At 46.5% G+C, this 144,179-nt stretch overlaps 4 protein-coding genes and 1 long non-coding RNA gene across 8 annotated transcripts in view; 1 reads left to right on the top strand and 4 right to left on the bottom strand.

Moving 5' to 3' along the window:
• FOXP1 (forkhead box P1) overlaps nt 1-33,784 on the bottom strand; it is a 377,157-nt gene extending 343,373 nt beyond the window's left edge. For all 4 annotated transcript variants that reach the window (XM_054280796.1, XM_054280797.1, XM_054280798.1 and 1 more), the window contains exon 1: nt 33,751-33,784. The gene's annotated coding sequence lies outside the window, so the exon portion shown is untranslated. The remainder of the gene's footprint in view (nt 1-33,750) is intronic.
• A 27,376-nt stretch (nt 33,785-61,160) lies between these two features.
• EIF4E3 (eukaryotic translation initiation factor 4E family member 3) lies at nt 61,161-66,631 on the bottom strand. Its single transcript, XM_054281193.1, is given in 6 exon segments — nt 61,161-62,637; nt 63,112-63,234; nt 63,237-63,266; nt 64,287-64,353; nt 65,598-65,658; nt 66,606-66,631. Coding segments are annotated over 6 exon segments (339 nt in total). The 3' UTR covers nt 61,161-62,605.
• An 11-nt stretch (nt 66,632-66,642) lies between these two features.
• On the bottom strand, nt 66,643-79,997 carry LOC128939898 (uncharacterized). The gene is made up of 5 exons (XR_008483265.1): nt 79,891-79,997; nt 78,608-78,780; nt 68,594-68,670; nt 68,471-68,512; nt 66,643-66,700 (listed from the first exon to the last, which is right to left on the bottom strand). It is a non-coding gene; the product is annotated as an uncharacterized LOC128939898 (long non-coding RNA).
• A 6,443-nt stretch (nt 79,998-86,440) lies between these two features.
• Nucleotides 86,441-88,672, top strand: GPR27 (G protein-coupled receptor 27). The gene has a single exon (XM_054281001.1). The coding sequence runs from the start codon at nt 86,469-86,471 to the stop codon at nt 87,609-87,611; it is 1,143 nt and encodes a 380-aa protein (XP_054136976.1). The 5' UTR covers nt 86,441-86,468; the 3' UTR covers nt 87,612-88,672.
• A 10,481-nt stretch (nt 88,673-99,153) lies between these two features.
• Nucleotides 99,154-107,537, bottom strand: PROK2 (prokineticin 2). Its single transcript, XM_054281076.1, has 3 exons — nt 107,430-107,537; nt 103,411-103,536; nt 99,154-100,057 (listed from the first exon to the last, which is right to left on the bottom strand). The coding sequence occupies exons 1-3, from the start codon at nt 107,535-107,537 to the stop codon at nt 99,932-99,934; spliced, it is 360 nt and encodes a 119-aa protein (XP_054137051.1). The 3' UTR covers nt 99,154-99,931.
• Between the last annotated feature and the right edge of the window lie 36,642 nt (nt 107,538-144,179).

The raw sequence follows: 144,179 nt of genomic DNA, 5'->3' as shown, positions 1-144,179 counted from the left end.
TTCCCCAACTTAGAAATAGCAGCTGCAGCATTCAAAGGTACTCCAGTAATTACTGGAATGCTCGCTAAAAAACTAGACAGAAGCTAACATCTTACTTACATTAAATACACATTTACCACAAATTAAAAGAGCCACAGAAAAGGAAAAAAAAAGAAGAAGAAAAAATAACAAAACCAGAAAACAATCAGGCGAGCAGATGTCCAAAAAAAGAAGGGGGAAAAATGACAAGGGAGGGCCAGATGCTCATTTCTGCTGGTTGTCACAGCGCAGTGAAGGTACCCCACACCACCAGCCTGGCCAAGCCACCGGAGCTCAACAGCCAAAGGGAGCCAGATTGTCACCTCTACATCTGTAAGTGGTAATTTCATCCCAGATACTGCAATAACACACTGCCTTAAAATCTCTGAAATGCTGCCTAGTCATCTGAGACAGGAGTAAAACAAGCAGCAACGCCAAGTGGAGTTGTCTGCTACTGCCTGAGGGACTCCTGGGTTTAGCAGCCGGGCTGGCATAAGGATTGGATTATCGAGGAGTGCCCTGCGCTGCTTTATTAAGTGCCAGTGAAGTGTCTATTGCATTCAGTGCCTGGGAAATACGGTGGGAAACGTCAACCACCAACCACCAAACTACAAATTAAGCTACTTGACCCAATGTGCGCTCATTACCAGCCGCTGGCCCCTGGAAATAAAGCGCTCTGGAAGCAAGGGGCCGGTGAGGTCAGCAGGGACGGGGCAGATGGGGAGAGAACCTCTCTGCAGCAAACAGAGAGCCCAGGACACGCTGGTAGGAGCAGCCAGTCCACACCCAGGCTTTGGAAGGAGGTACCCGACGAGAAGTTATCTGCAAAATGTGCATCACACTCTCCTGGCTCTCTTCACACCTCCCCCTTCGCATCCCCACTCCCATGCACCTTCGCGTCTATTCCCACACTTCTCTCGCTACCCACATCCTGAACATATTTATGTTGTAAACATCCATTTGGAAGCGCTTGGTGAGCCTGTGGCACACTGAAGGATGCTGCTCTGAGCTTCAGGAGGCAGCCGGCTCGCCTTGACCCCTCTCTCCCTCTCCCAGATGCACAGGAGGGGAAAGAATTACTTGGCCCTCACACTTATCTTTTATCCACTCAGGATCCAGATTATTGCCTAATAAAACTTCACGGCAAAGCTATTAAAAATTAAAGGGATATCTCCCTTCCTACATAATGATTTGTCACAAGCCAGACCTAAATCAGGATTGATGAGGTTCATGGTGCCTTCCTTCTTCTTTTTTTTTTTAAATTTGGCAGAATTTCCTGACTTTTTTTTTTTTTTTTTGCAGTCCTTCTCACTCCTTACTGACACAAAATTTCTCCTTCAGTGCTCCAGACCTTACTTCTTCATCAAGATGAAGTAAGAGGCGAAAGGCAGCTGAGCCAGCAGAAATGTTCCCACTGTCCTTCAGGAAACAGAGAAGAGTCCAAGTAGTTGGTATGATTCAGAACTAGTGGTAGAAAAAGGACAAACCAGATTACAGCAACAGAGGACTCCATCCAAAACCTGCATCCAAAGAGACTCCTGCTAACATATGGTGGAAATGTGACTTTTTGCAAATATCCTCCGCAGAAGCCAATTCCTCTCCTCCACCCAAGCCACATCCAATAGCTCTAGTAGAGCGAGCTGTTACTTACACGTATTAGTCAGGATAGGCATCAGCCACGATACCAATTTTAATCCATCTAGCTAATGAGGAATCTGCCATCTAGTTAACGTGCTCAGGCCCTCCAGAGAAATTAAAATCCACCTATTCAGGCTCCTCTCTGACTGAGCAGTGCCCATCCCAGAGCACGGTGGCTGCTTTTCCCAGGGATCGTGTCCCGCGCTCCCACCGGCACCAAGGAGAAGCACCTGAAGCAGAATTGCACCGAAAAGACAGAACTTGGAAAGAATGCGTTAGCAACTTCAATCCAAATATAAAATGCATTTAAAGGTCATAATTTGCATAACTACATCTCATGTTTTTTGTTGTGCGGGGTTTGTTTTTTTTCTTTTTTTTCCTCTTTTTTAAATTGCTCTATCCTGGAACCGAGCACCGCTGCTTCTCATTTAAAGTTTTGACAACTCTTAGGGCTTGGCAGGAGCAGTTCTCCAAGGCATCCTAGGACCACACTAAGAGGTACATAGCATTAATAAAAAACCTTTTCAAAACACAGACTAAGGGAAGCAGACACACGGCACCGTTATCACGTGAGGACATGGCTGGGCTGACACAGGAGTTTCACTTTCTTGTGATGCAGTCTTGATAGTGGATTCAGAAAAGCAACAAGACGCAACCAGTTATAGCAGGAAAAGCTCAAAGTGCCACAAAATGCCCCAACAACTGTCACAGGTTTTTTAAATCTTTTTGTTCAATCTAGATCAACAGCTGCTCCAATCTGCATCCAACAAGGATGCTGCACTGATGCCCTAAACCTTCATCTCCAAATCCAGACCCAGTCCCATGAGAAGTGTCATATTTTTCTGGAAAGGATTGTAACTGGAAGAGCAGGAGGGCAGCAGGTATGAGGAATGCCCTCTTCAGCCAAAATGAAAATCGGAGGGGCTGGAACATTCAGCCTCTTGCTTCCTGCACGAAATTAATTATAACAGCCAATCTGTGCTGCTGCTTAGTCTGCAGGGGAAAAGATGAAATAGCTAAATTGATATCACAGCAAAGGAAGGGCTCATCACAGCAATGTCTGAGGCTGAAGTGGAATCCTGCCTTCGCCTGAGCTGCAGAAGGGAACTCTAGAGATGGCTGAAAACTGTGGCTACAAGCCTGCAGCTCCCCCAGCTTGTATAAATGTGCTTGCAGAGATCAGCGTTGGGTTCAGAGGCTGATTGCAGCTCTATCACCATTAGCACCTGACTGACGATTGACACAAACCACACACCACCTACAAAGGCACTGCACAGACCCAAGCGTGGGGGAAATGCAGGCTTGCCCAAAACCCTCTGTAACATCTCAGATCTTTTCCCACATTTAAAAAAACCCCAAAAAAAATTTTTAAAAAAGCAAGATCAAGGTTGCAGCATCGGTGTTGAATGGTATCTTTCATTTCCACGGCATCTGCTTGCATTCCTTTTGAAAGTTAAGAAATATTCTGTTTATTCTGGATTGGGCACAAGATCTTTCTCGCAGTGTGGGACCCAGCATCCAACCATTAACCCAGCTTTGCCACGTTCACCACTAAACCATGTCCCTTAGCACTACATCCACACATTTTCTGAACACTTCCAGGGATGGTGACTCTACCACCTCTCCAGGCAGACTGCTCAGTGCCTGACCATCCTTTCAGGGAAGAAACTTTTCATAATATCCAAACTTTGCTTCCCCAGCACAACCTGGCACTGTTTGCTCTTGTCCTGATACACTTTCCTTATAACCATCCACCCTAAACATGCGCCTTGTAAGAAGTGCTGCCTTTCCAGCACTGACCCCACAGCCTGCCCACCCTACTGGCTCGGAGGGAAGGATCCTGAAGCTCCCCACTCCTGGTCCTGCTTACCAGGGATCTTTGCAGGCCCCAGAACAAGAGATGGCTCCATCCAGTGAGGCAACATTAAGTGAGAATCGGAGCATGGACAGTCCAAACTCTCCAGAACATTCTGGCAGGAGCAGATCCACTCACAGCCTCAGGCACAGTGAGGAAAACCCACAGGTTCCCATCGCTGCAAGGCGCGCTTTGCTGTGCGCTCTTGTTTGTTTGTTTTGAAATATTCTGGCAGAGGAAACAGAGTCACTGTTTTGTTTTTCTCCCCCACATATGCTATATAATTTTGTCTCTAGCACTCGCTTCTTGCTTACTCAGTTGCCTATAGTCTGCCTCTCTCAGAGGAACGTTAGCTGTGTTTGTCCCCAAACTGTATCCTGATCCAACTGCTTTGTGTCATCCCACCAGCCCTGCTCAGGGAGTGATGATCAAAATATTTGCACTGGGATGCAATGCAGAGAGATGGGCATGTAAGCTAGTTCAGAGCAAAGCTGACCCACAAGGCTGAAGGGTGTGCAGAAGTGTTTTGGCTACTGAACTCAGGAAACACGACATGAAAAGAGGGAGTAGTGCTACAAACAATACCAAGGCTTTGTTTGTGCCAGATACACTGCTAAGAAAACACCACATTTCAGCTACACAACACGGCCAGTCCCCCTGCAAATGACTGCACAATATGACCACGCTTCCAGCAACATTTAAATATGGCAACAAATTAATACAGGACATCCCAACTGGCCACGGGTCGCAGTCATCAACAAGTAGGTCAAACTAATTCTGGAAGGCTGTGAGAGGCACATAAAATAGTCTGTGGCAGCAGTTCAAGGCAGGGATGAAGCAATCCCCACTTCAACTCATCCAAAAGCACTGACACAAGCCCAGGTGCCAAAGGGATGCAGGACGAAGCCATTCCCAGTCTACGCAACGCGCCTGCCATCTCTGCAAGTTACAATTAACTTCCCAGACAAAACGCAAATACATTAAAAAAATACCCAAGCCAATTAAGACACAAGTGTTTAAAGACATGAGTAGTAATTACAAATGTATTATTCATACCTAATTTACAAGATGAACTTCTTTCAGTAAAATATTAAACTGTTTACATGCATTCAGGAAGACAATTTCCCAACGCCGCGCGTCCCGCTCCGGAGCGGTGACTATTGCTATGCAACAACCCCACAGACTTACAGTGTACACTGTGGAGTAATCAGAAAATGTTTGACCTCAGATATCTACTTGACCCCACAGAAATGCAGACTCGCTCGCTATAAAATCCTAAACAATGGGGCAGACAAGGTCAGAGGGTCAAAGCAAGTATTAACAGGTCATTGTGCAACCCACTTGGGAGCAATTACTTCTGGTCACGGCTAAGTGGACACTTGATTGAATACCACTAAGACAGCTCACATCCCACAGATAACAATCCTCACAGCGATTAAGAATTAAAGCCCCCATGATTCAGCCTTTATTACTCAAATGAACCTAACTATTCCATAAAAAACTCTTGGTATATGCATGATGCAAGGTCTAAATTGAAATGCCACCTCATTAAACAATAATATCTAATTTTATCTAAATGAATTTTCATGAAAGTACGCCACACAGCTCAGGAATTTTTAAAATGAATTATCACAAGTGATACATAATTTCACCAAAACTGCTGCAGGAAAAAAAAAAAATTAGCTTCAGGGATGAAAGGGAAACATCTATGCTGAATGAAAATTGCACTTCTTTCTGCAAGAAGAAAGGGTAAAAGGGGGCTTCAGGGCTGCTGCCAGACAATAGAGGCAGATTTTAATCAAATCAACACCTTTCTGCTATGTCAGGTATGCTCACCCTACCCCAGACAACAGCAGCACAGAACACGTGTTGAGAATCACTGCACACACAGGCCACCTTCAGAAATGGGGATGTCACCTGCACACAGCCCCTAAAATTGGGGTTTATTATCATAAACTGCTGAAAAAGCCATCCTTGACTGACTGTTAATGGCCTCTGTTACCTCAGCTGAAAACAGTTTGTACATCCCCTCCTGAGGGTGAAAACCCTGTTCCAACACCTAGGAGCCATTTAGGAGCTCCTAATTATTCTACAAAAATGAGCAACACAGATAAGACTACTGCTTTGAAAGGGTTTCCATCAGGAATCACTGAAAGAAAAAGTCAAAAAGGTAAATGGATTTCATTTTTAGCCTGTTTATTTATGGATTACATGAGCAGAAGTGGCAGGACCCACTGCCACATTGGTAAAAAGCAAAAAAAGCAATGCCAGCACCCAAAGGTGCTCACAGCCTCATTTCTAAAACTACATATGGGACTTTTTCCAAAGCTTGGCTCTCCCTCAGACCTCCCTTGTCCAGCTAGTTCTTGGAATACACTCAGAATGTACTCATAAAGCCCCTGTCTTCTTGCTGTGTCTATGCCTTTCGTAGGAGAAGAGGACCAAAAAACCCCAAAAGACCAAAAAAAAAAAAAGAAAAAAAAAAAAAAAAAACCAAAAAAAACCCACAAAAAACCCAATACAAAAAAACAGACACATTTTCCAAGCCAACAAGACCAGCACAAACCTGTGGAGAGGAACAGGTTGCACAGATGCTGCTGGTTGACCAGAGCACCTGGAAGGCTGGGTAAGGCCATCAGGGAAGGGATGCTAACACAAATCTGGGCCCTTCTGGGGATGAGCTCCTTTGCCCCTTCCCTGCTCCGCCCCAGCAGCAAAGCCAGAGCCTCGGGAGATTTCAGAGCACTGCATATGCAGACACTGGGATGTGCAAAATTATGCATGCATGTTTGGAGGCCATTTTAGAGCCCAGCTCATGAGTCATGCAGAAAGTAGATCAGGAGAAAAAGAAAAGTTTAAAGATGCATCTTTTTGTATTCTTGCTACTGCAGCATGGCTTTGCTCTGCATGCCCCCTTTTCTTTAATACTGAAACTCTTTGGGTCTTCATCCTGCAGCTGTTGGAAAATTCTGAGTTAAACCAGGAATCCTTCACATTAGTGTTAGTACCGTGATAGTCAGCTGATAACATTTCAGATAGACAAAATCCAAGCCTGTCAGGCTGGTGTTCAGCACCGCTGATTATTGCACAGGAGCACACCAGGAATGAAAAGCTGCGTGGTTGCTTCTCCCTTGTCCTGCTGCCAGCGAGGTGTAATAATGCTATTATGAAAAGCAAACAGGGATGAACTCTGCTCAAACGGTGAAGCCTGAGCTGAGAAATCAATTCCTGCACCAGTCGTGGCCCTACAACAGAGTAATGCTGTCACAAAGTTCATCAAGCCCTCAGGATCCCTCACCCTGGTTTTCCATACTGCACATACTTCATTGGCACTGAATATTCATATTGTGGCACTTTCTGGAGACCTACTAAAGCTGTCACTGTGGGGAAAAAACAGCCCTGGGGTTCAGCCGCCAGCTGGAGACTCCCATCAGGAGGTCCATGCTTGGTTTTCCTCTTTTCCATGAACATTCTGCCAGCTGCACATCCCGTGTACCTCTGCTTGGCTGGCTCTAGGATAAGGATCTCATATTCTCCTCCTTCCCCATGGGGGACAATGTGTGACAGACCCCAGTGCCCTGTTCCACTGGCAGACAGAGCTGCTGGCTGCTATAAAAGCACATTGCAGATGAGAGTCCAAAAATAAGATGTATTCTCTAAGACAGGTCCCTTCATACCCAACAGGATTGTAACTGGGAAACAAAAGTGCTGCCAGCAGACAGGGACTATTTGATTTTTGTGGCACTGATGCAGTGAAGAGGTACTGATGACTCTGGGATACAGGAAGATGTTTAAAATGAGACAAAACTGAGGAGAGCTGAGAAAAACTGTCTCAGCAAAGTAGAACAAAGCCATGAAGGGACGCAAAAGCAGACTGAAATCAGAGTGGTGCCTTGCAGCCACAAACCCAGCGGTTCTCATGATGGAGAAGGCTTTGGAAACAAAGATACACATGTTTATTAAAAAAAAAAAAAAAAAAAAAAGATGAGGCAAGAAGATACCAGAGAATTCAGTGTGAGCAGCAGCTGAGTCAGAGAAGGGCAGGATTGTGAGGCATTGAGCAGGGAACACCAACTGGTCTCACCACCTCGGAGTCATGGGGGAATCACTCCCCAGGGCTCCCTGACCGTGCTGTGCTGTGTGCAGTCCCTTCCTATTTCCTGATGCTCTCCAAACCACTTAAGCATTCCATACATAAAACACACAGCTGAATTACTGCAGCCAGCCTGGCCAAAACCTGTGGGGTGGTTCAGTGGCTCTCTGACGTGCTTCTGATGAGGAAGGGGAATGAATTGGAGAAGCCACACCTGAGCAAGGACAGCAGGGCCTCAGAGCACCAGAGCATTGTGCAGGGGAGGATACCTGGTATGAATCTGGGCACAAAGATGATTTTCAGGGCACCATTTTTTTTTTCTATTTGCTGTTGTTTCGTCTGTCCAGGAATTTCTTCTTGAATTTTTAAGTGCTGGACTATTCTCTGATTTTTTTCTGCATGCTGCACTGTAGGCCGCCTCCTGTCCACCCCATCCTCTCCCTTGCACCATCTCTTGACCAGGAATTCAGTACCTAGTAAAAATGAAACTATCAGAACAACCCTGACTAAAGCTTGGAAACCCACTCCCTATGTGGAGTTACTTCTGGGGTGGGGGAGAACACTACCCTGCCTGCATTCAGCTGCACTGCCCAATAAATGTCCTGTACTGAAACTGGTCTGAACAGCCCTCACACCCTGAGCTAAGGACTGTACCCAAGTTGGACTCTGTAAGCACAGCCCTACCATCAGATAACTCACATGTGAGTTTTTTGAGAAAAAATCTGACAGTTTTGTAGAAGAACCCACATTTCACCCTCCCAAAGAGCAGGTCAACACCCGCAAACCAAGACATTCTGCCAGTGCAGACCTGGAATTCCAGCAACTGGGCACAACAGGGGTGACATATGGGTGATGTCCAAATTCACCAGGGGTGAGCAAAGACACATTTGTTCCCTCCCGCTGTTTAGCAACTGGAAAAATCACTGCAAAGGAGGCCGTGTCCTGAACCCATGGCTGGAGGTGAAGGATCAGCAGAGGATTGCTGCTGCAGGGGAAGGAAATCAAGAAGGAAATGGCTGGGCCAGATAAAACCCCCAGTCCTCCCTCTTGTCAAACAGGAGGTTTGTGCTTCAGGAACAGATGGGAAGAGAATCCACTGCATGGCTAAGCCAGAGGAGGTAGAGGAGCCTGAAATAAAGTCCCTTTGAGTCCAGCTCTGTGTCTCTGACAGCCTGACTCAGTCATGGACCAAGCAGATAACAGGCGACCATTCATCAGCTCAGCCAACACACAAAGACAAGAATTTCCCTTCTTAAAGAGATTTAATGATAGAGCTTTAGAAACTGGTTAAAGGAGAGAGACTGAGAGTGAGCACACTAGGGATGAGACCCAGTGGGTTGCTATTAATATTTCCCTGAAGCAGACACTCCAGTTTGCAGCACTGGAAGGACACAATTCCAACAGCTAGGCACGTTCTTCAAGCAAAACACTGCCCAGCTGCAGAATTAGAGCTGAGTTCAGAGAAAAGTTTTTTCACCAATCTAGTCAAATGGACTACTGACTTTTTCTCTTTTTTTTTTAAATCTCAAAGAGGAAAGGGTGACCATGAATGCTTGTCTTCCTTGGTGTACTGAAAAAAAAAAAAAAAAAAAAACAAACCATATACAACTAACCAGCTGGCTGGGGATGTCAGCCAATTCTCTGTCCAGGAAAAGATTTTTTTTTTCACATCTTCCTTTGAAAATTAAACCATACTCCATAAGGACAGTCAGTCAGAGAGGAAGCCTGCAAGTGCTACCACGCTCATCACCCAGAGCTGCATCCTCTTGTGCCAGTGGATGCTTCCAAAACACCCTCCCTGCTGCCATCCTGCCCGCAAAGGGCTGCAGATGCTGTGCCTTTTCTAGGGTGAAGCAGTTGGGAGCAGAGAAAAGCAGCTCTCAGCTCTGCAGCTTTTTTCCTGTTCAGCTCCCTGCAACACTTGCCTTCCTTTTTGGTACAGAATCCTTCAGTTGCCTGGAGCTATTCTAGTTTATACTGGGCATTCATAGCAGAAGCCCAACATCTCTCTTGCTATTTTTGCTCATGGCTACCTAGGCAAGCAGCTCCTGTGCTAGAGAAGCACCTTCTTAATGAAGCAACTATGAGATCAATGTTGTATGGCTTCCAAGAGCAAAACAGTTTACAATTAGCTGAAGGTCTGGTATTTGACAGTTTTTTATGGCTCTTTTACAACTGTTTGCAAATCTTTTCTTCCTTTAAATTATTCTGAAAAGTGTTAGGGGAAAGCCAAAAGTTATTTTGTGCAAGCATGTGTCTACTTGCATGAATCCAAAAGCCTTTTTAATTTAAAACCACCATTACAAACGCCTGTATTTACATGATAGTTGTTTATGTAATGCTCTAAAGAAAATCCAAATGAAGCACAGAAGCCAATGCTAATGCAGAAGATGGTGGGAGTTAATGAACATGCTCCTGGGGCAGTCCAGGAGATGGCAAGACTTACAGCCTGTGCCAAAAGGATTCAACAAAAAGACTGCATTTCCAAAAAAACCCTCTAATAAAACCTCCATGCGTGCACAACCTGTGATTTTTAGGCTCCTCATCTGGATTCCTGTGATGTTCAGGCCCTCTGTCCAGCATTAAAAAAAAAGTCAGTTTTATGAGGACACCACCCCCAAAATTCAATCTTTCTCTTGAGATTTGAAGCATTTCAATAAATGAAAGCAAACACAGAAATTAAACTGAGAACTCTTCAAGCAGGCCTTTTCTGACTCCACGCCTCTATTCCTTTCATTCATGGCATGTGAACCTTTCAGTTCTCCTGAATCCAAGTCACAAGCCTGGAACAATCTGATTTCCAAAGCAGGGCAGCAGCCCAGGTCTTGGCTCCCAACAGCACGACACAGCCCCTCACCTTCACCTCAAAGCATCACCTTCTCCAAGTGAAAGCACAAGAGAAAGCATTCACAGATAAAAAGCATGTTCCAGCCCGAGGCCTGTCAGCATGGCACATGCCTAAAGAGAAAAACGAATCTGCATGATAGAGACTTGAAATGCAGGTGCCTGGATGGCAACAGAGGATTTCCAAAGGGAGGCTTATGTATGGTAAAAGAAAAGAAAAAAGGGATGCTCATTTGCAAGAGAAGGCAGGACAAAAACCAAAGCTACACCTGTAAGAAACAAGTTTCTTTGCCAGGTGCAGCGAGAAGGTTGTACCTTCACTTGAGACTCCAGCCAAAAAGATTAAAGCCATTTCCACCCTCACCCAAATCACCAAGGAGAACAAACCTTCTTCAGCTTTTAAAAGTCAGAACTGAGGGAGGATTGAAGAGAACCCTCTCCCAAGCCCCAGATCACTATCAGTGCTCCACAATGTCCTCCCTGCTGTGGCTGCTCCCTGTGCCAAGGGAAGCAGCAGCTCCCAGCATACCACACCACACACAGCTGGGGCAGCATCTGGGTGGACAAGACACCCTGACCCATGCCAAATTCCCCTGTAATCCTGCCCATGGCTTGGCAACACCGTGCCCACAATCCAGACTGATGGTATGCAAGATCCTACGTCTTCCAGGGGAAGCTGAGCTCCAGCTCACCAAGTGCCTCCAGCAATGGGGAACTCTACCAAGTTACGCACTCTTATGCAAGTTTGGGGTTTTTTAAACACCTGAAGGAAAAAAAGAAGAGAGAGAAATCAATCCAGCAATCCTTGTTGATTATACTCACAGTAATTACACCTGTGTTATGCCAACAGTATCTTCAGTCTTGAGATTGGAGATAACTCGACTGCCTCACGGATGAAACAAAGCCATCCATGGGTTTTAAGCCACTAGAAAAGGGACAGTAGGCGTGGGAAGTGTTTTGGGGATGCAGGACAAGCAGAGCAGTTGGAGGCTGGTGCTGTCTGTAAAACCCCTCTGCTCCTACCTGAGGCAGAAAGCACAGCCCAAACTCTGCTCAAATAATGCCTTAAATGAAAGCAGAGCAGGGAAGGTGAAGGACACAGCAGACCAGGGGCCACAAAATGAAGATGACAGTGCACCAGAAGGATCAGACCAGGCTCTCATGGAGCTGAGCAAAACAAAGCATTTCATGCAGCTTCAACACCTTTGCTGTGGGGACTGCTGTGTCCCCAGGGCAGGCAGTCCCTCGGGGCCCTGTGCCACCAGTGTGGGATGGACACAGCCCAGTGCCACCCAGCCCCTCTGCCCCTGCTTCTTCCAAGATGAGCAAAAAGGTAAGAACAACAAAACCCTCATCCTCACTTACCTCCTGTGCAGCCAGGTGTTGGTAGAGTCACTAAACTTGTAAAATCTATTTTTTTCATCCTAGATGAAGGCTTTACATTCACATAAGTAAAGAAACACCCAAGGTCTACAGGGCTTGATCCAAGAGCTACCATCCTCCAGCCCTTACAGGAAGAATGTCCAACTTCCTAAATATTTGAATATATATTTTACAATACAAGTACATTGTGTGGGATGAGAGAGAACAGTCACCACATCACAGTTTGCTCAGCTGGATCCTGCCCAGCTGTGGGATCACCAGTGAGCAACAGATAAATTTCAGTCCTGTTCTGACATTGCTTCCTCCTGTTGCTTTTGGCGTGTTGCTTAACACCCAGCATGTCCAAGTTTCATCTCTTTATATATACATACATAGAGCTATGTATACATACATACTGTAGAAATCATATTTATTCAACCTCCTACAATGTTCAAGAAAGCACTGAATTATGCTGAAGCAGTTGAAAGTGAGGAGCTCTATCAGAGACCGAGATCAGGAGCCTCGAGAGAACAAGCAGTGATTTCACATCAGCCCGCAGAGCTCTGGAGTGAGCAACCATCTTCAGCCTTTGAAAATCAGGACCCTTCTGAGAGAGCTTAAAGACGGGTGAAAAAAACCTCAACATCTTCGGAGGAAAAAAAAAAAATTAAATATATATATATATGATCAGAAGACACCACAGCCAACCCAAAGCACTTATGGGCAAACCACTGATTTGCAATTCCAAACCACTTTTCCGCCCAAATCCTCCACTTACTATCTTATCTGATCTTCTCTGAGGGAATCCCCCAAACCATCTCTCGGCTTCAGAGAGGACCTCTCAAGCTGTGCTCTGAGCACTGCTCAGCGCTGAAGGTTTGTGTAAAATGCTGACAAACTAACAGCACTTTTGTGCACTGTCACCTTTTTTTTTTTTGTAGGTTTTTTTCTTGTTCTGGCAAGATTATCCTTACCAGGCAACCAGGCTCTGCCCTCTTCAAGGTTGCCATACCCCACACAGACACACACTTTTACTGGCCACATGTTAATATCAGCATAAATGAATTTAAAGGTGGACATGACCCGTAGGAATACAGTGAGGAAGAAAAAAGCTGCTTTACTGATGTTCAATAAATGTTTTTAAGTCAGCGACCGTGGGCAGTTCTGCTAGGTGGCTCAAAACCAGGCATGTTCTGCCACAATGGGAAAAACATTGCTGAGAAACACCTCAGACCCACTGCACCACACCAGCAGAGAGGTCATGCTGAAGCAGACTGAAGACATTGATCCTTTTTATTAGCAAAACGCCCTACATTAGATGACCTCAGCATTTCACAAGCATTATATTTAAATCCTCCAGCAGTCTCTTAACATGGCAACCTTTTCTCATTCCCGCTTTGCAGACAGAAGCACAAAGACATGGAGGACATGGTGTAGCAATAGGTATGAAATAACAAAGTCTCAAATTTCTGACAGCAAATTTAAATTTTCAGGCTTCACATTAATGCTCTTTGTCCAAACATCTTTTTGCTGAAATCAGTAGGAAAGTAAGAAGGCTTCCTCCCTCTCCCCTTGTTATTCTGTCTTCTTGGAGGGAAAAAAAAATTAAGAAAATACCTTAAATTTGGAATCAAAATCCTTTCAGCAAACAATTTTTGAGGAACACTGCATGGAAACCACACCTGTTTTAACTGGGGATGTCAAAAGCCCCCAAAAAAAGTGTCACAGAATAATGATGCTTTTTTTTTGAACAATCAGTATCAGTCTGTTCCTGGCATTAATTTTGGAAATGGTATAGCTAATATGACAGCTATGATTTGGAGCCTTCAAAAGGCATAAGCTATTGGCATTTTAAATACATTACACACAAACACGCACGCACCCCTACACCCACACTAACTCTGCAGATTTGTTCTGCTCCTGTCTGCTGGCTCTTCTGCGTGTACTCCACAACAGATTGTTTCCTTCCCTCATCCCAGTTTTTTCCCAAGGGGGCTTTACATCAGGCACCCAAATAAAAAGGGTTCAGAGAGACCTGCCCTACCACAGCACACAGCAGAAGGGATCCTCTGCAGCTCAGTGGACACAACCAAGCCTTTCAATTAAACCATTACCCAAAAAGGTGTGGGTGGCTTATTACCAAAGCCAGCATTAATTTTAAAAAATGGAGAGTACCATTAGAAACACCTAATATAACTCTTATTAACTTATTTGAATCTAGTTGTGAGCACACTGGGTTTGTAAGTGTCTGCTAACATAGCATTCTGTTTGCCTAATTAAGTTTTCAGTAGGGGAAGCTATAGCTCTCACATTAATATAGGGAACTGAAAAAAAAATCACATATAAACCAACGCTGAGCTTGATTTACCTTTATTGTGTAAGGATTTGCTACGGGCCCTTCAACAACTGCTAACTAATTTTCCATCAAAAAGCACAATTGCTGTACAAATTCCCATTCCAGCCCAAGCCATGGGGATGATGGACTCGCCCCAAATTATAAACCCTCCACACAATCCCTACAGCACTTCCAGACCCTCTGGTTTTCCTCATCACTTTTTCCCTCTGCTAGTCCACGTTCTGAACCCTGAGCTTATTCCCCCAGCCGTGCTGCTAAGCAGTAACGCTCTAGCTGGGGAGCATCAAGCGGAGGAAAATTACCATTAGCCAAAAAAAATTAATCTTAAGAGGCTTAAAAGAAATCTCAGGGAATCAACTCCGATCTCCATGACAAATAATTAGCAAAATAAAGATAAAATACTGAAGCATCTCAGCTTTCCACTACATTCCAAAGCGGCTTATTTTCTCCCTAAATTTTACTCTCGATGCATTTAAAATGCTCGTTTGCAACTTCCAAAAAAAGAAGGGGGGGGGGGGGGGGGAAACCCAAAAAAGCAAACAAAGACAGAGTGTTTTGCCCGAAAACACAAGATTTCTGCCTGGCCAGTCCCTGTACCCAGGGCCCCCAGCCCACGCCCCGCGAGACCCGCTCACGGGGCGAGCACTCCTGGAACAGGCCCATATTACAGCATTAATATAATTTACAAAATGGTTAAAAATCCGAATGTTTTTCCTCCGTGAAAAATAACACACTTAATGCTTTTCATCTGGCACATAAAATTTACAATACCTCCAGGAACATTTTCTTTGGTTAAATCAACACTATTGGTACTTTTTTAGCCTATAAGCATATTACAGCCCCAGCTTTTTATGGGTTTTTTTTTGGTTGTTGTTTTCACCCATTGTAATAAACTTTTCAGAACCAGAGACGATCAACAATAAAAACCATTCCCATGTCAAACAATTTTAACTACTGCTTTTAAAACAATAATAAAAAAGGCGGGGTCGGGAGCGGCGGGGGGGACAAGGATCGCCTTCAAACCTGACTCGCACAGCAACTATCTCGCCGCAATTAATACACAGTAATGGTGCGAGCGGCCAGAGCGGAGCGCAGCGCCCGGGATTGTTTCCATGCCGCTCGCACAGGCAGCCGCAGCAGATGTTGGCTGTTACAGACGGCGCAGTTCATGACTCCTCGGAGGCGGCTGCGCCACATCTGCAGCCCATGCAGGCTGCGGGAGCGCGGCAGACACAGCGAGCAGCGGAGGCCGGGCCAAGCCGAGCCGAGCCAAGCCGAGCCCAGCCAGCCCTCTTTCCGTGCTATAAATAGAGGAGGTGTTCGCTCGCTGCGGGCCGGGCAGCGCCGCTGGAGCGGAGGGAGCGTCCCGGGCTGACGGCGAGCGGCAGCCGCTGCCTCCGAGCGCCGCTCCGCACGCCCGCTCCTCATTAACTGGGCGGCGATCCAAGTTCATCTGGGCCCCGGAGAAAGGCAATGCTTGTGTTTAGACCGCACAATACTGACATAACATTAACAGATTTACATATGCAAAACTGTGAAGCAACAGGCATTCCCCCTCAATTGACCCACAGCTTGTAGTGGCTGCCGAGTTATTCCCTGCTTAGGCTCCGTAACCAAGTGGGCGTCATGCGACTACCATCTGGGTACCACTTATTTAAAGCTGGCAGTCTCTCTGTAATAGGCAAGCTGGCAATAAGCAGGAAGGGAATAAATTGCATCATTTAGTTAACATCCACTTGCTTTGCGGCTGTTAAAAACCCATGACTGAATAATAATTTGGTTATTTCTTTTGCCAGACAATGCTGTCAGCCAAAAGCGTACTACGCATGCTGCAAAACGTCAGCTTGCAAAATTTCCACTTTAAAAATAAATTAAAGAAATTTGCAGTATAATGCGAGCTAAGAAGTTTTTCTAATGCTAGCAACTCAAAAGCAATCGAGCTCTAAAAATAAATATGCATTACTGTAGTCACCAGATTCTGCTTTTCTCTAAAAATCTTCTTTGTTTTTATCAGCCAGCCACCCCAATCCATTAACTTCACCAAACATCACCAACCTGGCCCGTTACAAGCACAGGAACTGGGGTTTGCTCGCAGGAATGCTCGTTAGATCCCAACACTTCTCCATTTCATGCTACCCACTGCCCTTCTCATCCTTTGCCTTAATTCGTAGATTTTATCATTTCCTTCAGTCTGACAACTGCTTTCACACAAATCAGTTTCAAAGAAAGTGGCTGAAACCAGAGACCACTGAAATACAGCTAGAACGTAGCCTTTGTTAAAAAAACAAAAAAGGAGGAAACAAAGAGCTTTTGAAGTGGGTTTCTCTTTGGGGCTCTTTAGTTTGCAGAAAATTAAGTTACCAATAGTAATCAATTTTTTTTTGTCCTAATTTGCTCGAAATACGGCCTATGCAGACATATCTCAACATCCATCTCTGCTCAGGACTAAAGGAAAAGCCCATGCTGAGTGCATTTTTGTACTGCAGAGATAACAGGGCTCTGCATTTTACAGTGGGAGAAGTCAGAAGAAACGTTTCCATTGGGATTAATGGCGAGGACGAGCCCAGAGCACAGTCCACAGGTAAAAGCAACTCAGCATCTCCACGTCCCACAAAACCAGGCTCGCTCCTCCCTCGTTACATTTTGAAGGGGCACCAGGGACTCTGGAGTGCAGAAACAAGACAACCAACAGAAAGTGGAAAGCTGAGTTCATTAGGAACTCACTTCCAGGGTCAGCGATGGAGAAGGGGATGAGCTGGGCTGCCACACACCTCTCACATCCCTGCAGCCTCCAGCACCCACACTGGAATGGCACAGAAACCCCACACAGGGGACACCACAGGCAGATGGGACACAGCTGTCCCTGTCCTCCCCATCCCTACCTTGTCTCCACGCAGGGCAGAGCCCAACAGGCAGAGGTGCCACTGTCCACACTGTGCCAAGCTGCTGGTGTGGATTCAGTACAGGTGATCCCTTCACAATCAGCAGCCACAGCCCTGGTGCCGCAGGACCTTCAGCACTCAATCTCAAAATCCCTCCTGAGCTAGCACACGCAATTGTTCGCTTCAAGAAAATAACCATTTGGAAAAGCAGCTTTTAGCAGACTTCCAGAGCACTGTGCAGCTCTTGCTGCTCCACCTGGGATGCCCAGGCAGGGAAACACAGGACCCACGGCCACCCACAGCACTGCACAAGGTGGGACCACCACTGGAATACAGCAGAACCAAGGGCCGTTGTAACAGCTTGCAGGCTTTACAGGCAGGAACGAAAGTAAGATGGAAGAAAAGGATTTTAGTTGGCACCAACCTGACAAGACAGTGTCCAATGAAGGGTGAGAGTAAAAAAGGGAACAGAAACCGAGGGCAGAGAGAAAAATCTGTCAGAGGAAGTGTGATGCCAGAAACTGCTTCAGGACCCCATGGCTGGATGCCAACTCAAAGCCTCCAAAAAAAAAAAAAAGAAAAAAATAAGGCTACAGAGCCCCTAAAACCTTCCTGATTAAAATATCTGTGCAGGCTGAGGTTTGTCAAGTCATACTTGTGCTTGCTGTGCCTGCTCCGCCACTCTCACCCAGAGGTCTCAGCTTGGAGAACTCCTCAGGAGAGGAGACCCAAGGCATCCAGTAACTTTGGCAAGGACAGACGTGCATCCCCTGCAGCATTTGTGTAACTCAGAGAGTGTTTGAAGAGCTCTGCAGCACCAAGCGTGAGCACTGTTAATTGCATGTACCATACCCCAGATCATCAACGTTGTCACCCATGTGGTACATTACTGTATGGCCAATCTCCCTAATTATTCTTGAGTTATTTTTTCCAGTAGATCTACAAAATTATCAGCATAAATCTCAAAACATTTACTAGTCAACAAACTCAGCAAAACAGACATAAGCTTGGCCCTGACAAATAAAAAGACTAAGGAAAATGTATTTATCTGTAGCAAATGTCCTTTCCTATAACCATCAAACAGATTACAACTGCATTTCTTTCCTCGCACTGCACGCTGGGATCCAGGCATTTAACTAGCACACACTACAGTGCTGGATTAATCATAAATAGAATATATTTTTAAGTGCATTAATTATGTAAAAGATGCTTCCAGGATTCCAATGGAGGTAATTTTTAAAATCCCAGTGTACAGTTTTATGAATCTGTGCAGTTTCAAGGTTGTTTTTAATTTGCACTCAATACTACACTTATTTAAAACCAAGAGGTAATCAACCACTGCCTAATTTATTTTTTTTTTTAGTTCAGGCTGGAAGACACTGCTGCTCTTGGACACCTCAATTGGCAACAGAGTTTCCTCCCATTTCTTTGCCATGATGGTGGGTCTGAGTAAGGAGCTGTGTGAATGTAAGAATTCTTCATTTGCCTTCTATTAATTTCTCCTCCTCAGACTCCTTTCTGCCATTCACAAGTCTTGGTCTCCCCGTGCTCATTCCCACTCACACAGCAGATGTGATTCAGTGCACACAGCACACCTGGAGGCCCTGGCAGGGACAGTGGGGCACAGACAGGATGCTCAGGGTTCCCAAGCAGCCCTTTATTTATTGATGGGGTACCATGAACACTTGGACTCAACGATCTTAGAGGTCTTCTCCAGCTTTAATGATCCCAATTCTATGAAATAACTCTCATTGCTTTGAAAAAATGGAATTAAATTGAGCTCACTTAGAAGCAAGAGTTCTGCCATACTAGAGAAAAATGGGGTTTACCTTACTTACCTTGATAATAACAAAAATGGCATATCCAGCTCCTGGCTATGGAACTGCTGTGACAGGGACCTGGGTGGGACAACAGAGATCTCAGCAGCCTTTGGATGGCTGCACTGGAGCACCCTGGGGCACAAGCACCACAGCCTCCATGTGCTGGATGAGAAGTTTGCTTTCCTTTCCATCTTTGCACATCTCACAACTCTTGGATCCAAGTCACACATCTCCTCACAGAGCTTCATCTCTGCATCTGTCTGCGACGCTTAATTTGTCATGACTTGGAGGGGCATTGTTCCAGGCACTCGCTGCATGTGCAGCCTGGCAAGGGGCAGAGCCCATTCCCTGATAACACTGCCTTGGACCCTCCCTCTGGTCCAGGAGTGAGGGGGAAATACAGGAGCACACAGGGCAATTAAAGTTACAGTCAGATGTGGTGTTAACACATCAGAGTGAGCAGTGAATAACCCTAATGCAAGGTGAGGGTTATTTAGGAGCACACAGTAATTGCACGTGCAGAATGTGGTACCTCAGCACATGGTGAAGAGAGAGGATGAGGACAGGAGGGGTTCAGGACCACAGCTCTGCTCACCTGCACATCAGCTGTCCCCAGGGATATCCACACCTCAGGTAGGGCACAAACCAAGCAGGAACAAAGGGTGGGTAACAAGAATTTTATTCCTACTAAATATTTTATCCTGGCTGCTACTCCTTTCCTAAAACAAAGGCAATAATTAAAAGTGAGGGCTAACACTTTGCTGTCTCACTTCACAGACTGCACATTCCAATTCCTCAACAAGGCAATGCAAAACCAGGCAGTGAGCAGGCTGAAGGCAGCTGGAGAAAGCAAATGACTTTGTGCAACACCAGGGAGGCCCCAGGGCAGGCAGCTGGGTGCTGGGCTGGGTCTCACTTCCCTGGGCACACACACCAGTCTCCACCAGTGCCCAAGGACCCCAGCGACAGCCCCGTGGGCTCAGCCCCAGCCTCTCCTCACAACTGAGGACTCTCCTTGCTCCAGCCTCCCCCAGAATTATCCATTGGCTCTGATGGGACATGGAGAATGCCCAGCTCACCTCACCACCAGAGTCACACAGCAAGGCTTGGGGGCAGTCAGGGATGCCCTGCAGTGCTGCGCTGTGGTGCCAGGCCCTCCCAAAACACTCTGCTGATCCACCTGCATCGGAGCACAGGGACAGCAAGGGGTGAAAGCTCTCAGGGACAAGACATGAGGAGGGAGAGCAGCCCTGAGCACACAGCAGGGTAGAGGAACCAGGTCCCTGCCAAACTGCAGCATGGCCTCACCTCCATAATCCCTGTGACACGGGAATGCCAGCACCAGGTTATCACAAGGTGATAAGGCTCGTGGGCTGTACCTGCTTGGCACAGCTGGAGCAAGGCTCCCTCGGGGCTGCCCCGCTTTCACTTCCTATTAATGTGCACCTGCACCCATATCAAAAGCAGGAAAAGCATAAACTGTATTCAAAGCTTTACTCAAACCCCCATTGAAGCCTGAGCTGATGCCAGGGCACGCCAACACCTGGGCTCAGCAGCAGCCCTGCTGTGGCACTGCCTGTGGCTGTCCCTGCATCGGAGCCACCACGGCCACCCACCCTCCCCAGACCCCCGTGCCACACACAGCCAGCACACCCATCCTGCACAGCACCCACTGAGCACAGGGCAAGGGACAGACCCTTTCTGGGGTCAGCCTGTTCCTGAGCTCTGGCCACCTCTCTCCTTATCAGCTTGGCTCTCTGACTCCACAGGCGCATGGCAGGCTGGGCACAGCTTTATCTGAGTTTTATGTGCAGCTGCATTTGCTTATCGCACAGATAAGTTATTATAAAAACAACAAGAAACAGCAGCAGCCAGTAACCCGGGTATCTCAGTGCCCTCATCACAAATTTCCAGCCTCTGGACCAGCTCATCATCCACAGCACACAGGGAAGAAGGAAACCCAAGGAACACACGATGCCAGGACATGCACAGCAACAACTTCAGTACCTGGCACTAAGGGAGCAGCATCACATTAACAGTTAGGGGAAATCCACACCTGGCAGCTTTGGCAGGGTGGTCCCACCATCGGGCACTGCTGGGAGCATGCCCCAGGGCAGCTGGGCATGGAAGGATGCTCTGCCCAGACTGAGAAGAGCACATTCAGACACAAAGCCTCTGGCAGAGGTCTCACGTTACAGCAAACACTATCAGGTGGCCAACGGGGTGGCCCTGACCCCTTCAGACCCTCCTCTGATCTCCAGAGGATGTTCAACTGGCAGAAAACATCTTTTCCCTGCTTAAGCCAGTTTTCCACTGATCCAGCTTCCTGTGCAGTCTCACCTCTGGCCAGCTGAAGCACAGGGGATGCAATGGGAAGCACACCCAGGGACAAGCTGAGATATCTCAATCTACTTAACTGCAAAGTGAACCAAGCCCTCACTCTACGGCACCGAGCGCGCTGTCAAATAGTCAAATTGAAAGTAGCTTTCATGTGAGCAAAAACAAAGGAGGCAAAGGCTTTGCAAGGAAACAATTCTCACTTGACGCATGTCATGGAGTTGTGAGCGCGCCTGAGTCACGGCACACGTGTGGACCATTGTGAGATGTGTCCTCCTCCTCAATGTGCCGAGAGCACCACCAGGCAGAGGTTGAAACATGCGGAGGTGATTCAACACCGAGGAACAGAAACACTGAGACGTGCTGTTCCTAACACAGGGGCTGTACCTGACACTACTTTTATTTACTGAGGAAAGTTTTCTGCCCTGTATGACCTTCCCCTGCCAACTTACCCACGTGTTAAGTAGAATCTCCATCCCACCCTGGATGGATCACTACAATCCAACAAATACTTACAATACTTACAATACAGGCAGACTTATTTTTTTCTTTCGGGCCTATGAGAAATGTAAGTTGAAAACTTGAATATTACTTGTTACCTGACAAAGCGTTATACTTTCTTTGTGCTTATGGCATCAACCAGGAAAAAAAAAACACACAAAGAAATGGAAGGGGAAAAAAATCTTCCTATCAGAATGTAAATATTTGAGCATAGCAAGAATGAAGTATTTCCATGAAGCTTTCAATAAAGGATAACTGCAGGCCAAATTTTACCAGCAGATACAGGCACATAACTCCAGCTAAAGTTAGTCAGAGCTGCCCAAATTTCTGAGAGGCCAACTCAAGCAAACAGTGTTCATCTCCAGAAGGACTGTGAGCTCAGGAGCCGAGGCCACATTCCCAGCTCTTCTGAGAGAGGCAGACAAGATCTGTTTCATATCAGTGAAGAACTTCAGAGATGAGTCAAACCTGCAGGATTTGCTGCAATACTCGCTGCAAAAGAGGATGTGAGAACTGGCAAGTACGCTGTGTTTACTCACTGTGCCATCTAATTCTGGAAACCCGAGCTGAGATTCAGCGATCGAGCACGACTCCAAGGGGTGGTGGGAAGATCCTGGCCCTGTTACAAAGGCACTCGTTGGGCTAAACTGGTGGCATCTGCTCAAGCAGGGCCATGGGCTGACCCAGACAGAGGTTCTGCAGCTGGCAAGAGGAGCCTCCCCTGGGCAGAGCTGCACCACATCTGCCTCCAGCCCAGGGACAGGCGCACACGAGGAGCAGAGATGCTCTAAAAATCACGCACTGCTTCAGTTAATGACACAGATTTACTCTGGGTGTTAGCCTGTTTTGCTAAAAAAAGCCAAGCAGATTTTTTTTCCCTTTTTTCCTGGTGCAAACTGTCCTTTATAGAGACTATTAATATCCCCCTTCCTTCAGTTTAAGCTCTACTTCTCTTCCTTGTTCTCCCACTGACTTGAAAGATAAGTTGCAAAACGAGATCTAATTTATCTCTATCTTTTGTCCTCATCCCTTCCCTCCTGTCACTGCCTGGACAGGCAGATTGCTCTGTAGGGAATCACTGCATGGAGCACAGAGTTTATATTTGCTGCAACATTCACATTTTTAAGCAGAAAATGAAAGATTTTACCTAGTTTATACTAAACAGAACCCCTTTGGTTCTGGCCTCATGTAATTAATTCTGCACAAAGTAGTAACTTAGATAAAACACCTTGCTATAAGCAGCCACCTCAAACTGCTGTGAATATTCCTCAATACCAGACACCACTGAAGGCAACAGCAGTGGATGGTGGCTGCCAGGAGGTTATGCTGAAACAAATGCATTTCTGTTTTTCCCTTTAAATTACAAAAGATTATCATTTTACTCAGCAATGCCCCTTATTAAATTGAAACCCTCCACATCAGAATTAAACACATCCTATCTACTCAAAATGAAGTGTATTATTTATCAGTAATATTTAATGACAAAAACCGGATAACTTTTTCTGATTATACCACTGATTTCCTCCAGTCATGCATCATTGGCTCTGCTGGTCATTAGCATTATCACAGTGCATAAACTCTGGCTTAGGCAGCAAGTTTGATAACAGAGCCAGACACCTATAGCTACCATTTTTCAGTTTGTTCAGATTTACTAGTTTACCTCTCTATGAGCGTGCCTCTATCTAATGGCATCGATTAAAATCCCTAAAAATCCTAGACAGAAAATTTCCATTTCCATGCAACACGCTTCTGCACACTCAGAATCCCTCAGTAAATATGAAGCACTTGCTGAAAAATCAGATTTCCCCTTCAACTGGATGAGGACCCTTTTCCTGAAAGACTATACTCCAGCCAATCTGAAAAATAAATAGGAAATATTTAGCCTTCTCTGACTGTTTAATGCCAGGAATACACTGGATAGGCTTAAGATATTTTAGTTTAAATCACAGGCAATGTTCCATTTTAACTTCTATGAAATAGTATTTTTGAATGCTGCAGATACTGGTTTTATAGAAGTGAAGAAAAAAAATCAGAATAGATAACATGGTACAAAATCAGCTAAAATATACCAAGATGGGTTTCTTCCATTCTCAGTTAAATTCTGTAAATAAAATGACGGATTAGAAAGGTTTCCTGAGCAAGACCATCATTCCTCACACTACTGGACGTCAGAAAACTTCAATAGGTAAAGCCAGAGAAAAACTTTAAAATACTTGTAACAAACAATAATTTTGCTGCATACTCCTGACATTCCTCTTTCAAAGTCTTTTAGGTATCAAGTAATTTATCATTGAAAAAGAAATTTGCTCTTTTCCAAACCTACAATTCAGGAGCTTTACAAACTTTAACATATATTATCTCAACACACATACACAGGCATATCATTAAAAACTAACAAAAACAATTTATTACGAGCTATTTCAGAGCCACCTTCTCCCAGTACTCATTTAATTCAATGACAGCAGGATAGGGCCCCTGACAACTCTCTGATTAAAATTAATTACTAAAGCTGTTAAGACATTATTACTATTGCAAAACTTACAGTGAAAAATCTCTCGTCTAAATCTGCTAATGCAGGTACAGGCCATGATGTTCTGCACAAACATCCAGAGAGATACACACGTGAATATTCTAAGACTTTATTACTTAGCCAAATTGATTTTCTTTTAATTTTCTTTTTTTTTTTAACTCAGTCCATCCCATCAGTGAGCTCCCATGATTTCAACAGGGGTATTTAGAGCCTAGGCCACATAACTAAAGCTACATCTGCCTGTGTAATGGAAATACAACTATTTATGAAATTCACCCCAGGGGGAGGAATAATTTACAGTGCACTGATCAACAGTTTGCATGGTACTGTCTGAAGGAGCCCCGTTTGACAAGGAAAGCTGTTATAAAAGCAGAAAGTATCAATACTAACACAATTGGTGCCACTGGGTTATGCTATTTGCCGGCCAGAATCCATCTCTCGCACAGAAAATTTCAGTTTGGGTGTAGTTTCAGTGTCACTAACTGCAGTATTAGAGGTTGGGACCATTACACAAGAAACAGCAGCGGTTTGATGAGGTTAATCCCAAATTCTGTGATCTGCTGAGGCAAAAACTGGATGGAACCCTGGCAGCGAGCTTGGGAGCGCGGGATGCAGGAGCGCTCACACAGCCCCCTGCTCCTCTCATCCAAGGGCTTCAAGCTGATCCTTCAAAAATGAAACAGTGGGAAATTCTGTCATTGTTCTCCTCTGCTCTACCTGCACCTGCATTCTCCCCAAAACACACTTCCCTAACTGAGAACAAGCCAATGCCAAAACCCTGGCCAGGCGCATCCTCCCCGGGACCGCCAGCCTTTCCCAGACAAACCCAGCTTCCATGTGCTCCAAACCCAGTGTCTGGAGCCACTCCATGGTGCCCCACAGCCCCCTGCACTGCACTGCTTTTAAGGGGATTCCTACCACAGGAGGATTTACAAGAGGGATTTTAATGGAATTTTTCTTTCCAGCGCAAGTATAAAACGTGGGAACGGGGCTGGACGAGCTGCCCGAGCGGCTAACACAGATTCGTCATGAGGTTCATGGAAGACAGAGTTCATGACTCACTGTCAGTGAGCTCACTATTACAAACATAAAAACTATTATTAAAAATAAAAATGCAAGTACCAAAAGGAACACTTGAAGAAGGTTTTAACTTCTTAATCCCAAACAGAATATCCTTGAAATGAGGTTCGCAGCAGGCTCACTGGACAAAAATCCATAAAAGACAATGTTGCTATCAAAAATCTATTGGAACAGCACATTTTAGTTTTGAAAACCTTCCTCCTTATTTCCACTCCCTTGGTACTCCCAGAAGTTCCTTAGGAAGAGGTGTCTCACTCACACTCAGCTCCCAGCTTTCCAGCAGCAGGAAAACATACGCTTCACATTCACTGTGCAACACCAGGAAGATGCTTTTTAAAACTGACATGGGTTCCTAGAGAAATATCAGTTAATTACTTAATCCTCCTTAATGGAATGATCAACATCCTTTCAGCAAACAAGGCTGTGATGATTTAACGTTTTACTGCACTGGGAGAATTAACCCCGCTCCTCTCCCGTCTGCTGCGACCGCTGGTTCTTTAGAATCAGTTCCACTTATTCACTTCTGCAGAGCAGCCCCTGCACCCAGGCAAGGAAAAAACCAATAGACAAAAATCTGCCTCGGTGTTATTCTGCCAAGGCCTGACCTCCAGACTGCCAGAAAGGCAGGTGGCCTGGACACCCAGGAAATCAAGGTACGAGGCAGCACAGAGCAACAAGCCCCAGCGTGAGCCTGGAACAACTTCATCAGCATCCCAGGAGCACCACTTCAAAAGGAGCCGGGAGGGATGGTGGAATCCCAGCTCAGACAGCTCCTGAATCCCTGAGAACCCCGTGGCTGTCGTTCTGGCAAGAACAAAAGTCCTTTCAGGGCTCCACTGCTCGCTGCAACCAGACCCAGGCTCAGACAGAATTCTGCAGGCAAGTGTTGTGCAAGAAAGGGAATTCAGCATCGATTTTTGTGATCAGATGTTTAGTGGCTGCTCTGAACACTCCAGCAATCCCCCCTCACCATTTTATCTTCCTTTATCACAAGCTTTTTAATAGAGACATGACATTCTGCTTACTGCTGGGCTCTCTCTATTTATCTCTCTCTTAACAATGCTTTGGCATCATCGGCTCCGCTATCTAAATCAGCAATAGTGCATGTCCGGTCACATAAAACCAGAGAGGGCTTCCCGAGATGCCTTGGGAACTCTGACTACTCCGGTTTACTGATGTGTTAATACGCCCCATCCACTAATTAATGAACAAACAGCTTAGCCAGGCAGCTGGGGGAGGGACACCAACACGAAGACTGTGGAGAGCCCAAGGAAAGACACTTGACCCTAATTGTTAGCAACAAGATGACAAGACTGATCGGGAAGTACAGCTAAAACTCAGATCCAACATGAAAGGAAATGTCTGGCGAAGAGGGGAAAACTAACGATGCCATTGGAGGCTGCAGCCAACCTGCCGCGCTGTGCCACCTTCTGTCGGGCTGTCAGCACTCAGTGCCCAGCACCTGGCCCGGGCTCCTCAGCACCACGCTCCCACCACATCCCTTCTCCATGCCCAAATCCTCATCCTCCTCCTGCGACCCTGCAGCTCCAGGGTGTACGCTCCAGCCAGGAAAAACTGGAGTTTGCTCCAACCCATGACAGGGTGGTGAGAAAGCGCGGCTCATGCTGCACCTTCCCAGCAAAACCACCTGCAGAATTCCAGCCAGTGTGTTTTAAGAAGGGCCAAAGTCTGGCTGAAGTTTCAGACAGACCCAGTTTTACCTGGGGCAAAACATTCTTCATCTTAAAAACAGCCTGGACTACATACCACAGCAGATATGCCTGTAGATGCACCAGCAAGAGGGTGCTGTGCCCCATGTGCACTTTGGGAAACACTTCCACATAGAGCTCAAACCCTTGGGAAAAAATGTTGTAAGCTCTTTCTACCTGAAAAATCAATTCAACTGAGAGTCAGAGCAGTGAGGAGATGCTGCAGCACCGTGCTCTGGACAAACACCCAGGAGAAAGTTGATTCACAGATGGCACGTCCAGCGCAGACACACCGCACACTGCAGAGCCCCAATTTTCATTGCCAGTTTTTTAATTTCAGCGCCCATTTTTTAAATTCAGTGCCCCTGAATTAAACTAACTTCGTGAGGAAACAGGTTCTCCTAATAAAAACACACCAGCGAAAAGCACTGTACAGACAGCACCATTAGCAGTAAACAATACACAGGAGAATCATCCCAATAAAACATTCTGGGTATTTATTTGCGTTGCTTTCCGAGACCATTGCAACCGAATGGGAAACTGGAAGGGAAAAAAGCCCACAATTATTTTCAGAATAGCACTCCCAGAAACACTGTAGCCTATCAGATCTATGTAAATATTTTACGATATGGGTTCCATTTCAGTAGATCTGTCAAGATATTTACAGGGCTTGACAGTATTTCTGCCTTTAATTAAATTTTCACACGCATACTTTAATGTAATTTAAATAGATTATTAGTTGTCAGAATATAGTATAAATTTTGTTTACGATTTAGTTACTTTAAGTACTCACATTGAGGAAACTCATTTAACCCCCTGACTGAGGAGCATTAAGTGTTGAGATGAGACTTCTAAAGAGCTTCTACTGCCCTTTGCACTCTTGCAATAATCTTAAATTACTACAACTTAATTGCAATTTCAAGGCACTAAAATGGAGATGCTTTAAAAACAGCACCAGGAGGGTCAATGAGAGGAGAAAAATTATTTAGTCCTCCTCAGGTGCCTCTCAGGGAGAAACTGATTTTGCCCATGCTCTTCCCTTTTCCCATTTTCCATAGAATCCCGTCCTCATTTGCAGAATGACGCGGAACAAAAAGTCATCAGGATTATTCTGGATACTTGCCACATCCAAACAGCCATTAGACATAAGCCTGCTCACTTGCATGCATGGAAGAGACCCGTGCCAGGAGAACAGAAAGACAAAACCCTAGAGCACATTTGCAGAGAAGGCTGCACACGAACAGAGCCAGCAGCTCCTCTGACTTGGGAGCTCCAACGCTGGAGTAAGGAAAAAGAGCACGTGTTAAACCACTCCAGAAATCCCAACCAACAAATAAATGATCTCAGCAAAACAGCACAACCGATTCCTCTACAGCACAAAATAAATCTTTCTAAAGTAAAACACTACAGCGATCCCACAATTAAGTTTCTCCTGTAAGGACTGCATGGTTTACTCCATGCTGGATTTTTCCCCCCTCTCTCTACACTGGCATCACCTTGTTACCTGCAGGAGCTGCAGTTCCCAGCGCAGCGAGCTGCGGGATCGAGCCGCGCAGCGAGCAGGCTGCGAGCAGCGCCTCTGTCAGCGCAAAACCAACCACTTCTAGCAGCCACGAGATCTTCTCCGGCTCTTCTCGCAACGAGACACTCCACAAGGCTCTGGCCAACAGAAAAACAATCAGACTCACGATTGGAACGCCGCTGTGCCTCAGCACGGCCGGCGCTGACGCGCGTCCTCGGTGGCACGACGTTAAGCGCTCCCAGCCTGGCCATACCTTTCGAAGCTCTGGAATAAAGTTTGCTTGCCAGGACCTCTAAGAACGGTCTCAAAGACGCTGCTGATCTCTAGCACACAGCGTCTCTGAATTCCACCTAGCAAATGCTTCCTGGCTGCTCCTGCATATCACATCTCTGCCGAAGCGCTCGCCGGGTGTGAAAACACGCTACTCTGCGTGGAGGGAGGGGGAGAAAAAGTTTCAGTGGTACCAGTTAGTGGCACAGACCAAAAGCCAAAGGCAGCGGCATCAGCAGAAGCCCCAGTTGATGCCAGCACACTCTGGATCAGGCCCAGGGTGGCCGACTGCACCCTGAGCTCATCCCTGGGGACACAGGGACCACACCGTGCCCACGGGCCACGCTCAGGGCAGGGTGCCGCCGTGTCCCCACACCGCTGACCACCCCCTGGGCTTCCCCTCCAGCCACCAGCCCCTTCCCACCTGCTCCCCTAGCAGAGGCTCGCAGGGAGAAGCTCTGACAGCAAGGCTCATCTGAGGAATAATTAAAACGCGCTATTTAATTCAGCTTAAATACGGACAGCAAACAAAACCCTCGTGCACCCGAGCCCTGCAGGGCCTGATCCCACTCCCCCTGCAGTGGGAACCTCGGGAAAGCTCCCTGCCTGGCACCCTGTCCCTGCACACACAATGCTGGATGTGCTGGGAAGGGCAGGAGAGGCCTGAACAAACGCTGCACCTCCAAAAGACACCCAGCTACCTGCAAAAACCCCACCGAGCCTTCTCCAGCCCTGGCTCAGCTGCATAAAAATATTTCAGCTCAGTGCCTTGAAGTTGCAATTAAATTGTAGTAATTTAAGATTATCACAAGAGCAAAGGGCAGCAGCAGCTCTTCAGCAGACTCCTCTCACCACTTAATGCTCCTCAGTCTTGGGGTTAAATGAGCTTCTTTAGTATAAGTACCTTAAAGCAAGTGAATCGTAAACAAAATTTATACTATTTTCTGACAGCATATAATCTATTTAAATTTATTAAAGCTTCTCGGAGAAAATTTAAGATGACAGAAGTATCATTATGCCCCATAAATAACCGGACAGCCTTGCTGAAATAACCGTATTTTACATACAAATCCTACATATGTGTGCGCATATGTTATTTCATTTGACACACAAATACATGCTCAACGGATATTTCACAAAAGGAATTGTGTTATCCAGTTCAATCTCTCAATATAAATGACCACAAGAGGTACGAATACTAAACACTAGATACATTCCATATATTTGCCTTTTTACCACCAGTCTTTTTCGTAATTTTTTACAGTGCTATGAAACAGGAGTAATTCAGGAGCTACAGACGTTTACAGTATATCACATCAAGGATGACAATGTGAATTTTAGCTCTGGAAAAAGGTGATCCCCTCCATGAGAAACGCACACTGCGGCGTATGCTGCACGCTAATGTCCGATGCACAATTCCCTGCTCAACTTCCCTGCTCCTTCTCCTACCAGGGCAAAACCCAGCTGTGTTACGGTTACTGGTGGAACTGATTTAAGCAGAAAATGTTTATAGATGTTAGAAAACATTACACATTACGCAAAATGGCTTAATAGCATACATGTGCATGCTTAATGCACGTACTTTTTATTGTCTAATTAAAATATATACCATAAAAAAATCTTTACAGGCTTGAGAGTAAGTTATGCAGGACAGTTATGAAACCTTACCTTACAGAAAGTATAAAGTACTTATTGTGAGATCTGCACTGCTAATTAAAAAAATGCTTATGCAAAAAGATTTAGGATTTCTTAATTCTTCAGCAGATGTGCACTTGGTCTGCCTCCTGATTAACACACATTAGGTTAACAGCCTCTTACTTGGATTTTTTTTTAAAAACAGATATTTCCATTATTTTAGAATACTTTAAAGGAATGAAAGTGACACATATTTAAAGTTTGAGTTCAAGTGTTTGAATACAAACATGAAACTGTCACACAACAAAACTAACCTCACTCCCCTGGTTCATTTCCATTAGTACCTAAATCCTATCTGTTTATTGAAGTAAAATCAAATGCCTATTAATACTCTTTACGGGTATTTCCACTAAAAACTATACAGTAACAGCGTCTGTGATACAGCCATGAAGACACATTACACACACTCTTGTAAAAATCCCGGAGTATCAAACCAAGGTCCATCCTGACTGCTTGGCAACATGTTTGAAGCAAAGATATTACAAGTTTTCCAAACTCTAGGAATGCAGTCATCCAATATACAGTGCTTAATCAGAACCAAACTCCTCTATTATACACCAACACAGAACTTACACACACAGAGAAAAAAAGCCAAATCCACGTTTCCTTACAATTCAGCGATCCAGAAATAAAAGCTGAATTCCACAGAACTGTTAGGTTTTTCTGCATTGCACTAATTTAATGCCTTCTTCTCTGCAGCTCTAGGCAGCGTAAACATAATCAAATCCTAAGTCTCTCTGAAAGTGTAAAAATGCACTTCAAACCATCATCACTTTAAAAAAAAACAAACAAACCCCAAAACCCCAGCCCATGCACAAAAAACTAACTTTGCAATCAAAACCGTAAGCAACAGAAAGCCTTGTTTGAAATAGTAGTTATTTTTCTCAGAGTTATCCTTTGGTTTCACAACAAAGATCAGCATTTGTAATGGTCCATTTCTGCATAAGTGAACATATAGCCTTGCTGCCTGATCGAATAGTCCAGAGCTTTCAGTGAGGCAGCTCCTGACAACAGCCCAGCAGCAGCTTTGTTTGATCTCTCCTGCCTTCCTTAATCTGGGTTGTCAAGGTTCACTTGTTGGAGGCTGTTTACTTTACTTTTTCCAGAGAAAAAAAAAAAAAAAAAAAAAAAAAAGTGATTTTTTTTTTCCTGTCTCTCATACAATGACTAATCCAAAGACTAAGGGGGAAGAATGCTGCCAATGCAAGATGTTAAAGCTACAATACCTTTTTGCAATGAGATTTTAGCCGACACCTTTTGAATGGTAACTAGTGGAGAGCTTCCTCCCCCAGTGCCCCGGTCCATTCAATATGGTTGGGAGATAGTTCAAACAAAATGTGCAGGGGAAAAACTTCGCAGGAGAGAAGTTGAAACGAGTAGCCCCAAATTTCCTTGTCTTCCCCCAAATCTAGCTGCCAAGATGCACGGTACCTCCTTGCCCACACTCGCTTCTCTGGGAACTTGAGTTATTTCAGGCTCTCTCAAACTTACAGAACACAAGAGCTTCTCAGCAGTAACAAAAATTGTAAAAATAATATTAAACCGAGCAAAATGCATGTTTTCCAAAATATTAAAGTAAACTGTGGATTACCAGCACAGGCAAAAAAGTTTCTTCGATGACATGCTTGCAACTTTGTCTAATTAAGCAGCTGTCACTAGTGACATCAAGATTTGGTCAAATCAGGTAAAACCCAAGTTTAGAAAAACTGTATGGAAAGCAAACACAGTTTAGAGAACTGTTTTAATATTTAGAACCATCCAGCATCCCAGAAATCAGCAGGCTATACAGTGCAGACGACACGCTACGAGCAGTACACATCCATTACTCACTCCGAGAACAGTTACTAAAAATGAAACCTTAAACTTCTGAGCACAGAAGTTGGGCTGCAGCCTCTCTACAGAAGCGGCTCGCAGAGCGCTCGCAGGCGGCAGATGCCTCGGGTAGGGACGGGAGGGCTGCGCGCTGCCGCCGCTGCCGGGCTCAGAGGGAACCGGGGGGGAAAAGGACGGGGGAAAAGGGAAAAAAACCCAAAAAAAGTAATCTCGCTCGGCTTGGCTCACTCAAAGCAAAAACACGCAATTAAAATCATTACAGCGAAGTGGCAGCAGAAGAGTCGCTGAGAGCGCGGCGCTCCGCAGCCCGCCCGGCGATGCTCTCCGCGCCGGGGCCGCGCGGTCGCTGATCGTTACCGGCGGTGCGGAGCGGGCTGCGCTGCGCTGCGCCCCGCGGAGCCGTGCCCGCGCAGCTGCCCGCGCCCCGCTCCCTCCGCTGCTTTGGGTTTTTGCTGGTTTTGGTTTTTTTTTTCCAGGAAAGAAAGGCACGCACAAACCGGCGGGGCGGGGGTGGGGAGGAGGGAGGCGCGGACACGCCGCTCGGCCGCGGGCAGCGCGCACCCCTCCGCTGCCCGGGGACGCGGCCGCGCAGCGCGGGCCGGCAGGTGCGCGGGGCGGCCCTACTTACCGGGCACCGGCGGCGGCTCCGCGGCGCGCAGCGAGCCGCGGCTCCGTCCCGACGCTCCGCACCGCGGGGCTGCGCGGGAGGGGGACGTGCGCACACACACGCGCGTGAAGGATGCGCGGTCCGCACCCGCGCAGTGAGAAGTTGCGCCGGGCTGAGCTGGGGAGGCGCGGGTGTTTATTCAAACACTTCGTTTCAAAAAAAAAAAAAAAAAAAAAAAAAGAAAAGAAAAGATATGGGGGGGATGGGCGCAACGCGTCCCAGGGACCCGCGATGGGGGCGGATGCGCTGCGCGGAGCTCCGCGCCTGCGGAAGGGGCTGCGCGGGCGTGAAGCCGCAACAGGTGCGCGGGGAAGGGGCAACGGAGAGCCGGGTACAGCGCGGGGGGGGGTGCGGCCCCACCGCAACTTCTTGCCCCGAGTGCAGAAGTTGGGGCGTACGCGCCCCTTGCGCGGCGGCGCGGAGGCACCCGGCGGAAAACACGCGGAAAGCGCGAGCGGGGATGGGAGGGGGGCGGGACGCGCCGCATCCCACCACGGCGGGGAGTGCGCGCAGCCCGGGGCGGGGGGGAAGTTTCCAAAGTGGGCGGGGAGGGGGTGCGGGCGGTCCCGCAGCCCGGGGAGGGGGCTCCGCATCCGCGCACCGCCGCCCCACATCCCCCCACCCCCCCGGTACCGCGGCGGCGGTCGGGGAGGGGCGGCCGGGCACGTGGGGCCGGCGGGGGGAAAAGTGCAACAGCCCCGGAGCAGCGGGGAAAGTGTCGGGGGGCGCCGGACTCACCCGCAGGACTCGGCCCTGCCGCTGCCCAGCACGGCGCGGCCGCGGCGCGGGCGGGCGGCGGCGCGGAGCGGCGCGGGGCTGCCTCCGTCCCGTCCCTCCCTCCCGTCCCTCCGGCACGCCGAGCCCGGGCGGCGCGGCGGCGTGCTCCGCCGCTCGGTAAATAACAATAGAGCCCTCCGCCCGGCGCCGCGCCCGCGGGCCCCGCACGCCGCCCCGCCGCGCCCCCGCCCCGCGCCGCCCCGCGCCCCCTCCCCGCCCCGCGCAGCCCCGCGCGGGCGGGCCGGGGGCGGCCCGCGACACCCCCGCGGAGGGAGATGTTGTTATTTTTTGCTGTTGTCAGTCTCTGACGTCACATCCACCTGCTGGGTAAACAAGGCTCGGCGCAAGGGAAAAATAATAATAAAAAAAAATAAAATAATAGAAGCGGGGGGTGAAGCGCGCAGGGGGTGAAGGGCGAGAGCCCCGCAGGCGCGGAGCTCCGCGGAGGACGGCAGGGGGGGCGGGGGGGGCCGGGCCGGGGGAGGCGGGGCGGCCCCACGGGGAAGCGAAAGTGGCGGTGGAGCGCGGTGCGCAGCGCTGCGCATCCCTGCGCACCCCTCCGCGCCCCGAGGGACAGCTCAGCGCCCGGGCCGGGGCCGCTCCGTCGGCGGTGGCGCAGCGCTGCGCACCCCTACCAACTTTTCTGCAGCCGCGCGGGGGGCAGCGGGGCATCAGGCCAGCGGAGCTGAGGGATGCGGTGGATCCCGGAGTGCCCTCCGCGGGTACCCGCGGAGCCGCCTTACCTGCGCGGAGCGGCGAGGCGGGCGCTGCCCGCGTTCTCCCCGCAGCGCCCGCCGCTGTGGGCGCAAACACCGCTTAGACACAGTGCGCGGGTGCGCAGCGGCGCGCACCGGCCGCTGAGCGGGACTGACCGTCCCGAGGACGGGGCTGCGTGCCCGCCCGGAGCCGCTCCGCGGGGCTGGCTCCGCATCTCGGTGGGTGCGCGGAGCGGCGGCGCTCCGGCCGTGCCGTCGGGGCTCCCGAGGAGAGGGGCGGCAGCGCCCGCGGGGAGAACGCGAGCGGGGGCAGAGCCGGGACCACCCGGCTGCCCCAGCCCCGCGGCTCCGGCACTCGCGCACCGCGAATTTTAACGGCACCGATGGCCTTAGCGCGGATTTGGAACCTCAGCGGCGCGGGGGCCCCCATTGACGGCGGCCGGAGCAGGCGAGGGGAGCGGCCCCGCCGGGCAGCCCCTCGCCCTGCCCTGCCCGGGACCCCGGCCCGCTGCCCGCAGCACCGCGGCGCCCACGGGACGAGGACGGGGCTCGGTGGTCGGGCGCCCCGCGGGGATGGAGCGCGTCCTGCCCGGCGCTGCGGGCCGGAGTCAGCGGGCCGCCGCGAAGTTACCGAGCGACCGACTCGTTCGGGGAAAAAACTCTTTTTCCTTGACCCGCCCGACTTTCTTCCCTCCCTGCTTTTTGGGCGATCGCGCGTGGCTGCCCGCAGGACTGACCCGGGGCCGGGGCGATAGTTTCACACACTGTCAGGAGCGGTACCGCGGGGCGAACCGCGCTGAGCGCAGCCTCTCCCCCAGTCCCGGTGCCCGGTCCCCGGCCCGGCCCGGCCCCGGCGGCTCCGGCAGCAGCGCCGGGCCCGCGGCGCCACCTCCCGGCAGAACGGCGGGAGCCGCGCTGGCAGCAATTAAGACCTGGAATTACCCTAATAGCGAGGTACTTATGCGTAATTCATTATATTTTAAATAATTGAGAGCGGAAAATCGCTGCAAATAAATATTTGCGGAGGTGCTGCTCGCGCCGCTGCCGGAGCGGTGCGCTGAGACCGGCGGGGAGCGCTCGGGGCCGGGAACGGGCGAGAGCCGGGAGCGGAGCGTTCAGCATCCCGCTTCTGCAGCCCCGGTACCGCAGGGGTTTGTGTCACCTGGCGGGACCACCAGCTTTAAAAGCGAACATCATCTTGTTATATTTTTTAGTTCATCTGTTTCTTCAGTAGGAAGAAAAATGAGCTAAGCCTGTTAAAAGAGCATTTTTTAAGCACTCTCCCCTAGACCGCTGAAAAACAACACTTGTTTTACATTTCATCCTCGAATAAACGCTTATTGGCTACTTCTTCATCTCCTGTTTTTAACTTCACACATCCAAACCAGTATATCAACTCCGTAAAACATGATTAATTCCACAGACAGTACCAGCGGTGGGACTTCTCCCTCCCCCTCTGCCTATGTAGCTGCTAATTGTGCTTGAATTGTTTACTGCTGTATTGTTTTACAAGTGCCTGGAGAAAGATGCTTGATATTCCCACCACCGGCAGAACCATCCCAAGAGCAAATGCTTCACAGATTTTGGCAGGGATGTACACAGGCTACAACTACAGCTTGTTAGCTAAGAAAAAAAAAAATTATGAAGGTGATGACGCCTCTGTAATTATAGGTGTTACTTGTTATAAAGTCAGAATGTTTTCCAAGCTACTGTAATGCCACACCTCCAATGTCCCAGGAGCCAGGCCTTGGAGTCCTTTCTGCCTTAGTCACTGGTTTATGAGGCTTTGCAGAGCACATCACCAGGCTGCACGGCGGGTTCCTGGCCCACTTGGCACTCCTGCGTAGGTGCAAAGCCCATGTGGGTACTCGGCTGTTATTTTACCTTTTACATCAGACGTGAAAAGATGAGATACACACCATGTACTGCCCCGAAAAGTTGGCGGACATAAAGTGAAACGTACATTGGATTTACAGCCTGGTTTTATGATTATCTGACTTTTGTTTCAAATAAGCACAAGCAGAAGCAGCCCTGTGAGTATACTTGTACTGCAACTTGAAGCAAAACCCCTTCTTGACAAAATGGTGGTTGCTGCTTTCCACATTTCAGGGCAAATCAGATCAGTCTGGCAACAAATAACCTTCAAAAAAGTAGAAAATGCCGCTCTGCCCATCACATGATACACGTGCAAGGTAAAATAACTGGACCTTTCTTTTACTCAGAGAACTTCAAGGGCAGGAAAGGTCAACCTGCCTATGAGGGGGAGTTTTAAAAGGTGTAAACATCAGCTTAGAGACTAAGCCCTATGCTCTTGCACCAGCTTTAGTAGAAGCTGGATCTGTTCTCCAACTGGGGAAGTCCCACAAAGAGATAACGTGACACAGCTAAGGTCTCAAGTCGGCTTGTCTGGCAAAGTGAAAATAATAACTTCTCCCAAATGAGAGCTATAACCAAACCCAGATATTTTTTAAAATGAAATATTGTTGATGGGGAGGGGGGTTTCCAGCATACCAAATTCTGATCCCTCAGTTGCAAACACATTTGCATCCTTCATCTGCTTTTGCTATCATACTTTCCCAGTTTCCCTGGCCACAGTAGAAGCCATGTCCTGGCCTGTGCTGGGAGGACAAGCTGGAACAGAGCTGAGCTTCCCTGTGCCAGGAGGTGCCTGGCAGGACAGGGCTGCCCCACAGCCACCCCGAGGGCTGCTGCTGGGCTGGCTGTGGCAGAGCAGGCAGCCAGCAGCACAGCCAGCTTGGTGCTGCTTGTGAGGGAAAGAAATGGCTGTGCTGCCCCGCAGCATCACAATCCAGGCAGAGCAGGCTGCAGCCTGGCTCCACGCACAGGGCAGCGGCAGTCAGGCACGGAATGAATGACATTTTGCTCTGTTGTGAGTCCAGAGAAGCTCCACTGCAGTCAGAGTTGGTTTGGATTTGCATGGGCAGTGCAGAGACACGAGTCTTGGATTCACCCCAGACTCCTCTGGGTTCCTGGTGGATGGGAAAGGCTCCCCACGTCCGTACCCACACTAATCCTCTCTGCTCCTGGAGGTGTCCCTCCAGCCGCCACTGTACCAGAAGCTACCCAGAGATAACTTTTCTATAGCACATTTCCATTTGGCCTGAGCTGCCAGCCAATACATATTTCCTTTTCCTGTGGGGGCAATGAATAGCCATTGTATTTTCGTTGGACTATTAATCTGCCTGAATTTGGTCGAGATTCTTAAATGAATATTCATGGGAATTAATGTAATTTAATTCCTATTACTTCCTGAATATAATTGCATGCTGTACGTGAATTGGCAAACGCCACAACCCATCCAATCTTGCTGAAAGTCCATGGCTGATGAAACACCACGAGCTGGACACTCGTGCAGCACTGGAGATGCACAAAGCACTGCCAAGATGCAGCTTGACTTCAGCAGAAGAAACCAATAAAAGAGGGAAGATGTACACTGTAGGAAGCAAACACCACCTTGAGGGATAGAAAGTATGATTAAAAAGGTATTTTAATACAAGCTCTTCCCCAGGTATTTGTCTACATGTAGGGACTACATTAAACATTTATATTATTTTGAAAAAAGCTTTATTTCTTCCACTTTCTTCACCCACAGAACAACATCTTTCAGGGCTCCTATCCTGACCTCTCCTGAGAGACAGCATCTCTTGGAAGACCTTCAGCACATCCTACAAATCAGAAGTGCCCAAGTGCAATCCTCCTTCTCCCAGCAGCCTGCCTGCCCAAGTTCATGCTGTTCCCTGAATAATAAAGCATAATCAGCTCTGTATTAAAGCAAAACCTGTCCCCAGCATCAGTGCTACCAACCCCTGTCGTAACATAACAAGGACTCTTCCCAAAATATTTGGGCTTGCCCTGTCACAGTGAGAGGCGTTCAAGTTCAGCGCTCTGTCAACAATGCCAGGTGTCTCCTGAACCTCCGGCGCCCGAGCCAAGAGAGAGAGCTCAGAAGCACAGGAATAATCATTATTCACATTACTAAAATGTAACGGAATGTTTAAACAGATAACGTAACACAATCCCTCACAGCAGAAAAAAAAAAAAATATTGTTTATTATTTATCCCTGTCAGATAGAAAATGAACTCAATCTCCTGGAAAGCAAAAGCAAGGCTCCTTTCTTTTTTTTTTCCCCTTCTTTCTGCAACTGACAGCCATGAAAAAAATATTCTATTGTGGCAGCTGCGCCCCTTCAAAGGGGCTGATGTTCTCTGTGGCTCTTGATAAACCAACTGGCAAATTTTGGGGGTGAAAAAGAAGTGACTTGAAGCCAAACACATCTAAGAAAAAAAAGCCTTGTGAAATCAAAAATCCAAGAACAATTTCATGTTGAGTCAATCCGAAGATTTCATTTCAATTTTGATTTTTTGGGGGAATAAGAAAAAAGACACACACCCCCTTGCTTGAAAATAAAATTAAAGGACATTTTGAACACAAAGTAGTTTCAAAATGAAAAATCAAAGTGTTTCATGTCAGAAGTGTCAAAACTAACAGCTTCAGCATTTGTCAGAGCTTTTTTGAGTTTTTATAAATGACAAGTTTGGCATGTGTGCACAGACCGTTTTGGTGCTGCTGAATCTGCATTTTTGCATGCAAAAAAAATTGGTCGGGTGAAATTTTCTGTGGAGGAACCGTTTGCCATTCCCTTTGTGTGGAGACCAGCAGCACTCTCCCCCATGGCTGCAGTGTGCAGGAGCCTCACTGACACCTCCAGCTCCTCTTTGGCTTATTAATATTTTACCCTTCAGCTTGCAGGACTCCACAGGCCGGGTCTGTTCCAGAACCAGCTCCCTGGTTAGCAGGAGGAGGTACAAAGGTTAGGAGAGACCGACTGTGCATCTCCAGCTTGATGTGCTGCTGTGTGACAGGCGGCCACAGACCCATCCTAAGGTGACATTAGGTAATTTATTAGCTTGGTTCATTACTGCTAAGCTCCCTTTCATCGGCTCGCTGCCTTCCCAAAGTGAGGATTTTCCATAAATGTTTTATTCCAAAAAGTTGGGAGAGGTTACAGTCAGGTTTACACCTTATGTAGCAGGAGAGCAGGGGTGGAAAGTGAGGTATGTAGCACCTGAATTAAGACATTTAATTTAAAATCCTAAATTACATAAAAATCCTAAGTTACATAAATGCTATTGCTATAAAAACGTACCAGCAAGCATTTACAATATTAGCAACTGAATATATTCCTGCTAGGAAAGCAGCAGCCACCCGGATTTTGCAGGTCTGCTTCCAGCCTAGCTGACTTTGCTGCAGGTTTGGGACAGTGCCTAGTCCCCTGGGAAGGCAGCAAATAAGATCTTCTGCAGATAGCAGACACCTACCTGCCTTTTGCTACCCAATTTCTGTAACACTTTCTACATCTCTCTGATGACAGCAACACTTCTTGCTGTATCTTGACAACTTCTAATTAACCCAATCTCAGCATCTCTGAAGCTTTCAGAGGAAAACCGGCGTGCTTCTCTAGAGCAAGAGACCAAATCCAAAACACCATCTCCTCCTCTGACCTCCAGCACAGCCTTTCCTCCATGGGGGATTCAAACCCCAGGTCATGTGCAGTGTGACTCTGCTAAAAGCCAGATCAGCTCCTTCCCTGCCTTCCTGGGAGGCAGCATTGGAAGGAGCCAGCAGAGATGGAAACAGATTTCTAACATCTTGTTGGCATTTCTGGGTCTGCTTAAACTGCTGTTGCAGGAGCACATGCAGAAATCTCCATGAGGACATGCCACACTCTCAGCTTCCAGTGGAACAAGCAGTCTCATCTCAGGGAATTGGTCTCCTCACTCCCTGCCCTGCTCTCCCCACAAGTTCAGCATTGCCTGTGAAGGAGATGCAGTAATTGCAGCTGTCCCTGTCAAGGGTTTTCTGTTGATGCTGTCTCCAAAGTGTTCTATGCTGAAGTATTATTTCATCTTAACTTTTTCCACTATTATGACTATTTTTTAATCCAGAAGTCCAACATCAACAAAGATTAAAGCTTTTAGGCTAGTTACATATCTATGAAAACAACAGTCTCCTGTGTCTTGGGAGATAAACACTACCAGATGCTCTAGTAAACACCAGAAAGGGGAGAGAAGGGGGAAAAAAGAGAGTGGCCAGGAGAAGGAAAGGGCTGAAAATAAGTTAGAAATAGCAGAACAGGAAACCAGAAAAGTAAATTCCTGCTGTTTCTGGCTCTGTGGCAGTGAAGAGGTTAAACCCCAGTACACTGCCATCTCTAGACAGAACTAGTTGTTATTGCATTGATAAAACCCCGGGTTGTGTTTTCCTTGTCCATTTTGACCCGTATCTGACGTTAGCATTGCAAATGATGTCTGTTGCCATTCAGCTACTCAGAGTGAGTGGACAGAAACAAGACAGAGAGCTTAGCAAAGACGGTACTAATGGAAGGGGTGGGGAAAAGTCTGATTTACATGTAATTAATTATTATTTATGTAAAAACCATATCGTTGTGGTGGTTCTTGACATCATTTAAAGCCTCTTTTCAAAAGAGGAGTCTCCCTTGCTAGTGCACTAATCTTTTCTGTGCTGCCAATATGAAAACTGATGGCCCATCACCACCACTTGCAGGGTTCTCATGAAGTGCCCAAAGGAGAGAAGGACAAGAATCCTGCCTCCTTCTAAACAGGTGACTTTGCATTACCAGGGCCATGGAATGCCAGCAAATCATTCAGTGGGAAATCATCTGACCCGAGGCCAACACCATGCAGAAAAAGACAGAGTTATGCATTGCTATTGTGAAGAAGTTTCAGATTAAATAAATGTATTTTCTTCTGAACTTGTAAAATGATTAACTTATTTATTTGATTTCAGTATCTAATCACAAAATAATTACCTAACCCAGCCCCAAGGTATCTTGGCAATGTTGTTTGAGACACACTCCAGCACAGACAAAAGCTCCCGCGGGAAGACATCAATCATCTTCCCATACAAATGAAACTGGTCCACCAAAATGAACGGCACAGCTCCACCCCAGCTCTTTCAAAATTCAGCTGTCTCAGCCAGAGCTCCAGTCCAGCTCCCAGACACATCCCTGCCCACTGGTTTGCACAGGAGCCAGGTCAAACCTCAAGTGCACGGATTACATATGGCAGCATGACCCAATTTATTCAGGCTCTGCTGGACAAAATCTATACAGTGGGAAGTTTATTGACAGTGCCTCACTGGCTCTCTCTAATTTGTCAAAGAGGCTGCTGGGCAGGAAACTCTGTTAACCTCAATCATGGTTGGGGCAGATTAAAGGGAGCTGGACTCAAATACAGGCAGGTCTCGAGCCACCTTCTAAATAAAGAAGAAATCCCCACAGCACTAATTGGAGCAATTGGATGGAGTGGGAGCTTTGGCCGGAGCCTGAGGGCGGAGGCTGGAGGGGATGGGATGGACAGTGCTCATGGGAGGGAGGGAAGGAGGGAGGGATGTCACCTGCACTCGTGGTCCCACTCACACCCTGCGCTCTCTGCACAGCCCACGTGTCCCAGCACATCTCCCAGCCTCACCTCCAGACACAGCGCTGCCTCTGCCCGTGCTGCCAGCTCACAGGGGACACCGAGTGACACTGCTGGATGCTGAGGCAGCCCTGTGCTGCCTAGCTTCATGAGGACACACAGGGCAATCCAGGTTTGCCTGCCACAGGCCAGGTGTACCAAACCAGAAGCACTGCAGGCAGAAACCTGCCTGAAGGTTCCCACCTACCCTTCTGCTTTTAGACAACAGCACAACACATCCTGTTCTCCCATTGTCACCTCCTTGTCAACTGCTGTGAGCACCAAAGCATGGCTAATCCCACTGAGAAAGGGTGGAAATCTCCCCTTAAACATATATTTTTATCACAAGTGAATAATTTCCAAACAGCACAAAGCAGTATTTCCTTCAACCCTCGCACATCCCAGCCGTGGTAGGATTTTCATCCTGGGTGAAATGGCTTATCCAGCCTTGCCCAGCTTGTGAATGGGCTCAGGTACCAGGCAGGCAGCTGATATCCCAGTTGGAAGAAAAAAGAATTGCCCTGACAGAGACCCATCTTGCCCCATTGCATTATTTGTTTCATCGAAAGCAGGAAAAGCCACTGTCATCAGCTTGAAACCAAGCAAGCTCAGCTCATGCAGAGCATGCTTGGCATGAGGAAGTGTTTTTGTTTCTTGAAGCAGGCTCTGAGAAGGTCAGGTTGTCTTGCCTACAACTCCATTTCAGGCTTTAAATGGTTTTTATTTGTTTTTGCTATATTTTTTGCCTATGTCATCTTTAAAACATTTAATTTTTCTGCTTGCTTTTTATTTGTTTAGTTGGGTTTTTTTTAAACTCACCTTTACCTTAGGGACAAGTAGGCCAATATCTGTGTATTCCAACTTTCAAACTTGTAAAACTGAATGAGGTCAGAGCAGGGACTGTTTCTCCTACTGAAATTAGCACAATCATAGGGCAGAAATGTTTTCAGAGCTACTGAAAACTCTTTATCTGGTCAGTCTAGATACCAGATGTTTTCCTACAAATTCTTAGCTCTTTTTGATTCACAACTGCTCTCTGCTGTCCTTGCACATCAAACATCTGCAAAGTAAAGACAGTGTTTTGAATCTCAGAAAAAATTCAGGCTTTCAGGAGGGTTATTTTTTTCTGCTGTGGGTTTTTTTCCAGAGAGAAGATATTGTTTTAATGGGAAGCCTCACACCCAAGAACCTTGTGGCTGTTTGTTCCTACCCACAATAATTGTCTGGCCAACACATTGCAGCTTCCACCCCGATACTGTCAGAGTCAGAGGCACATTTCCTTCAACACTCTGACTTGGTTAATCACATCAGGTAATTTGTTTATGAAGTTCAATTTGACAAAGCCCAACCTGGAAGCAGGTATTCATCCTCCCAGATACAAGCACTTCTGCTGTAATTTCTTTTAAAGTCAGAGCTGATCTTTATCTACAAAAGGCCAGAGCAATAAGTATTTGGTGTGTTTAGAAAACACCTCTCTTTCACCACACCTGCAGCCTGGCTGCCAACTTTCAGCCATGTGGACTCTCCACAGCTCTGGGAGACTCTGGTGCAGTAAACAAAGTACTTTTCTCTGGATTCCCATGTTCCAGGTACCTCTCCCAAATTTTTTATGCACTTATGCCCTATAGGTCTGCATGCAGGCCCTGTTTCCACAGCATTTCCAAGGGTTTGGTGGGGGTGGGAGGTGATGGTAGTTGGGTTTCCTTCCACTTCTCCTCCAGATTGTCCTATTAATGATTTTACAAGAGATATAGAAGAATCTTCACTGAACAAGAACAGAAAACATTTCAGGAGTTACTCCTAAGATTTTTTTGCCCCCCCTCCACCCTTGAAGTAAAAGGCAAATGAAATTCCATTTTTTCAGTCTTCTGTTGAAAAATTGTTACAGGACTCAAATCTGCAGCTGTCTCCCACAAGCTGCTTCTACCTGATGCAAGGTCCCATAAGCCTCTCCCTTGGCATCCCTGGTGTTCATGTGGGTCATAGCAATGCCAGTGCCACTGAACAAACAAACTTCAAAGTAAAAAAGGAATGCCAGAGCCAGGCAGACATGCCTGCGGGTGAGAGAACTGGGATAATAAACTCACAGCATCACCCTGGTGCCAACATCCCAGTACTTTTCGTGCCTCCCATTTATGCAGTTTCTTGGAATGGTTTCCTAAGCCACCGTTTCGTTTTGGAGATGAAAGGAACAGGCAAGGGTTAAATTGGAGCCACCATCCCCCACCCCAGCCTATTCACTGCAGAAGGAAATCTGTCTCTCTCCCACCCCTCAGCATCCTGTCTCTGCTGCTTGGAAAACACACAAGTCCCTCACGGCTTCCTGAGGGGCAGAGACCTCAGCCTGCTCCCAGCCCTCCTCCGCCCTGTGCACCCTGCAGCATCCTGGCTTTCCCAGGGCACAGGACCCGTCCTGGAGGGCTCCAGCCACAGCAGCTCTTCCCTCCCACCTGGCCTGGCCACAGGAGCTGCTCTACAGCAACATCTCTGTCTCCTGGGTTTTATCCCAGCAGCTGCTCAAACTTGGCCTTGGGTACAGCAGGTATCCCACAGCTATCACAGCTTCTCTGTCACCAGAGACTGAGTAATTCCCAAGTGGCTGCTTCTCCCCTTTGTCCCCCTTTACCAGGTATACCCCACTGGCTCATTTTCTTTTTTTTTCTGTACAGTTGATGGGGACAGCCAAAAGGAGTTTCAAACTGCTCCCTCAAGGTCATCCCATCCTCATCCAGTGCGTTCCCCACTGGGTGCCAAGGAGTTTCCCCATCCCTGTGACTCCAAGGCACCAAGCCATACTCAGAGTAATCTGAAGGAACCCACAGGCAAGTTCCAGTGTTAAACCAAGTCACACCAGCCTCACAAAGCCCCCAGAGGTCACACAGGGGTCACTGCTTTCCCTGCAGGGCCCTTGGCTGCAGCTGAGCACATTTGCTTTCACTGCATGGAAAGGTCGGCTCCAGAGCCTCAAGTCCTCACCAACAGGCTCAGAAAATGCACCAGTTCAGTTTCTCCTCCAGATACAGGGGATGGGTGCCAGGAGGAGGAGGAGAAGCCAGGCCTGGGCACCTGAGGAGGCTCAGCATCACCTGGAGCACCCAAAGGTACCCCAGGCACTACAACCACACAGCCCAGCACACTGAGAGGTGCTCAGTACCCCCACAGCAGCATCACCTCGGGCTCTGTCCACGCCAGAAGTGCAGTTTGAAACACAGAATGGCCCTGCTGCCTTCAGTGCAGAGCTGGAGCAGGCTGGTGTGAGCTCCAGGGCTGCATGTTACAGAGACATGCCCTGAGAATGCTTCCAAAGGGCAGGAACTGCAGACTGTGCATCCTCATGGGGAATCTGTGCAGCCTAACTAGGGCACTGTGAATTCACACCCTGGCTCTCTGTGCTGGAACTTGTCCGTGGAGACGAGCCCCACATGGCTTCTTCCAACATTCCTGGTCCTGGGGAAGCAGCATGGAGAGCTACAGCATTGCCAAATCTAAACATTGAAAATCATGAGTCATAGTTTCCGAAAATTATCCCAGTGGTATTTAAAAAAAAAAACCAAACAAAACAAACAAAAAACCGACAAAAACCAAACAAACAAAAATTTAATGAATTCCATTTTTCATCTCTCAGATGACACCCAGAAGTTTCTCCACAGTTCTCAGGGCTAAAAACTCAAGGGAAAACAAACACATGACAGAAAGCAGGAGTAGAGATTTTCATGCATTCTTATGATTCCAGAAGCTGGAGTTTTAAAGAAAAAGAAATAAACAACAAAAAGCTTATGATACAAAGATTATAATTTGGCTAGCAACAGAAGTAAAACTTCATGGTTTATGTGACAAACCTCAACTGAACAACTCAGCTCAAAAACGTGGAAAAAGAAGGTGAAACATTCCAGTATCGTTTTGGCTGCCAAAATAACAGAAACAATTGTGCAAAATTTCAACATAAGGAAAAAACAAAAATCATTGAGATTTTTTCCACTTTCATGAATTCAGAGACAAACAGATGTTGACAAAAAGATGTTGCAAATAGTTCTTGCTATTGCTCAGCTGAGCTTGAGTTGCAGTGCAAGTGCATCTCTCGTTCATTAAATCATCTCTCTCACTCACACACAGCAGCCAGTGCAGTGTCTCTGCACCCTTGGTGCTCCTTTACAACTTTTACCAGCACAACAGAGTTAATTTCAGCCTCTTGTACCATGTTAACAATCAGAATGAATTATTCTCATTTATTCTGCAAGAACATACCCATACTGCCCTAAAAGGGGCACAGACCCTGTTTCAGACATATGGAAAATCCCTGCTCCTTGGTAACATCTGCACTTTTTAATGTAATTCCACAATTTGGACTGCAACTATCAAAGGGCCCAGCTGGCTCCTGTGTGCTACTTTCTGTCCTCCTTCAGCAGAGAAGCAAGCCTTAATTGTATTTATTCTGGATTAGACCTGTAGGACCCAACCTAAATCATACCAAGATCCAAGAGGTGCTCTCCTGGAAAAAGCCTTCCAAAATGGATCCCATGTCCAAATTGCAGATGACGCCATCATTGGTTTCATTTCAAGGCCATCCAGATGTTCAGTAAAGTGATTAGGAAGTGGTGTGTATCAAATATAAGATACTCCACATTGAATTAATGCATTTATTTGCTCTGAATGGTTTTCCAGGTCAGGGCAGCACTTTGCCTGTCACAAGTAAAGTGCTTTGACAGAACACATGGACATTTCTGCTGCTTAAACTGAGCCAGCAAACAGAATGGCCAACAACTCCCAAGTCTCAGAAGAGTCCAAAGAACTACTGTCTCTCTGATATATTTATTTCCTGGCCCACTAAATGCATGAGTTCAGATCCCATTTGTCAGCACCCTTCATAGGAACAGCCATTTGAAAGGAAGCAAATAAACATAACAACGTTACGGTGGGGTCATCGAGTTTTCAGCCTATTACTGGCTAGCAGGTGTGCAGAGTGTCACTCAAACCAGCTGATATAACCCTTTGCTCTGAAGAATGAAAGCCAAGAACTTGTCTTGTCTCTCTGTGGTGCAGCACCTCTGCCCAGACAGACTTGGTTGTTCCAGTGCTGTCCCCAAGCCAGGTGTCCATGCTTGGGGCACAGGGCTCTGGTACATAACCTGACCTCAGCTCTGTAACTGGGGCAAGGTCAGGAAAACCTGCCCAGGACTAGCAGGAGCTGCTGAAGCCTTGTCTCAAACCACTGCAGAGTCTAAGTGCCTCCTACCTCTCCCATAGGGACCTACTGGGGGTTTTTCATTCCGTTCAAAGAGGAAGAATGAGAACCAAGAACAGCTGAGAACACAACATGGGGGGATCCTCTGTTTTATTTCCACATTTAGCCATCCAAGAGAATTAGTAGTCCCCTTCTTCCTCCTTGTCAGAGAAGCATTCAGTGGATATGTTGACTATTACTCCATCTGCCACAGTTTTCTAGGGAGAATTTCAGAAACAAAATTGTCAGGCAATCACAAAACCAATAAATCCAGAGGCATCACATCTTCTGCTAATGGAAAGTATCCACAGACATGGGCAGGATCTCCATTGTTAGGGTCCCTTCAGGCCTATGTCTCTTTTTCTCACTTGGGTTTCTCCTTACACCTTCTGCTTGTGAACAGGGGAGGACTCACAGGCACATGGGGGGAAGAAAATCCAGATAAGAGAATGCAGCTGGGTTGTAATTTGTAGTTTCACAGTCCTCTGTGGATAAGCCCCAACACAATACATCCATTTGCCTGCAAATTCTGAATTGTGTTAAACCCACAGTAGTTCTAATGTAACAATATCTTCATGCTGAGCAACTTGAAGACTACTGAGAAATACAGCACTTAAGCTGAACAAAAAGCAAATTCCCAGCAGCACCTTCCACCCCCATGTTTTTATTGAGTTTTAGTAGAAAAGAATTCAAAAATACAGAGGGCCTGCAGACCAGACTAGGCATTGTCTGCATTAATTTGGGGTTTACATTACTTTCAGCTGATGCTCTGATGAAAAATTAACCCAGCATTCCTCCATGGTTTAGGATTTTGTGAATGAGTTTTTTAGACACATCTTTGCTCCCTGGACCTGGTGATCCCAATGATTTCACTAACATGGGCACTCAGGAAAAGGAGGAACAGCAGTGTGTGTGTATGTTTGTTTGCAAGCCAGTGTCCTGGATGAAAAGGGAACTTGCAGAAGATCAGCTCTGATCCAAGAGCTCTGGGTAATGTGACTTTTCACCAGCTTTAGTGGTATAAAAATCTGGCCACCAAGATCCCCTATCTTTTGCCATGCTGAGACAAATACCAGAAACTGATTTAAGTGGCATCAAGATTTTTCATTAGTGCCTGAAGCAGTGGAACTCACATCTTTCTGCTTGTGAGTGGTGTTGGGCTCCTCACTGTTAGGTGTTTCTTTAAGGTTTTATCTCAAGGTTATCCCTTAAGGCAAAAATAAAAGTTTTTCAGATTATGAAAGTGCTGGGCTTCCAGCTGCACTTATCCCATTAGGAAAATTGAATTCTTAAAATATATAACTTCATAGTTGTTGTTTCATTAGGTTAGGTAGGATGCAAACCAGAGAATCGCATTTATAAAGATTCCTCAATGTAACATCTACAGTTCCTAGTTTATTTCTGATGGAAGCTAAGTTTTTAGCAGCCACACATAAATTCCAAACACGAGGCCTTCCCTCATACCAGAGGTTACAAACTTGAGCCACTTCTAAGAAACTCCAGGACCAGCCAACTCTTTCCATACAGGGAATAGTAAGCAAAAGCTCCATCTGGGAATGAACAGGAGGAAATCCACGATTGTGGGAGGATAACAGGGCACCAGCACACCCCAGCTGAACAGAGCACGTGTTGAGAGCTCCATCCAGACACCTTCAGCAGCAATCCCACCTGCTCCCCCGTCCTGGAAGGATCCTGCAGCACCACTGCAGTACTGCCACCGCCCAGGGAAAGGCTGGTGGCCTTCTCCAGTAGCAACATCGCCAGCTCTTGGGAAACACCACCACAGAACTCGTTGAGTCCCACTGTAATGACTGTGGCCTACCACAGCACACAGATCACTCCTGACTCCACCAAAAGTGCTTCCCCCTCAGTTTTTCATGAGAGCCCCCTCCCAGCAGCCACTAAACCCCCAAAGCAGAGCCCAAGGAGAACACCTACCTCCCCACAGCAACACATGAGCTTCCTTCTCTCCTGTGGCTTCATTCCAACCAGCCTTGGTCCGTGACTGGCAGAGAGCTGAACTGCATGGGAGCCCCTTCTCAAGGGCCATATTTCCCTTTTTCCTTTCCAAACCACCTCCTTGGAGGGGAGCTTACCTTCCTTGTGGGCTCCTATAGCCTGAGGCAGCTCTGGGAAAACAGCTTGTGCAGATGGAGCAGGTCAGGCCCATTCCCCTCACTGTCTGCTCACAGGTGTAGGCGTTTTCCTCTCCTGAGCAGGAGCTGGAGGTTGCACAAACACAGTGTGAAGCATCTCCCTGCTCTGCTTCCTTAGGTGGGATGGCTGGCAGGGAAAAAAAGGGACCTCAGCTCCAGGATTTCTTGTCTGGATACATTCCACTTAAAGGAGCTGGACCCTCTAACTTAAAGGACTAAAAGGCATTTGTATGAGACAGGGTTGCAAAATTAGAATTAAAGCAGATCAAACATTAGGTTTTCAAAAGTTACAGTAAGAATAACATTAGTTGTAAGTGATTGGCAGGAATTAACATGGGCATCCTCACTGTAACAAGGTCTACACGCTGTAGCACAGAAATATGGGCATTTCTATCAGGCATTGCTTTATATACACCCTGCAAAAGCAAATCATTGGGTGGGAAATGAAAATCAAGGAGAAATATATATGTTTCTGATTATTCTATCCCTAAAGTTGTGTTCTGTCATTATGGCAGATTGCTTAATTGTGCTGCTGATTACTTTTCCTGAATTCTTCCTACAGCTGTAGTTTTCGCAGTGCCGAGAAAACACTAATTAGCAGGAGAAATGTTGCCTTAATTTTTTTTACACTATATATATATGTTAAAAAAGAGAATTCCTCAGCATTTACCTATTTAGTCCTGGCTCTGTTTTTTATTTAACCCTTCTCACTCCTTGTTGATCCATCCCTGCTGTACACATGGCTGGTCTGAAGTGGGGAGGTTGCAGGAGCACAAGTCCATTTCCAGCTGAAGGCAGCTGTAATCCCAGGGAGCAGCAGCTCAACTCAGTCCCCCTCACCCCTTAAAATCCACCTTGTCCAACAATCCAAATGTGCAGTCACTGTAGGATGGGTTGGTCTTTTTGCTCATTTGCTACTAGGAGTTACCTCTATACTTCTCAATATGTAAAATAAGTCGCTGGTGTAGGAGCATCTACACGATGCTGTAATTTTACCACACATTTAGACTCCACATCCTTAATGATCCATCACAGGGATGATTTGATGTTGTTTAACTCTTGTTTCTCTGTGGTGTGCATTTGCCCTGATTGTCCTGTCGTATATTCCTGCAATATATCCACTCAATAAAGAGAAATGCTCCTTATTTTGTGTAAATTAATGCTGTGGCACTACACTTTTACATTTTTTTGTCCTTCAGTATTAACTGCTGGTTCACATAACCCTCCTCCTCCTCCTTCCCATCATCCCCTTTTCAGCAGATGCAATGCAAAGAGTGCAGTTGCTCACTAAAAGAATGTGTGGAGCTCTCACACAAGTTATTTTAAGAGGGGTCGGAGGGGATCCCAGTCTTACACTTCCATAAACCCACCAGTATAGGAATGTTGGGATTAACAGAAAAAATCGAGGGGGAGTAAGCAACACATGGCTGCTGTTTGTAGGTTTTACCTCTCTCTGAAGTGACTGGTGCATTGACCCCATCTAGCACAGCATTTTTTCTGTTTCTCTTGCACATTTAACCATGGTCTGAGCCAGCACCTCGACTGTGACCCAGGGCCAGCCAGCTCTGTGTAATCAGCAGTTTAAGCCTCCAGCACAGGAGGTTTTCGCTGGGGTGCTTGAGGCTACAGCTATTCCGTCAGCTCAGTTTGGGTTTGACTCTCTGGGAGCTCGCACAGCCCACGCACCCAAGCACAGCCACCCTGCTTCCCAGGAAAGGAAACTTGGGTGGGATGAGAAACCTCTTCAGGCGCCCTCGCTGCCCCGCGGCGTGGCTGACTCATGAGCGATGCCCGCAGGGCTGCCACCTGTCACTGTGAAATTTCGGTGGCTTCAGTGACTTCCCCAGTCAGCCCTGCCCTCCACACGAGAGATGGGTGTTTCGGTTCAGCAGCAGCACCAAAAAGTCAAGACAAAGCAAACCAAAAGCAGGTTGGGCTGAGCTGTTTAACAGACTGAAACCCAAGGTGAGGAACAGCTCGACTCAGCAACTGTGGTGGATGAGAAGCGCCCAAAACTCACTGAAATGGGGTCTGACCACCTGAAAGCTGGGAAGGAAATTAATGAGAAATCTAGGTAAAGTCAAGGGTAGCTCATTAAATCCCATTTGTAAGGAAAAAGCCAACTTTGGGGCTTACAGCATGTGCTCAAGGAACAGAAGCTACACACTGCCACAGACCTGTCAGAGTTACCTTCATGCTTTATGTACATTCACAAAGTCCACTGGCTTCTTTCTCCCTGCATGTTTTCCCACCACTGTATTGTTTCTGAATCTCAAATGACTTGAACAAATAGTGCTGCCCGCTAGGACAAGGGCTTCAGGATGCATCACAGTGACTGAAGCTGGCTGTGCTGCTGGGATGGGCTGCAGACAGAATCCCTGGCATCTCCTGGGCTCCCTCCACTCTCTTCAAAGGGCCAGACACCAGGTGCATGGCCAACCCGTGGTGCTGGAGGCACTGGGCTTGCTTTGAGCCTGCAGTGAAAGAGCTTCTGCATGCTTAGCAGGCGAGGTCAGCGTCTCTGGACATCTGGCAGCTCCCAACAGGCTGCCAGACATTGGGAAATCTGAGACAAACACAAAAAAAGCCTCCAAATCTGCCTGTAAACAATGTTCAGGTGGGAAACCAGCATGTACAGTAACTCTGGAGCCTGCTTTGCTTTAGCTGTAACTGGAATGTAACCAGTTCTGAGTTTTGTGGAGTCAAAACTGGGACCTTCATCCCTGAACCCACTCCAAAGCCACGTTCACTAAGGTATTTAGGTAAAAGAATTCATTAAACAACTCAATCCCATTCATTTCACTGGACCTCTGTTCACAGAGAGCAGCTCCTTCCCAAAAGAGCTTGCAGATGAGGGGCAGCAGATTCAGGTAGTGCAGATTGTTAAAAGCTAGCAGCAGACATTGTTTGAAGACAACTAACCCAGTCTCTCCTCCAGGAGAAAAGCAATTTTATTTGCCTATTCCTGGTAAGTACAGAAAGAGGTTTCATGGTCATCATAAGTATTACGATTGAATAATGCTTGCCTATATTAATCTGAAGTGCATAGCAGGGAATAAGGTAATTTTTCCATCATTCTGATTATATGTAAAAATTTTATGCAAGCTTTTTGTGGATTTGATTGCAGCAACTTTGAATGTTTCCCAATTTGTTCTTCTCCCAGGACAGTTTTTCTGGATGAGTTGCTAACGAGTGCTGGTAGAATACATGGCATAAAATATTTGTTGCTTTAACATTTCAAACAACCTAGAGAGGAGGTCACACTCTCCTGGCTCATGTGCAGTGCCTTTGCTGTCTCAGAGGCCCTCTGTTAATGTCTGCTGCAGCCAAGCAGCAAGGAGTGGGATGGTCCCACAGCAGGGTGTTGTCTCACAGTGACACATGTACAAACCAAAATCCATGCTTTCCTGCTCCAGCACTCTCCTGGTGACACCTTTCAGTTTGTTTAAGGCAAGGACATGTTGGCTAAGAATGTCCTCACCCACCCTCTAAATGGCAGCGCACATAAATCACTGTTGCCTAAATCTGTATTGCTTTATCAAAGGAGATGCTGCAAGATACTTGAAAATAATGTTGGCTGCTGTGAACTGTGGTGCCCAATCAATGAGAGACATGACAGTCAATTACCTCTCCACTTGCTGATTGTCCCCCGCAATCAGCCTGGATCAATACCTTCAATCTCAATTGATAGCAGATATCAAATCTCAAATAGGACATTTCAGTGCTCTGGAAGTACTGTCAGAGGGTGTGCAGTGGTCACCACGTTTATTTAATCATTCATTTCACTTCCACCTGTTCCAGTTGGCATGAGGATGGGCTCTCCAAATGGCTCATGCCTATCCTTTCATCAGGAGTGCCTGGCCAGTGTCAACAAGGGGGAGAGCTGACACAGCTCAAGGCCCCAGGGCATCTTCAGTGCAGAGAGAGCCTGTGGCAGAGAGTAGGAAAGCAAAGTTCAGGCCAGTACAGTAGGGGTAAAGCAGGAAAATAAGGAGGGAAACTTGGAAGGCAAGTTTCCTGAAGCAAGGAAGGTGTTCCCCAAGATGCTGCTCTGCAGCAGCAACACCTAAGCAGGGCACCTGGAGTTGGGGTGCAGTGCAGCCACCACAGCCTTGCTGTTGTCCCAGGTGGCATCTCCATCCATTGCTGCCCCTCGTGTCACACAGTCACCATTCAAGCAGTGACATTCTCTCGATACACACTGGCAGAGCACTCAGCTTCACAGGAGAGGAGCAGGAGGTTGTGCCTGTCTTTGTTACAGGAGACTTAGCAAAGCTTCCAAATATTTGAAGAAGAGCTGTGCCAGGAGCTCTTTCAGAGTTTCCTTCAAAGTTGCCAGTTCGAACAGGCTTTTGTAATTGAGAAGGATCATTTGCATTTATAATGATTTAAATACAAACCCATACACACTGCTATGGGTGAGGCAACAGGGACAGGGCTGGCTGGGATGGAAATTGTCTGGGGCAGGGAAGAGTTTCCCTGCACTCCTGCTCTCCCATTCAAAAGCCGACTGGGCTTTCATTTTGGTGTCCCTGAGGCATCCCTGTGACCATGGACTGCATGACACCTCACTGCCACTGGCACCTAAAGGAGCCTGGCCCTCTCACCATGTCAGACCTGTCCTTTTGGTGGCCCTTCAACCCCTATCCTTTGCACAGCAGTATAAGCTCCTCCATGGAATAACCACAGCAGCCAAAAACCCCCTTGCCAACTTCTGGATCAGTGCTTCCCAACAGCTCAACTGAGAAGTCAGAAGTCTCTTGCCTGCACCAATTTCTTCCCACAGGTGACTCCCAACCCCATGATTTGTCACCATGGTGCTGCCAGTTCCTGCAGGCTGCACTGCAGGGAACTGGCTCCTTAAAACATCATGTCCTAAGGTTGGATGGCCAAGGTGCTTGGATTTCCCTTAAAATACATAGGAAAAATAGGAGGTGTACCTGCTGCATCCTTTGAGTCATGGAGAAAAAGCTGGGAAACTTGAATGCAAGAGCTCAGGATGTAACCAGCAAAAAACATGCTCTCTTAAAAATGGTTTACTATTGAGGTTGGCTGTTAATGTCGTTTCAATGTCCACATGTGGCAGAGGCAGGAAAGCAGCTGAAAGATAATGGAGATAAAGCATTATCCCTAGGATCACAGTATGGCCAGAAGCCAAGGCATTCCCCTTTTTTTAATACACAATCCTTGTCATAAGATTGAATATCCATTTGGGGGCAGAATTCCCCTACTTTACTCTGCACACTCCCCTCTGAAACCGTGTAATGCTTTACTTACTGGCATCTTATTTTGATGAATAGGCTGCAATTGGTGCAAAAATCTCCTGAATGGGTTTAGGAGGCTCAAGCATGTGATCGTTGGCCCGTTTGTACTAAGTACCATCACTCAAAGTCTGCATTACTCACAGGATGCTTAAGCCAGAGTATTTTCCTAACAGGCACAGTCCTCTGAGGGGACAGCTAATCATGCTGGGGACTTCTTTGAAGTAGCATAAAGGCTAATTATTTCCCAAAGTCCCATTTAAAAACACCCTTAAAAATTAAGTTTTTTGCCTTTGGAGGAAAAAATCCCAGCCCCCAGTACGGCAGTGCCGGGAGGAGTGGCTGCCTGCTGGGCTCCGGGGAAGGAGACATGGCCTGTCTCTGCTCCTTGTCTGGACTGAAATACAGATATTGAGGATAAAAATAGGGAAGAAAAAAGGGACCTCGGAGAAATGTGGGTCAAGTACGAGAGGCTGCTCTTTTTTCTTTTTATATTAATGAAATGGGCAGGAATAACACAGATCATGGTGCCTGGGAAAAGCAAACCTCAATCAGCAGTGGCAGCAGTGAAATCTGTGAGCTCAGGTGGATTTCTGCAACCTGTTACAGCCCTGAAGGAGCTTCTCTGCTGACAAGCTGGCCTCAATACCAGACTACTCCTTACCAAAGCTCTTTTCCTCTCAGAATCACAGGAAAATGCAGGTCCCTGGGATGGTTTAACACATGAGCAAGGAACAAATCCCACTGCTGGTCCCAGTTACCAATCCCTCCATGTGCTGTGGGGCAGGAAATAGGAAACACCACCCCCAGCCCACTCTCCTGGATGGGCTTTGCCCTTTTCTTCAGAATTGCTTCAGACCTGGGCAGCACCATAGGGAAGCCATGGAGATGCAGCCCACTCCTTCTGAGTGCAGAAATACATTTGATGGGCTGTGTTCACTTTCCAAGAGCCAGACCTGGACAAGGGCCTGTCTGAACACCAAGAGAGCTCATTCCTAGGTGAGGAGAAGAGAGGGAAAGGCAAATATCCCATTTAGCTCACGAGAGGGGAGAAACCACTCACAGCATATAAAGGCTCCCTCCACTGTGTAGTATTTCTAATTACAATTAATCAGAAATTGTAGCATGCTCCATCCCATGCTGTCAGCCTGGCTTTGAGCAAAAGGGTTGGCAAACATTTTTTCAAGAGTGTTTCATTTATGGTGTCAGAGATATCACCTGACACCACCAGTGTTGCCTGGCCTTTCAGAAGGAGCATGCTGCTTTGCCCCACTATGGACATAAAGTGTTTTTCCTGTGTCCTGCCAGAAGTTCAGAGCCCTGGGAAGAGATCCCATCCCTAAGGAGAAGCACCAGGGCAGCACAGCCAGCCCTGCTCCAGCTGCAAACCTGCCCAGCCATGACAGCTTCTCCCTGTTCCTACAGCTTGTTTTAAACTTTTTGTACGCTCAAAGAAAGGGAGAAACACACAAGTCCAGAAAAAATCATACCATTACTATTTTTAGCATCCCATTGTATTCAGAAAGTCCCCAGAAATCAAAGACTTTCTGAATTTGCCAGCAACAGTTAAAGAAAATCTATTTCCTTACTGCTATTCATAATTTAACCACCCTCCCCTCTTATTTGCACTGTTTATACATGAATTCCTACAGCATTATGTGCTTTGTATAAGCAGGAAAAGTCCAGTCCAGACACGGTTCCATGACAGCTCCTCCTGACTAATAGCAGAATTATCCTTACATAAGTCCTTTCTCTTCCTTGGCATTTTTTTCTCCCTCCAGGAAGGTACTTCCCCGCGGGATGGAGCCGCTCAGCTCCATGCCTGATGTCGCAGTGCCATCTCATGGCAGCTCCAGTGCCAGCCTTTCAAAGGCGATCCACTTGCTTGCAGCTCTTTGCAGGTGCCTTTGCAGGTTGAGCTATTGAGGCCTTATATTTATAAACTCACAAAAAGAAAAACAAACAAACAAACAAAAATCCCGCCCCAAAACAAAACAACCAAAAAAACCCCCACAAAAAACCTGAAAAAATTACATTAAAGTTTTTGGTAATGACTTAAAAACTTTAGCAACTTAAGAGCCTTCCAAGGAAGAAAAACAATCAGCAGAGATAACTTCTTTTTTAAGAAGCGGGAAGGATGGAGATGAGGGCCATGAAGATGCTCACATCACTTTTGTAGTTAGCTTGACTCCAGAGGGAGAAACTTTACCCTGATTGCTTCTGAAAACATGGGGAAAGGCTGCCCTGTGCTCCCATGGTCAGGCATCTTGCTGGGAGAAACTTCAGGAAAGTCTCCAGCTGACCCCCACCCCAGAGTCACAGCAAGAGCGTGAGGGATCTGAGACACAAAGCCAGAAGAGCAGCACTGCTGCTGCTGCAGGGTGTAGACGTAGAGAGTGACTAACAAGCTGGCTGGGAAATACTGAACACAAAAAACCCAAAAAAAGTCTCCCCAAAATTATTGCAAAGTGAAAAAAAAAAAAGCCATGAAGCTTTCTATGCAGACCATGCTTGTGCCACAATGCAGGATCATCTCCCAGTTAACCTGGCAGGCCACCCTGTCCTTTCACAGGCAAATATTATTTTGAAAGGTTGCTAAAAGCCAACAATGCTAATGCATTTGGGTCAGGATTTTCCTACTCCATACCCTCTATTTTGTGACCAAAGACATGCAGGAAAAATCCCTTCTACCTTTGATGGAATTTACAACATGAACCACCCCATGGCTGTGACAGCTCCAGCAGGGAGGCAGGGGTGCCAGGATGGGTGCTTCCCTGGTGGGAGGCCATGGAATATGATTACCCAGGGAGGCACATCATGGCACAGGATTACATGTCCCATCCATCACTTGCTGACTGGGTTGTTTTCTCTTTGCACACTTGTATGGAAATGTAACTAGAAAACATTACTCTGAGCTGTTCACTTATGTGCAAATATAGCTTTAAATGACTTCTCTAGGAAAGAATCCTCACTATTTTATACAAATTGTCTTGCATGTTTATTACACAGAATCATGATCCAAAAAGAAGGGGATCCATCCCATGCCTGTTCATAACTCTGTTACACATTATGAGCTGAACATATTCCAGGCCCCCTCACATGATGAATGATACCTCCTTCACTTCCAGCCTGCTCCCATGTGCTTATTTATTTATGGAACCTCAGTGCTGATGGATACACTCCCAGTTCCTCCATGAGACAGAGCACATCACAGCACTGCCCTTGCAATGGGCAGTTTGGAGAGGGAGCAGTAAAAGCTGAAACTGCTCCTGGCCTCACCACTGTGCAGGAACACCCCAGGACTGCTCCAGAACTGCTGCACTTCCCACTGACACTGTTCCCAGCAGCTGGGAGTTCTCCCCCACATTTGCAGCCCTTTTTCCTGCCCCTTGACAAGGAGCAGAGCACCAGGCTGGACTCAAGAGCCATGCAGGTGCATGGATGCCCACCCTCCCACGGCAGGAATGCTGTGCCTGGGAGGTACCCATGGGATGTCTCCTGCTGGATTTAGCTTGGCCAGCCCATTCCATTGTCTGCACAGCCTCGGGGAGAGTGGAAGGAAACAATGTACTGCCCAGCCAAGCCAAACACAGGGAGGTCAAAAGCTGCCACACGGCTTCTTGGAGATGACACACGCTCCCGGGGCAGGTCCACTTCTCTCCTGGCACGGGAGCATCCTGCAGAGCCCTGCACCAACACCCCCGCTCCCAGCCCCGGCTCCTGCACACACCACCTCCCTCCCAGGGACGAGGCTCTGTAACCTGGGTGGGAGGAAGCTGCTGGGGTGGGTGGTCCCCGTGCAGAGCACAGCCCCCATTCCCCTGCGCCGTGGTACATACAGATTCAGAAATAATCCAGTGTTCATTACCTTGACAAATTAAGAAATTGAGAGCTGTCAAAGTGTAGCAAAGATTGGAGGTGGCTTCTATAGCAAACCGTGGAATCTCCCACTGTTTGTCTAATCTAATTTCCTCATCCTTGTCCTAAGAGAATCATTACAAGACAGGGAGAAGTAGAGAGATGAAGACAGGAACAATTTCCAACTGAAGGCACCTCCCCCTTCCATGTGTGTGTGTAGATGAGAGAGTTTATGTAAGCTGTGTGGGATCAATAATTTCCCTCTGTCAGGTTTATGTTTTAAGACAACTCTTTGATTTCATCCCCTCTGGTTAATCTGCCATAGAAAGAATATAAAAATAAAAATATTCTTTTGTCTGGCAGGTGGTAGTAGTATTTGCAGGTGGCAAATACTCCTGTCTTCCAGCACTGGCATTAAGAAGGCAGTGCTAGAGAAAGCAACATGTGATACATCTCAAGCCCCTTCAGCTGAGATAAAGCCTTAGAGGAACCAGCTGCTGTGACAGCAGAGGGTGAACAAGCTGTCCAACAACAGCAAACCCAAATAAATTAATGGCCAACACTGTCTCTGCTGGGGAAGGAAAGGTTAAAACCATGCCAGCAACTGGTTGGGGACAGGCTTTTGAGGCAAAGCTGCAGTTCCTTGCTGCTAATTGTTATGTTTTCCAAAGATGTTATCAACTAAGTTGTGTTCAACAAACTGCTATTTAATTACTAGAGTAAAATCCTGTTAATTAGCCAGCCCCAGAAGACATCCCTTCATCCCTGTTAAGTGAAATTCCCAACTAATCCCTCCAGCACTTATTGTGTTGCAGCCCAGAGAGGAATTAGTGATGGCCACAAGGGTGAGGGGAGCATCAGAGCTGGGTCCCCACCTGCTGCCAGTGGCTGTCTTCAGCCCTGGGAAGGTGCAGACCAGCACAAGTGGAACATTCAGAATTAAAAACTGTTCATTCCTTTTACCAATCCATGGCTCTCCTTCCCAGCTCCAGTTGCCCAGGTGGCTTCAATCCCAGCCTGGCCAGCACCTCCTCTTCCCCTGTGCTCCCCTGGGCTGCATCCCCTTCCTTCTGTGCAGTCCATGCCTGTGCCCATGGGGAGGCTGGCAGTGCCCCTTCAGCCCCACACCACCCTCCACCCTGCAGCACCCGAGCTCTCCCCAGCAGGATGCAGTGAGCACTTTTACAAGCTCCTACAAACACTTCTAAACACAGCCAGAACTCTCCTCTTAGCTCTCATCTCACCTGGCTTCCCAGGTGTATCAAGGATAGTTCCACAAAATTCACAAAACAGCCTGGATAAATGTGACAAGTGCTCCAGTGACAGAAAACACTTCAGCCTTTCTGGATAGTGCCCCAGGGCACCACTCCAGTGTGGAAAGGATCAGCCAGGGCTTGTTCCCACCCCAAGAGGAAAGCAGGTTTCTCTCATTTCATTCTTTCAATTCATTCACTCTGGAGTTTCTTTGGAAGTTAAATGTTTTCATTTTACATTGAAATGCCAGCAGAAATTAACTTGGATAAGAAGTTGTAGGCACTTCTCTGATATCCATTTAAACAATTTAAAAGATTTTGAAGTACTAGGGGGCTCATTTAATCAGGTTCAATAAAGCAAATCTCCAGGTGAAAATAATTAATATTTAAAAGAGTATAAAAAGTAACTGTTCAACATGATTTGGTATAAATACATTCCTACAGATGCAGGGATGAAAGGACAGCTCAGAAATTCTACTAAGTCTTAAAATCAATGGTTGCAAAATTCCAATATGCAATTTGTCATGTTCCTGTGAACTTGCACTGCCCAGTTTGATCCAAGCCCAATCCTGGATTGTGGCATAAGAGACACTGAATTTCAGTTGAGAAGATATCCATCAACCCTTATTCTAAGCAATACTAACAACTACTACCAGAATTAAGGCATATGGAAAAAATAGAATCCCTGATTTTATAGACTAGGAACTTAGAAGAATGAAAAATTTACAACTTAAAATATGGACCTTGATAATCAGGACCTATCAAATTTAGTCAGGACATTATAAATTTTCAATAGCTGTAGCTATCCTACAGCTAGAATGATGTCTCTAAGTCTTTACCCAATGTTGAAGCAGAGAAGTTTTAAGTATTAAAGAGGCACACAAGGCAGCAAAATAAAAATATTTGCCTACAGTTGGATGAATAAAGGAATACCTCAAACTGGAAAGTTCCAGTGACATCACCAGATCAGCCCCTCCTGCCACAGCTCCAGCTCTACTGGAATCAACATCCGTCCTGAAAACAAACCTGGGGAAGAAATAAGAGGCTGTGGCTTGTTTCCAAAAGTAAAAGGAAGAAGAGTGAGAGGTGCATGATTAATTCTCCATTAGTATTCCACTTACATTTCCTCCAAAGATAGGGAAATATTTCAAGTGAGAAATCTTGCTCATCAAGCAGTTGAAAGCATTTCTCCTCACAGTGTTCTAACCCTCACTTCTCTGAAGTCACCTTTTCCCTCCATCACACAGGCCTGGGGGCTGTCCAGGTACATCCCTGCAGGTATCCCTGGTACTTCACATTTCTTCACTGAAAAAAAATTAAGAACAAAACAGCTTTTAAGAGAGTAAGGTTTAATGTAAAATACACAGGTTTGAAAAAGCAGGACCAGTAACATTTCATCCCAGAAAGCAATTACAGAAGCAAGACGCTTGGATTTTAGAAAATGTGTTTAATTAATAATGCTCATTAACTACACAGTTTTAATCCATAAATACAAGTTAAAGTCATAAGTACAAGATAAAGTTGTAAAAAAAAAAAATCCCAAATGTGTGATACTTATTTTTAAATTTATTTCATTTTTATGGCTGCCTCTTAATATACTAAAGATGTGGAAATCAGTGCAACTTAAAGAGCTACCAGACAAAAACCTCTAAAGGATGAAGAAGGGCTCAGCAGAGGGTATGTTCATCTCTGCCTTGCACCTTCTTGTTAAAGGAACCACATCAATCTTTCGTAGTGTATTAAAACACCTCAAATAGTTAATAGAGACAAACATTTAAAGGCTAACACTGTCTATATTCCTATTCAAGCTGCAACACAAATTTCTTTTCTGTATTTTTTGTTTATTTTAAAAAAAGACGCTTAGGAACTTTTGAGGGCTTGAGACTACAGACAATGGGATCTCTTCCTTTGCACTGAAGTCAGCAGCAATTTTGACACTGTCCTAGTAGGTGCAGACATGGGCCTGACACACTTAAGGAAGTGGGAGGAATGGATCCAGTTTGTACAATTCATTAGAAATTATTCATGACACTTTTCCATGGCTGGACAGAAAGATACCATAAGAGAGCATACAATATAAAACCATAAACACCCTATCACCCTTTAATAAGAGGTGTTGAGTTTGCAGGGTTTCCTACAGAGAAATTTCTGATTCTAACCTGGACAAGGGCTTTCTGAAATCAATACAATCAAAAGACATTAACATCATCCTACACAGGGTTAGTCCCAATATAAATGTGTTCTCTTTAATTGCTCATTTAAGGTACCTTTTTCTATTTACATTTACAGTATGTGCTGTTGTCAGTGTAGGACCAGATTAGACTGAACATTAGAATAAATGCAATACAATTTCTTTCTCTCTTGGGACAAACCAGTGAGTAAACTTTAACATGATAGGAATGTTTCAAAGTGAAAATTGAAAACACATTTCCCCAAGCCAGGGTTTCTCTATGTACAGCACATCTTGGAAAAGCAGCATAGCATCTCTGCATGTTTGCTTTTCACTAAGTACAGCACAGAAGAAGAAGCCAACTATCTTTAAGAAATGGGAACAAATATCATCAGGGTGAACAAACAAGTGGCCAAAATATTTTTTTAGAGAAACAACTAAGAACTAAAAACACCAAGTCAACAGAAGCAATGAATCATGTATTTATGGTCAAAGCAACTGTTCAGGGTTTTTTCATGTTCATTAGCAATAGGTCAGTGTGAAATGTCAGAAACTCAAAAGGCTCAACCCTGCGTAGCACTTCTGTAGGGCTTCCACCATCCTCCTCCTTGTCCAGACCAGCTCAAAACACCAAATAACAACACATGATCTTGGCACACAATGAACTCAATGCTTTCCACATCAGCCTTCAAAAGCATGGTGCTCTCTGTGGGCTAGAAAAAAAAAGGAAGAACATGTAAACTCTGTCAAGGAGTTGAAAAGATTAAAAAAAGAGAAGATAAAAATGTATAAATCAGTCAAGGGAGAACACAATGTGCTAACAACTGTTTGATAATACATTTATAGGGAGCCTAAAATATGAGGTCCCTTAAAATCCTGATTGCAAATGGTTCCTCTAAATTAATGCTTAAATTGGATAGTATGTAGCCTTGAGAGTCATTAAGAGCTTTGTTTAACTTTTTGGGGAATCTGGTACATTAAACACAAAACAGATTGTACAATGAAATTTAAAATATCTTTTGAATGATAGCTAACTTCTACATTGAAGGGACATAATTTTAATGCAATGTCAGCTGCTACATTCCTAAGTGATTAGTGATGAATCAGGCAGGATATCTCCATAGAAATACCCTACCAGCATCTTATTTTTCTAATGAAGGTAGAAATGAACAGTAAAAAATACTTACATTTATAAAAGACTGCTTTAAAAGATGTGTGTGGAAGAAGTTTATAAATCTTTTGTAAAACTTTTGCTTCACTTGCTGAAGAGGAATTCATGTTCCAGACTTGCACAACATCTTCAAGGTCACAACATCTTCACTAACCCCTATTACTTCATCATCTGCAGAAGGGGAAGAACCATCAAGAAATACTTTAAAAGTGAGACACGTCTAATTTGCTACTTATGTATTATGAAACAGTGCCCAAAAGCTGGAAAAAAAATAAAGATGTGAAAAAAAGAGCAATCTCCAGTGAGGAAAATACCAATGCTCAAACCAGACAAAGCAGTTACCAGAAAGAAGTTATTGGAAATATTACCTCATGGTGGTTTTTATGAATTGCCATAGGATTATTCATCTTTGCTATTAGCACTTTTAGACTTGATTAGAATGGAATCACAAGACTCCCTCCAGTAAGGTCAGCAATATGAACTACTAGAGACAATTTACCCACAGTGATGTCTATAAGCAGAAATGGGAGGATGAGGGTGAAACAACTAAAACCCCAGGAAAAGTTTTGGAGATCAGACACCAGCTTTTCCAGACTTTGCTCTCTTTTTCCTTTCCATTTTGTCAAGGCAGCAACAGGAAAAAAAGAAAACAAAATTAATGAAATTAATAAAGCCCCAGTCAGACTGCTGCTGCTGCCAGTGCTGGTAACTCAGTGCTACACTGAAGAAGCCCTTTCTGGTGGGAAGTTCTCAGGATGCAGCTTTGTGGAGAGCTCAATGGCCGTGCCACAGCTGGGAGCAGTGGCTGCTCCAGCTGTGAGCTCCATGGCACAGCTGCTGTGTGCATCCCAAGGAAAGGGTCACCAACAATGCACAAAGGTGGTGTCAGAAGCACAAGGCCAAGGGCAAGAACTAACTCTGGGGACAGCAGAATATAATATATTTGCTTAAACCGACCCCAAGACAACGTTATCAATGTATAAAGGCTGTGAGAGACCATTTCAAAGGTTATTTCTGAAGTGCTCTGTAAACTTGAGAAAGGCCATTCTTTTTTGTGGAATAGTAGCCAGTGAAAACAATTCCTCCCAGGATATTCACTGTCACAGTAACAGCCACTTTTATCAGATATTCACGCTTAGAAGAGAAGCAAATATGGTGAAAAGAATGATGGAGAAATGTCTCAATCATTACCTGCTGCACAGCAATCTGCAAACTGCTCTCCAATAGTTGCTAGCAGTAGCTCTTTCCAAGCTGCAGCCTAAGGAGGCAGAAAAATATTACATTCACATTATTATTTCTTAAATTGAAAGTTAGGTTTTCTAGCTCAGTTTTGAGTGTCTTCTCTTTCTGAGGTTGTCTAGACAAAAAGGAGTATTTATTGTAAGTGCATGCTGTGTTATATAATTAAATGTTGGGTCTGTACAAGATGTTTCATCTTAGCCAAGGAGATGCTGTGCCCACGTCTGATGAAGAATGAAGAAAAAAAGAAAAAAGAGAAACAGGCATAAAGGTGTTATTTATGTTATTTACAAGGCACTGAAAGCTGGCTGAAGTTCACCTTCAAGCCAACCTTTCAGAAGTGACTGAGGCCACGTGGTGCATAGTTTGAGAGATCAAAAGTATCTTCATGTCAAAAAGGGGCTGTCATTCAGCCTCTGAAAAACAAGGCCTCTGGGGTCCCTAAATTCACTGCCCAGTAATTCAGGCTCTCCAAACCACTTGTCACTTCTGACAATCTTCACACCTTGGATTATAGGAGGAAAAAGACAATTTCAATTTCAGTCTTTTGTGACCACTTGGGACTGCGGGGGAGGAAAGCTGCAACTCACAAGGAAAAAGCCCACAGGCAAAAATCAATTAACTTTTGGCTGAAATTTTGACTACCATCTTTCAGCATTTAATGCCTTCTGCAAGGCTGTCACATTTTTCTGACACTTCACTTTTTCTGTTTAAAGGTCTGATCCAGAGCACACTTACACACATAAACACCATGTGTGAAGAGGTCAAATCTCCTTTCTGTGGCAGTTCACAGAAGTTACTCACATGCATTTGATTAGAGAGGCAAAGAGAAACACAGTTATTTCATTAGAGCTCAAGGATATGCCTGAATAGACTTCATCTTCTTCATCTTTCACACTTTTAAATGAAAAAATATATAATTTAGCATAGATTATCAGAAAAAAGTCTTTCTATTTTTCTTTGTATGTCTATAAGCAAACAGTCTTGAGAACAAAGGTGATTATAAATTACCAAATTGAAACACTGTAGCTTTCATTATTATTTATAATACATTGCCAAATGTTATCTAAAGCAAGAGATACGTAATTATTGGAAAGTAAACTTCTGCTCTTTGACTTTAAAAGGTTATGAAAGTTAAAGTAGTGTTTGGTTGTTGTGTTGGGTGATGCAAGAAGTAAAAACCTTTACAACAGCTTTATCAAACAAAGTTTAAAGAAACTCCCTTACTAAACAAGGTCTGAGCAAAGAGTCAATGTAACATACCGTACTTTCTTTAGGGACCTTCATTTTCCATTTTCCTCCTTTGGCATTGCTTTCTTCTTCCCTGTTATGGGAAACAGATCAGTGAAAATACACATTCAAATCCACATCTAGATAACCCTATGTTTGTGGTTTAATTTTCCCAGAAAAATCCCATCTGAAATGCAATTACTAACTCCAGGCAGCATGACTCTGACTTCTGACATCAGAGATAATTCTTTCATTGTTCATATGAAGTCTATCTCTCAACACCTAATCCTTTTCCTAAGTTTTGTGAGTTGGAAAACACTTGTATTTTCCCTGACTACAGACCATCTTTGAAGTGGCTGCACACTGCATGGGAACATGCCACAAAACAATTTTACATTTTACTATGGTAACCTTTAATTTTGGAAAACCTCTGGCATATTTTCACAGAAGCAGCTTTTTACTCTTCCGTTTATTCAGTTTAATAAAAGAACATGAGCACACTTCATTTCAGTTTTGTGACAGCTAGAAATTAATTGCCCTTATTAAAAAAAGAATGGAGCTGCTGCAGGTCAGGGCAGATGTAACCATTAAACTGCCTTGTAATGACAAAGGCACACTGCACTAATCTGTGAGCTTCTCAAGTTTATTCTGTCACAATGCTTTTTCTAAGACTTTAAATTAGGGCTTTGGTTTTCCTGTAAAGACCAAATTAAAGGAATAACCTAAAAATTCATCTTTGGATTATCTATACCCAGTGTGATTCCTATAGATTCCTCAGGACCAATGGTCTCTCATCAATCCTGACAGATTGTACATTTACATCCAGAGGTGGACAGTGAAATTACAGTCTGTGTTTCTAATAAAGACTCTTTGGTACAAGTCACTTTTAAACTGAACAAGAACCTCGGGGTTTCTTTCATTGCTCTCTTGAGTTCAGGTGTTTGCAGCCAACAGAAACAAGACCCTGCTGTCCCAAACCTTTCACTCCTTCAAGTGATTCCAGTGCCCATTCCCAGCAATGTCTGATGACAGCACACGTACCAAAGCAGGCACCTTTCTCCCCTCATTAAATGGTAGCTACATCTCAGAGGCAAGTTTGTCACAGGAGGAATGCTGTTGTAGACACTCCAGAAATCCTTGAAAAGGAAAAATATTAGTTGCATTAACACAAGAGAGTGTTTCATGCAGATTTATTTCCTCGCTAATTTCCTCTGAACCAATTACACATCCTCCTCCTGGAGAACCAGCACCTTCCATGTTATAATAAAATGCTCTGAAAGGAACTTCTTACAGAATCATTTCTACTTTTATTTTTTTTAGATGCCAATCCTGCATATGTGAAGGTGGGGAAAAGGGAAACAGTCCAAATGTGGATTATCCTTTTGAATCCAGAGGGAAAAAAATCATCAAAACCAGAGTTACACTGACTATATCAGAGCAAACCAGTACATAAAATTTCCTTTGCATATTAAAAAGACATATTTATATCAAATATCCACCTTGCTTCACTTAAGCATCATTATGATTATCCTGAGTTACAAAAACAACACAAACAATAATGCTGGTGAACTAAATGTCTAACCAGCAACCAACTAGTTTCTCTGAGTGAAAAGTTTCAACCAGATGCAAAAAACCTGAAATGCACATGTTGATACAGGAGTGGGGGAGAAATGCAAAGATTCAAGTTACCAGGAACCATTGGATTACTTCCCAATGTTCCTGCTGGTAAAAGCAGAAGCTGTCAGGGAGGTTTGGGATGGATAAAAAGGCACCTAAAAGTAGTGAGCAACAGGGAGGGATCATTGAAAAGATTCCAATCTTTTCACTCTTTATCTAACAGTTGGGAATAGAAAGGATTTTTCAAGACTTAAGTTGCATCAACACGTGGTGATGCTATATTAATCATTAGTGCAACTCATTAAGTATTATCTAGACATAATATGTAAGTATTATCTAATACATTAAGTAATGTCTAATACTTAATCACTAGTACAACTTTAGAAACAAGGATTGCAACATTATGTGATAAAATTTTGTGGCCCTTGGCAACTCTGCCTAACAGCCATTACCTCTACCCAGCCACAAGAAGAAATTGAAGACTACTAAAAATATGAAAATTTGGCATGAAATACCCATTTCAACTATGATCTTACTCTTAAATGGTTGTGTACCCAAACCCTAAAGCTACTTGCAGAAGAAGGAGCAGAGAGTACACTGGTACATGGCTGTGGAAATATTTGAGAGCTCTTTTTGTCCTGAACTAGGGATGTGGTTTGGAAGGTTTTGTGTTTGGAAATCTCATGCAATGTATGAAGTTGTGCAGACCTTCATGAGAAAGCCTTATTTAAAACTTCAGTAGATTGCTACAGGTGTGCTTCTCAAAGAGAAAGGTCTGGCATTACCCTAAAATTTCAGAGATATAGTGAAATAGCTTAGCACTAAGGTGAGACAAATGCCACTTTGCTACACACATCATGCTAACTGTGGTATTAAAACAGAAATACAATTTTATTTGCAATAGACACCCACTGCTAGGCAATGGTAGATGACACAGACATGCAGAATTTCTTACTGCTGCAAGTATTACACAGTTTAAGGGTCCATTAATTCAGTTTGCTAGAATATTTTTTTAGATACATACTCAAGGAAAGAAACCGCACCAAAAAAAAAAGCCACATGCCGCAATTTTTAGTCTTTGTGCAATTAATTTCTGTATTAGAAAAAGGAGAAAAGGCTGGAAAGATATTTAAAGTACATCAAATATTCAATGTACTAGCAGAAACACAGGAAGGTTTAAGAATCCACATGCCAAATCCAATATTCCTCCTCCTTTCCCCATCCAGAAAGCCAAATGAAATGCAAACACTGACTCAGTAATACAAACACACAACACCAGGACCACTCACGTTTCAGAGCTCAGGTAAGCAAAGCCACAGGTGTGACTCATCCTAGGAGGAAAAACGAAACTTGAGGTGTGAAGTTACATTAATAACATGTGGCAGCTCCTGCAGCAGAGCCAGGCGCCTTACCTGCACTGTTTGTACTGTATACATATATCTTCTTCAAATTTAATGCACATTCAGCCGCTGTTGTACCAGGAAGTGACCTTGAAGACAAAGCACTGATTAATTAAAGTATTTATTTTTTCAAGGAGGTGGAGAAGGGAGATGGAGAAGGAATGTGAATTGCATGAGTGTGAAGTTGAAATGTTCACATGTCAAAGGGGAAGTCCAACTCCAAATTATCACGAGTCGCTTAAAGATAGGAGTTAGAGTTCTTTAATACTTGTGAATAAATTAATATTTGCCAGGCAATTCATAAAACTAAACACAAGTATCAGGAATTTTAGCCAACAGCCCAGCGCTGCCCTCAGAGCTACCAAACACCCATCAAAGCTCTGCTATTCACAGGCGACCAGAAGGGGACCGCATGATCCTACCCCGAAATTATTTTCAATTGCATTTAATACACCCCAGCCCCCGTTTTTAGCATTTTAAGGCGCTGCCGGTGCTTCACACTTTGAAAGGGAAGCTCATCCGCACGCCTTGCGCTGCCGGGCCCTCAGAGCGGGCCGCTAGGTGGCGCAGGCGCACAGCCGGCGGGGCAGCGGGCACGGCGGGACAGGCGGGCAAGATGGAGCGCGGGCACGGCGGGGCAGCGGGCACGGCGGGACAGGCGGGCACGGCGGGGCACGCAGGCACGGGCACGGCGGGGCTGCGGGCACCTTCCCTTAACCCCGCACCTTCCCTCACCAGCGGTCACACCCGCCACGAGCTCCTCGCCACCCCTGAGGGGTGGGACACGCGCACGGGCTGAGGGAAAGCGCAAGTCCCACATGTCGGGCTATGGCACTCAACGCACCCACGGAACCTCCATGTCTCCAGGCAGTTCTTCCTGCCTGGAGACATGGAGACTGGCACTGATGCCTTCAAGCCACATTTACCATCAGCACGCCCTGTAAAGCCAAGACATCCTTGAGCATCCAGTGAGACATCCTTGGGCTGGTCTCACTGCCAGACAGCCTGGTACACCAGGCGTGGTTCAGCTTCTGTAGCTCACCCTCACACTGACCATCACCAGCTCCCATCTGGGGCTGCTTCTCACCCTCAAGGGAAGCCATCAGAGGAGTGGTTGAGGTCACTTGGTCTGTTCAGCCTGGAGGAGACTGAGGTCTACATTGAGGTCTACAAGTTCCTCATGAGGGGAAGCAGAGGAGCAGGCACTGATCTCTGTCGTGACCACTGACAGGACCCAAGGGAACGGCTGGAGCTGGGCCAGGGGAGGTTTAGGCTGGATATCAGAAAAAGGTTCTTCCCCCAAAGGGTGGTCAGGCACTGACCAGGCTCCCCAGGGAATGGTCACGGTCCCATGGCTGCCAGAGCTCCAGGAGCACTTGGACAATGTTTCCAAGCACAGGGTGTCCCCCTTGGGCCAGAAGTTGAACTCAATGATCCTCATGGGTCCCTTCCAACTCAGGATATTCTGTGATCCTTTAGGCACACAGCACCAGCTGCATCCCATCATCTGAAAGGTCTTTTCCAACCGAAATGGTTCTATTTATAATCTTTTCCATGATTCTTCAGTGCGTGAGACATGGGATGGTGCATCCCACACCCCCAGAAATCCCTGTGTTCCTGTCACTGCACTAACATCCTAACACCCACCTTACAATTCCCAGCACACAATCCCACAGGCACAATTTTGGGGGAATGAGGTCAAAATTGCTAAGGCACATTCAATTTCTTAGAACTAGAAACATTTTTCTTTCCCTTCAGAAGCTGAAGTAGGATTTCTAAAGAAAAACGAAGATCAAAGACAAAAGCAACCTCCCATTGTGTCTCAGAAGAGGAAACAAAAATGTGTAAAATTACTAAATCTGGAAACAGAAGCAAGAGAGCAGGTTTAAGGAAACAGAAGAAAACGCAGCTGTTGCTCGGGTACCGGCTGAATAAAGGATAAAAGCAAACCAGATCTCAGCGTCCCTCCCTGATACATGTGATCAGCATGAAATACGTCCAGGGAAACACTGAAGTTACTCTCAGTTGTTACAGATATAATTGAAGCTCTGGGCAAACCCTAGATATTCATGTAGAGGAAGAAATTTAATATGCAAAACTCCTGAAACAGCATCACATCTTCAAAAGTCTAATAATAGCTCTAAGGTTTTTTCAAGGCTCCTATTAAAATAAGCTGCTTTAAAAATACATACAAAACCAGCAGAAAAATACCTCCCAAGTTTTTCAGTATAAAACAGGCAAACTCACATCTGCTTTACTATTTGCTTGTTAATTACCTGAACTAAGAACATTACCATGGTGAAACTGGCAGGAAACAAACAAACAAAATCAACAAGAAATTCCCATGGCACAGCTGGTAGTCCAGTGGCTCATGAACTATGAGAGCTCACATGAAAAAACTGATAAAACCAGCAATAAAAAAAAAAAAAAAATCTGTCATTGACATGATAAAAGGAATTATCATAGTAAGGTTTGGAGGCCTGGGATTTTTTCATGCGTGTGTTTTGGCATTTTTTATGTACACTTTACACTCAGCATTAAAGAGCAAAAAGATAAATTCACAGTATTTTACAGAAACAGAGCCAGTCAGATTACTTTTGTAAGCACACAAAAAAGGTAGTAAGTTCAAACAGACTTTGAAACTTATCAAGTGATCTATTTGTCAGTAGAGAGAAGTGGATTCACAACCAACTACCCCATGTTCTTTTCTTGCTAACCATACTAACACCTCTCTACTAAGGCTTTGTTCCATGTAGAATGGAACACAAACAGGCAAAACCTGAGAAATTTTGCCTCTTTTTGTCTAACCCCACTGCCCAAGAATTTACTCCTCTTCTGGACTATTTCTGCCACTGGTGGCTTAGCAGTCACCAAGGCATCTGGCATTACATATGCTGTACAACAGACACTATCATCACTTGATATCATTGTGCTGACACTGCCACTGAGCTGCTTCAACAGTAAGGTCTACTCAAACAGAAGATTAAAATGTATTCTCCAGCCATAGCCTTCAAAGGTTACCTAGATCATCATAGTAGCCATTTAACAAATTTAAAGCCATTTAAAAGAGCAGCTAAGACAGGTAGACAGAATATACCACTCCAAGGTTATAAAATGGTTCATTTTGATAGTTGCAAATAATGTTTTCCAGAGAAACTGTGACCAGCTGGCAGAAAGCACCAACCAACCAGGAAATTACCTATTTTAAAAGTTATGGTGAGTGACCATTTATTCCTAGTATCCTGCCTGGTAAGTGCTCCAGGCCCACCAGATTACAGTGTTATTTCAGCCTTTCATTCAGCTCTGGAAAGTGTAACACACTTATGGATATGACCATGAGCACCCAAATGTTTTTATCTGAGAAACAAACAATCAAGCAAAACCAAAATCCTACTGAAAATAACATAATTGAGAAAATTATGATGCATCAATTTAAAAGTTCAGGATCATTTGCTCCAGAATTTACACCTGCACAAATTTGGTTTAATGCATGAGTATAAGGCAAGGACAGTATTTTAATCAGACAGACAGAAGAAAAAAGCATTGGCTTTCCCACAAAATTCCAGACTGCTGACAAATCTGAACTGCAGTGTTTCTGTTTCACCTAGAAACTCAGCAGATCCACACAGATGACCACTCAGAAGTTTTGTGCCTTGAAACCCATGAAATTGGGATTTATTTTATTTTTAGTTGAATACACATTTTAAGTTAAGTTTAAATTAAGTTAGCAGAAATGACAGATTATTTTCAAGTGAAAGAACCCGTAGTAATTCCTATTTCTGTAATTCTCCAGCAAAAACTTGCACTTTAAGGTAGGAGTAGTGAGACAATTGTGAACTTTACTAAAAACCTCAGTACACATGGTACTACAAAACAAGACCCTGCAAATATTGACCCTCGAAATTAAGCCATTATTGGATTCTTCCCATTCAGATAATACTGCCATCAACAATACAAATAATCCAATATACCCTACTGACCTGTCAGTTACTGCCATGGTGAACAACTCATTTCCAAGAACTCAGCAGGCCCTGCTAATCCCCATGAGCACTGGAAGAGGAAGGAGCTGGATCCCGGCACCAGCCTGGCACTGACAGATCCTCTGGGGGTGGAAATACTTGTTCTGTCACCACTTCACCTACAATTATGCATCTGGGTTTCCCATGGAGAGTCTGCACATAAAATATTTCTGTGCTTCTCCTGGTCTGCCTGTTTCATGCCCTGTGATGTTACTGCATCATCAGAACATTTATAGGAGAAAATTTAGTGCAGTATCAGGACTAATTGAGCTGCTTAATCAGGTCAGACCTACTGTACAGCATCTCGTGGTGAATCACACAGGAACATGGAAAGAGAAATAATCTCCACAAAATGAATCCTAATGCCAGCTTTCTTTGCTACTCCTTCATTATTCCAGCACGAATAAAGAACAAAGGATACAAAGATAAATTCCATTGTTTTATCCATGAATAAACCTCCAGGTGGTTGCACTTATGTTAATTTCTGATGCTGAACTGTAGCTTTTCTGTTTTTCTGAAAAGAATTAAGTATAGAAGTTGTTTCATATGTGCTCACACTGGCCTTTGTTTCCCAGTGGGAATCTCATCACAGCTTTAGCAGAAGCTTTAAAAGCTGCCAAGCAGTTTTGAAAATACCCCTGTAAGTGCTTAGCCACAACTGCTTTTGGTATAAATAAGCAAAATATTTATTTACAAAGCATAAAGTCAAAAACATGCTGTGGCAACTAAATAAATCTGGTAATCCATTCTGAATACAAAGACTGATTTCAAGCCATCAAAGCCTGTCAAAATGCACTTACCGGATTGAACATTCTTATAATATTAACCATCATTTTTCATTGTAAGCCACCTACTCATAAGCTGTAATAGATGAAATAGATGATCCTAGATAAATAAATTTTGCTATAGGGAAGAAGGGAAATTATTAAGTTTAGTTTCAAATATCTGATGTGCTCAGTTAGGAAGATTAACACATTATTAAAATGGTTCAGTTATCAAAATGTATCTACTCAGCTTTATATAGATTTCATCTACAACATACAGAGAGAAAAATCAGCACCTAAGGACAATACCTTATGGAAGAATATTTTGTCTTTCCTGGAGTAGACAAATAACACTGCTTATTTGACAATGTTTATATGCACATACTTCCCCTCACAAAGATACTGAAGAGTTAAACTATTCCTGCAAGAGAATTAAGATTATCTAAAGGGCATTGTTTGAAGTCAGGCAAGAAAACAGGGCAAGCAGGCCATGATCCTGCAAAATTATGGGAAACTGGGAGGAGACATAGGCAGGACAGCTGACCCCATCTGACCCGAGGGATATTCCACACCATCTGACATTGTGCTCAGTAGATAAAGTGGGGGAGGAGGAGGAAGGAGGGATGCTTGGAGTGATGGTGTTTGTCTTCCCCAGTCACGTGGGATGGAGCCCTGCTCTCCTGGAGGTGGCTGAACACCTGCCTGCCCATGGGAAGCACTGAATTAATTCCTTGTTTTGCTTTGCCTGTGCGTGCAGCTTTTGCTTAAGCATGAGTCTAAAGAGCTACCAGCATGAATCAGCCTCCCAAGGTGGCACCAAAAGCCCCTGCAAGCTTGCTGAAATTCCCCCTGCTCCCTAACATCACTGCAGGCAGGAATCCTACCAATGAGACATGTGGGTATGAACTTGGAAATCTGTAGAACGGACAAAATAAATAGCAGATCTAAACTCGTGTTTTCCAAACTTCTATCACTTGACCTTGGAATATTTTAAAAAGGAAATCTCATTTATCTGAAGAGTAAAACACCTGCCAGCTTCTCTGCATCTTCTTTGGAACTGCTGACCTGCAAGCATTTGATGATCACAGATAGGATCTTTTTTTGTCAAACTGGTGAATAATATTCCCCCAAAGCTTTCATCATGCTCATTTTCCCAAGGCATTTAGGGGGTAAGATAGCAGAGAGCACTATCAGATGGTTGCTATTTCAGACACGGATACCAAGAACGGCTTAGCACTAACGGGAAATGCAGATGCCCTGTGACACGTGTGGGATGATGGCAACGAACCAGGACCTGGCCACAGGATGCCAGCCTCCAGATGTTCATCCTGTGCCAAGGCATTCACAGAAACAAGTGCTGATGTAGATAAAATAAAGGCATTCACTTCTAAAGCAGGAGATGGATCCAGTGCTGCTATGATAAAAGCAAGGCCGTGAACCCCAAGGGTAGCACATCACTAGTTGCTACAGAAAGTACCACTTAGCTGATGGATATTTATTTTAACAGCATGACTTAATGAAAAGATATGTTTTAGAGATCTTAAAATTGTATGTCATGTATCTCTCTCACGGTAATTTAATAGAAAGAGATAACTATGTATCCATCTCAACAGCTATTTATCTTTAAGCGTCACTTCTTCCTGCTTTTCTCTGCAAGTACAGGGTAAAATGTAGCAGCAGTCAAAAATCAATATCATCTCCTGAGGAAATAGCACTGCTCCACACAAGGTACTACTGAAGTCGGTTTAAAAAGTGCCCACAGTTATATTCTACAGAAGGTCCAACTGATACAAGCCTAAGCCTCCATCAAATCTCTGTGGATGTACCAGTAAATGTCCCAGCCACTTCTGTGGGGCTCTGCAGAGAGATGGCAACTTCCACAGACAGCAGGAAATTAAGATCATATTAAGGTTCCATTTCTTGTCTGCTTTTTAATACCTTAAATGATTTTTGAGTGTATAAAACATGTCAAATTTGCAGTCATTCTTGTTTCCTGTCATTATTCTATCCCTGTTACTGGTAAACAAAATACTGTTTTGCGTATTTATGGTCCCCCAATTTTTTTTCTTATGTATACACTCTTGGATTTATAAGTTTAGAAACAACAGTACTAATTAAATGTATTTACATGTGATCTGAAAAATAAAAAAAAATCTGTAGAATAACTGAATTTTAAGCATCTAAAGCATGGTGGAATTCTTAGGAAAAAGAAATGAGAGGACTCAGGAACTCAAAATGGATTTTAACTGCTGACACTGATTATAAGAAATAGACATGCTTATCTCCACGTGGCTTATGTAAACAAACAGACCTGGTTGGTAACTTGATTAAACACCAGTTCAAATGATGCTTTTTAAAAACAAAGAAGCGAAAATTCAACTTAGATCCTGAACCTGCGTCCCGACTGCAAAAGGAATAATCAGAAATAATTGGTGGGTTTATTTATTAGATTTGATTTGCTGGACTTGAATTTTCAACAGTACCTTGTTATTTCTCTGTCATGAGTTGGAAAGTTACCAGAAAAATAACTAAAGGGGAGAATTTTACCAATAGCATGGGGCAGTATATTCAGTGGCAGAAAAGCTGATAAACTTGCCTTCTGGAGTGGGGAGAAAGGAGGGTTAGGGTTAGGGTTATGCCTAGGGTTAGGGTTTTAAACCAGAAAGCCCAGAGCTCCAGGCACACTGCAGCTGTGAAAGGAGTAAATGCTTTTTTTTTAATATATATCCAAAAAATAGATGGAATAGTTCTTGCTCAACTCTGTACTAAAATTAAGTCAGCTTTGGCCAGGACACTGTGTAGAAACTTTATCCTGAAGAGTGAAAACAAAAATGAAATAGAAAATTGGCTCCAAAATCACTCTCATGGAAACCACTGTGCAGACTTTCTGGAGCAGCATCCAAAGGAAGGTGGTTTAACATCTCCCAAGGGACCAAGATTCCTGATTGCCCAATGGAAGCTGAGCATTAACAAAAAGGCAAACAAAAGTAAAACCTTACCCTTAAAGTTGTTACATAACCAAACATTCTGTAAACTGCTTCATGGGAAGGAGATGGCATCTCACGACCTCCTGTGAAAATGGAAGAGGAGCTTGCCAACTTCTGGGCCAGGTGATCCTAGATTTCTCCAGGCTTTCTAATTACAATTAATAAAGGAAAATATTGGTCCAATAGCTCTTTTGGTATATTAAAGCAACTGGCAGATATGAGCATGAAGAAGGCAGTACCTACCCCAAGGTAGTGTATAAGTTGGAAAGACATCAGTCTTTCCAGGATCCTTGATGCATTCCAGAATCACAGCTCTCTCTGGTTACCACCACTTGTGAAGGAAGGCTGAGCCTCATCCAAAACCCTTTACAGTTAAATAAGAGCATAGATTGACTTCATCATGCTTTAGATTAGATCTTTATTTCTTTACCTAGCCATCTTTGGGGAGCTGAACTGGCTTAACCCAGCATCCAGTCCATGCAGCAGGTATTAGGAGACTGGGATTTCTTACTTAGCTTTGGACGCTGGGCTTCTGCTTTTATCCTTCCCTGTTCCCCACACTTGGAAGGCACTGGGGCTCTCTGAGGTGCTAAAGAGATACCCAGCAAAGGTGAGGTCAGGAGCATAAATGAAAGAAACCTGACAGGTCTCAAAGTTACATGTTGGAAACAAACTCCAAACATTTTGCTTTTCCTGATTTTCTAGTAAAATAGCTGCAGTGTTTCACTTAGATATTGCTTCCCCAAACATGAGGATCCCAAAATAGCACCATCCTCAATGCTATTCTGTGTCATAATGTTATTGGCACCACATCTAGCACTGGCTTTGATGTGGAACATGAGCTTAAATACTGATCTCTTTTCTACAGGCTTCCCAGTGTACAGCTGAAGGAAACAATGTGCAAGGGTCACATGCTACACACTGCCCAAACCAAGTTAGCCTGGACTGCAGAGTGAGTCTGGGATGGAAACCCCCCACTACTCTGGATATTGTAAAAAATAAGTACATTCTAACAGATAAAAATTACAGGATATAGTGTTTTTATACAAGCTCCCTGCTCTATGGTTCAGCTCACGGGGATCATTTTCTGCATCACACCAGCACATTTGGTACCTGTCCAAGCCAGCAAGCAAAGGCCCCCTCTGGAAATAAACCACTAGAGGGAGACTGACTTCAGCAATGGAACACCCACAGGGATAAAATCGTGCACATCCATTAAGAAAACCAACGAGATTCACGTCAAAATTGCTCTTTGTGTTTCTTCTTCACACGTAAAGGTGGCTGAAATTAAAGGGTCAAGTTTGGTTTCATCAAGGTAAACTGAAGGAGCATCATGTAGATGAGATCAGGCAGTCACGTGTTCTACTGTTTGTAAGAGAGGTTAGGCCAACTCTATTAAAAAAAAAAAAAAAAACACACCAAAAAATAACCCAGCCACTGAAAATACTAATAGCTGTATCCTAGCAACATCACGGATTCCATGTGGACTTTGTTCTGGAGTCTACAGTCCTATTTCATCAAAATTATTGACTTTCTCAAAGTCTCTAAACGACCATCAAAAAAACTGTTAGTGCTTAAAAAATACAAACATTTAATTAGTCACATTAATAAGAAAAAACTAAGAGCAGCATTGCGTGCTAGTGCTCCCTTTTCATGGAGCTCAATTTAGCTTCCTTTGAAACCAGTGTCAAAATTCCCACTTTATTCATTGGTAGCAGAGCCTCTCCTTCGAGGAGAGAAGCTGGAAATGGCCCTGCAGAACTTGGCAGATGAGGTTTGTTTCCAGGCTGAGCTCACACATTGCACGGATAGCATTCATACAGCTCTCCGTGATCCTCCCAGTCATCATGTCCTTATTGCAAAGGTAAATCAATTGGCATGCCAGTGGCACCCAGAGGCTTTCTACAAGACTTCTGTGCTATGCATATAACCAGTGTCCTTTTCTCCCCCTAAGCTTTGTTTTTGTTTAACCCCAAAAACCTTTTTTAAGATCTCAAAAAATGTGGAATCCTGCTGGATCTTGCCAAAGGCCCAGGCCCTGCTTCTCTCAGGTATGAAGATGTCAGGTTTAAAACAGCTCTGGGAGGATTTTTTCTCATCAGTCCTGCATCACTGAAGTGAACTTTGTTAGATAAAAAACAAAGGCAAAAGGCCAAATAAATAAAAAATGAAAGAACCCAGCCCTTCCATAGAAAAGCCCTTTGCACAAAAGGAATGCCTAAGAATAAACCCAATCCCAAAGAAATAAGCTCTTACCCCTATCAGTTTGCACGATGATCCAAGGAATCCTGGGCATTTTGGCACGTAACTCAGGGTTTGGGCAGGCTCAGATTTTGGTCACAATTTTCACTCACATCCAAAGTACATCACAGCTTTTCTGACAGTTTTCATCTGTTATTCCAAGCTCTGCTTCAACAAGTTAGCAACACCTTTTACCAGAGAGAAAGCACTATTAAAAGAATATTTTTCTTTTCATCATTCTGCCTTAAAAGTTCAGTTGATAGGATAGTGTGGTGAAAAATACTTCTAACGCTTTACTTAGCCCACAAAGTTGGTTGAGACCCACCAACACTTTAAAACTGCAAAGCCTTTTAATGTGCTATTCCTACAGTTCAAAGTGAAATGGCAAGAGAACGCCTTTGTTGAAGAAGTGATTTAAATACAGAAGGGTCAGTTAGTGGCATTCAGCTCATGAGCAGGAATCTGGTGATGGCTGGATTTGAATTCCAGGCATGGCACTGAACTGTCTGTGCTGCTCCAGTGGCGGTGGTGGAGAGCTTTGAGCTGACCCCACGGTGTCACAGGAACACTGCCAGATCATCACTCCACTCCAACACCCCGGCAGGGGTGTTATCTCCGCAGACAACACCCATTTAACTATGAATTTAGCATTCAAGCAGTGTTCATGGACTCTCTGGTACAGTTAAATCTCACCGTTTTAGTCACACCAAAGGTTTTGCTTTGCTCATCCTTTAGTTTCCACCAGCTGTGGGGGGAAGGGGCCATAGGCAAGGAGAGGATATCCATTTGCACAGAGTGCCAAAATAAGGGAGTAGTTCTGGCTTCATCTAAGCTGTGCAGTATAAACCAGCAGGAAAGGTAACAAATAAGGACAGTGGTGCAGCAAAGAAATAATATTTCAGATTTTATCTACTCAAAAGATGGTATCCGAAGGTACTTCCAGCACCTCAAATAACTCTCTGTGATGACCAGATTAATTCCAAAACTGCTCCAACAAGAGCAACTGAATAAAAATTTGAGAGTTGGATGCCAAATTCTGCTCCTAGTTATGCCTTGAAAGAGAGCTGTTTGGCTACTTTATACCTGGGTAAAAAGGGAGGGAAAAAGTAAAATACACAACATGGATAGAGATGCTTTGACTAGCCCAGCAGATTTGAAGTCTCTCCCTAGCATTTTGTAGGAGTAGCAACCTCAGCCTATTGGCCATGGTCAATGGGATTGCTTTTGATGGTAGACACTGCAGACAATGAGTGGAGAACAGCAAGGACTGAATTCATATGTAGAAAATAAAAACTTACCTTCACACTGGCTTTCAGTTGTGCATTACCTCAATTTTTTTTTAACCCAGTGAATTTTCTGGACAGATACTCACAGTAGGTCTCTTCAAAAGCAAAGAGAGGGTAGCAATGGAGCAAGACCAACATAGCCACCTTTTGTTCTGAAGCTGCCCACACTACCCATGGTGAATTTCCTGTTGGGTGCCAAAGGCCATTTCACTGTGATGAGGGTGGTGGATTCATCCTGTACAGATGAGACAGCACAGCCCCAGTGCAGGGAATGGAATGTGCTCTGTGAGGGTTCCAGTCACACACAGGGAGATGTGACAGCAGTGTGCAAAGCCTGGTGTTGCCTGCTTGTCCCACTGCCTGGTTTTACCTCACTCTGTGGAGAGGCTGCAGCGTGCACATGTACACATGGAACCAGAACACATTTATTTCAGGACTTCACAGCCCTTGCTGCTAACAAAGAACTTGGGCCCGAGAAGCACCGCAGCAGCAGAGCCAAGGGCTGGCAGTGCTCCTAAAGGCAATAAGCTGCTTATCTCTGGCCTAAGGAGTTTATAGCACCCATGTATCCCCAAAAGCTCATTAGCTCTTCAGCAAGCAGCTGAGACATTAGATGCACAAGCACAACAGCAGTGGCTTGAGTTTGCTACAGCACAGATAAAACTTCTGGCTTGGCTGGTCTGCAGCAGGCTGGTTCAATAGCCTGAAGCAATCCCACTTACGTATAAACTGGAGAAAGCCTGATCTTGTGAAATGCTCCTTAGTGCCTGGCTTTGCTGGTAGGAGTGTGTGTAGCTAAAACTCAGCCCTGCCATGAGGCTGCATCCACCTCCCTGGTACCCACCAAGAGCCAGAACTGGCATCTGGCAGCATCCCCTGCCACGTGCCCTGCCACAGCCTCACAGCATCTGCTTCTCACTCACCCTGCACCCCTCCATCACTCCCTGCCTCTGGGACAGAGGGGTGGCAATGCAACCCAAGCAGCTGGCCTGCATCTCATGAAAGGCAACTACAGATACAGGAAGAGAAGGACAGGAAAATCTGTGCCTGGGGACATTTTAAAGGAATGGTTTCTCATAAATATCTTGGCATGTCCATGGGACTGGATAGCAGCTATGAGCTCCTGTAGAAAGCCATCATGTCAGGGATATTTCCTGTCTCACAGCAGCTATTCCTTGTGTCACAGGGGGAGGTCTTCCACAAAGGAGCTGCTTCTGAAGAACAGTGTGTCACCAACAATTCAGCAGGTTAAGTTTAGCAGAGACAGTGATAGAAGTGAACAGGAAGGAGCTATTCTTCCCTTCTGCTTTTCTTCCCTCTCCATTGAGCAAAGCCTTTAAAGACCAGGTCACTCTGCAGAAGGCTACAGAACTTTCAGCAAGTGGCATGCATGGAGGCTTTCACAGCCATGATACCTGTGTCTGGTTATTTCCAGTCAAAATAATCTCCTACTCAATTATGGAGAAGAATAGAGAAGCTCAGCCTGACTCACAATCACATGGGGGAAAAATGAGAGGAGTTGTTCAAGTTCAAAACGTTCATCTTGCTGTGGAGGAGGATTAGTACTGCTGTGGAAGGAGGCTTTCTCTCCCCCTGCAACAGCACAGCACTAAGGGATGGAAAAGACCCGAGTCCACTTCCCTGCTGTGCCAAATATACTCCTCCGTTCTTCCCTCCTCCCTCCCCAGGAGAGCAGATGAAGCATTAAACAGCCAGGAATAAGCCCTTGAAAAATGTGATTGCTAGCTGTCAGATATCCCTCTGCCACAGATGCAGCTCTGGGACTGCTCGCCTGCACATCCTCCACTGCCATCCAGGAAATCAGCATTCAACAGTGACATTAATAGTCCCATCCACTCTGGTGTCATCTGTACATTTTGCACTACTGTGCTAATAATTATAGGAACAAAACCACATCCAAAATTCTTCATTAGTGTTTTGCTGAGCTCTGCTGGCCCATGCCCTTCCCAGCCTGATGGCAGTGCCCCATCCCCAACCTGGCATCTGGATCCTCTGTAAGCAAGAGGCAGGGTGGGAGTTTTCCAGCATTGGTTTAAATCTGTCTTCGTTTCACTGGCAAGTGCCATACCTGTGCCCTGGTTACAGAGGGCAAGCATGGCTCCTGTGCAGAGCAGTTATTTTGGGTAGTACTGTAAATGTTGCAGATTTTAATCTCCTCACGCTGTTTTCACATTACCCAGTGCCCAAACATTACCTTAATGTGTCATCTTCTGTTCTGTCATTGCCACAGAGTATTACCATGATCCTTGTAAACACCCACAAACCTGCCTCATTAGCTCCTGACACTCCCTCCTCCCCTTCCAGGGATGACTGATAGCCACCCTTATGCCAATGCCATTCCCTAGGCTGCAACCTCGTGCTTCGCTCATTCTCCCCCTTCTCTAGGGCTCGTATCAGCTCTCTCTCCCATCGCACTGTCGGATTTTAAGTTTCCTTGGCAAAAGGACAGCTTGTGTAGCACCCTGGTCCCTGACTCATTCTACTAGGTGCAAAGATAACACAAATAATGAGTGTCATCCAGAGAATTTCTGGGAATTACAGGAAGCTGGGAAGGAGGACCTTTAATCTTTTTCTGCCAGATCCAACTGAAGCCTCTGTTATCCCTTTTTGCTCCAGCCTGACCTTTCCATCTCCTTGATTGCAAAGTCTGAAAACTTTTCCTTGCCTGAATTATCTGTGACAGCAAAATTGCTTTGGCTGACTGCTCTCACCTGTCCTGCTTCCCTGTGGCGTGTCAGCCATGGTGGAGCTCAGGGATTGTCCTTCAGGCATGTCCAGACATTTCCTACTTCTTCCTTTACATCACACCAGGGACAAGACTGATTTCAACTACACTGTTACAGGGCTACAGGACACTTCTCTTTCCAGAAACGTTATGCAGAGCTCCCAGCCACAGGAACACAAATAAAACCACTAATAATAAATAGACAAGGATTCAGGATGCACACCAGTGACTGATGGAAAGAAGGCAGTATGCCACAGTATTTGCTGCAAGAGTCCCTATTTCAGCTGTCTTTCCTGCTCAAGGCAGTGAGAGGAGAACATGAAGAGGCAGCCAATTCAAGTAAAGCACACTGAAAGGTCAGAGGCATCCATCTAGCTTGTGCAGCACCATTTTGTAAGCAGAGAATAGGTCTTCATTAAACTCGTTCTGTGAAAGTGATTGAAGGGAGAAAGGAAAATAGCTTAACACTCTCATTACAATCTCTGGGAATTACCTGTTCCCCACGAGTGCTTTGATGGGTCTGGCTTTGCCCAAATCAATAGACACACAGCGTTTCCAGCCCCCAGCAGGGCACTGAAGGAAGGAGCTCTGTGTTTGAGTGTCCAGGGTACACCCATGCACAGAGGGGTCCCTGCTTGGCTGGGGGCTGGACACCTGGCAGCACCAAAGATGAAGGCTTTGCCATGTGGATACAGGGACAGTCCCTGCTGCTCCTTTTGACTCTCAGTGGTTGACATTTCCACAGGCACTGCAGTCCCTGCAGATGGGAAGAGCTCCTTGAGCACCCCAGCAAAGGAGTTGCAAAATACCCTATTTCTACTTTTTAGTCAAATGCTGTGAGTCTGGCACTAATGTCCAAGCTGAGACTGAGTCTGGATGAGGAACTTGTTTGAAGCTGATGGGTCTGATGCAACAAGACATGAAGCAGCCTGAATTGGTGTTGGCTTGCCTGTATGGGGTCACCCAGGTGGGGCAGGAGGGCTCTTCTCCTGGCAGGGTGTAACCAAGAGGCAGAGTTATCCTGGTGGGTCTAATGCCAGGTCAGCCCTTTGGGAGGCGAGGAGCCTGCTCATATAAAGACTGTTAACCCCCTGCCTGCCCTTTTATTTTCTTCATTCCTTCTGGCCGTCCCTTTAGTGTCACATCTCTCAGGCAGCCAAATTCTAGGCTCACACCTCCTATAGCACTGTATAACAGCCTCATCAGGGAAGCAGCCCTGGGAAAATGGATGAAACACCATTCCCTGCCGGCTCTCTTCTCACTACAGGTGGAAGAAAGATGAGCTAGCAATTTGCTGCTGGCCTGGCAAGATAGCAGTGAATTACGGCAGCTCCTGAGCCAGCTCAGCTGCGCTGGCGAGCGTTCAGGGAGAGGAGAAACCCTTCCCGCAGGAGCGGAGGAGGGAAGCAGGTGTGTTATTCCCTTTTGTTCACTTGATGGCAGAGATCACAGAGCTAACACGGGCCATGGGGGATCCTCGGCTCCTCTGAAAAGCCACATGTCCCCCGAGGACAATCGATGCTCGTACTCGTGTTTGGCAGAGCACATTGTCCTGGCAGCCTGCCGTAGCAGAGCCCGTTCCTGGGCTGCACCGGGGCCAGCCACACACGCGGTGTCCCCAATCCTCCACAAAGACAAAGGTGCCAGAGGCGCCAGGGCTGCCGAGGGGACACCGCGAACCCGGCGCTCGAGTCACTGCACGAATGTGAGAAACGCCTGGAAAATCGCACAAAGCACTGAACAACCCGTGGGCAATTCTCTGTCACAGTAAAACTTCGGTGCAAATGAGAAACCTAACAACTGAAAACAGCTCAGATGCACTGGTAGGAAGCAAAAAGCAGCATCAATTATCTACCACCTATGGTTTTTTTTCCCCTCTCAGGATTTCCTTGGTCTCCTAACACTGCAATAAATAATGGACATAAACCAGATCCTGGGGCAAATTAAGTCCTGTGTGATACAGATTGCCCTCGACACATCTTTGGGCCAAAGTCTGGCTTTAACTCACCACTGTTAAAATGCCAGGAGTTCAGCAGAGCTGCTCTGGACGTCTGGTGGCACGATCAGGGTCAGAGCCTGGTCCCTGCTACACGCAGAAAGACTTTCTGAAACCAGCCAGAAAGATCTGCTCGAAAGATGCTCCACCAACCTTCGCTTTTGGGGCCGATGCAGATGATTTAATTGCTACAGTTTCTGGAATAACGCTGAATTTACTGATGGCTTTTAATAGAATGCTCAAAAAGGATTTCAGATGTGTCCTTCACAAGAGGCCATGAAGGAAACTCAGTAATAGTACGATAATTGCATTAGCATCTCCAGTGAGCCCAGGGCCGTGCGTTGGTGCGTGCCTTACAAGGCACGCAGAGAGGCCTTGCCCTACATACACAGGGATGGCAAAGTGGGAGAGAGAGGACAGGGATCTGCGTCTCACTGGCCTACATTAAACTGCCCATTATAAACATGCCCCAACAGCACAGGTGCATCAGCAGATGCTCTGTGCCAGTCAGGTCAAATGTGGTTTATCCAGCTCACAAAACCTGACCAGCCCTCTGTGGGTCCTGTGTAACTAAGCCTGGGAGTTGGTAAGCCCCTGAACAACACAGAAACATGGAGAGCATCCTTTTTGGTCTTCTTAAGAGCCCTAGTCAGACCCCAAATGACAGGTTCCACTAGGAACCCAAATGTCAGTCTCCTGACTTGCAGAGGCACCTTTTCCTTGATGTTCATACTGAAACATTTGCCTTGTAAGCTTCCTGCAAGCCTCCTTCCCCTCCATATCCCCCTGCTAAGCTAGGGACAGCACATCCAGCTGCTGCACTGCAACAGGTGCAGCTGGACTCGCCTTGCATGCGAGCAGGAAGTTCAGTGGCCATTTAGCATGGCCAGATCTAGCAGAAGCACACTGGTGACTGTGACACGGGTGTATCACTAATGTGTGGCTATACTGAACCAATACACATGCCATAGGTACCGGTATGCGTGTATATGGGATTATACACACACACACCCCCCTGTTTTATGCCCAGATACACTGTCTCCATCAGCTATGAACGGCATCACGCTCCCCGGAAGGGGATGCAGGGGATCCCCCGCCACGGCCGCTGGCGTCGGACACATCACCGCACCGCACCGCGCGGCTCCCCCGAGCCCCATCCCGGCACTCGCCCCCGGCGGGAGAAGGGCGGGGGCCGGGGGTCCGGCTGCGGGCGGCTCCGCCCAGCCCAGCCCAGCCCCGCTCCCATCCCCGCTGCGGCAGCGGGACCTCCGCGCCGCTCCGCGCCGCTGCGCGCCTGGCTCAGCCCCGCGCTCCGCAGGGGCCGGGCTGCGCGGGGGGCGGAGGCGTGGGCGGAGGGACGGAGGAGCAGCAGCAGGAGGAGGAAAGGGAAAAAGGAGGGAGAGAGGGAGGGGGATTTACCCCATTGTCCTCGGCGGGAGCTGGGCAGAGCCGCCGCCGCCGCTGTGCGCAGGCTCGCCCGGCCCCTCGCCCGGCGCGGAGGAGCAGCAGCCGGCGGTAAGGGGAGGCTCCGCAGCGCTCCGCGCCCCCCCTCCCCCCCAGCGCATCCCCGATGCCCCCGGGGCGGCGGCGGCGGCGGGCGCGGAGCTAGCGCGGGCGCGGGAGCCGCATGGCCCGCGGGGAGCGCGGCGGCAGCGCCCCGCCTCGCCGGGGCGGCCGGGGCGGCGGCGGCAGCGCGGCGGCGGCTGCGGGCATGGGGGCGCCGGGCGGCGCGGCCCTCGGCCCCGGCGCGCTGCCGCGGCGCTGAGCCCCCGGCCCCGAGTCCCCGGCCCTGCCCGCGCGGAGGAGGAGGAGGAGGAGGAGAGGAGGAGGAGGAGGAGGAAGGACCCGATGGCGAACAGCAGCGAGCTGGGGAGCAGCAGCAGCCCGCACCTGCCCAGCGCCGGCGGCCTGCTGAGCGCCTCCGGGCTGAAGCTCGCCACGCTGGGGCTGATCCTGTGCGTCAGCCTGGCCGGGAACGTGCTCTTCGCCTGGCTCATCCTCAAGGACCGGCACCTGCACCGCGCGCCCTACTACCTGCTGCTGGACCTCTGCCTGGCCGACGGGCTCCGCTCGCTCGCCTGCTTCCCCTTCGTCATGCTGTCGGTGCGCAGCGGGGCCGCCTGGCCCCACGGGCCCCTCAGCTGCAAGGTGCTGGCCTTCCTGGCCGTGCTCTTCTGCTTCCACGCCGCCTTCCTGCTCTTCTGCGTGGGGGTTACGCGCTACATGGCCATCGCCCACCACCGCTTCTACGCCAAGCGCATGACGGGCTGGACCTGCCTGGCTGTGGTGTGCATGGTGTGGACCCTCTCCATGGCCATGGCCTTTCCCCCCGTCTTTGACGTGGGCACCTACAAGTTCATCCGGGAGGAGGAACAGTGCATCTTCGAGCACCGCTACGTCAAGGCCAATGACACGCTGGGCTTCATGCTCATGCTGGCGGCCGTCATCGCCGCCACCCACCTGGTCTACATCAAGCTGCTCTTCTTCATCCACGGGCACCGCAAGATGAAGCCGGCCCAGCTGGTACCGGCCATCAGCCAGAACTGGACCTTCCACGGGCCGGGAGCCACCGGCCAAGCGGCTGCGAACTGGACGGCTGGCTTTGGCAGGGGGCCCACGCCGCCCACCCTCGTGGGCATCAGGCAGGCCACCCACAGCCAGATCAAGAGGCTGCTGGTGCTGGAGGAGTTTAAGATGGAGAAAAGGCTCTGCAAGATGTTCTACATGATCACCTTGCTCTTCCTGCTGCTCTGGTCCCCCTACATTGTGGCCTGCTACCTGCGGGTCTTCATTAAGGCCAGCTCCATCCCGCAGGTGTACCTGACCACCTCCGTCTGGATGACGTTTGCCCAGGCAGGGGTCAACCCGATCCTCTGCTTCATCTTCAACAAGGAGCTCAGGGTCTGCCTCCGAGCCCACTTCCCATGCTGCCAAAGCATCCAGAGCACCCAGGGCACCATCCTTTGCGATCTCAAGAGCTTTGGGATGTAGGGGGGCTTTTCTCTTTCTAAAAAAAAAAAAGAAAGATGGATATAAATTTCCATGTTTCTGCATATGAGCTCAAGAGAGTGTGACCTGTGGGGGACATACTAAACCACCACCCAGCACCCAAACCTTAGGCTGTAAGAAGCTATTTTATTTATTTTTCTATATTTTGCGTATGCTCTCTTCAGAACATAACAGGTTGCTGTCTATGGGAACAGGTACTTGAGCAGAACACCCCCAAACCTTAGGCAGTAAGAAGCTGTTCTTTTCTTTGTGGTTGTGTGGTTTTTAAAAACAAAACAGGGCTCCAAGTTTCTGGTCTTGCTTCTAACGTTTCTAAACATGATTCCAACAGATATGGATTAAGGCCATGACATTTTTTTGTTTCCCTGTTCCTGTCTGTTTTGATAAAGGCTTAACAATTTTACTCATGTAATATTTGATAAGGGCCAAGACAATTTTATACTAAAGTTATTTTTGATGACCTCAAGAGGTGTTGTTTTATTATTATTTGATTTTAAGTGAAGAACATGAAGAGGACGTTCCTAATGTGGTCAGAAGTCAGTTTTGGTGGGAGCTGTTGGGTTCATTCATTCTCAAATGGTTTGAGTATTTGAAGCTGTTAGTTATAACTTTTGCTTGACATGCAAACAGTGTAGAACTAATTTCAAATTTTCTTGTTGCACTATTAATTTGGTAATATTTCAGAACTATTTGTGAAACGTGATTTTAAAATACCAACTTTAAAAATAAGCAACTATAGCAGTTTTTAAAACCTAGATTGAAATTCATATTTTACTGCCTTTATAGGAAGTTATCTACAAACCTGGGTAATACTTGTACATTTTGACTGTTTTCTTTAATAAAATATTGAAAACCTTTACTGTATGTAATTGTTTCAGAATGGCAGCATTCTGCTTTGCTGACAAATAACTTGTGTATGTGGAAGGTTGTATGTCTTGTGTCTGAGTAGATTTCACAGCTAAGGTTATTATGGACAAGCACAATCCTTATTTGCTGTTAGATCTCAATTTAGGTGTTTATACCAATAAAAGTGACTAAAGCTATTTTTAAGAAGACTTAAATTCATGATGGGCAACAGGTTTAAATAGCACAATTCTTTGTGTCTGCTGAAACCAAATTTCTGTTGTAGCTAATTGCTCCTCTGTTAATGATAGAAAAGAGTGTGTAATTGTGGATGGCTAATTTTAGTTGGCAAAGCAGTTTTTCAACACTGTGGCTTGGTCAATACCATACTCATTTATAAGCAATATTCTTAGTGGGAAGCTTCCATTTAGTAAGCATGGCATTTTAACCTGCTCTCTTCTACAGAAATGTCTCTGAAAGTGTTTCTGCCAGTAACCTGATGGCAGGATCCTGGCCCCACTTCTTAGCTACCTCAGAGGAAGCTGTCCCTGAGGTGCTTCCCCTCTCTGATGGATCATGGAACACTTAACAAACATTTGAGACTTTGAGCAAGTCTTGCACAAAATAGCAGGGATACAATCTGCATCTGCTGAGCACTTCTGTAGAGAGAAGTCCAAAACTGGTAGATATCAACTGAGAAATAGCTGTGACTATGAAGGGAGCACAAAAGAGACATGGCAGATCAGAGGATGGCAAAGGTGGCAGCTTCAGATTGAGGCAGGGAATGAAATGAGGTGGGACTCCTGGTTTGCTTTAAATCTTGTTTTTGGCCCCCAACTGGGATTTGGACACCAGAAATGCAGCATTTCCTGCAGTGCACAAGGAGAAGGTTGCAATTTGAGTTTTTTGGTACGTTGCAGTACCAATGCTGCCAGAACCGGCCTCAGAAATACGACCATGGATGGGGCATCTTTAAAACAAAGTGAGACTTAATGATCATTTCTAAAGCTTCTAAAGCATCTTGAAAATGCACCTGAGTACAGAAGGAAAGCTGTCACATACTTCAGATCACAGCAGCTGCTGGTTACCTGTGCTAATTACATTTTCAGGCTGAAAATAAGATGATTGCTTAGTGAGTCTTGGAGAGTAAGGGAGTAGAGTTGTTTAACAAAGACTGGGACAAGGCATGGATGCTGTTGCTGGGAATTGTGTTCCAAGTATACTTTATACCCCTGATTTAGGTTTTTCTGCAGGGTTCCAACTTTTGGAACTTTTCTCATATTTCTCCCCGAAGCTGCCTTCATAGTAGGGGCCTAGAACTGTGATCTGTAACTCAGATCTCACCATCTTTCTCCTAATCCTGCTGGTAACCAAGCCAATATTTTCTTTCTCTTTACTCTATTAAAAATGTCTGATATTTTAGCATCCTCTCTCACTTCCAGGCTATAAGTAGTATGGTTATGAGTCTATTTAAGCCACAGAGATGGGAAAATAGCTATTTTAAAACCTCCTTAAAAGCTGCAAGGACCAGATTTTTCACTTCTAGGAAAAAATGAACACAAGTTGTAGAGTCAGTAGTATATGTGGGGGATGAACACTCACCTTTGGGTGACCTGATGGTTTTATTTAGGCTTGGCTTATCAAGCAGGGCTGCTGTATTGAATCCCAGCCTCTGTGCAGAGGCATCCCCTGGCTCATTGATGTCCTCACAAGATGGGTGATTGGTTCTTATCTGGTGAAGATAACGTGTGCTCTGCTATCACCCATCAGTGGCAGCCAGACCCAGCCTTGCTACAGCACAAGCATACCAAAAAAAAAAATTATCTGTATACCATGCCTTTTGCTTGCACACAGCTTCCAGGGCTGTCTCAGGACTCCTGATATACTCTGAGGGCAAAATTACTGCTGTTTGAAGTTAATGTTTGAAGTTAATTTTATATTTTAGGTACTTGTGATGTCAGTCAGATTATGATCCAGGCTGTGGTAGTACAAAAGAGAAGGAACTCCAGTTGCTTTAATTCAGGGTTTAGATAGGTGTTTTACAATAGGGCTTAATTCCAGAAGATGTGAAACTAAATATCAAGGACATGGCAGAAAATTAGGGAGTATTCAGTGCCAGCACACCAAAAACCACTATTTTGCTGGCTGAGAGTGCACCAAGAAAGTAGGGAAAACCAGCAAGGGCTGGAGAAGCACCAGAGGATAAATATTCCTTCTGAAATCTGAGAAAATATAAGAAAGTTGCAAAAGAAAAAAAAAAAAAAAAAGAAAGAAAAAAAAAAGCACAGCATTCACATAGCAGCCTTTAGTCTGCATATGGGGAAAGTGGGTCACAGAGATTACATGCTTTGACCAAGATCAGAGAAGGGGTGTCGGGGAGGATAAAAACCTGCTCTGGATTAAAAAAACAAAAAGAGAGAAATAATGTTGGGGAGAATGGAATGAGCACAGGGAGAGGTGCTTGCTGCTGTATGGACTGTGAGGTGTGGCTGTAAATCCTCCATCCTGCAAAAACCAGAGCACTTTCATTGTCACTCACAAGTGCCAAGGGCTGAGACTCAGCGAGAGCTGGGCATTAATAATTACTCCCACATGAGAAGCTATTGCTGCTTGTCCTGGGCTCTCTTACAAAAACTCAGATGGTTTGAACCCCTCTCCCCATCCCCACTGACCAAAGCACAAAGTTGGGGGGCTTGGTGAGCTCTTCCATCGACCTGTGCTTCACCAGAATGTGCATTCAGTCTTCTCTCCACCCCTCCAGGCAGCTGCATGGCAGTTTCCCATATTCTGGGCACCACAAGTGCTGAGTACCACAGGAAATACCAATATCATCTCCCCCAGAGATTCTTCACAGTCTGGCTCAGAGGTCACAGCATGCTGCTTCTGCATATCTGTGGTGAGGGATTGCAGTTGTGCTGAGAGCTGCTCCAGAAAAATCTTGATTGCTGCTGGCATCTTCACTCACTCCCCAGGTATTTAACACATTCCTTACAAGCGTTTCCAGCAAAAATCTTCAAGTCAGCAGAGGTTTTTAGTATAGACTTAAATGTCAGGCCAGCTTGAAAAATGGCACTGGTCTGAAACCCCAGTTAGCAGCTAAGATGATCTCTGATTTACAGCACTCAGTGCCTGCAGGACTCTGGGGTGCTTGTAGCTCTGCTGATAGATTTGGAAAGGAGCTGAAACATTTGGCCTCAGCCAGATTATGTTGTTGGGTAAAGGTCTCATTCAGTGGTTGTGCTAAAGGTGAAAGATGAGCAGGGGATGTGTAGCCCACAAGCTGTCATCATTTGCTTTTCCAATACCAGCTCTGCACCGAGGAGGCAAAGCTGCCTCCCAGACTGGTGTGAAGCCAGTAGCCTCGAGCAAAAGGGCAGGAATTTGGCTCAGTCTGATAGCAACAGTTCTTTCCTGAGGCTCTACCTGGATGTGGTGCAGCTACACCTTCAGAAGGCCGCTCTGCCATATGCTGTGGGACTGCCCTGGGACACACTGTGCAGAGCTCAGAGGAGAGCAAAGCTGGCATTTCCCCTCTTTTCCCAGAAAAGGATGTGGCTGGAGCTCTGCCACTCGCCCCACATGGTTAAGCACAGTCACCTTGCTCCTTGAGGCACCTGCACTTGCTCAGAATCGCCAACAAACCGCCCTGAGGGAGGCGGCTCCAGAGTCACAGACACACATTGGCAGAAGGCAATGCTCAGTGTCACTTCATTAGCTCAGGCTGCAGATTGGATCATTCCACACAGTATCAGAATACCCCAGAAACCTTATTAGACAGTTATGCTGCTAATAAAAACATTATTAGAAACATGGCAGGGGGGCTGTTTTCTAATAGAGGTTTCCTAAAGTCGTCATTTTTTGCACAGCTTCCTTTGTAGTTGCTCAAAACGCCGCACAGGCTATAATTAACTCTATTGTGATAGGAACCAGGAAGCATTTCCCATGCTATGATGTTCTTTGGCTTCAGAATATTAAAAAATATGACATTAAAGAAATGCTGTCATCCAAGAAAGACCATCCGTGAAGATGGTCTCCTGAAAGCTGGTGCTGAATCGTGCTGGGTTTGGGCTGTGCCTGTGGATATCTTACCCCAAACTTCCTTTCATGCTGGTGATCTCTGATGCCATGCCATTCCTGAAGGATTTGTGTGGGTAAATCCTTATCCATCAGTTGTAGAACTGGTGACCAGGAGCTGATTTTCCAGCTTGACATCTGTGGCACTCTGACTTTCCTTAGAGCTGCTGATGCTGAGCATCTCTGAGCCTATTTTCACTTGGTACAAATCATTACCTGCCCCACACCTCGATGCTTTATCCCAAGAATGATTAGTTATTCACCTTTCTAATGCAGATAAGCACTGATGGCAAGAGCATTATCACGGGTGAACAATCGCTGACTACACAAGCTTTCATCACTTTAAAGTCAAGCTCAGCCTTTCATGCAAGCTGTTGCATTTCTGTATTTCTATTCACATTTAATGACCTCAGCACTTGCACTCTGTCTTTGATCTCGAGTCATGCATGGCCGTACTGTGGATCTATTTATTGGAAGGCCACTGCATTCAGTGCCACATTTTTCTCATCTGCTGTGACCAGGTTGATAGCACAAAGCACTTTGTGTAGGAGGCTTTCAAGTTCAAAGCTAGTCTTGCAAGGGCACAGGGAAGCTGTGAAGTCACAGCTAATTTTAGTCAGTCATCATGGCACTCATAGAGTAGGCAGAAATCAAGAGATTGCCCCGTGGAGACAAAGCCCATCCTAAAACTTTCTGAACGTTATCTCCTGGTATGTCATTAAAAAAAAATAATCCTGTGTTTGTGTGAGGATGATTAACCATTGGAACAAATCATCCAGAGAAAAAAAAAGGATATTCCATCTGTGAGGCGTGCGGTGTGAGCCTGCGCGCCTGCCCACGGCGCACCTGCCCAGAGCCTGCTGCCTGCCCAGCCAGGGCCCTGCACCCCGGCCTGGGGCTCAGCCCCAGCACACAGGCAGGGAAAGGAAACCAGAAACACCAGGGAACAGCACCAGAACCCTCTCTGTCTCAGGGTGATTCACTCCTCCCTTTTGCTAACTGTTTTACAACACCCATTTTATCACAGCGTATAAACAGCAGCGCTTGCTTCTCTCAGGAATTTTAGCAGAGGTAGAGCTAAAATGGCTTTGTCATTAAGGAGGGAAATACAGGAAGATTCAGAGGAAGGGCTGAAGTCTGGGTGCCCTTTGACAGTGAGAGAAAGAGGAATGATTTAGTGGAATATTACCTCACTGCATCGAACAACTCAATCTGTCCCCATCTGTCACTGAGCACTTGCAGGAGGGTGCTGGAAAGGAAACGTTGAGTGCCTTGATAGTCGAGTAAATCAAGTGGGTTTTTTCCTTTCCTTTTCCTTTCCCTCCCTCATTAGGCTTTGCATGCTGACACTACACAGCAGGTCCCTCCATGTGCTGTGCCCAAGGTGAGGGGACAGCCCCTGGGTGCCTCAGGGCTGCAGTGGCTCTGGGGCACAGAGGGCAGCTGGGGGTGCCCACAGGGCTGAGCTGCCCCTGGGAGCTGCCCCTGTCTCCAGCAGAGCCCCAGGAGACACCTGGGTGTGGAGGAAGGGGGATGGAGAGGGAAATGTTCAGCCAAGCTGAACAGGGGGACAACGTGGGCACCTGAGCCGAGGAGCAGCAGCATCACAGGCAGAGGCAAAGCTGGAGCTGGGCTGTGAAAGCAAGAGGGACAGGTTTGGGCTGAGCATCACCAAAGGGTGGCCCAGCAGGGCAGGGAGGGAGGCTGCAGGAACCAGGCTCTGCAGGACCTGCCACAGAGCTGCCAGTGGGGACGGAGAGCTTGGCAATGATCTTCCTCCCCAACAAATCCTAAATACTCAGCAGGACAGACATCTTCTTACTGTTTGTGCAATATCTGTCTGAGCCTGAGTACTGATGGAAACCAAATCCAAATAGTTGAAGCTCTGTTGCAATGTGTGAAAGGTTTGTTAGCGACTTTGGAGAGTTCAATGAAAGGGTGGGGAAGGGAGCTGGAATTAGGACACCACCGCAATCAGGAAATTTTGCTGTTGGATTTGAAGGGGCGGGGGACCTTTCTGTCAAGGTTTCAGCCATGTGAGAAAGGAAATTGGAGAGGGAAAAATTAAGAACCTACTAATTCTACAGGATGTGGGGAAATTTTTGGAAAGAGTGAGAATGTTGGCAGCTGCCTCACTGATGCCTTTTCCTGAGCTGACCCTTCTGGTCCCATGAAAGAGGTCAGAGGTGTGCTCTGCTGCCTGGGCTCCCATGTAGCCTGGAGGAATAAATAAAGGGTGAATCCTGCACCCCCTGAAATTAATATCAGCTTTGCTGGTTTGCAAACTCCACATCAGCCTGTTTGTGGTGAAAGAGCCCACAAATCTCTGCGTGAAATGCCATGAGTGCACTCACATGTGCAAGAGAAAAAGTAAATAAAGACAACCCAGCCCTGCTTGCTGGGCTGGAACCAGGCCATATTTTTAGTCTGCTTCTGCACTGTGTTACTGCCTTGGGATTTACAAAGCCACATTATGCTTTAAAAGCAGATTTAATCCTTTCCGTGTGTTACGATGCTGTGGCAGAGGCACGGCACCAGAGTTTGGGAGACCTGGTGGGGATCCCAGCCTAGGAAGGGAGACACTGCCCAAGCAGTGCAGAGCTCTCCAGGGCCCATGGCCCATCCTTCCTGTAACTTTCTGTCCTTTTGGCATTGTGCTTGCCTTCATTTTCTGCCCCACTAAGCTGCTCACACTCAGATTTTTGGGAAACCCCTGCCACAGGGGTATTTACACCTCTCCTCCGTGGTTATATTGCTCTTTCCTCCTCTCCTGCACACTTTGCTGTCACCCTGCCTTGTACATCTTGTCACAGAACAAGCTGCCATCCATCCTTCTCCCTTCAGTGCATCAGGATTGCTCAGCTTCAGCCTTTCCCAGCCCTGGTGACCAGGCAGAGTGACCCAAAGGCTGCCTCCATCCTCCAAGGCACACATGGGGGAACCTGCCCTGCCAGGTCCTTGGAGTGTGTCCTGCTGCACTGGGCTGGGTCTGCCTGCACTCAGCACTCTCCTTGAGAAACCACAGGTGATTTGCTGATGTGCATTAAACTCATCTCCGTTCCTGTGCTCAGAATTATTGATCAGTCTAATGACTGCACCCCTGCTGGTTTGCCATTTCATATCTATGTAACAGAGAAAGGCACATTGATTTTGCTGTTATCAAAATCCTCTTGCATTTGCACAGTCTATTCTCTTCCTGCAATTTTCTAATTCCTTCTGGAAAACACATTACACGTTGTCAGGATCAAACTCCTGAGACATCTTGTTTAAATCAAAGGGATTCTTAGCACCTTCTGTTTCTTTTGAATATCCATCTGTGCAGAAAGAGCAAACCCCAGAGCTGCTGGGGTAGGGGGAGGCACTGGCAAGGACCTTGGTCTGGGGTCACACTTGCTGGTGTCATCCTTTGGTTTGGTGCATTGTGCTGATGAGGAAAATTATCTCAGTCCCCTCTTGACAAGGAATGTTAATCATCTCCAAACACACAAGAGCTTTAGAATCACAATAAGACTGCTGTTTCCCACACCACTACAAATTAACAGTACCAACAATAATCACTTTTCTTACCTTAAAGTGCTCTCCATAGAGGTATGCATTATTGCCTTTTATCTTCCCAAACACCATGATGACCTTCAGCCAGTTCAGCTCCTTTCAGTTACTAGTTCTGTAAAACCAGTATTTGGCCTGTCTCTTCTGTAGGGACCCACTCAGATTTGAGACCCCCTTGCCACACAACCAGACTAATTTACTTTGTGTCACCTCTGTAACACTTTTTTTAAAGTAGCAAAATTTTCCAGGGGTGAATTGTGGGCAGGAAGATGCAGATGAAGCTCAATTTCAGCTGGGCTTGCTGGTGCTCAGCAGCAGAGCCTTCCCTGCAGTCCCCCAGGCTTAAAAGTGTGTGCTGGCCCAGCCAGCTGTGCACCCTCAAACCCCAAACACCTTGCTTTCCCTTTCCTAATAAGCACCTAATCAAATTAAGGCAGTAACTCATTATTTGTGATGGTGCCCTTTCCTGCAAGGCCTCTCTGCTAACCTAAAATCTGGCAATAAACATGGAAGTGCCTCCAGTGTGGTGGGATATCAACGTTATTCTATAGCATATCTGTAATATCAATATTCATATAATATTAAAAATTAATGCACACGTTTCTATTAATAATGAAATTACTGCAATATTAATAAAGTTAAAACACACGTTGGCACAGATCTAAGTGCAGGGAATAAAGGGGAGTGTTTAAACCAGCCTCTCTCTTCTCAGGCTGTGGGTATGGGGAATGAAATGGGGAATGAGGCTTTTCCCCTGCTCCAAGGAGGTTCCAGGGCTGCACAAGTTCTGTTCTATTTTCTCATCTGATTTCTCCTGCAGGGGCCTGTCCCCTTCCTTCCTTCCTGGCAGGCGAGGAAGCTGTCCCTGGCCTGAGACACTTTCCAGGGTGATTTTGGGGGCACTGCAGAAAACATTTTGTGGCAGGGTTGGCTTGAGGCTGGCCACCTTTTTTGTGGGGCATCCTGAACCATTTGCTGTGCTTCTCAAGACAAAAGCTGGCTCCAGGGAAGAGCAGAGGGGACTGCATGGCCATTCACATTTGGAAATACTTGTGGTCACTGGTTTGTCCATTGTCATTGTAAAGCAAAGGTAAGGGGTGCCCTCCCAGCCCCTTCCACTGCAGACAGAAATTAAAGGGACTCTGCAGGTGTGCTGGGGAGGGGAAATCTCCCCTAGGATGGGAGAAAAGATAATTGATTAGGGCAGAGTTTAGGAAAAAATGGGGATGCAAAAGCTTAATCTTCCTTCCAGAACGATTCTCTCAAATCAACTAACCTCCATTGTGAGTGTCAATTAATGGAAATTAAATTACTAAAAGGGGAATCGTAATAATTATTGCCAAGTGAATATAGTGGGGATGTAGGACAGTGAGGTTTTGCCTTTGTCTCTCCTACAACACAGGGAAGGTGTGGAGAAGCCCCTCAAGGATGAGTATGGGATAATGCATAGCTCAAAGCTGCACCATCCAGATTCCCTGTCCAGGAGTGTCTGCAGGACACAGGAACTTCCACTGCTGCAGAGGGTGTGAGCTCTGAACTCGTGTAATTGGGGCTGTTCTCATTACCCAGATAAATGCTTAAAGCCACAAGTTAATTGGGACAAATTACAACTACAAAGTTGCTCTGCTCTTGCCTGGTAAACTCTCCTAGGATCTGGCAGGTCTGAGGCAGTCCTTAGGTATAACTCTTTTACAATGTCCACTCTTTTACAATGATACACACCCAGGCTGCTGCCTTCAGTAGGTGAATTAGGGCAGCAGGAGATGAGGAGCAGGGCTGCTGTTTCCTCCCATGGTTCATTTTTTGTGCTCTGATTTTAAAAAATGGAGCAAGAGATGGGACACAGGCACATTTGGACTGCTCCTATTTTTCTTCTTGATTTTGTGTAAATTGAAGTCTGTGGTATTGAGCTTATTTTATGGGGACAGACATGGACAGAAAAGCAGCCCCCACACTTCCAGTGTGTTCTGCAAACCCAGGCTTTGGGGGTGCGCAGGGTGATTGGGGAGCCCCCCTATTTAGAGACAATGGTGTAATCAGGCTTGGGGGTTGGTTTTAAATCCAGGTTATGGGAATTTCTGCTGTGCTGGCATGTCACTTTGAACTCAATAAATGACTTAGCCTTTCACCAGCCCTTTGGGTTAGTGTTGAGACCCTCTGAGACTTCAGATCTAATACAGGCACTTTGTACCTGATCACATTAATGAAAACCAGATGTGAAATTACCCTTCAGTGGCACTTCAGTCCTTTCTTTTTTTTTTTTTTTTTTTTTTTTTTTTTTTTTTTCTATCACCACTGCAAAGGGGGAGGCAAAATTCAGAGGCACTGGAGTAGGGTACCCTGTTTTCAGCCAGGAGGATTCAATCTCTCCCAAGACTTTTATTTCCCTACCATATGCAGAATCCACGAGGATCTGGCAATCCCTAATCCAGTTATTCTTTTCTGTCCCCCAGGGAAGGTTGTGGAGCCCAGTAGAAGGTTCCTGGTAACTGCCAGGGATGTTTCTCCTCTCAGTTTTACGGGTCTGGCCTGGACACAGTGTGCTCACTTCTCCAACCCCCCCCCCATCTCCACCAGCAGCAAAGCACGGATTGTTGAACGATGAATGACTTCACTTTTCCAGTTCCAGCATATGTTTGCATGTCTGAGAGCAGGAAACATGTGAATCTCACACAAACTGTTGGAATTCCAGCTCTGGGGACTGACAAGTAAATATGAAGTCACACAGCATTTCATAGAAAACCCACAAATCTTATGTTTGCTGGGCTAAAGTTGATCCTTTGAGGCACCAGCCAAGAAAAACCTCTCATATTATTTACACCAAGATTCTTCCAAATTCTGAAACTGCAGCTTGATTGAGGAATTCATGCCTTGTAAACTACAAGTTTTCCAAAAAACAGCCAGAGCACATAATCTTTTGCTAAGCTATCCATAAGGAGCTCTGCTAGCTTAGGTGGTGAATCAAGTGTGGGATAACAGATTACACTGAATAAAAATGAAAAACCACAATGACAAAATAATGTTATAATATTAAAATAAATGAAATCACACACTGCCATTATTCTGATACAGAATTTTTGCACAGCAAATTTGATACATATACAAGAAGTCAGGCAGCCTATTAAAATAAACTTCAGGGTTCCTTTTTTCTTTAATATAAACTACATCTTAATACATAGTTTGAGATGATCAGGTAGTTTTACACCAATTCAAGTAACAACAGCTTCTCATCTTAGAACACTAAAATAAGTAAATCTTTTAATGCTCGTAATACTGAAATGTTTTGTTTCCACGTGCCACTTTTTAAAAGTGTAAAAACTACATCTATTGGTTAAACCTTTACCCTAGAGGTGCGCCTAACTTAGAAATAAAATTATATTAATAAAGATATGAAATGCAATGTAAATACAGTTCTTTTGGCAATTGTCACGTGCTTCACACTCTGCTGTTGTCCAACTCTCAGTTCAGTTCAGGTCTTCCAAAGTGTAAAGATGTGGCCAAATTTTTCCAAAACTGGCAATAAACTTGGATTTTTTCATTCTGGGGTTAAACTAGAACCATGAAGCCCACAAAATTATTCAGGAATGGTCAAGCCCCTGCCCTCAGAAAGAGCTTTGCTCCAGTAGATGTTGTTTGGCTACCCCAAAATGAAATCATCCTCCACTGCGAGTCCCTCCTGAAAACCTTGGCCACAGCAGCAGTGTCTCATCTCCAGCTGGTGTTGGTGAGGCAGGGAAGGGGTGCAGGGTTCCCCCTGGCAAATACCCCTTTTTTTGGTCACGACAACGAGAGAACAAAAATACTGAGCGGCTCTTTGGAGTGCAGAGCAGTTCCTGCTAAAAGAAGACATCTTCTTTCCTGAAGTCTGGCAGACACCTGAACCTGCTGGGAGCAGTCCTGAGGCAGGCCAGGCCGGGCAGGCAGGGGCAGGTGTGGTGCATCCTCCGCCCCGGGAAGGGCACCTGGGGACAGAGCAAGCACATCAGCTGGTTGGGGAGGTTATTTCATCCTTTTCACAATCAGGATGGGACTGCTGGGGTACATTCCTTGAGCTTTATCTGCAGCATCAGCCTCATGATGTGGGTGAGACAATAGGAAGATGGCAATACATACAGCCAGCAGCAGCCAAAGATTTCTTTGTTACAGAGCAGCTTAAAAACTTTTTAGCTAATAGCATATTTACTATTTCCCACAATCAGTGGCAGGGAGAGCCACGGCAATGGTGGCTGGGGGGATGAAATGGGAGGAATATTGGGGATATGGGGAATGCTGCCCAGTTCCCTCCCTTCAGAGCCAGAGCTCCCCACGAGCTGCAGCACGGAGCAGATGGCAAAGGCAGCCCCAGCGTACACCCGGCCCAGCCACATTAAGAGCAGGATGTTAACAGTCATGTTGCTGTGTAAATCTACATCTGTGACACATGTTCTCCATTTACTGCCGTTTCATAAAGGGGTTTGTTGTGAAACTACACTGGCCTTTAACATCACGTTTTGTGGTGCCACTGTGCAGGGTTTTCTGCGTGTCCCAAACCCTGCCTTGTCACATGGCACAGAGCAGGAACCTTGGGATCCTGTGGAAATCAGGCTGGAAGGGACCTCTGGAGTCACCTTGCCTGACCTCCCTGTGGGCAGGATCCTTTTCACCACAGGCCAGAGGTTTCTCATTTCATCCCAGCCTCCTCCAGCCACATTGTGCTGCAGGGAGCACATATGGAGTAGATTAGACAAATTTAATTGTGCCATGACATGCACACGCACTGACAATCTTCAACAACTTGGTCACAAGCTCTGTCTCTTACAGGAGCCAAAAGGGACAGCTCAGTGGGAAGTGTCTGGGAGCTGTGGTGCTGCCAGCTGGCAGCACACACTGAGCATTCCCTGGATGCAGCAAAGGAGGCACAGAGGTGCAAAGCCTCTGCTACCAGCCAGGCAGGCAGCCCTAATTCCCTCACTTCCAGATGTCTGTGTGGTTGAAGCCTAAAATTTTAATATTCCAAGATTTTCTTGTGTCTGTGCGCAAACTTTGTCTTTAAGAGAGTCCCACACAGTCCTCCCTGCACGGTGGCAAGCACCAGCCTGACTCCAGTGACACTGTGCTGGGGCAGGAGGTGGGCAGGGGGCTCACATCCCCTGAAATACCCCGGGCCAGCACCATCTGAAGAGCAGCCCCAGGACAAGGGATGATGTGGGTTTCCATGTGTCACCCACCACAGCCCCTCCGCTCCAGTGTGAGCAGAGGCAACTGTCGCAGACATCTTTTCATGAAAAATCCTTTCCTTAGGATTTTTTCCTTCTGAGAAGCTGAGAGGCCTCAGAAACAAAATGTAAACAATGGTTATCTGCTGCTGTGGAATGCAACAGGTGCATCTGTGATTGGTCTCGTGTGGATGTTTGGAATTAATGGCCAATCATGGCACAGCTGGCTCTCTCTCTGTCCGAGCCACAGACCTTTGTTGATTCATTCTTTTCTGTTCTTAGCCAGCCTTCTGATGAGAACTTTTCTTCTATTCTTTAGTATAGTTTTAATGTAATATATATCATAAAATAATAAATCAAGCCTTCTGTAACATGGAGTCAGATCCTCATCTCTTCCCTCATCCTAAGACCCCTGTGAACACGGTCACAGGCAACAACCTTATCCTGCTGGGGATCCCCATGGGAATCACCCCTGTGGGTGCTCACACCCAGCACTGCACCAAACCCAAATCCTGAGCTCTCAGCCTCCTGACAGCTCAGTGATTTATTCTAAATATTCCACTTGCTGCAAGGAAATGTTCCTTTCATTCCCCATGCTGCCCAACCTCACCTGCCTGCAAACCCTGTCTGGCCCTGCCTCAGACCTGGCCTAGAAATTCCAGCTGGGACTGCTAATGGCATCGGTCCATCACCATCTAGTTGTTGAGAAGCAAACCAGAAGGTGGAACCCCAGGTGCCGGCCATCTCCTCCAGTTATCTCCTGGCTCCTCTGGATGTCCCCAAGGTGCCATGGCCATGGTGGTGCCTGATTTTGACCTATCCTGCAGTAAATGAAAAGTTTTGGTGATCAGGGCACCCAGCTGCTCCCTACACAAGTATTTACCAGACAGGAACCACTGAGCAAACCCTCCATCCTTAAAATAAACTCATTTCACATTCTCCAGCAAATCAATTTGGTTTATGTTTCTCAGGAAGATCAGTGGAGAAATTAAAATTAACCTCATAAAGCTTATAAACATCAGTGACTTAGTGTCTGGGGTGGACAGGCATCTGCTCTGATTGTAATTATGCAGGCAGTCATCTTGAAATATATCAGTTTAAATTATTGCCCAATAACAATAAGCTCATAAAACCCTCTAGAAGTCAATTTCTCTTATCCTATTTCCTGGTAATGGAAAGAGCCCTTACAAGAAGAACCTGCTACATTACATAGTAAAAATGACCATTTGGTCCCCAATATCACAGCAGAAGTTTTAAAAATTTAACTGCAATAAAATAGAGCCTTAAACTTCCTAAAACTGAGAAAATAAACTGAGAAGCCAGGCCTTGGAGGAAAGGGAGAGAGGCAGCTAACTAGCTGCACATTTATGATCTGAATTTATTGCCTCATATCTTCCACTTGTGATGACTCTTGGCCTGTGCTCTTCCCTGAGGATGACTCTGAAGACCATCAGCTTCTCAAATTCCCTGGTAACATCTCACTCAGTCTTTTGTGTTTTAAATAAGCAGCTTTTTTCATACTGCATAGGAAATACATAATTACATAGCCTTAAATAAAGATACTTGTTAAAATCATTGTATTAATAATACAGTGTGTGTATATATGTATATATACATAGATATTTAAAATTAATAGGTAGAACAGAAACAAAGAGAGTCTGTGGAGACTTTTCTCAAGTCCAAATGTGTGTCAACACTTTCTCAATGCTGTCCCAACTCCAGCTGGTGACATTTTTATGCTTGTCACAGGATCTTGTCCACTGCCACTGGGGTTGGTGGCACTTTCTGTGCTCCTGCTCACACCAGGAGGGATTGGCAGGGCTGGGCTTGGGAACTGCCAGCGCTGTTTTGGATCAGGCAACAAAACAAAGCAGCAACAACAAACTAATAAGAAAACAATCTGGGAAGCATGTAGTGCTTTCATCCTCTGATTCCCTTCAGCATAATTCTGACACTAATGCACTTCCTTACGTAGGTGCCTTCATCTCTGCTCCCATACAGATACAATGGCCGGATATCGTACGGAATGGGAAGCTTCCCTGCCTTGCCACCACATCTAGGCTTTGTGCCATGTGCTGTAGAGCTCAGGACACCCCTCCAGCCCCCAGTGAGGTACTCACCCTGTGGCTCAGGGGGTGGCAGTCGTCTCCCAGGTTGCCCATGGGGGTGCACATCCTGAGGCTGCGGATCCAGAGGCTGACGGCGCAGCACATCCCGGCCCCGCACTGCTGGTCTCGGTCACAGGCCTGCACGCAACGCAGCATCGAGCAAATTGCATGAATAATGAATGCAGTCCAGAAATAGGATGGATCATGTGCTGAGGAGCTGCCTCTGGCCCCCCTAAGTTATCATGGCTCATTAAGGCTGGATAATAAGATTTAAGGCCGGTTTGCAGTACTCGTGTCTCCCATGGATTGGAACGTGCAGGCTCCTGGCACTTTTTGGAGTTGGGACCAGGTTGTTTAAAGCCAGGACCACACACAGAGGTGCTCTGGGCCAAACCCAGCACTGTCAGTGATTTACAGTCCAAACTTGTGAGCACTGATAGACCATGGCATGTGCCACTTGCTTTCCCTGCTCCCAGATTGGTGCCTGAGTGAGCTCAGGCAGGAGCAAGGACCAACCACACCAAACTTGTCACCAAAAGAGTCACCAAACCACTCTTATGGAGAAGCTAAGATAGGAAAACATCCATTAATTTAATGACTTTTAGGTAACTATTCCTTCTAGCTTCACATGACAATACCATGGTTGTGAGTGCCCTTGCAGCACTGCATGAGAGTTTTGTTAGAGAAGTCCAAATGGAAGTAGCTAAAACAAAAGTTTAAATGTGGATTCTGTGGTTGTTATCTAGAATTACACATAGCTAAAAGAGGTCTTAAGAAAACTTTTCCATAAGTGTCCACATGCAAAAAAAAATGCTGCTGTGGTAACATTCCCCTTCACGGGAGGCAAAAACATATTTTAACCACTTACCCAACACAGCTTAGATAAGCAGAAACCAAAAATGCAAACTAGTGGGCATGTCTTGAAACCCACAAACCATGAAGAGCAATTGACACATTAGGGTTTGAAAACAAGCTACTGTACATCTTTCAGCTACTTTTTAATCAAAAGCTTATATAGATTTAATGTAAAAACCAGTCTCCTTTCTCCAGTGAGAATTGCCATCAGTTAAAGGTTCTGCTTACATCCTGAATGTAAACTTGATTACCTCACTGCTCTGGGTGTCTGGCAGCAGCAGTGAGAGATGGAAGGCCCTGGTCAGCACTACGTAAATGGGAAACTCATAAAAACATACGTAAATGTTGATAACAGCTCTGGGGAAGGCACATTCCCAGAGTAAACACGCTCTTGAGGGGAAAGCTCACTGATCTTACCTTGGGATTTACATGATAAATGGCTTTAGACTGTACTCACTGGGTAAATATTGCACTGACCAGCAGGAGCCAGATCAAAATACAAGTTTAAAGCTCAGTCAGTAGTTTGGGAAGAAGCTGTTGCATTAGGATCATTATTAAATAGTGTGTGTGACCCAAACAGCTCCTAAACACAGAGCTCTGTGCTGCAGGTAAGCCCAAACACAGAGCATTTGCTGTTATATGGCCATAAAACCACCACTCCTGCCTGCCAGGTAGATTATACTCACTTTCTGACCTCTCTCTTAAAAAAATAAAATAATAATAATTTGAAAAGTACTCTAATGATATTATTTTGCCATAGTCACAAATTAAAATGCAGGTCCAGTGATTTTGGCTGCCGCCAGCACACCAGTGTCCACTGCTCAGCTGGAGTCACAGGCTCTGCTATTTTTCACTTGCCAGCTCCTGACTCCCTTTTTTTCTTATTTATATATCTCAAAGTCCATTAATCTCTGTGGGACTGGTCTTGGGGTGAAATACCACTCAGCTGAAAAACCCCCCTGGGTGTGTTCTACCAAACAAGAGTCTTGAGTGTCCGGGCTGAACAATTTCTTTCCTGACCTCACACACACATATTTACATCTGGCAGAAGTTTTACGGCTCCCTTTCCAAAAATGTATGACAAGTTTTGAAAATATTCGACCCAAGTGTTCCTGCCCACATCTTATCTGCAATGTGTAATTCCTGCTGCTCCTCCTAAACTTCCCCAAACACCACATGAGCACCTCATTTAAACACAGTTTTCCGGAAAACCAGCCCAAGAATATGTCCCAGGTGAAATGCCAGCTGCAAAGGCAACACGTTTCAGCACAAGAACCACCACTGAATTGAGGAAAGCTTGAAAACATCTTTAAATTGGAAAGGAAAAGCACCTTTCAGGCTCAGGGGTTGGGGAACACCTACGTCAGCTCTCATCTGAGATTTGCCTGTTCATCAAAAGCCAAAAATGCATCAAAGTGGTTTAAGCAGAAATGCTCTGCAATAGTTAATAAAGTAACATTTTCTAGTTCTAATCTATTTTTACTTTTTGAATCTGCCTTGTTCTTGATCACAATTACTTTATTTAATGGGTTAATTATGCTTTAAAGGTGTAGCCACAATTCTAACAACAGATAAACTGCTCCTCTGTTGCTGGGAATGTTTCTACTTAAAAGAAACTTGAAATCCTCAATTATTAAAAAATTCCTTCACATTCTCTGCTCTAAAATAAAAATAATCAGTCCTTGGAACTGATCTGACTTCCAGAGAAATGCCCACAAGCTGTTTCATGGACTTCAGGGGTCTGGACAGGGAGCCTGGAGAGCCACAGAGAAATCCACTGCTGTGAGTGCAACTCCTGATGGTTACAAAAGACATGTGAGCTCTCAAAGGAATGCAAATGCTGAGTTATTAATCCAAAGCAAACACTTAAAAAATCATTTAACTAAAAAGTGATGCAACACTTTGGGTTAAATAACGTCTTTAGGAAAAAAAGTATTTTCACAGCCAGGGTAAATCTTGAGCCTAAAAACAACAACAACAACAGAGACTTGTTTGGAAGGGGTGGCTATTGTGGGGGGAAAGCCACAGTCATAGGCAAAGAAAAAAAAGAAGGAAAACAGAGTTTTCTGAGGATTGTAATCCTGCCCTGCACACGGAGGGGCTGGAGGAACTTGGGGTGCACAGTGGGCAGCGCAGTGCCCTGAGCCAGACCCTCTCGGAGCAGGTTTGGGGCCAGCTGGGGCTGCACGCAGCGAGATCGGAGACAGCTCCAGCCCTGGAAAAGCAGCAGGAATCTCTGCATGCTCCCGGACCAGCCTGGAGAGAGCCCTCCTGAAGACATCCCTCACCCCAAAGGAACAGACCCCACATTGTGGCATCCCCTCACCACAGAGACCCACGGGTCCTGGCATTGCCCACCGCAGAGACTGACACATCCTGGCATCACTCACCTCAGAGAGACCCCCAGGCTCTGACACCACTGAATCCAGACCATCCCTCATCCCTAGAGATGCCACGGCCGGTACCACTTACCCCAGACGGACCCCAAGCCCTGTCACCTCTCATCACCTGGCACTGCTTTCCCTCCCACGTCCTCGTTATCACTTATCCCAGCTCTGACCATCCGTCACCTCACTCGGCACCGCACCGTCCTGGCATGGCTGAGTGCGGGCAGACCACGAGTGTCGGCAGCGCAGAGAGCAGAGATGCCCAGCGAGCAGCCCCGGGCGACAGAGCGCTCCCCTCTCCCTGGGCGCCCCTTACAGCAGAGCGCTCCCCTCTCCCCGGGCATCCCGCACGGCATCCCGCTCCCCTCTCCGAGCATCCCGCTCCCGTCTCCGAGCATCCCGCTCCCCTCTCCGAGCATCCCGCTCCCCTCTCCGAGCATCCCGCTCCCCTCTCCCCGGGCATCCTGTACAGCCGAGCTCTCCCTTCTCCGGGCATCCCGCACGGCATCCCGCTCCCCTCTCTCCGGGCATCCCGTAGAGCCGAGCGCTCCCCTCTCCGAGCATCCCGCAGGGCAGAGCGCTCCCCTCTCTCCGGGCATCCCGCTCCCCTCTCTCCAAGCACCCCTTATCCCGGGCGGTTCTCCCAGTCCCGCTATCACTCCCCGCGAACAAACCCCAACACCCGTCCCGCCGCCGCGGCGGAGCCGTCTGTCCCTCCGTCCCTCTGTCCCTCCGTCCCTCCGTGCGGTGCGGTCGGTGCCGAGCGGCGGCGCTCCCCCCGGCGCTCACCCCGGTGATGACGGCTCCGTGTCCCGCGGCCAGCAGCAGCACCAGCAGCACCAGCAGCAGCGGCAGCAGCGGCGGCAGCGCCGGCGGGGCACGGCGCAGGCTCCGCATGGTGCGGCGCAGCGAGCCGGGCTCGGAGCCGCCCCGCCGTTATAAAGCCGGGGCTGAGTCACCCCCGCCCGGCAGCGCCGCGGCCGCGGGGCCACCGCGCACACACCGCACAGATACTGCACACACACCGCACACACACCGCACACACACCGCGCACACACCGCACAGATACTGCACACACACCGCACACACACCGCACACACACCGCGCACACACCGCACAGATACTGCACACACACCGCACACACACCGCACACACACCGCACAAATACTGCACAAATACTGCACACACACCGCACACACACCGCACAAATACTGCACACACACCGCACACACACCGCGCGCACACCGCACAAATACTACATACACACCGCACACACACCGCGCGCACACCGCACACACACCGCACACACACCGCACAAATACTGCACACACACCGCACACACACCGCACACACACCGCGCACACACCGCACACACACCGCACACACACCGCACAAATACTGCACACACACCGTACACACACCGCGCGCACACCGCACACACACCGCACACACACCGCACAAATACTGCACACACACCGTACACACACCGCGCGCACACCGCACACACACCGCACAAATACTACATACACACCGCACACACACCGCGCGCACACCGCACAGATACTGCACACACACCGCACACACACCGCACACACCGCACACACACCGCACACACACACCGCACACACACCGCACACACCGCACACACCGCACACACCGCACACACACCGCACACACACACCGCACACACACCGCACACACACCGCGCACACACACCGCACACACACACCCCACACACACCGCACACACACCGCGCACACACCGCGCACACACCGCACACACACACCCCACACACACCGCACACACACCGCGCACACGCACCGCACACACACACCCCACACACACCGCGCACACACCGCGCACACACCGTGCACCGCACACACCGTGCCCAGGTGCACAGCTGAGGGAAAAGGGGCAGGGGGGACATCCCAGGGGAACATCCCACAGCACACTGGGGACATCCCGCATCAGCTCTGCAGGACCTGGGCTTAGCGGGGAACATCACAAAGAACGTCCCAGGGCTCGGGGGGAAATCCCACGGTGTGGCTGAAGGATTGACCGCAGCGGGCGTGGTGGGGTCCTCCCAGGGCTGGTACACCCTATAGCAGGTATGAGGCTGTCCCATAGGAGGTCTAGGGGGTTCATCTCAAGGATGGCTGTGGACATCCCACTGCAGATTAGGGAGCAGGGAGGCATCCAGCAGCAGTTTAGGGGAGAACATATTGGGGACATCATGTAGCAAGCTGGGAGCAGGACACAGCAGGTGTTGAGGAAATCCCCACATTTTTCAATTTATATTTTTGTTCCAACAGGGAAGGCCTTTTGGCCTTCCTCACTCCTTTTCTTCTCTCTTTTCCTTACTTTTCCAGCTCTTTATGCTTCTTTTTGCCTTTCTTCTTCCTCCCAACTCCCTTTTTATCCCTTTTCCTGCCTCTCTGTTCCTACTTCCATCCCTCTCTCTTTATTCTACTCCCCTCCTCCCGTTCTCATGGGTAGGTCCCATTTCCCCAGATTTTTCAGTGTATATTTTTGTTCCAGCAGGGAAGGCTGGGCCTTTGCAGAGCCCACATTTCCCTGAGCCCCCAGCCAGCCCTGTTCCCTGGCTGAGGTGAGTCTGAGCGTGGCTGAAGGGGAGCAGCAGCCCCGAGCCCCTCGCTCGGTTCAGTCCCGCTCAGGAGCTGTCAAACCCATTCCTTGGTGGCCTCCCCTCGGGGCCTTACTCTGTCTGGAGGTGTTTTCATTACAAACGTGCCCTTTTTGGGTGCTCGGGGTTATTTTGTACAAGTGCACTCAAGACAAATATGGGCTGGGTAAATAGGGTTTACTCCGTTAAAAGCAAATTGGGATGAGCCAATTTTGACGTGAAAGGATTAAAAATAACTGGGATGTATCCTTAGCTGTTGTAAACTCATGTTGCTGCATGAACCACTGGCAGTTTAAACCAGGTGAAGGGATTAGCTTGTTTTAAATTCTGTTTGTATCCTAGAAACTAAAAATGAATGTAAGCCAGGGATGATTATTTTCACAATCTCCAGGTGTCCAGAACTTTCGAAAACAAATAATCACTTTCAGCTCTAAACCTCCTGATCCTCTAAAAACACTATAGAATTGAGGGGAAATAATAAGGGGGAAGGGAAGAATTTTGTGCAGGTTTGTGTAGACTCAGTCATTTCTTGCAAAAGACATTTGGCATAAAAAGTATCATTTATGAAAGGTTGTCAATCCTGAGCCTGGAAGGGCAGCATTATACATTACAATGGGGATGCTACAGACTTACTAGAAGCCACCTTAATGTGAGTATTCTTACTACCAACTTGTGCTAAAACTGGTTTGCTATCAGAAGAGACTATTCGCATCTATATGGCCTTTAGGTGACCACAAAATTGTAATGAGATATTAACTAATGCCTATTAAATCCTTCCTGTTCTTAAAGCAAAGGTGACAGTTGAGGAGATCACTTTCTGAATTTCAGTCTCATTACAACTGCAAATTGTTTTACTGCAAAAGTAGTAAAAGTCCACAATGTGTCTTAAATGTAAATCCTCACAGTGCCCATCTCATGAATGCAGTTTTTGGGTCTCTCTGGCTCTTCTCAAAGCCTCAGTTTTACTAAAGACTATCTATGAGTAGGCATTCAAATAATTATTTGGCATATTCAAGTGATAATGCACTACAGAATTTACAGAATTTTGAAGACTAAGAATGTGAATACATCAGCTATCTAAAAAGATAATTTTCTCATAAAAGAATTGAGAAGAAGCATGTAATGCGAGACAGGAGAATTATCTTTTTGCCCTAAAAATTCTCTTAATAATGACAGTATCTAATTTGTCTAATCTTTGTCACTGTATATCCAAAAATGGTCTTGATTCAGCAAAATGGTGAAAGCTTGCTGACACTTGTAGAGGAAGAATGCCTTTATTTATATCAGATATATAAAAATGTATAGTCTAGGTGTAAAGTTCACTCAATACTGCACAATATACAGTTGCCTGTAGAGCCTGAAATGACCTGAACACACAAGTCAATCAAGAATAAATTTCTAAGCTGTACCCTGAGTTGGTATGTAATCCAACATTTCTGCTTTAGGTCCATAATTAATGTTAATTAATTAAAGTAGAGGTTGACAGACAAACAGCCCAAGACTCTTCTCAATAATTTGTCTTCTCTCTTGAGGTCTGTACACAAGGCAGAATGGACCATTTCTGCTGACATTAATCTGGGTCCCCAGCCTTTACGCAAGCATCATTTATGTTTTTTTGAGTTGCAAGTATTTCTGTAAATGACTTCTAAGTTTGCTGCCTCTCTCTCTGATGTGGCTGGAGCTGGCCAGTGCCTTCTCAAGTTCCCAGCAGCAGCCTGGCAGGGAAACGGAGGCTTCACACCTGCAGCTCTCCCCGAGCCTGTAAAAGCCAGCTGGGACCCGAGGTGTGAGCAAGCCCGGGCACCCCCTGTGTGGGGCTGGATCACACAGTCTGCATCGTGTGGAGAAAATGAGAGGCAGTTCAGGCTGTGAGACGCGATTCTCGCACGTGGGATTGCCTTTGGGGACATCCATGGGGCGCTGCTTGCTGGAACTTGCAGCGCTGGCTGAGAGCTCAGCAGTTTCTGCCCCGGGATGGGAGGCAGCTGAGGAGAGCATCCACACACCCCATGCTCTATGCCTGGCCTCTTCTGACGTCAAATAAACTAATTTCTAAAAAGTCTGAACACAAATGCTGATGTTGGGATCAGAAGAGGCACTGTTGTCTGAATTCCTAGCAAATCAATCCATAAATTTCGTTAGTGAATCCAAAATGGAGAGAAAAAATGTGTTTTAAACAAGCACTTAAGAGAAATCAAGCACTGGTTTACAACAATGAAGACAACTTCCCTCTGCAAACTTCTCCAACTCTTAAAACCTCATTTCCTGTTTGAATTTCACTGATCTGGACCAGCCTATGATATTAAGCCCTCTAATATCAGGAATTTTCACCTTCCATGTGTAATAAGCTGGGAACAAATCCCACAATACATGTTTCACTACACAGCTACATTTTTGTCACCAACAAGTGATTCTGGTAGCTCATCTCCATAACCTTTCCAACAGATCAACAAACTGCAAAGTCTCTGGCATGATTTCAGGAATATTTTCATCCCCTGGGAATAGCCACACTGTTCTACTCTTAGTTATATAATCCTGCAGACCAAGTCAACAATCAGTGTATAAACAGAAATATAGTGAACATACTAATAAAAATGAAACAGATTGACAAAGAGCTTCAGCAATATAAAAAGCATCCACAAGTGATTTTATTTTTGGGGTCAGACAAGCAGTAGTTGTAATGAGCTGCTGTTGTATGATCTGCTCCCAGTGCTCCTGGTGCCTCATTACGCTGCTTTTCAGCACTGCTGTTGTCATAGTAGTCCCTGAAGATCCTTATGTAAGGACTAAGATGATGGTTCTGCAGTATGTTAAAAAAGAGCATTTAACAGATAAGTGCTAATGTTCTAGATTAGGGATTCTCACTGCCTTACTCTGCACAGGCTCATGTAATTGCATGAATCACTTTGATTGCAAAGTACACGCTCCCCTGTCAGCTTAGAGGGATTGAAGTGGAATATTACAGAGTCTGCTCAGGAAACAGTGCTAGAATAAGAAAAACCCTGCAAACATACCACAAAAACTAACAATTCCTAGTTACTCATGAAATTTGCTTCTTTGATTTGCCCACAGATTTTATTTAGACTTTTGTGCAGACATGACTGCGTTGGCAAAGTCCCGGGCAGCACAATTCCAAGTGATTCAGCAGGAACTGTGGATTCATGTGATGGGCAGGGACTCCATGCCTTTCTGTAATTTTCAGATCTGCCTTTTAAAAAATGTGGAGTTCCTGCCAAGAAGATACAGAATTGGTTTGGGGAGTTCACTGGACTTTGGGGAAACATTCTCTCAGCACTTTTTCTCCTTGCTGATTGCTTTTGGTGGGAAGCAACTTTCCCCTACACACCAAAATGGGCCATGAGCTGTGGGCAGAGGAACCTCTGGTACAGCCAGGGTCTCTTCCTGCACACCTAATCTAGAGAATGAGGACATTTTTCATAGAAATGGGACTTACTGGGCCATGGGGACAGGAGGTGGGGAGATTTTCATGGCCACAGAGATCTACCAAACACAAGAACTGGAGAGGAATTATTCAGGAGGGCATTGTTGAAGATCTGCTCCCACCATGAACAGGCAGTTTATCCTATGCCTCAATGGGATCTGGTGAGACCAAAGCCAAGCAGGTTTTGTAGGCTCATATTCAATAAACAGACCGGCCCAACTTTCCTCCCTGCCAGGCCCCTCATGGGTCCCTCTGGTCCTTTCCAGTTCTGCCTTTTCCACCTCTGCAGGCACCTCACAAGTCTCCTCTGTGTCCCTCATCATGGGAACCTGTGGGAGCACTATGAATGCTGCTAATCTCTGGCTTGCCACTGTCTCCAGAGGGACCAAGAAGAGGTCACTTGTTCAGTTTTTATTTACTGAACTGGTGCCATATGGCTTCCTTAGATTGCCTGCAGGGAGCAGGGTTTTTTTTTTTCTCCTTAACACACAGTTTAGTTTCTGTTTTGGGTTTGTTGCTTTGCTTTTCCACTACTTGGCTGGAATCGGATGGTGGTGGCCAGTGGGAGGATACAGGGCAGGTTGTGCTCCTGCCCCTATTAGCATATTGGGGCTGGAAAGAATTAACCAAAGAGGCACTGCCCACAGAAAAGGGTCAGTTGTTCTGCAAATTACCAGAATTTCACCCCTGAAATCCCTTCTTCTGCACCCCTGTTCTGTCCCACTGTCTTCCCAAGGCCAGTGGCAGCTGTAGCTGTTCTCCTGCTCATTTGGGGTGTGTGTGGCAGCTGGGAGCACATCTCTGTCCATCCCACCCCCCAGGATGGGGCATTCCCCACTGCTGATGTGGGACTGGCAGCTCTGTGGCTCTGCAGCCTCCCCTGGTGCTCTGAGCATTGGTCATCCAAGGCAGAAACAGGGAGGGCACAAACACAGAGGATCCAGCCCACTTACGCATCTGCCTTGGCTTTCAGGCCCCCCAGGAGAATTTTAAATTTTAATTTCTCTCCCATTTTTCTCATTTCTGACTTTTTCATTTCATCCTTGTAGTTTGTGCTGCTTCATCTGTCACTGCCATGGGAAGGCAGGTATTCCCAGCAGAGCCCATCTGAGGGGCCTCCAGGGCCTGGAGTACCACTGAGTTCCTTTTTCTCCTTTTCATCCATATGCAAGATTGCTCAGAAGGGTGAAAATTCCAGTGAAATGGCATGTTAGCAAAAAGCATGCATTAGCAACCCTGTGGGGATGGCTGCAAAATGCTTTCCCTCACCAGAGCCACCTCCAACACAGAAACTTCACTCACTTCTCCCTTAAGGATGAACTTAGAAAATTGCAATGTCTCTCTAGTGAGTTATATTCCTTAGAATCCCAAAGCACTTAGTAAATTACATTCTCCTGACTTCCTTCTGCTGTGACTGGGGTAAAACCAGCACTGGGGTGACAACTGGCCAGAGTTTAGCTTCACATGCCCTTGTTAAAAATGAACTTTAGCTGCACCAGAGAAAGAACCCCGTCCCTGGCTCAGTAGCGGTTTGTGGATTTCTCTTTGGATGCACAAAAGAAAGTGCTGATGTGGAGCTTAGATCTGTTTGGGCTGTTCTCAGGGAACATCATGGAGTTTTCAGCACAGAAGAAATCAGCACCTTGGGTTTATCTTTTGGCTGGGTACAGCTGACAAACCGTGACGGGGGTGAGTCCTGCACACGCAAGTGAGGGCAGTGCAGGGGCTGCAGCCCTGACATCCTTTAACCTTGGCTTGGCTGGCTCTGTGTCACCATAGGACACGAAAGAACACAAGCTCACACCACTGTTCTCAAGCTGAATACAAAAGAGAAGTTTATTTTCTGACTCCAACATTTATAGTTTTCCAAAAGTGACAGCCAGCGGATTGGAGGGTGACAGCGCCACCTCTTCAATGACACTGGTCAAACCAACAGTCCATCAACTTTCTCCTCCTCCATAAAGGCATGAAAAAACAATGAGTTATTTACTGAAAGTGTGTGAGAAAGTTCACCACAAGAACGTCAATATCAGAAGGCTTAGAAAATCTTAAAAACCCAAAGTAACAGGTCTGAGCATAGGTGCACAAGGGAGAGCACTGCCTGGGGCTGCAGCCCTGAGATCCCTTGGCCCTGGCTTGGCTGGCTCTGTCCTGAGGTGCTCCAGCCCCAGCTTTGCTTTCGAGGGAAGAGCGCGACCCACAGCGTCATCTCCTGATGTACAAAGGACAAATTATCCACCTCATCCTCCCACCTCCCTTCTGTTCTCCTGCCAGCTCTCTTTTCAAGAGCCACTAGTGCAAAGGGCAGCTAATTATTCCAGGAATTCAAATTGGTTCCTTTTATGGCAGACATCAAACAAAAGCAAGCCCCCAGCAATGCGGGCTGGCGTTGGCTGCCTGCCTCAGCTGCCAGCCCAGTGCTGCGAAGATGAGTCTCATCCTCCCAGCAGCTCATTGTCTGGGCAGAAGTTGCCAGAAAACAGATGGGGAAGAATGGAGGCTCAGGAGGATGAGGATGGCACAAGGCTGAGGGAAAGGAAGGAGCAAAAGGAGTGTGGTTTGATGGGTGAAAGGTGTGACAGAGGTTGTCCATGATGGACCACACAGCCCAGCAGCAGCTCTGCTGTCTCAAAACCACTTTACTGGGTGCTGGTATTGTCTCAACTCTAATTCCAGGGTGACTTTGTGGAATGGCAGGGATTTTTGGGCCATGCACACCCAGGTGGGCTCATCTCTCCTCACTACAGCCCTGCCCCATCAGCCAATGTCCCCATGCTGAGGATGTGGACCTGCACCACTTCTTCTGCTGCCCAAGTTCCCAAAGGGAATATTCCCATTCTACCAACTCCACCCAAACAGCATGGCCAGCTCAGGCACATGTGACAGTGACATTTTCTACTCCTCAGTGACAGTGACATTTTCTATTCCTCAGTGACAGTGACATTTTCCATTTCCCCCAGAGCTGGTATCTCCTGTTGCTCCCTCCTGTGACCAGAGTGCCACCAAAACAGCTTTGCCTGAGAACAACAGTGTTGTGGAAAATGGCTGAATAACACCATTACACTGTTTCTTGTTGCCTTGACAATACACTGAAGCTCAAGAGATCCATTTTAACCCTGTGCTGGGGTAAGACCAGATGATGAAACCCTGCTGGAAACAAGGCAAGTGACTAGACTTGCAAAATCGAGTTTCTACACATGTGTAGGATCATCAGGATAAGTGGGGTTTTGCCTCCAGAGAGGGTCTGGCTCTTTGCCTGGGAAGAGTCTCCAGTCTCTCCCTCTAAAGGCTGAATTTTCAAGTACTATCAAGCAAATCCCTTCCCAGCGCTCCACTGTTTTTTTAAAATACAAAAGTAATCCCAAATGTTCAAAACACTCATGTTCTTTAGCTAGAGCCTCCCTGCAAAATCTGCTGAGTCTGAAGATGACCTGCAGCCAACATCCATGGGCTTAGGGGGTTTTGACCAACAGGCTGTTGCTCACAGAGGAATAGAATTCCTATTTTCCAGAGCACTGTTTCTTTTACATTACTATTAATTCCAATCATGGCACATCTAATTTAGGAATTCCTCGGTGACCAATACACTTCAGTGCCATGAGAGGAGCATGCAGCAGTGAGAAAACAGTTAAATGTGGCTGCCTAAGCTCAGTCCATTACTTGGTCTCTGGGGAGCAGCACCATTTCCTAAAGCAACTCCTCCCTTCGTCACTCCATGTAGGAGCTCCATGAATAAATGAGAAATTGGATTTCTTATGAGGGTGACTGCCCAGCCAGGATTATCCTGCAGGGCTGGAGGGTCAGGAGTCCCTGTTCTGAGAAGCACTGAGCCATGTGCTCAAGGTCCCACAAAGTGTGGCTGCATGAGCTGCTGACTCTATTCAGACCTGCTGGAAGCATCAAGAGCGGAACAGGCAGGTACTGCTCCGGCTCTTTCTAAATCCAGCTCTTTCTAAACCCAGTTTCTCAACTTCCTGCAGCAAGACACAGCAATTACACCCCAGATGATGAAATATTTCCTTCAGTTTACCCTAAATTCCAGCGAGTGATGTAACCAGCCATCCTTTAGTTTTGCACCACCTAACACAGTAAAGAGTGTGAACAAATCAATTCTCAGTGGATCGCTTTGGTATTTAAATCCCCCAATAAAACCTTTTCTGTTTTACTTATTCAGATCCCTTTCACATCTGCCATCAGGGTGTCCTTACACGCCTAACCCTGCCAAGGTTAATAGTCAGAGCTGGGATGGTTCCAGCTCATTTCGTCTTGTCTGAGATGACATTTTAAGCAGCAAGTGCTTTGTGTCTGACTGGCGTAAAGTCAAGTGCCTTACCTCTCATAGCCAGTGCTGACAGTGCTCAGTTAGAAGTCTGCTAAATGGCTGGTTTCTGTAATTACACTAATTGCCTAGGAGAAAAGAGAGAGGAGTGTATCCTTCATTGAAAAAAAAACACGTAAGTGTTAGTCTGCACTGACCTTTTCCTGCTGTTTCCTTCTCCTCTGTGAATGAACACTGTCAGCTGAAACTTCCCCGTGTTTGCTCCTTGTTCTGCACTTCCTGGTTACAGCTTGGGGGGACATGGACAGAAATATGCATGCATTTTTTAAAAGAGCAGGTATAACTTTCATGGACATGGATTTTACTTTTTCTGAGCAGTATAAACAGGATACTCCTTTGAAAATAAGGTGAAATGGAGCAATATTCAACTATACATATAATTTTCTTCAACTGAGTAGTACTACTTGCTTAATATTAAGCAATAACTGAGGGGAAAATAAGGGAAAGTGTGTGGTTTCAGTAAATCAGGAACTTAAAGAAATCCCTCTGTACATTATCACCTTTAGCTGCATCTTAAACAACTTCCTCTACCAGGAAAGCTGCCCAGAATGTGGACAGAAGAGCAAACTTTGCCACAGACAAATCCTAACTCAAGTTCAACCAGCAGCACTCAGGCATTAAGTCCTCATGTCCTGGGATCTGTGACTTTCCTTTGCCCTGGGAATAGCAATGGTTGTTTATGCTTCTGCCTCTAATCCAACATAATCTGGAGAAGCTCTGGAGGTTTTTATTTGCAAGGACAAATTGATCCTGGCTGTCTCAGTGGCAGGACACAGCGATCCCCCTGCATGGAAACACAGCTCCCTTGGCCTTGGCATCCCCACTGCAGCTCCTGGGAGTCCCTGACCCTGGCTTGTATCCACCACCCCACTCTCACTGCACCCTGACAGCTCTCCTTGAAGCAGCTGGAGCCCCACAGATTTCCCTCAGATCCACAGCCCATCAAGAGACCCCTAAATAGGCAGCAGCAGGAGACAGCCCTGGGTGCAGCGTGGGCCAGCCTTTGAAGCTGACATCACTTGGGTTGGAGGTGTTTTGAACTGCAGAGAGGGAGCTTTGTGAAAAGAAAAGGCTTTTATTCTGACAGTCAAGCTTAAGCCTGCCATGACTGTATGTAAAGTGCAAACTCGGAACTTAAAGAGGGAAAAAATAAAAGGGCTGGATTCAGCGGACAGTCAGGTTTGACTCCAGCTCGGCTGTCAGAGGAATAAAGCCTTTGAAAAAGAACAAACCAAATCCTCAGTTCTTTTCCCCAGCACCAGCCTTGACTGTTGCAGCTTCAAAGGGCTGGGCTATGCCATGGAGGTCCCACAGGGAGAGCAGGGCCGCCCCCACAGCCGCTCCAGCCCTTTGCATGCCAGGCCAGGACACACCACAGCTCCTTGATCCACACCACATCTCCTTGCTCCACTCCACAGCTCCATGTTCCACACCACAGCTCCTTGCTCCACACCACAGCTCCATGTTCCACACCACAGCTCCTTGCTCCACACCACAGCTCCTTGCTCCACACCACAGCTCCTTGCTCCACACCACAGCTCCATGTTCCACTCCACAGCTCCTTGCTCCACACCACAGCTCCATGCTCCACACCACAGTTCCTTGTTCCACACCACAGCTCCATGCTCCACTCCACAGCTCTGTGCTCCACACCACAGCTCTTTGATCCACACCACAGCTCTTTGATCCACACCACAGCTCCTTGCTCCACACCACAGCTCCTTGCTCCACACCACAGCTCCAAGCTCCACACCACAGCTCCATGTTCCACACCACAGCTCCTTGCTCCACACCACAGCTCCATGCTCCACTCCACAGCTCCATGTTCCACACCACAGCTCCTTGCTCCACACCACAGCTCCTTGCTCCACTCCACAGCTCCATGCTCCACACCACAGCTCTTTGATCCACACCACAGCTCTTTGATCCACACCACAGCTCTTTGATCCACACCACAGCTCCTTGCTCCACACCACAGCTCCTTGATCCACACCACAGCTCCTTGCTCCACACCACAGCTCCAAGCTCCACACCACAGCTCCTTGATCCACATTCTGGGTCCCCCAAGCTGCCCTGGTCAGGCTGCTGCCCACCCACAGCTCCAAAGGAAGAGAGGTTCATTCCCTGGCTCTGGAGTTTCTCCAAACTTTGGGATGCTCTCATGGCAGCACTGAGTTTGGGTCAGTGCCACCTCTCAGATGCTCATTTAGGAAATGAGTGAGTAATTATCATATCTGCTTTGTACCTCCAGCATCTGCTCCTACACCTCCAGATACACACTGGTGCTCCAGGCATGGGGGTGCCCCCAGTGGCAGAGCTCCCTGGTGATCCAGAGGCAAAGGTCTGCTCACAAAATATGCATGTAGAGCCAGCAAACCCAAAAGGCAGAGCTGGACGTCAAGGGAGAAACTAAAGCAGCTCATAATCACTGGGGTTGTATTTGCCTTTCCAAAGGGCATAACATTTTATGTGATTCATTAAGATTAGAGCCCTGAGTGCATTCATCAGGGCCTTGTTGGTGTGGAAATTAATCATTTTATGGTGCTGAGCTTTGGTGGTGGCTCCCGTGAGGCTGGGCAGGCTGGTCCTTGGGTGACAGGAAGGTGCTTGTGCTCAGCACAGCCTGGAGCAGGGCTTGCTCCAGGGCTGATGAGGTAGCCCAGGGCTCTGGAATCCTGACCACAAGCACAACTTGGAAGGGACAGCAGCCGTGTCAGGCCCACACAGCACTCCATGGCACAGCACCAGGAATGAGCAATCCCCAGGCGTTTGTGTGCTCCCACCTCAGCCCTTGTGGTGTTTTAATAGTGGCCAAAGCAGTTAAATTAAAGGGAGACCATTGAACCGCTGCTGCTGCCGCCATGATCTTCCACTCTGGTATTTGTGGCCTCCATCCCCATGGCCAGTGCCCCTCCACTGAGGGTGGTCTGGCTGGATGAGAGGCAGAGATCAGGTGTTGAGGGTGCTGGTCCTTCTGCAGGGGGGCCAGCAGCAGGAACAGCTGCTCCTTTGGGACTGGGTGCTCTGGGATGATGCGCACTGGGTGTGGTACATGCACATCTCTGCACCTCAGACCCCATACTGCCCATTCCTGATGTGGTATTTGGTCATAGCTGAGAGAAATTAATCCACATTTTCAGTCCTCTAGATATTAAAAAAATTGAAAATAAAAATCTGAAATGGGCAATTTTAAGATTGCTGTATGATAAATTCATAGATTTATAACTCTTATAATCCTGCATAGCTGCAAAATCTCTGAGTTATTACAACTTTACAGCATCCTGACCCTTCAAGTGTTTGTATTTCCCATTGCATTCTTGCCAGGGATAAGAGATAACTGCACTTGTCTGCAAAACGCCCTGGGTAAGACAAGATCATCAGGAAAATGGCAAAAAGCAAGATGCATGTTCTGTGCTGCACTGACTTCCCTGTCACTTCTGCTCAGTTTATTAGCAGCAAACATACTTTTACTGCACTCCTGCCTTCAGATTCGATCTACTGCAGGAGGTGCACAGACACAGAGGGGTTTTTTTCCCTTTTCTCTCGGTGATGTGGTACTGATCACTCTGAGAAACCTCTCCTCTTCGTCGGCTCGTTGGCAGCGCTGACGCAGGGACAGAGAATTGCTGCCAGCGTCTCCAGCCTGACCTAATCCATGAGCTGACCGAGCATCCATGGGACTACGACGTTTCTTTTGGCATGAGGAAAATCTCTGGCAAGTTCCCTGAGTGAGACCTCGCAGACTTTCCACAAACATTCCTGACGTAGCAGGAGTCGGGGGACAACGCCAAAGATCATCACAAAGGTGGCGTTAGCTTTGTTCTTCCACACTGAAATTGAGCTTTCCTGCAAATTTCAATGCTTTCTTTTTCGATCAAAACCATCCCACCTTGATTTTTCTGGCACAACTATCTCCCTCCAACATTAAATCTCATTATGAGTTGAAAAGAATGACGGAAACCACAAGGCTGTAAAAGGAGGAAGTGCTAAGGTTGTTGCTTCTGTTTCCAAAGCATGAAATAAGGTATTGAATAATGAGTTTTTCCTTTCAGTGCTTGAGCTCTGTGGGGATATTGCTACAGCTAATTCCTAGCCATGTATTTAACAAACTTACAATCAAGGTCACTTGGTCACATGTCAGGTATGGGAACCCCATGAGCCCTGTGGGTAAAGAGAATGAAAAGCAAAAAAAGCACAAGATCTCTGAATTCACCAGAAACCCAGACAGAAAAAGCCTGTGGAATAAATGCTGTAATCCCTCATCCCTCAGGGATGGAGTGGCTGTCTGACCCAGGGCACGGCTGGTCTAACAGCGTTACCGTGGGGACATTTTGGGCTACTTTGCCCAGAGATTGCCTGTGGTCTGCCAAAGAAACTGTTTCTCTCAAAGCTCAAATGGTCATCCACCAGATCCCCATAGGAGGAAATAACAACCACAAACTTTCTCAGCTTGTCACCACAGAGCTCGCCACATTACGAATGAACTTTTCCCATTCATACTTGGATTTCACCACATGAAGAAGAAAGAGAAGAAACACTGCAAAGAGAGGGAGGCTGGAAAGAAAGAGCAGAGCAAAGTAACAGTCATCATAACCAATGATTCAGGAGATCCTTCCCAAAAGTAACACAAGCAGCTCACTTAACATCCTATGTCAGAAATGATGATTCCATGTCTGGTATTCAGGAATAAGGATCATTAAGTATTGACAGCATTTGTAAATATTAAACAAAGCATTTCTCTGCTGTTGCATGGGTAAGTGAACTAACAGGCTGACATTACATTTCTTAGAATCACAGGAAGGCTGGGGTTGGAAGGGACCTTAAAGATCATCTAGTTCCACCTTAACTCTAATTATTATGAAGCATTTTGAAATTACTTTATCAGACTCATTCCATGACACAAACCCTCCTTCAGGAAACTGGGATAGTACTAAAGAAAAACCTGGCAAAATCAGGAAAACTGTTAAAGCTCCTTGGCCCTGGAAGGGTCTCATAAGAGGTCCCCATTCCAGCTCCAGCTGGGTGGCTGGCACTGGCTCCTGTATCCCTGCATAAGATTTGATTAATAACAGCAAAATTAATGCTGCCATTCCCCAGTTCCCTCATTTCAGCCCTGAGCAGGATGGATGCTGTCAGGGATGTGCAGCAGGGTGCATATGATTCTCCCTTGGTTTGCACCTCACCTGCCAGGAGCAGGATGGGGAGCAGAGCTTGGAAAGAGACAGGAATTCTGCATGTTTTTATTTTGCTGTTTAAATGTCTTTTCCTTCCTTTAACTTTACAGCCTTGAGTCCATTACTCACTCCGTGTCTGAAATTGAAATTATGAGGGGGAAAAAAAATCCTCCATGCATTTACTTGGATTCATTATCTGTCAAGTGATATAGAAGGAATAAATCGGGAAGGAAATTTTAAAACCATTCTTTTGACATGAGTCACAGGAGTAAGCTATCAGAAGCCATGTCAAAGGCACTGCAGTTGGCAAGAAACATATAGCATCTTTATGATTCTTCCTTTCATAAAATCCAAACCATAAACAACAGAAACAAGGGAAGGCAGGGAATGTAATTTCATTAGAGCAAACGTGACATAAATTTAATAATAAATATTAGCTGTTATCTAGGAAAATATGAAAAGCCATTTTCAAAATCATTAGCTCTAATCACAAATGAATTTTGCAGCTTCTTTTCCATTTTGTACCTCTGTAATGAACTCTGATAAATTCAAGGGACTACATGTTAAATAAAGAGATAGAAGGGTCTAATTTGCTGCTTCATTAAACCGGCTTATTTCTGGAACGTCTTGCATGTTGCTCTGAATTTCCCATCTCTGAAAGGTGGAGACAATGAGCTATCTGTTTCTAATGTAGTGTGGCACACAATTAGGGATTCAAAAGGATGTGAATCTCTTTTCATCAGAGATACACGGAGAGATTATTATTTTATTACCAAATACTGTCAGCGTTACAGATTTCCAACAGCTACCCTGACACCTGACGTGCATGTTAAATCTGCACAAAGCATTGCAAGAAAAAGTCAGATGGAGCATATTTATGCCACATTATTCTTTCTTACTTAAGTATTCCTGGAGTGAAGATTTGCAGCTGGACAGGATATTTAGAGGATGACCTGCCTGTTTGGGTGTATTTTAACACAGTGATACAGCACAAGCTCAAGTTTACAAACTCTGCTCACAAATCTACAGAGCATTTAGGAACTTATCTGAATGTATCTCTGCTCAGTGAACTTACACATGTGGATCTGAGACCCTGGCCAGCATGGGGATGAATTCCATTAAAGTTCTCTCAGCTTCAGCTGAAATTTCTTTTCAAAGCACATATTTACACAAAAGTTCTGTAGCCTCCACTTGACTCTAGCCAAGTGGATTTGCAGGAGGAAGATATTTGAAACAGACCTGGAAACACAAAAATACTCAAAAAGGCTTTGACCTCATAGAGAAACACAGATGTCTCTTTAGACGCAGTATCAGCTCAGGATTTATCTCCAAACCCAGAATATATGTAGCTATCCACAGGAGAAACTCTCCTGGTAATCTGAACAACACTGGAAGGAAATTATTTAGGCATTTAGGTTCATGTTTGTCTTCACATGTATATGGTCAGGATTACCACTTTTGTACCATGGGTTTGCAAAGTTTCCAACCACTGAACAGCCCTGGATTTCATCCTCCTCTCCTTGCCTTTCTCAGCACAAGATGATTGGAGCAACCTGATCTAGTGGAAGATGTTCCTGCCCATTGTAAGGGGGTTGGAACTAGAGGAGCTTTAAAGTCCTTTCCAACCCAAACCATTCTATGTTTCTGTGATTCTCATGAAAAAACAAAGTTCTCAACAACTTGCTGAGGATCCAAATTGCCATGCCAGAGCAAAGCAAAGCAAGAGCTGTAATACACTTCATAACTATAGGGAAGAAAAAGGAAAGAAAGATAGAAACTGCCCAAAACACTGGACTTGAAAATTCAAAACTCTCAAGTCAGAACATTCAAAATCATGGTCCCCACAGCACCCATAACTCACCTCCTTGCACATATGTCACACATGCTACTGGGTATGAGGTTATATTTATGTCTTGTTCTTTCTCTGCCAGGAACAGAGTTATGGCTACTGGGGGAACTGTAAGTTTGATTTCCCTGACTTATGTGTATTGAATCTTTAAGAAAGAAAAGAACAGCCCAATCTGCTTGTTTGGATGGTAGCAAAGAGGTCTCTCTCTGACTTTATTTCCACCTCCTTTTCTGTTCCTCTGCCTCTTCACAGCCAGCTAAAACTGTGGACTTTACTCACATGAAGATGAATAGTTGTTAAAAACAAGAAACTTGTGTGTTCTTCAGGAAAAATTGTTGACTGAAAGTCAACAACAATTGGAATGGGTTGCCCAGGGCAGTGGGGGAGTCACCACCCCTGGAGGGATGTAGGTGTGTAGGTGTGACTCTGAGGGACATGGTTTACTGATGAACAAAGCACTGCTGGGGTAACAGCTGGACTCAATTGTCCTTGAGGTCTTTTCCAACCTGATGGATTCTCTGGTTCTTTGGAAGAGGCAACATCTTCCCATGCAGTTCCACTCCTCACAGGGCTGGGTTGGAGAGGCTGCATTAAAACCACTGAAGCCTTCTAAGTTCTCATTACTAAACTATTGCAGTAATATTTTAAAATAAACTCTGCCACTTTCTTGTGGGTGACTTGCAACAATGCCTAAGCTATGCCTGTCTGGAACTGCTTACAACATCAGTTCAAAGTTTATCAAAATGCAACTGGAGCAACTCAGAACCCCTATTTCAGAGGCATTTACCAGCACTCATTGCACAGTGGCAATTGAGAGGTGAGGAGCAATTCTTTTTCTTCTGTCTGCATTGACAATAGCTGTTCAGAGTGGCCTTTTTGCTGGAAATAGTATTTGAGAGATTGGCACATACTTTCAAAGAAAATTTCAAACAAGATTTCTCCTGTTTCTCTGCAGAAAGTTGTGAAGTAACGCCTGTTGCAGTGGCTCAGAGGTGCTTACAGGGAAAGGGTCTTTGCAAAGGCTGTGGGATGGTTCCCAATGCCTTTGATAACCCCTGGATTCAGTTCTAAATCCCTTTGCCTGTTTGACTTCCCCACTCCCTCTTTGGCATTCCAATTTCCTGCTGACACCCATCATGGGCAGTGGCACAGGTACAGCAGTCTGTGTGTGTCCAGGCACTGGGCACAGCTAACAGGGACAGAGAGAGAAATAAGCAGCACTAACAAAATGAACACTCAGCATTTTGATGTTCAGCAGAGCACTGCTGCCATGGCTCGCTCTGCGAAGCAAAAGATGCTCCTCATCCCCTTTGGTCATTTATTTATAGGAGGAAAAAGAAATAAAAGAGAATTAACCTGGATGCTGCTGCTGCGTCTCTATGCTGTGATACTTTCTTGTGGAAGCCCCACTGATTCAAAAAATGCTTTTGATTTGATTTCCTGGAACATTCTGTTGTTTTCAACTCCAGTATGGGTTTATTTCAGACATGTTTCCACGGCTTTCAATGAACGAAGATGCAAAGAAATATATTGCATTTGGGAAAACCATACAAATGGTAAATGTCTTTTCAAATAAGTTATAATGATATTTCAAGGGCAGTTTAGACCTATTCAAATTGCATATTCTCATTACCATTCTTAGCAACAGACGTAAGTCCTTCAATCTCCATGTAGTTTTGTTACTCTCTCTCCACAATTTTCAATTTCCTTACAACTATTCAACTGATTTATTATTTCCCTCCTGTATTTTAAATGCATTTTAACCCCATACATTTGTTTCACTCTCTCAGCTTCAATACTCAAGGTCGTTAAAAGTCCCCAAATATCCTTTGCTTATACCACAAGTTTAAATGTGCTCTTTCTCGTCCAGTGGCTTGTTACGTAATTACGAGTGGCGATATCACCCTGTTTTTATATTTTTATGATTAAATATATAAAAATGAACTCAGCTGAATAAAATGTAGGAAGCTACTTGCAATATCTATGGCAATTCTGCTGCTGCCCTAGTTGCAGAGGTGACAGAAAGATGCAGAATTAATCTTTCTCGGAGTGTTGCTTGAAAGTTAACTGAGAAGAAATAAATTATGTAGTATTAACATCTGACCCTTCTGATTAAGTGCTGCTTAAACATGCAACAAATTTTAAATCGATTGCATTGTAGAGAGAGGCAAAGTCCAGGCCAGCCCAGGCAGTCCAAATCTGCCTTAAAAATGAAGATGTCCTGCCAACCATGTCCCAGGATCACCATCCCTTTGGTCCTGTGCCTGGCTGGGAGCTGCTCACCCTCCACACACCAAGGCAGCCCCACAGGCTCCCCACATGCAGGGACACAACCCTGGCCAGTTCTGTTTGAAAATGCAAATCTACAGTTCAGCCAAACTCCAAACCTGACAGTGGAAGCAAGACGCCGGCGCGAGCACATCGCGGCTCCCTGGGAGCACACCACGCGTGGGAATTCGGTTTCCCAGCCGTGCTGAGAGAGGTCAGGAAGGCTGAGGAAGGTCGAGGGAAGGTCTGTGAGAGCAGAGCTGAGGGCAGGGGGTGTCAGGATGCTGCTGCAGGGAGCTCGGGCTCAGGGACCCGCCAGGTGCTGCGAGGGCTGCGCTGACGGAGCGCGAGGTGACGGCCGTGCCCGCTGCCATATGGGACTGTCAGCGCTGCTCACCGAGCAGCAGCACGGAGCTGCAGGGCACCTGCAGAGCCCAGGCAGCCAGTGCCCTGCCCCAGAGCAGGATCAGGCCTGGCAGACCCTCCCTGACAGCTGATTTCTAACAGATTGCTCCTGCCTCCTCTCCAGATCTGGATCGCCGGTTCAACACGCCCTGCCTCCACCACCACAGGGCTCTCTGACTGCTCATCCACATCCTCCTGCCACCCGCTCCTGCCAGCTCCTCGCCAAGCCTGAGGAGCACCAGCTCCTCTGCAGAGAAATTCGGAAGGAGGCACACAGGGAAACAGCGATGCAGAACACTGCAGTTGTGGTTTTTATCTTTGTGTTCCTTAGTAACCCATTCTGTGTGCTGGAAAAAACAGCACAATATCTGAGCCCCTAAATTGCTGAAGAGAGCAGTGCAAAGACTGTGGACAAGGGGCATTACAGACAACCAAGTTCATGGCCAGGTTGCCTCAAGGGCTCTTGGAGCTTCTCACTTCAGACACGTCTTTTCTTCTCCCAGCCAGGTGTAAACCCAGTGATGGAAAAAGAGGGGACAGTGCCCTTCCGGAGTTGTCCTCGGCGAGGCTGGGATCACTGCCATTTGTTCCACTGCTGGCTCCAAGAGGTGTCAGTGTGTGTGGGACGTGCCAGCCTCCTGCAGGGTGTTTACTGCGTGGATGAGCCCCGGAGCTCAGACAGGACAGGAAAGGATCCGCTTTCATTCCCGCTAGCCCGGGCCCTCCCCTTGAATCACAGCCTTGGCTTTAAAACAGAAGGTTCATGTAAACATATAGCTTGCTTTCAATCTGAAGCTGCAATTCTTTTCTGCTAAAATGTTATGGGTTTTTTTTCCATGCCACTGCCAGACTTGGAACCTGCCTAGTGCAGGCACGGGCAGTGCTTGGAGCTGGGATGGGGACAATGAAGTAAAACTCATTGCTGGTAGAAACCCCCCATCCTGAGCTCCCCTGGGTCTGGGATCCCGTGGCTCTGGTGTTTCTCTGGGCAGGCACAGCCCTGCACAGATTCCCCAGGAATTTCACCAGAGGAGATTCCTGAGGCTGCCCTAAGAGACATCCCCAGGAGCCGTGGCTGGAGGGGAGCCGGGGGATGAGGCAGAGCTTCTTCAAATGAGGCAGAGTTTCTTCAAAGCTTGTGCTCAACTTATGAAAACAAGTGAAAGGAAACCTCTACCATTACTCACTGCCGGGGCAGCCGTGCTGTGAGCGCTGTGAGCGCAGGGAGGGCAGACAGAGCATCCCGACAGGCGGCTCTGAGTCACCCCTGACACACACACAGGCTGCTGTGACACCGGGGCTCCCTGCCACCCCCAGACACCATCCCCTGGCTGCCCCGGCCATCTGCATGGCTGGCAGGAACCTAAACCCTGATGGCTCCCAGCCCATCCGGGCACTGGGCACGCAGCGAGCCCTTGGCCAGCCTGGCACTTTCCCCAGCATTGCCAGCAGGCTCTCCCAGCTCGCTCTCAGCTTTCCCCCCACCTGCTTTACCTCCAGCAGCACGGTGCCTCCTCCCACTGCTCCTCACTGGTCCAGGCTATTCTTACGCGTTTTATCCATACAAAATAGACTTCGCAGTAAAATACACAGACTTCATTCACTCCTTCAGCTGGGGCTGGTGGGAAAAGGTGCCCACAGCTGTCCCTGGACCAAGTACCTCAAATCCTTCACTCTTCCATGGCTGGTTTTCCTGGGAGAGACTACAGCAACCTCCTTGGCAGCTTCACTGCTGAGAGAGCAATGATGGCAGCAGAGCCCCAGATTCCCTGCCTGACACTCCTCACTGTCCCCACATGGAGTGGTTTTAAAAGCAGAGTTTAAGTGAAGTAGACAGTAAGAAAACAAAAGAAAACAACCCCAAACCTGGCACACAAACACACGACCTCCCTCACATCACCCTTCTACAAAAGCAAGCTAATTTTGCACCAAGTCACTCATTCCCATCAGAGACAAAGAAGCCACTGGTGCATCTGCTCTCCCTTCAAGCTGGCTCTGCCATCCTCAGGGATCTGCTAATTCACATTCCCTAACAAGGGCTGCAGACCCACACTGCTGACTTGCTCTGTGTTATCACAGCCATTAAAACACTCATTAGAGAAGTGCTCTGCTTGCTCTTTGGCCTTTGGAGCTCAGCTGAGTAGCTGGTCAGGCTCTTGGAAGTGTATTCTTAAGAAAATAACATCTGATGATAAATTTACAGCTCCAGCAACTGCATATTAAATGCATTTTAGTCCAGCTAGTCCTGTGTCACAAGTTGTCAGTACAGACTGGTGGGGAATGAATATGAAATATTCATGGGGTTATCAATGGGGCCAAGATATCTGGTTAATGATGCTGCTGAGCAGCTCCTCTGCTCTGGATGCTTGGTGCTGCCTGGCTCGTTAGGGGGGCTGTGATTTGCTGGTGCCTTTGTGGCAGTGTTTGCTCCACACCACAGACACGCCACCATCTCCTGGACCAACTCCATCTTAATTAGCTCTGCTGCCAGTGGAATTAGGCAACATGTTGAAGGAGTCACTTAAATTAACTTCTGACTCTTCCTCAGACAGATGGGCCCTCGCTAGCCGTGCCTGCCTATTACATTTGTTTAATCATTCCTTAAAGGACTGTCACAACTCTCTGCACTGGCTGGGTGCGTCACAGACGCGACCTTGGCTCCAGCCCTGGCCTCTGAAAATGAATGCTTTTCTTAGAAGGTATCTGAGCCTTGCCAGGCAAGCTGATTGGCAATTTGGAGCACAGTGCGGAGGTTTCCAGGTAGCGAGGTGCTGCTGGCTTGTGCGGCTGGTGTCCCAAAATGGGACCTGCTGTGGAATTCACATCACACCCCATCCCCAGTGCCACTGCTGACCCTGGTGATGGGGCTGGGGTCCTTGGTGGTCTGTGCTGTTTGGGTCTCCCCATGGCACAGGCTGGACACTCCATACACAGAGCCCTGCTGATGGGTTTTGCATGAATGGGCACCACGGGAACCCCTCGTGCACCCCTGGCTGTGCTGAGCTTCCCTGGAACACCACCAGCCTGTGGCTGAGCTCTGACATTGAAAACACAGAGGGTCAGTGCTCTCTGTGTCCATTCCAGCCTGGGTCTGTCCCAGAGGGAGAGCCTGGAGAGCTGCAGTGTGCTTGTACCACAGCTGTGTGTGAGAGGGGCTACAGCATTGCCCTCCTAAAGCTGGCTGCAGTGCCTGCAGACTGCAGGGTAGCTGGAAGAAGCCCAAATGCTACAGGATGGGACATTCTGGAGTATTTCAGCCCAAATTCTGGAAGGGAACACCTTAAGATATTTTTACAAACATTAGCAATGACAAAAGGGGCTGGGATGAGGATGTTTGGTACCTGGTGGTCACTGTGCTGCTGACCTGGCCCTGTCACACCTTCAGTACCACCAGCCAGGGCTCTTGCCTGCTGCAGGAATCTTCCTCTACCCACCACAGGAGCAGCACCTGCTGAGGATCCTCTCACCCAGCTCTTGCTTCAGTTTGAGTCCAGAACCACAAAGAGATGGCACAGCTCCAGTCCTAGCCCTGTCTTTGGGTGCTGGAGCAGATCTGAAATCCTGAACTGATGCTTAGCCAAGGGACTTTTCAGAGCCCATCTAGTCGACTTTATGTGAAGGAGTGAGCAAAAAGCACTCTTAGTTTCCAGGGTTTAAAAAAAAAGGTTCACATTGCTTCCTCCCTGGAGGTTTGCTTTCAAGTCTCAGCTTCAAACAAGCCCAGATTTCAAAGTTCCAGCACACACATCGCTCTGCATGCAGACCACGCAGGTTAAGGATTTCCCTGCAGCTTCCCACGGTGCACAGCCCCTGCTGCTCCCTGCCTCATGTACTGCACAGCTTAATTGTGGCAGAAATAAACCCACATCACTTGCAGGACCTGAGATGTACATTGGTTTGGGGATGCTTTCCTTATTTCCCTCAAGATTTTCCACAAGATACCAGCAATGCTGCTGAAGTGATAGCATCTTTCTGATGCGACCATACTGCAGCTTTTCTGAAACTCACAGCAAGGAGCAACAAAAAATGCTTCCACCATGCCTCGTCCTCCTGCAGGTTTACTTTGGTGCCAGCACTGGTGCTGATTTGATTCCACAACTCTAACTTTTAAAGGCAGGCTTAATCTACCGTACTGCGGCCTCTCTGTTGCAAGCCATCTTCCCTTATTCCAAGCAATTTATTCCCTGATGCAGTGAGGCACTTAAGTCCGTGCTTAAGTGTCACCTAATTCAATGCACAGGCCTTATCTCTGGCAGAGTCAGAGCTCCAGCGCTGTGGAATCCTCTCTGCAGTGGGATGGGGCTCTGTGTGAGGGGTGTGGGGTACAGGAGTCTCTGGGTCACGGCCCTGCTGACCTGGAGCTGCCCTGCTCAGCAATCTGGTTTTGTGGGAATTAGGGGCAGGGATGTCTGCTGCGGCTGCTCTGCAGTGAGTTTATCAACCCAGAGCGGGTTTGGAGGCCACGCTCCCAGCCCTTGCTGGGTGTTTTTTACAATGAACATTATTCACATGGAAATAGCCCTGGCTTGGCATTCATTCCCTAACCCATGCTAACATCTCCTGTTGTTTCTGTGCTGATCCCTGAGTGCTGCCCCTCTCTGTGAAGCAAGATCAGCCTTCCATGGCTCCAGGAACACTTCCCTGTGCAAACTGCCTGCCCTGCAAAGGGAAGGAGCAGCATCCCCTGCACAATAGTGCACAAATAAGGACATGATTAAACCATACTGGATGCTGAGAGGCAAACTACTGCACTATGATGTTCAAAAAGCCAGAATAATGTGATGGTTATAAAGACAGACAGCTCAGGCAAAGCTTGCCTAGAGCACAGAATGATTGTCAGGATGGGCAAAAATGTAGAAAATCATGTGAGTGTGTAAGCTGCCAAAGCCAATTAATCCAAAGAACATTTTGCAACCATTAGGCTTCTATTACTGTGCATGCATTGTAATTACCATGGGTCTGCACAGATACGATTGCAGATCTTTAATGATACTGAGGTTCTATTGGAACTTTAATTATTTTCATTAAATTTGTGTTTAATTATTGTAGCACCTAAAGTTAGAAAAAGTGACTTGTTTTTTAATTTGTTGTTTTGAGTGCTGCTGCACCCAGATTGTCCCAGCAACCGAGGAGAGGAGTCACAGGCAACTCATGCTGTTAATATCAGAGCCTGGAAAATAGCAGGAACAGGGTGATCAAGGAAACTTCTGCTGATAAAAAAGTACAGAGAGCACTTTTCTAGGCAGCTTTGACTAAATCATTGTCCTCTATGTCAGGGTTGAAGCAGCCAGAGGAATAAAGGTGAACCCAAACCGTACAGTCAGGACTGGATCCACGTTTTTCTCTTGTCTTAAATCAGTGTTGCAACATCCTGGACTCTAACTGTGAGAAATATATAGGATAAACTGAGATTTCAGCTTGGTTGTTTGGGCCTATCCTCTGCCAAAGACAAATAATGTGAGTTTATGTCACTTTCCTCTCTTGATTGGTGGCCCCTCCTGCCTGTTAAAGAGCACAAAATCTGTTTTATCAAAGTAAGAACATGAGAACATGATATTTCTCATCTTGGTGTACGGCTGACCTGAGGAAGGTGCAACAACAGTTTGTCATTTTTAGGGAAATGAAATGATTAATGAGTTATTAAATAAATCAGTTCAATCCAGTGAATAGTCTTTCATATTTTCTGTCCATGTAGTTAAGATTACTGTGAAATGCTGCTAGCAGGAAAAACATGAGACAGGGGAAAGTAGTTAAATGTCTAGCAGAAGAGTTTAAGACACAAAGCCCACTGGTTTGCCACCAGTTGAAGCATCTTAAACTTCTGAAATAGAGTCTCAAGTCTGTAAGTTGCCCATCAGATCTCACGAGTTGGGGCAGCACTTGGGGTTTTTTTTTTTAATATGTCTGCTTTACTTAGGAATGACAGAGAGATTTGTGACTGACAAAACTTACAGCACCATCTCCCACCTCCTTTGCAGACCAGCCCTGACCTAAAATCCTGTAAAAGAAATAAAGCCTGAGCTTCTCCCTCCCTCCAGCCCTGACAGCGTGGGTTTTGTGTTTGTTTCCTTTTCTTTTGCTGTATAAAACATGCACAAACATTACAGGCAGTCCTGTAAGCACAAACCCCCACCCTGCATAGCCCATGCCCACCATGTAATGGGAATTTACAGCCCAACCCATTCCCCAGCCATACAACTCAGACTGAAGCACAGTCCCTGAGCAATACATCCTCATGACTAATAGAAACAATCACTTTAGAGGAAGGCTCACAGGTATTTAAACAAGTTAAAAGTGTTTCAGCAGCCTGATTAAAACAAGCAGGCCAAAATCCAAACACAATTTTCTCCCTGGCCAGCCTTAGCAGTGGCTGTAAATCAAGAGTGGTTGCAATGTTATTAATTACTATTTCAGCTCCTGTTAGCAGCATTATGGAGACAGAGCACAAAGATCTCCTTACAAGTCGGATGGACAGCTCTGAAGTGAGCAGAAAGCCAATGAGTGCTCATGGGAGCACCCTTTTAAGCTATTAGTTATTTAAGCAATTCATAAGAAGAGGGAATTGAGTTGTGCTGGGAAGGAGAGAGTATCTCCCAGCCCCTCACCACGGAGAGAGCTTTCCTGGTTTGTCTACATCAAAGGCTCCTAGCTGCACCTCCTACTCATTTGATCTTAATTCGGCTCAAAAAATCTCTGCTTCATGCGTTTCTAGGTATGACACAGACATGAAACATGATGTGATGGGCCTGTGATGAATAAGGGAACGTGCACTGGGAGTCATCTGTGCCAGGAAGATCTGATCTGATTTTGGGAAAGAGGTGAACACGTAGCCACGCACGCACATACGTGCAGCTATAAATAAAGCAGGAGCTGTTTGCAGGGGAAACAGGAGCCCAGAGCCACTCCCTTGATTCAATTCATTGTCCCAGCTTATCTCTGTAATTTTATCAGGCTAAAAATATCCACACAGGCAGCGTTCTCTATGCAAATCATCATTATTTGAAGTGAAGCAAGGGCAGCAGCAGGAGCCACGGCAAGAGCACGGGGTGAGGCCGAGCTCTCCTCTGGCTCCTGAGGTGCTGATGGCACCACAGGGAGCAGCCCAGTCTTCCAAACCTCCTGCTCTGTCCCCCACAGTCCCTCAGCAGCCACAGGTTCCCAAGGAGAGCCTGCAGAAACCTGCCAATGCCTCCCGTGAGACGCATTAAACATTTTAGCTGTCTTGGGAGAGACTTCTCAGACACTAACATGTGCTGGAATGAAATAAAGGCTTTTTCTGGTGCTGTCTGAAAGGCAGATGGGCTGGCAGCAGGCAGGCAGTGTGGTGGGGGACAGGTCACTGAGGACAGCCCCAATTTTGGGGTGCAGTGCTACCCCAGGCCTCCTTCAGGGACATGTAACTGCCCTGTCCCCACCCTGCTTGCACCCTGATTTCCCTCTCATAATTTTCTTCTGAGATGGGTAATTAGCATTTCAGTACAAACAGTTAACTACTTGAGGACATTTTTCAGCTCCTTCACTGACCATGTGTCCAGGGTCAATGTTTGCTCATGTGTAGCTCTCAAAACAGGGATAACAAATGACTATGAAGCCTTGGTGACTCCCATTCCAGGGAGGACACCACCAAAGGAGGAACACCACCAGTGCTTTCCATCTAAAAAGCAGCAAAATTTTGTTCTGTGCGTCTTTTGAAGCAGGATGGCCAAGGCAGGGAGTGCCCAAAGCACAGAACACAGAAATCAAGGTGAGAGAAGAGATTTGGAAAGCATCAAACCTTAAAGGTTGCAGACACAAGAGATTTCCAGGGGCTCAGGGAGCTGAGCAGAGAAAAAAGCAATGCTTTTATAGCAGACACATGATGCTTGACAGATGGGGCAGCTCAAGAGGTCTGTGTACACCAGGGGAGGGAGATCATAATTCAGAGGGGAAAATGCACCAGGGACAGAGGATCCAACCACTGAGGAGGCCCAGTGGCCTCTGGTTGGCACCATTTGGTGTTTGTTCAAAAGACATCCCAGCAATGCTTACAAAGCTTCATAAACCACCATGGAGCAAAGCTCAGCCCAACTGGACTCAAACACACCCTTCTCAAAGGGCTGCTCGGTGGTAATTGAAGGTTTTTTGTAAATGACAAGAGTTGAAGCAAACCAAGGCAGATATTTTTCCATTCAGTGCCGTGTGTTGAGGCAGGGCACTGTGGATGTGCTGCTCTCAGCACACATCCCCATCTGTTACACCCCAGCACAGGGTGGGCACCTCCCCAAACATTGCTGCTAACAGAATGGCAAGAGCCGGTTACATACCCCAGAAATCTGTTTGGGTTTTTGTAATAAACAGGTTCTGAATGACATCACTGCATTAAAAGGGCACCATTATCACACTGCCTGCCTGACCCAAACCCTGCTGACATCCACACAAGTCTTTTAGTGACTTCAGCAGGCAGTGGGGTCAGGCCTGAAGAGAGCACCACACACTGAGCCATCTAAAATCAAGACAAACTCAATCAACTTTGTGAAATAACAAGATTTACCTCACTGCAGCCTCCATAACCCCTGCTAATTCCAGGGTTCAGGCTTTGAGGAACTAAATATTAAAGGCTTCTCCGACATGAAAGTCAGCAAGTACTAATTTTGGGTAAACCTCCACAGGGACACAGGGATTAGCTGGGGTGGAACAGCTGGGCTGCAATTGCTCCTGAAAGTCAAGTCATCCTTTTCCTTCTTTCAGCCTTTAATAAGCTTCACTGGAGGCAGCTTTTAAAATAAACCCCAAAGCCTGAGCATAAGCCCTTCATCCCTGTCTGTCCTGGGCATCACCCAGTCCCTGCCCCGGTGTCTGTGCCTGCCCACCTCTGAGCAGAGGCCACGGGGCTGTGCCAAAGTGCCAAACCCATCCTGCAGGATCAGCTCCTGCCAGGGTTACTCACTGGGCTGCACAAGATACAGCGCCAGGCCCTGTAATGCAAACAGCTTCTGAAAGAAAAATTAATGTATAGTGTCAACAGCCCAGAGCTGCAGATAGGCCAGAGGAAAACAAGCTGTGGGGCATTCTGTGAAGGTGAGGAAATGAAAAGGCTGTTTGCCTGCATTTCACCTTGCACAGATGGGAAAGTGGTGCACGGGCACACTGACACTCATCACCTTTACGAGGTGTTCCGGGGCTAAATCCTCACTCACCGTGATGAAATGTAGGGGCCAGCCTGCAACTTTTATGCTTCAATAATAGAAGAAGCTATTTATACAGATATGTGAAATATTTAGACTCAGAGTGTTTCATTTCACTTAATTTAATACCATTTAACACTTGTGGAACTTCTATAAATGAAATCACTAGAGATTCAGATCCCTACTGTGTCCAAATGTATCTGGAAAGGAAATGTGTCCATTTTCAGTGCAACAAATGCTCAATTGCAGATTTTCAGCACAATAAAATCCCCAGACTAGCAATTTAATTATTCAGCTGACTGGTGGAAGAATAAGAAGTTAGAGAAATCCAAAACCATGTGATGAAAACTCTGGAGCAAGTTATAACAAATGTTTGCTTTAAGACACTGAGCTACCCAGAAGCTTGCACTTATGGGATAATGATAATTTAATAATTATGCAAGAAAGTAGCATCTTTGTTCTCATAATCTCTCCTCACATGGTGAAAACTATTTTCTTTCTCAGAGCTACATCAAATAGTAGTATTCTTCATGCCAGAATTTCTGACCAAGACTTTAATCCTGTAACAGGAGGCATATGGCCAGACACATTCATTTCCATGGGTACCCATGCAAACATAAATCTCCTGCCCTGAAATCAGTGTGCTGAAAAATACCGAAGTCACACTATTAGGTCAACTCTCAAATTAGTTGGCTCTGTGCTCCTTGCTCCTCTCCTCCAAGCACCTCCAGGAAGGTCATCACTCTTTGCTACTGTCTTGATATTGGTGGTGGGGACCAGCCAGTTCCTGCCATCTCAGCACTGAACCACACAGAAATGGGAAATTTCAGGGGTTTCAAGGCTTAAAAACCCAAGCACATATTCAGAGCCAGTAATATTCCCTGTTTGCACACAGCCTGTGGTCTAAAGGAGGAGAAAGGGGAAAGGAGGATGGTTGTGTTCCACACAGCTGGGATTTCAAGGAATAAACAAGGAGAGTGTTGTCAGCACATGCTGCTGGAGCACTGCAGGAGCTGCTCATTCACCCAGGCTCCTTCCAGGGAAGGATCCACCAGGATTTGGTCTTTGTAACTGGCTGATGAGCTGTGGGAGCAGCCAGCACAGGATGCAGGCCCAGAGCTGGGATCCAAATGTACTCTCGTGGCACAGGCTGTTATTAGCCACAATACACTTCTGGCATCAGACAATTTATAATTGCATTACTAATTACATCACCAATTAAGTACAATCTGCCATTTCTGGAATTCTCTCCCTAGTCAAGCGCTGTCCTTGAGGCATTGAGAATCCGCTGACATCCAGCAGCAGGAGCAGCAAATCACAGCGTCCTCGTTATCACAGGATCCCTCTTGAACTGCTGCCCATCAGATAAGCCTGCAGGAGCCTCAGCATGCTCCAGCCAGCTCAGGCTGTGCCCTCACTCACCCTGCAGCTGATGCAGCCCAAATCACAGAGCAGCACTGGGAAAAGGCATCTCCCATCACACCAGGGCAAGCCCCTGCCTGCTGGGGTCGGAGGCAATGCGAGGTCCTGGCTGCCCACACAGATCCAAAAAAGACTGAAAATCCTCCTCTCCCTCCTGCTCTGTCTGCTTCAGGCCATGCTTTCCACAGACTCATCTCTGCCATGGAATAATTTTTTCCTGTTCTGGCGGCCTCAAGACCCAGCAGCCCTGATGAGCTCTGTGCACACTCAGGCACCAATTTGGGACACAATGCATTGGTCATGGGGACTTTATGGGAGCCATGGGAAGGAGATGGCAGCCATCAGGTGCCAGATGAGCCCTCCCTGCTAGGGAGAAAGGCAGCTCACAGCCTTCATAGGGAGAAAGGCAGCTCCCAGCTGGCCGGGGTGCTGGCATGTTTGCCATACTCCCAGTGCTCCTCAGCAGCAGTGAACAGGCACAGTGTGGCTTTGGGAACAGCCTCACTGTTTCTCCTCCACCACAGCTGGTGACAACCTGGGCTGGGGGATGTTCCTCTGTACCACCAGTGTGGGTCTGAGATTTTCCCCATCTTTCCATCACCCTCCTGAGAAAAAAAAAATTGAGGAGCCCCGTCTGGTTTTGCAGATTGTTTCACCCCTGGGGACACAGCTTGATGAACTGCACCTCCTCTTCCCCCACCCCACTTGGTGCTCTCCACTATCACACACTTCACATCAAAATCACTCACAAAGAAGCTCCCTCTTGCTGCCCTGCATTTTGTGCCATCAAGCTTGGTCCCTCCTGCCTTGTTATGACAAAGCCAGCCAATCACTCACTCCTAGCTGGTTTATTTTAGATGCTGCTTTATCCATCACAGCTCTTACTGGAAGGGGAAAAGCAGGAGAGTTGCACTGCAAGGATAAAGAGCAAATGCCCCAGTAAATCCTGTGCATGATGCTGCAAGGCTGGTGCTTAAAGTTGTGGCTTCATGTTTGCAGAAGAGTCAGCAAATAATCTACTGAAGGAAATGAAGGTGATGGCCCAGAACTGTGCATCAGTGGGGCACAAAAGGTGACAAACTTGGGCTGTGACCCAAGGACAGTGCGAGAATCCCCCTCACAATGGGACCAGCTTCCCTACACAGACCCCCTGATCCCAAAGGTGCCAGAAGAAAGGTGTGATTGGGTCACCTGTGACACAACAGTGACACCAAAAGCTTTGTAACACACTTGATCTCCACTGAGGAAAACTGCAGCACAGAATTAAATATTTAACTGAGATGACCATGTTAACTCAGCCTTTTCAAATTTAGGTCCCTTCAAGAAAATTTTTCTCCTGCACAAGCAAAGGCCAAGTGAGGAGTCATCAGATTTGTACAGCACTTCTCCTTCCTGTGCATTGATTTTCCAGACCTGACATAAATCCATCCCCAGCATCAACTGCCTGCCCAGGACCCTCCTTCACTGGAGCTGCACTGTTGTCTGGTTTTGCCTCAATACAACTTGTTGGAGGCAGCACCGGGGCAAGTAAAAAATGCCTTGGGGCCACAGAGTCCCAGTGTGGATAATGCCACCAGAAGAAGAAACCTGCACTAAAAACTGGGAAACAGCACCCCAAAACCCCTCACAGGATCCCCACTGAGGTGTGCTGAGACCACCTGTGTCCTGCTATCCAGGGGGATGCTATCTCCTCCCAGCACTGTGCCCTTGCCATCCCTGGTGGTGGCACAACCCATCTTGGGGAAAATTTTACCCTCTCAGATGCAAAAGCTGAGTCCGGGCTTTGGCTGCTTTACAGACTGATTTAATGTTTCTTGACAACTTGTCTTCTATTGTGTGGATTTGTTTAAAAGGGAGAGAGCAGTTGTTAATGTCTACAGGAAGGGAAAGAAAACAGAGTCCCCGCTCCACTGGTCCCACAACCCTGCTGCCACTGCTGCCTTGTCAGGGGAAATTAGGCTGCAGGGGTGCAAGTCCCACACAGAAGTTGTGTTTTCCTGCTAAATGCTCTTTAAGAGACCTCAGCTGGCCTCTTCCTGACAGTGATACTTAGCTCCAAAAGTTTCCACTGGCTCCAATTTCTCTGAGGCTGAGCTCTTCAAACTAGGGGGGAAGAGATGCTTCTGTGGGAGTGAGCTCCTCAGGAGCCCTGAGCATCCTGGAAGCTGAACTCCACATGAAAGGCACGCTGAGGACAGGCAGGGAAGGAAATACCAATCATTTGCCTAATGAGCAGACAAACTTTTCCTGGCTGTTTTCACTGCATTTCCAGAGGAATAATTCTGATTTCTCCTGCCAGGTTTCTGCTATTGGTCTGTGCTCTTCCTGCTGTTGTCGTCATCCCAGCTAGCCCTTGTCCACTCAGGAAATTCATGGTATGTATATTTCTGTGCGTGGTGCTCTTGAGATGTCTGAAAAATGTTCCTGTGAACCAGGCACTGATTTATCACTCTCTGGAGTAGATAAATTTCTGTCTGCTTCCTGCATCTCTGTGTTAAGATACAATGTGAATACAAATTTGTTTGGAAAGGTTGCATTAGAACAATAATATGCCTTTCTCTTTTTGTATTTTATATAATGCAGCTATTCCCATTTCACATTGGAAATGCAGGATATCAGCATTTGAACAGATATTTGACTGGGTTAGCTGAAGATGTCTCATCACTGACTAACATTAACTTTGCCTTTAGGATTATCTGTCTAATTTTCATGAATAAAATGGGAGAAAATACTTAGAATTTGGCGGTTACAGCTGTGCTGAGGAGTTGATTGCTCTGCAGAATTCCTGCCCCCAGCCCACTCCCCAAATTTTCTTATGCTCACTAAAACAAGTAAAGATGCAGCTCCTGATAAATTCAGTCTGATAGACAATGCTGATCTCTGATGCAGATCTGGCTAAGGAATGGAAAGAGCCCAGCAGCCACAACCTCTGTGCAGCAAACACAAATCTCTCCATCACATCCTGCTGACCCCACCATCCTCCTCTGGGATGAGCTGGGCAACCTCAGCACAGACAGAACCACAACAGGATTTTTCCAAACCCCCCTTTTTTTGTGGTGGGTTTTTTTTTTTTTTAACTTTTTTTTTTTTGTTTTACAGACCTTGGATGTCAAAGATTGGCAATACTGCCCAAGGGAATCTGGAGGAAACAGAAAAACACATCTAGCCTTTAGCCTGGACTGGGAGCTAGCAGCACTTTGTAGGCTGAACTCAAATACTCTCAACAGCAGTTCATCTTACTCAGGCAATTTTCAATAAATGTGTACATTTTTAACAGCCTACATATACATCAGGTTCCTTTTGCAGATGATGACAAGAAAAACAAGGAGTTCCCTTAGTGATGTGCCCACGTAATGGAGACAGCTCTCAGGAGCTGGGAAGGCAGGGAAAATGCAGAAGAGGAGGATATTTTTTTTTACATGGTAAAAACTGTGCAATTTGGCTCATGATATGTCCTTGGACAAATCTCTCATTCTGACCACATTTAGGGAAAATCACCCTATAATAGCAGCAGATGAGACTTTTATTTGATCAACAGTGTGAGAAGAGGGAAGCATTTGGGCTTAGCAAATGCTTGCTTCTGCCTCCACATTCTCACTCTGCAGCATTTTGTTACTGAGGATAGAGCATGGCACAGCATGAACCCCCTCCATTCTCTCACCTTCTAGGCTGAAATGCTGGGACTGAATTCACAATTAGAAAGAGACAACAGCAGCTAAGTGAGCAGCAAAATATTTGCATTGTTGTAAACTGCCAGGTTGCATGAACTGTGAAGTCCCCGGGCTATTTTGGGATAATTCAGCACCTTTCAACTGTCACATAAAATTTCATGGGGGATGATGCTTGGTATTGTTTATATGACATTAGCTTCACCTTTTCATCCTACTGGGGACCATCAAATGCAAAACTGGATTAAATTTGGCAGATCACATTATATATGGGGAAGTGAGAAATATTGCTGTATCACAAATGATTTTCCCAAAGGCACCAGCCAACCTCTGGTATTTTGATGCTGAGGCGATAAATAATTTTCCACTAGTAATTTCCATATTCAGTAAGCTGAGAAGTTTTTCTCAGTATGCAAATGAGATTTATTTAAAGCACCATTTTCTGTTGCTCACAATTAGATTGATTTGGATGGCTGCAGGAGGATGTTTGTCTTGGGTGTTGCTGAGTGGGCAGGAGCACAGGGAAGTCCTTCATGCAACACAGATTCACCTTTGGACTAAACTTGCTGGGCTTGTCCTGGCTGGATGAGAAATGTGCCAAACTAGGAGCATGTGGGTGATCTGGAGTTTTATGTTTTGGGTACTAGAATTATTTTATTTGATGTAAATACTTGGCTAGACACAGAAATGAGCAGGTAACACAAAATGAGTGAGCCTCAAAACCAACCCTGATTAGGTGGAGAAAACTTCCCTAGTACCAATTCTGCATTTGGGTTGTTTCTGCAATATCACAATTTCTTATTTATTTTGACACCACCATTGAAAAGCACCAACACAGTCAGGTCCACTAATATTGCAGTCAAACATAACAAGGGGATAAAAGCAATGCCCAGAAAGTGAATAATGAACTTGATCACAGACATAAAAAGGAAGATCTTGACCCAGATATACTAAAAATAGAACAAACACCACTTTTAGCAGGACCTACGTTTCCTTCAAGACACCAAGATAATCAAATAGACAAAGTATAAAATGGTTATTCTCCAGCCCACTGGTTGTTCCCCTGCATGCTAAATCCAGCTGAATTTCTGCATTGGCTTCTCCTAAGCTCCAGGAGAAAGCTCTGGCCAGCTCAGCACATCCCATCCCCCTGCATCATTCAGTGGCAACACTCTGAGAAGTTTAATTTGACATGTTTTTGCAGTTTCTGATGGGCTGGATGGGAGCAGAGCAAGCAGGAGGGGAGAGCTGGGCTGGAAGGGCTGTGATCAGCACAAACACAACGAGCTGAAGCATGTCCTGGGTGCTGTGCCCTGCTCTGCCACCAACATTGCCCACCCCCAGACCTAGCAGAGCACTCACACAGGGGCTCTTGGATGCACTGCACAAGCCTCAGGGAAGGAATTAGCACAGAATTAAGCCTTTCCTCCAAACAGCTCCTCCTCATCTCGCTCACAGGATGAATCAGTCTCAGGTAGCACAGGAGGAATGTCCATGAGAGCCCCTTCCCCTGGCAGCAGCCTGCCACAGCTCCCAGCCTGGCTCTGGGGTGCAGAGCCCCCTCTGGTCCCCCTGGCTGTCCCCCTTGCTGGCTGGCTCCCCCAGGGTGGCACAGGGCTGTTGTTCTGAGTCATGCTGGAGCTGCTGCTCCAGTGCAGGCATCACCAGCGCGCCTGTTTCCAGTTTGCACACCACGTGGAAGCAGCTTAAAGGAAAGCCAGCCCCATGGAGAGGGCCAGCACTGGGCTGATGCGTCTCACAAACTCTAAATTAATGAGTGATGCACACAGAGAGCTGAACTCAGCTCTCCAAATTTGCTTTTGCCACTGATGCAAGCCCTGTGGTGGCTCGATGGCAAAGCCTGTCCTTCCCTTCCCAGCCTGATCTGGCGCTTTCAGAGGAGGTGCCTGCAGGCACTGGAGAACAGCCCATGGATTAATCACACTTGCTGGACCTTTCCAATGGTCCTACACTCTGTCATGCTGTTGCATGGTTTTAAATTTGCTTCCTAAGGCTTCACTCCCAAGCTAGACATTATATTCTTTATTTAATTGGCATTGCTTGCCTCCTGCCTCTCCCCAGCAGGCAGGAGTGCATCTCAGTGCCTGGCTGAGGATCTCTGCTGACACAAATGGGTGCATTGCTATAGTTTTGATGCTGCTGCTCTCACTTAAATGGGGAGAAAGTTTGATCACCTAAAGTTAAGAAAACTCGCTCAAAAAAGTTTGAAATCTCCACACTGAGAGACTTGTTCTTCTTTTTATGGCAGCACATGAAGTGCTGCCTGTTAACAACGTGTCCCTGGCAGTGGTGTGTGAATCAGGGACGTGTGAGTCTGAATGCACAGATGTAAACCCCACTCTGTTTGTGTTTGTACATGAGCTACTGTGTGACCCAGCAGAGCAGAAAGCTGCACTGAATCTGCACCATGGGCTGCTGGGGCACAGCAGAGCAGCCAAGAACCACCTCACTCAGATCCACAGCCCTCCAAAACGTGTCAAATGATGGTTAAAGCGTCCTTTAGCAAAGGGTGGTTCTGGGTGCCTGAACATTTAGGGCCCATCTTGAACACTCTTATAGAAAATTACATTTTTGAAGCAACTCTCTTCCAAATAGCAGACCCCTTCTCCACATCCCAAGTCTGATTTAAAGTTTGCCATTTACTTGTTCTAAGAAGGAAAGCTGGGAGCGACAGAGCAGTCCATGGAGTGAAGCCTGTCCTCCTCCCAGGGAGTTCAGCCTCCCTCAGAACCCAGCAACAGCTCAGCACCAAGGAAAAGAGAGCAGAGCCTGAGTCACTCGCAAGTTTTTCTTCCCTGAGGCTGTTATAAATATGATAAACCATTTTTTGTTGTTTTAAAGTGCTGCCTAGAGTTTAATAAACGTTCATATGTATTATTAATCTGAAATATTAAATGTAAATCTCATAATAAAGTGACTCAAGCATTCCAAGCGATCTCAGATGCTTGCAAAATCCTTGCAAGATACTAATTAAGCTACATTGGAACAATTGTTCAGTAAATTTTGCAGTCAGGTTTCATCTTCTCTTTAGAAGAGCAGACTACAAATTTATGCAACATGAAATGGAAGCTAATGAACTTGGAGGATATTCAGTATGGAGCATGCATCTAGGAAGTGGGAATAAAAACATTAACAGTGCTTTG

The sequence above is a fragment of the Melozone crissalis genome, unplaced genomic scaffold (genome assembly GCF_028551555.1).
Source record: "Melozone crissalis strain CALT ecotype California unplaced genomic scaffold, PUWL_Pcris_2 ptg000029l_1, whole genome shotgun sequence".
NCBI classification, from domain to species: Eukaryota; Metazoa; Chordata; class Aves; order Passeriformes; family Passerellidae; genus Melozone; species Melozone crissalis.
Note: the sequence above shows the minus strand (reverse complement) of the source record. Positions and strands in the feature narration are given on the sequence as shown.

Coding starts and splice junctions, on each gene's coding strand:
- GPR27 (XM_054281001.1), top strand. CDS start 86,469: ATGGCGAACAGCAGCGAGCTGGGGAGCAGCAGCAGCCCGCACCTGCCC.
- PROK2 (XM_054281076.1), bottom strand. CDS start 107,537: ATGCGGAGCCTGCGCCGTGCCCCGCCGGCGCTGCCGCCGCTGCTGCCG. Junction 103,537..107,429: donor ACGGAGCCGTCATCACCGGG/GTGAGCGCCGGG, acceptor CGTTGCGTGCAG/GCCTGTGACCGAGACCAGCA. Junction 100,058..103,410: donor GCCACCCCCTGAGCCACAGG/GTGAGTACCTCA, acceptor CTCTGTCCCCAG/GTGCCCTTCCCGGGGCGGAG.